The sequence below is a fragment of the Sylvia atricapilla genome, chromosome 20, assembly GCF_009819655.1.
Source record: "Sylvia atricapilla isolate bSylAtr1 chromosome 20, bSylAtr1.pri, whole genome shotgun sequence".
In the NCBI taxonomy this organism is placed as follows: Eukaryota; Metazoa; Chordata; class Aves; order Passeriformes; family Sylviidae; genus Sylvia; species Sylvia atricapilla.
The window spans coordinates 10,777,939-10,900,366 of NC_089159.1; the positions used below are offsets into that span (position 1 = coordinate 10,777,939).

The 122,428-nt window shown below is 51.1% G+C and overlaps 3 protein-coding genes and 1 long non-coding RNA gene across 5 annotated transcripts; 1 reads left to right on the forward strand and 3 right to left on the reverse strand.

The window, feature by feature from the left end:
* Nucleotides 1-25,808: 25,808 nt before the first annotated feature.
* On the reverse strand, nt 25,809-30,322 carry LOC136370312 (uncharacterized). The gene is made up of 2 exons (XR_010745147.1): nt 29,352-30,322; nt 25,809-26,233 (listed from the first exon to the last, which is right to left on the reverse strand). It is a non-coding gene; the product is annotated as an uncharacterized lncRNA (long non-coding RNA).
* Nucleotides 30,323-30,717: 395 nt separating this feature from the next.
* PAFAH1B1 (platelet activating factor acetylhydrolase 1b regulatory subunit 1) lies at nt 30,718-52,826 on the forward strand. Its single transcript, XM_066333618.1, has 11 exons — nt 30,718-30,737; nt 44,114-44,322; nt 44,740-44,824; nt 46,329-46,403; nt 47,240-47,446; nt 47,764-47,932; nt 48,806-48,908; nt 49,618-49,846; nt 51,187-51,288; nt 51,908-52,064; nt 52,612-52,826. Exons 2-11 carry the CDS (start codon nt 44,291-44,293, stop codon nt 52,683-52,685), a joined length of 1,233 nt encoding a protein of 410 aa, XP_066189715.1. The 5' UTR covers nt 30,718-30,737; nt 44,114-44,290; the 3' UTR covers nt 52,686-52,826.
* A 4,928-nt stretch (nt 52,827-57,754) lies between these two features.
* CLUH (clustered mitochondria homolog) lies at nt 57,755-89,930 on the reverse strand. 2 transcript variants are annotated; one of them, XM_066333620.1, is made up of 26 exons: nt 89,783-89,930; nt 78,047-78,243; nt 76,363-76,534; nt 76,059-76,202; nt 75,723-75,850; nt 74,931-75,085; nt 73,993-74,118; nt 72,983-73,130; nt 72,178-72,270; nt 71,253-71,947; nt 70,494-70,711; nt 69,820-69,924; nt 68,957-69,057; nt 67,409-67,561; nt 66,751-66,813; nt 65,828-66,072; nt 65,577-65,661; nt 64,936-65,089; nt 64,506-64,645; nt 64,316-64,396; nt 63,598-63,723; nt 62,998-63,119; nt 61,687-61,780; nt 60,776-60,910; nt 60,141-60,214; nt 57,755-59,642 (listed from the first exon to the last, which is right to left on the reverse strand). In XM_066333620.1, exons 1-26 carry the CDS (start codon nt 89,895-89,897, stop codon nt 59,474-59,476), a joined length of 4,038 nt encoding a protein of 1,345 aa, XP_066189717.1. In that variant the 5' UTR covers nt 89,898-89,930; the 3' UTR covers nt 57,755-59,473. The 2 variants fall into 2 exon arrangements, with proteins under 2 accessions (XP_066189717.1, XP_066189716.1); XM_066333619.1 differs by lacking the exon at nt 89,783-89,930 and adding an exon at nt 83,296-84,269.
* A 7,448-nt stretch (nt 89,931-97,378) lies between these two features.
* CCDC92B (coiled-coil domain containing 92B) lies at nt 97,379-101,768 on the reverse strand. The gene is made up of 3 exons (XM_066333688.1): nt 101,615-101,768; nt 99,509-99,556; nt 97,379-97,989 (listed from the first exon to the last, which is right to left on the reverse strand). Exons 1-3 carry the CDS (start codon nt 101,742-101,744, stop codon nt 97,379-97,381), a joined length of 789 nt encoding a protein of 262 aa, XP_066189785.1. The 5' UTR covers nt 101,745-101,768.
* Nucleotides 101,769-122,428: the final 20,660 nt, after the last annotated feature.

Here is a 122,428-nt window from a genome sequence, read left to right on the forward strand (position 1 = left end):
CTTTTTCTGTTTCTGTGTACTCATGTTTATATCAAACAACTGGTTATCATAATATATGGCCATGTTAAAATGGAATGATAGCAAAAGCACCTTATGTTTTAAGGAACAGTAGCTCTAAAAATCATGCTTTGTGCTTGCAGTGGGATAACACTCCTGGATACTTTAAAATAAAACCTCAGTAACAAAATGATGTTAGAAATGACCTGCCTTTTTTAAAGCAGATACTAAAAAGTAAGAGTTGATAGTTTGGCTGTATCCTACCACAGTCATCTGTGTCTGCTCTGGGAAAGGCCAGGGCCATCACAGCCACAGTCTGGTTTAGGAGGCAACATACACATAAATTATTCAGCACTCTCAAATCTAAAAATCAATGCTGTATGCTGCGTAATCCAGCTTAATGTAACAGCCAGAAAACCTATTTATGGGCAGTTCTAGAATAGGTTTTCCCACAAAACCTCAAGGCTGCAATAACAACAGGGAACAAGAGGTGGGAGGCGCTGCCCCTCCGTGTTACACACAGGTACCCACATGCCATCCTGCAGGTGACAGTGGAGAGCTGCCTGCATCCTGACCTCCCCTCCAGGGGAATTAACGAGGAGCTCTACATCAAACGGTGACAAAAGCCTTTGACACTGTTCTTACTCCCTGGAGTAGTAGTGCTGCTGCAGCTGGAGCCCTCACACACGTGGAGCTGTTCAGAGGCCTGGGGGCTGCACCTCCACGGCCGACGTACGTCGCAGCTGTGCACAGACAGACTGACAGAACAGTAAATTCATTTACATTCCCTCCAGCACCACGCACACTATTAGGCCTTCAATAATTAATACTCTAGCTTATGATGTACCTTTCACCCCAGGATCTCAAAGCACTCTGCAGCGTGTGGGGATGGATTTTTATTTTGCTGGAGTAAATAGGATAGAGAAAGATTAACTGATTGACCAAGGTCACGCTGCGTTAACGTTTTATTTCTGCTCTAGTATTTAACTGGATAGCCGCTGTGACCTTGGAAAGCTGGAAGAAAACTGCATTTTAAAGCTAACAATGTAAGGATAATCTTCCCTAAAGTGTACCATATGTTTGTGATTAGGCAAAAGAAAAAGCATCAGAAGAATTGCTGGTCGTGCGAGTTGTTCAGTGTTCTCTAGAGTATAATAGCTGGGAATTTCAGTGCAGCATGAGAGAAGTGGATGCAAAGCTCCCCTCCATTTCAAGGAGAAATGGTTGCTCAGCATCCTTGGGCCCTGCTGGAAAATTGAATTTGGTTATCCAGGAAAGTTTCTCAATTAGAAGAGCTGAGGTGACGAGGTGCTCAGGAACCAACATGTTCTGCTCTGACTGGCTTCATGCTCTGCACGTGTGTCCACTCCTCCCACTGAGCTGTGCCCTCACCCCTGATTCCCCCTACAAGAACTAACCTCAGCGACATCTCCTTTGGGCCTCTCTGGTAATTCCATCCCATCACAACTCACCGAGGGTGCAGCTCTGAGTTACCCCATGGCACAGGCACATACTGGGAGCCCCCACTGCCCTCCTGCACAGCTCTACGCTGCCACCAGCACCAGCCTGACTGTCCCAGGCTTGCAGCTGGGCTGTCATCCTCTTGTAAAGAAGATAAACTTAACTCATTGTCAATGTATTCTCAAGGGGGTGAGGATGTTGTCACATTCGACTGTCTTTTCTTGTCACCCTAAATTGATGCTGGGAAGTCACGCCAGTCACAAACCCTGACTCGAAGGCCTCAGACAAGAGCTCTGGGCTGCAGGAAAGGAGCCACTTGACTTGGCACAGAAAGAAAACAATCTTTTTTTCTTCACGGCTCCCCCAGAAGTGAGTCAGTAGGCCTGACGAACAGAAAATACAAGTTGCCATAGAAACTCGCATGCCTTCCACCAGGGGGAGAAACAAATGTAGGCCAATATTTCTGCTTAGCTGGCTCCTGCTCCGGCGGCTCCTGCCTGCTGCAGCACAGGGCTCGATCAGCAACTTGCAGTTATTTTGCCCCAACTGCACTAGACCCTTTCCCCAGCACCTGGGGGATGACACCACTGTCCGTGGACACACACGGGGACGGGGACACCACAGCTGCTGAGCCAGCACCAGCCGTGCTTGGGGGACCCCAAATGGGGAGTCCACGGACCACAGCAGCAATGGGAAGAGCCCTGGCAGAGCAGCCCAAGCCCACCCCAAGCAGCTCTTCCCCAGCCCTCTGCTGTGAGCCTGGCAGGGAGGGCTGGAGGAAGAGTGGCTTTAAAAGTGCATGTTCGTGCTGGATTATTCCAGCCACCTTTGATTTAAATAAACTCCTGTTTCTCGTCTGTAAAAAGGTGAGCCCCCAGCAGGATGCAAAGGCATGCAGGTCATCCACGTGTGCAGAGCCCTCTGAGATGCTTCAAGAGCAGTGACATGTGCAATCTCTACTGAACCAGCCTTTGCTTTATTGTGTTCCCGGATCACATGCTGTTCTTGGGCTTCATTTTAATTGTACCACAGGGAAAGTTGCTTTCCTTCTTCCCTTGCTTCTTTGCTTTTTGGATTACATTTTTTTGTATATTGCCCAGTGGCCTCCTGGATATTCAGCAGGCTGTTACGCTGGACTGTAAATAAAAACAATCTAACAAAAGGAACAAAGTCCACTCTCACCCTATTTTTTGTGACTCACTACTAAGGAAAAAAAAACCAAAACAACAAACCCTAAACTCAATAGACCTTTAAAGCTGTGTTTGGGCACAGGCTGGTGTAAACCCAGCACCCAGCTTTGCCCAGTGGATTGAATCCTCTGCCAGGTTCTTGGAGCCCAGGAGAGCACAGCCATGAGACAGCAGAGGCTGGGCCCATGCCAGCCCTACCTCCAGTGCCAAGCACTGCTTCCAGCAGGGCAGTTAAAGGAATGTGACCAAAATGATGGAGAAAGCCTTTTCCTCCAGAGTAGAGCCCATTACTCAGACACCAGCATGGAGAAGATATCTGTCAGTTCAGTTCAATGGTCTCCAGAAATTGTATAATCAGGTTTAATAATTTAATGATTTAAATGAGCTGCCTGTGGTTAATGAACGGGCTCAGGATCTTGACAGCTGGAGAGACAGGTGGTGGGTGGTAACACCTCTCTTCTGAAAGGGCTTTTGGTTTGAGGGCAGAAGGGAGCATCTCAGTTTGTAAGTGATCTATGTTGTTTGGGCAGTGATGTGACTGTTGGATTTAATATAATTTCAAATCTCTCCAGGTAAAGAGAGTTTAATGCAATTATCTGCTGATTGTGAATGAAGACATACCCGTAACACCCAAATTCCTACAATACATTTACTTTACGACATCCTAGCAGGAAAAGGTTTCTTTTTGCTGTAAAATATTGAGTGAAAGGAAAATAAAGAATTAATGGAAGAGTTTTACTCTTTAAAACATGGCAAAAGAGGGCTGCCCAGCCATAGTTCTCCCTGGCTGCTGGGAGGGCCAGGGAGGGCCCAGTGTCCCCTCGTACCCAGGGAGCCCCTCAGAGCTGCCAGGGCTTCTGCAGGGCTCCAGAGGGCATGAGGAACCTGCATCCAGAGTGACACCTGGCTTCATTACTGGATCTGCTGTGGCCTTGGGAAAGGGACTCCACACGCTTCTCTGTTTACCCTGGCACCACTTGTTTTGAGGCTGTTTGGTTTTTTCTGCCTTGAAAGCCTGTTTTCCATGACAAGATCTGCTTGTTTCAGTGGTGACACTTATGTCCCCCCTGGTTTTTAATAGTTGCTGCAACATAGCTAGCTAATAATCTCTGGGTTTATTTTAGTCACTGGGTTCTCTGCTTTGGGAGACCAAGAGTCAGAGAAACTTATTTTACAGCTGCAAATCACTGCATGGTTTAACAAAAGTAGAACAAAATTCAGGAGAAACTTTGCAATGTTTTCACAGGGGAAGTGAGAGTCTAATTCTGTGGCTGCCACTGCTGGATTCAGTATGTGGGGCACTTCCCGCTGGGAAGGAATGAGTAAGATAGTGGAGAGTTAAAAAAATGAAAGTCCTAAACTTACTAGAAAATGAGAACTTGAGACTGTGCTAAAAGTCAACAACAGTTTCTAGAAGGGCGAATTTCAAGAATTTGCAAACACCAAACCAAACTGCAAACAGGATCACTTGGAGAGCTGCTGCCCCCACTCACATCAAGGAGCAACTCACAACTGCCTTCAGTCCCTTATGAGTTGGCTGAAGCCTGACTCAGCCTTAGAAGTGGAGTTCACCCTTTGGAAAATATCCAAAAATCTTTAAAAATATGTAAATCATGCAGAATTACAACTGAAAAATCCCTCATTCAGAAGGAAAGCAAATCCTTCTCTTTGTGGATCTCAAATGCTGGAGGAAGGTGATCCCTGAGAGCATCCAGCTGAGCTCAGGCAGGACTGGGATCTCGAGGACAGGAGCTGTGCCCACTCCCAGAGCTGAGGCACAACTGGATTATTTCACTGCTTCCCACTATGGCCCATGAAAAAAGAAGTTTAAGGTAAGAAGTGAGCATCCTCTCTCCATCTCAATCTCTCTGCTTACAACAAGGTAATACTTCTCACTGGATTTGTGCCTACATTGAAAGAACAGTCTAAAAGAACCACAGAAGAAATTTTCTGTTCAGGAATAAGTAACAGGTAACCAACTTCCCAGTATTTTGAATATAAATGTTTCTGTCCACACTGAAGTTACTGGAGCTCCCTTGTACAGAGCTTTACATGTTGAAAGGAATGGAGTTAATTGGTGAGTGATCAAAGATTTCTGCCTGGTAATTTACAATCATTCCAGGGCAGGATTCCTGTGGAGAGGAAAAGCAGGCATCAGTAGGATGCTAAATGATGAAAAGCTCCTATGGAGGCAGTTATATATTCACCCAAATCTCCTGTAAAAATGCAGCAATTTCCTAAGAATTATAAATCTGCTTTTCTGCAGAGGAGCCCCAGGGTCAGCACAGTACATCCTCTGTACCACAAAAATAGAGAGTAACAAAGACTTCTCCCTCCTTTCTGCACTTCCAGTGCCAGCCATCGTGTCTCCTCTCCTTTCCATGCCTGGGTTTTTGAGGCCCTCTGTTTGCCATTACCATGTGAGCGACTTTAATAGCACAAGTTGTGTGAATGGACCTATCTGCATATAGCAACTGGCAAAGAATCACCCCCCAAGCCCAGCACTGCCATCAGAGGCCTCCCAGCCTAGACACACACTGCCACGCTCACCAGCCTTCACAAGGATGGAAACTGCTCCTTGGAAAGTACTTGGTGACTTTAATCCTGCAGATGCGCTTCACTCACCACAGTCACTTTTAAACAGCAACAAAACCGATGAAGATTGGTGATTAACCTGAATTCTTCGCACTGAAGGATCAGATAAGCAGCGCAGATACAGTGTCCCTGGCTGGAAGGTGATTTCCCCAGGCCGCTGCTCCCACACGGAACGGGGAGAGGAGGAGAGGCTGCGCCAGCGGCAGGTGAGCTGCGGGACCCGAGGGGCGGCTCTGGGCCAAGGCTGAGCTCTCACATCCCAGTCCGCCTGGGACAAAAGGTGATAGACGGCCTCTTCACAGCCCTGATGTGACTCCACACGTACACGGGAATGGCAGGGAGAGCAGCCGCTGTCTCCGTGGAGCGCCGTGGGCCGGGCCATGGGATCGAGCCGGCTCTGGGATGGAAACAGCCTCGCTCCGCTGCGGGGAGCTGTGCCCAGAGCCGCCTCTACTGCGGGCTCACCCCGAGCTGTGCTCAGAGCCGCCTCTACTGCGGGCTCACCTCGAGCTGTGCACAGAGCCACCTCTACTGCGGGTCACAGCCTCACCCCGAGCTGTGCCCAGAGCCATCTCACGGCCTCACCCCGAGCTGTGCCCAGAGCCATCTCTGAGCCTCACCCCGAGCTGTGCCCAGAGCCGCCTCACGGCCTCACCCCGAGCTGTGCCCAGAGCCATCTCTGAGCCTCACCCCGAGCTGTGCCCAGAGCCATCTCACGGCCTCACCCGAGCTGTGCCCAGAGCCATCTCACGGCCTCACCCCGAGCTGTGCCCAGAGCCATCTCACGGCCTCACCCCGAGCTGTGCCCAGAGCCATCTCACGGCCTCACCCCGAGCTGTGCCCAGAGCCGCCTCTGAGCCTCACCCCGAGCTGTGCCCAGAGCCATCTCACGGCCTCACCCCGAGCTGTGCCCAGAGCCATCTCACGGCCTCACCCCGAGCTGTGCCCAGAGCCGCCTCTACTGCGGGCTCACCCCGAGCTGTGCCCAGAGCCATCTCACGGCCTCACCCCGAGCTGTGCACAGAGCCGCCTCTGAGCCTCACCCCGAGCTGTGCCCAGAGCCGCCTCTGAGCCTCACCCCGAGCTGTGCCCAGAGCCGCCTCTGAGCCTCACCCCGAGCTGTGCCCAGAGCCATCTCACGGCCTCACCCCGAGCTGTGCCCAGAGCCGCCTCTGCTGCGGCCTCACCCCGAGCTGTGCCCAGAGCCACCTCACGGCTTCACCCCGAGCTGTGCCCAGAGCCACCTCACGGCCTCACCCCGAGCTGTGCCCAGAGCCATCTCTGAGCCTCACCCCGAGCTGTGCCCAGAGCCGCCTCTGGGCCTCACCCCGAGCTGTGCCCAGAGCCGCCTCTGGGCCTCACCCCGAGCTGTGCTCAGAGCCATCTCTGAGCCTCACCCCGAGCTGTGCCCAGAGCCGCCTCTGAGCCTCACCCCGAGCTGTGCCCAGAGCCATCTCACGGCCTCACCCCGAGCTGTGCCCAGAGCCATCTCTGAGCCTCACCCCGAGCTGTGCCCAGAGCCGCCTCACGGCCTCACCCCGAGCTGTGCCCAGAGCCGCCTCTGAGCCTCACCCCGAGCTGTGCCCAGAGCCATCTCTGAGCCTCACCCCGAGCTGTGCCCAGAGCCGCCTCACGGCCTCACCCCGAGCTGTGCCCAGAGCCGCCTCTACTGCGGGCTCACCCCGAGCTGTGCCCAGAGCCATCTCACGGCCTCACCCCGAGCTGTGCCCAGAGCCATCTCACGGCCTCACCCCGAGCTGTGCCCACAGCCACCTCACGGCCTCACCCCGAGCTGTGCCCAGAGCCATCTCACGGCCTCACCCCGAGCTGTGCCCAGAGCCATCTCACGGCCTCACCCCGAGCTGTGCCCAGAGCCGCCTCACGGCCTCACCCCGAGCTGTGCCCAGAGCCACCTCACGGCCTCACCCCGAGCAGCCGGGCCGGGCAGAGCCGTGCTGCGCCCCGCGGACTCTCCCCCGGCCGGCCGCAGCCCCGGGCACGGGCTGTCCCGGCTCCGGACCCCGCGCACACAGCCCCGTGCTCGGAGCATCCCAGACCCGGGGCCTCCTGCACCGCCCCCGGCACCGCCACGCTCGGCTCTCTGCGCCCAGCCCGGGCTGAAGGCAGATGTCTCGTCTGCTGCACGTCTGCTGCATTTAACTGTCCGTGTTCTGTGTGCCAAATGGTCTGAACTCTATTAAGAATTGAAAAGAAATGTTTTATACTACTGAAAGTGTGCTGTGATTGTGATTTCAACTGGTTTTAATAACCCTTGATAATTTTTTTTCTCCTGCTTACTCCCAATTTGAAAGCTCAATTAATTCTGAGCTACAACTCTGTCCATCATTTCAACCACATGTGGCACAGTGAGAACTCATGTGAGATAATGGTTAATTTTTGGTATCTTCTGCTGCCTAATGACAGGTGTGCTGTCCTAAATAATTAGCTTTCAAAAAGGGATCCCCTTAACCCTTCTCTGAAACTGGGTAGTGATCTCGGTTTTACTTCATTAAGCTCTTGACAGCTCAATGTACTCACATCTGTTACTGTTTGGTAGTTTGATTCCAAGAACACAAATCGCTTCAAGAACTGGCAACAAATTCATTCAGGCTCATGATGCAGATCAAAATCCATCTGTTTACTAATCAAAAGCCATATTTTAATCGTAGTACAGCAGTAGTGTCAGCAATATCCCAACTTAGACCTCCTCTCTGCCTAAACATTATCGGTAGAACTCTTCCTGTAAGCTGCCTTTATTTGAATTGGACGTCTAAATGCACCCAAGGATTCTGGAGTCTGATATTCCAGCCCTTGCCTACAGGATTTGATCAATTTGCTTTCCCTAAACAATATTATCAGACATTTTGTACCTACAGGCTGAACCTGAATGTCTGTTAAGTCAGTCACTTCTGATACGATTCTAAATTAGAACAAGAGAGGAAAACAATGTGATGAATCAGATTTTAACTTGAGTTTCCAATTATTTGTTTTATGGACTAAAATCCTTTCCTACTCCAGCCATGATAAAGCTGAGTAATATCAATGCAAGTCCAGCTGTGCTCAGGGGTCTAGGAGGGATTAACTGAGGAACTGCAGCTTTGTTCCAAAACTTGGAGAAGAACCCATGCTATATTTGGCCAAATTCCATTTGATGACATTATCACAGCCTTGGCTGTGCCATGGGCTAGGCCTTGGCAAAGGAGCTGTTGCCTTGGACTCCCCTGAGGTGCAGAGCAGGGAAGAGCAGTCCTGCTGAATGGACACGGGCATGGGAGCAGCCCTCCTGGGAATGGCCAGGGACCTCTGTCCTCGCATGGGGAAGAGGACTCACATCAAGCACTGAGTATTTCGGTGAGCACATCTGTCCACTGAGCTCTTGCAGGTTGTGGTGCTGGCTGCAGTTCTGCTAAAGCCACTCTAGAGCTCTCTGGGAGCAGTAAATTACAGCAGTGAAGCCATCAGTGAATTCCCAACCCAGTGAAAATCCAATAAGTTTTGATGCTAATTATAGATTTCACTCATTATTTTCTCTACTATATGGTACGTCAGTGAGATCCCAGTTTATTCCTACCTGGAAAGAAATGCCTAAGGGATTTTACAAGCTGGTTAACCCATGACCACTACATTAAGGCTCCAAAACAAATGTAGCCCATTTGCTCTGGGATGACAGATTAATAAATTGTTCCACCTCATTATCCCTGTAATTCCTGATGGCATTGCTTGGAGGAGGTCTGGCAAATGACATTAGCCAAAGGTCAGTGCTCCTTTTTCAAAAACAAGATTATAAACCTTAATACAAACATAAATGATTCAGTGGATTATGAAAAGGCAGTAGAAGCCCTAGGTGAGGTTCAAACCATACTTACCAGTGTCAGGATAGAGCCTGTGCTGTGGAGCCCTGTGCTGGGCACAGAGAGTGGCAGCTGAAGCAGGTGTGACCATGTTTCACAGGCTGGTTCCCAAGTCCTTTCTCTAGCTGGAGCATCAATTCAAAATACTAGAGAGGATGAACAGGAGCTTAGACAGAGTTCTGCAATCCCAAAGCCATGAATCAGGATGAGGGCTCTCTCGAGCCAAGCTCTAAAGTAGTGCCTCATTTTAAGCTTCTGTGCTTTGCAATGTCCCTAATAATCTTCAAGCCTGCAGGGTCAGATTTGCAAGTTTCTGTCAACAACTACGAAAATAAATAGAATATTTAAAGTAACAAAACTCATGCCTGCAGGAGTGAAGAAAAAGGTGAGTATCATGGAAGCTGCGATAAAATTATGAGACCCGGAAGCTATGGAATACAACTTTTAATATACAAAGATGATACCAGCTACAAACATACAGAGGTTTACATATTGATTAGTCTTGGCAGGGAAGCTCATAAAACCAGAAGGAAATAGGAGGAAAGTTGTGGCTCAAAATAATTCCTCTCTATGGTGACGGTCGTGCATTTTCTATGTAAACATGTGACTTAGTGGATTATGTGTAGACTAGAGCAGGCTGCAGAAAACTACATCACTAAGCAAAATTACTTCTTTTAGGAACTGCTTCTACATCTGTGGAAATAGGTGAAGATCTGCTAGACTGAACAATTTGAAAAGGACTGTGACGAGAGCTGAGTACCACAGTGTGAACACAGCAGCGCAGCCAGATCCTGAGCAGCACATGGGATTTCAGGCCAGCATTATGCATGGAACTACAAAAGCTTTTTGCTTTCAGAGGAGCAAATAAAAACCATACAAACACACAAGTCAAGACTGTCTCACGTGTTAAGCCTGACAAGGAGCACAAAATAATCTTAAACCAGCCAAAAACAGTGTGTGAGGAATTCCCCTTATCAAGGGAAACCATATTGGTGAAGTGGGGCAGAGGTCTAGGATGCTCTGACGGGTATAGAAAAGAAAGGAAATGTGAAATAGGAGAGCTTATATAGATAAAAAATCACTGAAAAATCCCTGTCAGGATATAAATGAAAGCTGTTCCTTGTCATGCACACACAGAGATCTGTGAACATGCTGAGTTCAGGACAGCTGAGGCAGGGGCTTTGCTCTTCCACAGTGTCCCAACAGAGTTTGGATACAGAGAGTTTGGTCCTGGCTGTGCGGGCAGCATTGCTTGTGGATGGTGACTGCAGCAACATATTACCCAGTTATAGTCTGGTTTGCTACTACAGAATAGATGAAGTAGATAAAAAATTAAAAGTTCCTGTGAGTAAAGATGCCAAGCAGAAACAAACATGAATTTTGTTTGGCAGCAAACAGCAAACACTCTGTCACTAAAGTACCTGGCATTTAAAATGTTGATGTTTGTATCTTTCTCTCTGAATATTTTAAGCAGGAAGAACTGCTCTTGAGAAAGGATTATAGTAGAGAAGGAACTATAACCATCAACCTCAGCCATGTTAGAGATTAATTCATAATGTCACTTCACTGAAAAATTACTCGCATTTCACCTCTCTTTTTCCAAAGGTCTTTAATTCTCCCTCTGCAAAGCAATGTTATTTTTGCTGTTCAATTACATTTCAACCATTCAATCAGACTCAGCTCTATATAAACGTATGGATCCTTGTTTCAGATTCCCTTGCTCAGCTTTTACTTCATGAAGAGAAGAGCTGTGTGCCAAGGTCACAACTGATTAATCTTGACCTGCGAACCTTGAAGAATGAAGTCTTACTATAAATGTATTGCTCTACATAGTAAAAGCAAATGTACTCTGTATCCATGACAAATAATGAACTCGTTTTTTCTGGCTTTACTTTTTAGTTGCAAATTAAGCACTTAAATACAAGATTTGTTAATTGTTTTGATAAATGATGTGCCTAAAAAAAGAGTGAAATCCTTTGAGCAGGTGTGATGAAGGTGTCTTCTCATCAGGTATTTTGGGAATAGATGCTTTGCCAATGCTTGTGGGTGCTCGGGAAGGTGCTGCCACAGCCACACTGCACCCCTGTGACATGGGCAGTACTTACAAGTGCATGTGTTTAAGGCATCCAGTGCTATTGTAACAATATTTGTGTATTACTGGTACTATGAATATTTAAACATATGTTTCTGGTGTATTTGTTAGAAACTGAGCCACAAGACAGAGGCAAGTGGAGTTATGTTAAAATTAAAATGTTTGCTAAATGAATACTGTTCTGCCAATTCAATTATACGATAAATAAAAACAAATAAATACAACAAAAACTTTGAGGGGAAAACCAACAAAAAAGACAACATCTACACTCAAGTCAGCCTTACAAAGCCCATTTCTCATTGTGTGTGCAGTTCACTGACAGGGTCTTAGAAGAGAATGAAGTATAGTGCAGAACAGGCCTCATGGCACTGGCACTTTTACGTTAATCGGGAAACAGCAAAGTCAAAACAAATTTACCAAGCACTTTTTGTTACTGCAACCAGGACATCTCCAGTTGTGACAATGAAATTAGCTGTGCTCAATGGACAATGTGGAATCATCTCCACAGTACATTAGGGCAGGGTCACATGGGTTTTTGCAGCAGGTGATTCCGTATTGCTCACAGATCTGAGGCCCCATGCAAGGAAAAACATGATAAATCTATTTTTATCTTTAATCATTCATTTGGAAGCACTGACAGGCACATTAGGGACTCCTGTCTAAAATTAGTTCTGTTCATGCTGGAAGCAGCCATTTATTCTATCAAGCTATTTGTACGCTTCATGTCAGAAGACTTCTGGGAGCTGTTCCTGGTTTTGTGCGAGTTTTCTCTGAAATATCTGAGTTTGTTCCTGGAACGTGGCATTGCTGTCGTAATTACCATCCTAAAGCTCTATGAATTGTATGTCATTAAGATCTCTGTTGACTGTCAGACCACAAACAAAACACAAATGTCTCTCTGGAAGCTGAGCAGTAGCAGAGGAAGATGTCTGCAGTTTGCCATCAGGAGGGGTGCAGCAGCCATCCCAAAGAGCAGTGGATGATCCTCCACCTGTGACATGCCCACGACCCTGGGGGCTGACTGGGCAGTGGTGGCTCCAGGGGCTGCCTTTGGCACCAACGTCAGTAGCAAATAACATCTCAGTAATAAACAAACGTTGATCTGCATTCACATACTCTGATCAGATGCCTTAGGGTCACAGAGAAACCTCAGCCTTGTTTACTTGTTTAGGACACTGCTTTACCAGTTCTAGTCATCTTTTCTGGGTGGGTTTTTTTTTTTTTTTTTTTTTTTTTTTTGGTTGGTTGGTTGGTTGTTTTTTTTTTTTTTCTTCTAAAGGCTTTGGAAGACTCAGGAGCACAAGAAACAATATTTCGTATCTTAGAGGAGTGCTGCTGCTGCAGCCGTGCTTGTTCCCCAGTGCCCAGGTAGTTCTCAGAACAGCCATCAGCTTTGCTCATGCCTGAGGTGCTTACAAACTCAGTGAGATTTGTTTACAGAGATAAAACTAGGTTTTTAAACCAGGAGTCAATCTAAACCACCACCACAGAAGAGCTCACAACAATCTCTCTTGTAGACACTGCAGCTCTTCCCAAGAGAACGAGTGGGAAGGTGGAATGGGTTTGGCTGTCACACAAGTCTTGAGAATGGCATGTTACATATTCACTCTGAAATGCATGTGATCTAAGTCACCACGACTGATCCCCTCGGCTGCTCCATTCGCAGCGATTGTTTCCGCGGTTGGGTCAGCCACTGGATGTCACTGTTAGTCTGAGCACATCAACGCAAACGGCATTTGTTTGGCATTAAAAAATGTTTAGAGATATGAAATTATGTCTTTAAACATCATCGGAATGAAACCGAGTGCACTGCAGAGGGATCATCTCTTCAGATGCTGAAAGCATGTGCTCAGGTCTCACACTTGTGACAAGTTGGTGATAGTGTAAGAAGGGTGACTTAATAAGGGTTCTTGTCTCTCTTTTGGTGACTCATTTCTGAAGTTGATAGCGACTCGTGTTCTCAGTCCCACTCGTGTCCCGGCAGTACACTCGTGTCTGAGCCGTTCCGTGGTCCCCAGCCCCAAAGCCCGTCCCGGCTCCCTGTGTCCCTCACATGGACAGCCCCCAAAGCGTGCCCGAGCCGGCTGCCTCAAGCACTGACACACACCTGGAGAGCTGCAGCTCCGAGTCTGGTTCTCTCTGTTTAAACTGTCCAGGGTCCCAGTGACAGAAAACATTCAAAACAGGAGCTATCACGAGACCCTCTTGAGTTAGGAGCGGAGAAAGGGAAACTTTTAAAATTATTTTTCTCCTAAAATCTTCAAGTATCAAATAACAAAGCACTGAAAGTTCATATAATCTCATGTTCTTGTTTGTAGGGTTAAAGCTAGAGGAGCCATTTCTCCAAAGGGTTAGAAGACTTTCTCTGGCCAAATGACTGTAAGGAGTGAGCACTGCTGGAATGAGCATAACATCAGGGAAACAGGTAATGGAGAATCCATCCTTGGAGAAGGCAAAGACTGTAAAATGAACATGGGAAATCCAGAAAATAACAGTAATAAAAGCAGTAGTGATAATAATAATCCAACTCTGTGCTCAGTGCTCCTCGTGCTGCAGGAAGCCCCAGCACCCAGGAAAGCCCTGAGAGCAGCTCTGAGCACCACCACAGCAGCTCGATGCCTCTGCTAAGCCCAACGTGCTCAGTATTGTCATGGCACTGCTGTGAGCAACGTCTGCCTGCACCTGACACTCACTGACAGAGAACTAGAACAGGCCTCCTTCAAAGAGGAGTATTTGAAGAAAAGTCATTTGAAGCAATTTTACAAAAAAGAATGACTGATTTGTTTTACAATTATTTAAAATGATTATTTAAAATAATGATATTGCCCTGAACCAATACTGTAATTTTAACACAGATATAATCACTGTAAATGACATTAAGAGATTGTCTACAGACAAATTGCATTGCTCTGGTTATAATGGGATTGTTGAAGCTCAGCAAATCCCCAAATCCAGGTATGGCTGAAGTCACAGAAGAGGATGGCAAAGAAGTATACCAAACTCCTCAACCTTTTGGGGCTTCCATTGACACGGCTTTTTCAGTCAAAAGAACTCCTAACTAAGCAAAAGGATTAAATTTGAACAGAAGCAAGTGATACACCATCCTGAAACCTAGAACTGTGATGGCAACAATGCCGAAATTTTCATACCTTTAAGCTTGAACAGATGTAGAAGTCCTGGCTACTGAAGTTAATAGGGAAATTCCCCCTTACTTAAGTGGGAACACCAGAGTTTAGAGCAGTAACCAGTTCAGAGCAGAACCTGAACCAGGATCTTTCTCCAAAGCCAAAAACAATAAGTGACCTAAATATTCAAAAATTACTTAGTGACTGTTCATGAGTCTATTTTTGAGTAGGTAACTGCAGACTCCTCCAAGAAATTTGATCACCAGAGATGAAGCTTTAACACGGCAGCACCTTTTAATGGATTTCAGTTTCAGGCATATTGAACCACTAATCACTTCAGTGAAAAATTGGGTCAGAGTTAGCCCCATCTTCCCCAAAGTGCTGCAGAAGTACATTTAAGTGTATATATATATATATATATTTATATATAATTTTGTATTCCGCTTAGAAGAGATGGCATAGTATAGTGCTGAAATCCTTTTGGATGATATTCACTAAGGGACTGCAATAAAAACACCATCCACAGGGCCTTTTTTGCTAAGTCCTCTTTCAGCCCTGCTCTCAATAGATAATAAAATCTGTATTTACTAATGAGTCCAAAACCCCTCCACAATTCCTAATGCACTAGGCAGAGACAGTGATATTCTGTAGCTGTTAATTAGCAGGCGCAACATGAAGTAAGCAAATGCATTGATATGTTACTTGTGGCTGCACAGACCTGTAAATAAGAAGAGTTGGATAAATAAAGGTATATTCTTTTCTTCTGATATTTCCACACTGCTCCATTGTGTTTTACTGTAAGTTCATATTGGGAGGCTCAAAACAAGACCAGTTGTGGACAGCCCCTTGGCAGTGCTGGCCATGGAGCCCAGGCTGGCTGGGAGCACGAGCTGTGCTCCTGTGCTGCTTAAGCAGCAGCCTGCTAGGGTTCCATTTTCAGATGTTGTTCATCACTAATGCCTAAAGGTGACATGCTCACTAAACAGGCCTGCTGCAAACAATACCAGATAAGATATAAAAGACATATTGGATTACCCAGTCCACATCTCCAAATGCAACAGAAATGAATGCCAAACGCTGTGGGGTTTGTCACTTTTAGCATGCAGCAGCCTTTCCATTATGCATTGCCTGATCCTTTGCCAGATTTCTGCAGGAAAACCAAGCGCTAGGATGAATGGGAAGAGCTTGTCTGGAGGTCACACTGTGGGAGCTGGGAAGGAGGAGGCTGCTGTCCCTTTCCTCACTTGCCCTAATGCCCTACCTGGCCCTTCCTCCCTTGTTCTACCCACATGTCAGATAGTGAAGCTTCCTGCCCATGCAACTCTTACAGATAACAACGATATCACTGTTACTATATTTATTAACTAATCTTACTGCTCAAAAAATGGACTGGTATTTCCTCGATTACAAGAACTATTAAAATTATGAGGACTGTTGCCATTCCAGGACTGCTGCAGAAATAATTTGGTGCCAAGAAGGCATTCTGCAGTGGAGGAGAGCTGCTACAAATAACTTCTGTTACAAATAATAGTGTCCTAATTCTCAGTGCAAATATGTTGGTAACAGCTCTACAGACAGTTGGGCTGGGAGAACACTGAAGCAAACCCAACTAGATGAGTTTGATTTCCTTTTGGTTTGGAATTACTCTTTACAGTGCCACTACACAAGTCCACGTGTTGGCTTTCAGCTGCCAGTTCCTCAGGGCAAGGTTTAAATTAAGTACTCTTCTGCTTTTTTCTTTCTTTTTTTAAATCAGGAAACTATTTATATTCATTTCAGGCTTTGTAATCTGCTCCAACCTACTGTTCAAAAATAATAAACAAAAGAATACCCAAAGCTAAATGTTGACTCTACATCCCCTTTCCAAGACTCCTATTTAATCAGCCTTGTGGCATATTGGAAAACAGAGCATTTAGTTCCACTTCATTATTATGGGGGTAGAAAGAATCTTACAGTCAGGCTTAAAACATTCAAATACCTGAAGCCATATCCTAATCTGCACAGCACATGGGTGTAAAACAGACAGGCAATTTTTGTTTCCTTGGGGCAACAGTGTTCATGGTGTCTGGCAGGGGCTCTCTGTGTCTCATCAGCTCTCTCTGAGCACACTGCACGTCTGTCAGGTAATGGGTATGTGGGTGTCGAGGGGGGCAACAGAGGGACTGCAGCAAGGAAAGTTGAAATTAGAAATACACAGAGCTTAACATCAAGTGTACACTGAAATTAGCATGAATCTAGCAGTGCTGTAGTGTAAGGCATCTGCAATCAAAGCAGAGTTTTATCCTTAGCATGTCTTGCAAATTCTCCCTATTGCCTGTCCAAGAGCCTGCCCACAGCACAATTTGGGATCACTGGAGAAGAGAGGGCCAGGAGAGAGAGGTTATTTTAACCTGGAGAAGACTCTCATCCTCTTGTGGTAAGAATCCCCACAAAACTCTGTGGTGTCTCAGACGTTTAGGAACAGGATTCTACGATCCCTGGGATGGCAGCTGACTTGATGACAGCTCAGTTACAGACAATCATCCCAATTGTCTGGTCCTTCAGCAGGTTCTTAACTGGCATCTGAGAATGTGAGGTCACTGATAAACAAGCCCATGTTACATTAATGACAAAGTGATCTTTGAACCCGTTTGGGTTTTGTTCTTTCACATGTTGTTCTCCAACATTCTGAAAACAAACAACCCAAATATAAATACTGGAAAGCCTGATGACGCTGGTAAGAAAAGTCAATAGAGATTGAAGAATTAATTAAAATTGAAAAACATTATCTGAGGAAAGCCCCACCTAGAACTTTTAGGTTTGAAATATTTGGAGCTGACCATTAATTTCTCTGTCTTTTCTATCAGTCTGGGTGCTGCCTTCATCGATACGACTACATTAGTTCCTGCCCTTAGAAAGTGACATGAAAACACTCTTCTGCTGGTCCAAAATGATGGAGGTATTCTAAAAGCAATCGTGTTAGAATATAAGAAAGAGGCAGAGTCAGCGTTTCTTTATATTTCACAAACATTTGAAGTCAAAACAAGACAATGAAGCATTTCTGAACCTAGCCACTAATCAAAAGCTTCTTGTTTTAAGTTGTTTTTCAAAACAAATCACTTTCAGGGACTGAAATTGCTCAGCGAGTTCACTGTGTAGTGTCCGGAGATTACATTCGCCGTGGCTGCCGGTGCAGCCGTGAGCAGGCCGCGGTAAGGGCAGGGCGGCTGCACCCCCTGGGACTCTGCGGGACGGCAGCGAGCGGGGTCACTCGGGACTGCCGCTGGGCGCCTGTCCCGCCACCGATAACCAACACTGCGGTCTGACAGAGCCTCTTCTCTCTCCAGTTCCCGGGGGAACCTCTCCTCCGTGCCGTGCGCGGCCGCAGGGCCGGTGAAGCCAGCAGCGGGCGGATGAGCAGCGGGGCTCGGGCGGTGAGGAGGCACAAGCGGCCCCGCTCCGCAGCCCGGCGTGTGCAGAGCACACAGCAGCCGTGTGTGCAGAGCACACAGCAGCCGCCTGCCCCGGCCGCGGGGCAGCCACAGCACAGAGCCTGATTGAAAACACAGACACGTAAGCACGGCACAAACCCCACCCCGTGGGATGGCCGGCGAGGGATCCAACGGGCAGAAATGCCACGGACACACTCCTCCCGGCGTCATTGTGACTGTGGCGGCCGCGGCGCAGGGAGGGGGAGGCGGGCGGATGATGCAAGGCGCTCGGCATCACGCTCGGGGCTGACGGAGCGCGGCGGTGGGCGGCGGGAGGCGGCGCTGGACCCGCCCGGCAGCCCCGCTCCGGTGGCACCGGTACCGCGGGGTTCTCGCCGGCCGTGCCGGTACCGCGGGGACGGGCAGCCCCGCTCCGGTGGCACCGGTACCGCGGGGACGGGCAGCCCCGCTCCGGCCGTGCCGGTACCGCGGGGACGGGCAGCCCCGCTCCGGTGGCACCGGTACCGCGGGGACAGGCAGCCCCGCTCCGGTGGCACCGGTACCGCGGGGACGGGCAGCCCCGCTCCGGTGGCACCGGTACCGCGGGGACGGGCAGCCCCGCTCCGGTGGCACCGGTGCCGCGGGGACGGGCAGCCCCGCTCCGGCCGTGCCGGTACCGCGGGGACGGGCAGCCCCGCTCCGGTGGCACCGGTACCGCGGGGACGGGCGGTGTCGGCATCTGCTGCTGCCCGCGCCTCCCACCCTCACACTTCATCCAGCAGCTGTGAGATTTACCCCGCCACCACCGGCTCTCGGTCGGTCGCTTCTCTTCAGAGCTCATTACAAAGAGTAATTAAATGGTCGTAACGTCCCCAGCCTTAACCCTGTTTAGTAGATAAAGTGGATAATTGAGCACTGTTAGCTCCGTTTTGCCATGGAAACTGGTGAGAGAGGCTAACACAAGGTCACAGGGCCACTGAGTCAACTGAGGATCACAGTACATCAGTTACTGTCCCCTTCATTCAAAAATGCTGGGATATTTCGTTGGCTTTAAGGAGTTATGGATCAAAGCTGCTATTCCTGTCTCTTCACTGAGAAATCCAACACTGAAATTAGTGTTTTTTGAGAAGTATTACATGATTTAAGGAATAGAGTGAGAACTCGAAACAAGCACTGGTATGTTGTACTTCATCTGCCAAAGGAGACACCACCCTCTCTTTTAGACACTCTGCTTGATGTAGCTGATTGTCTCATATGCATATCCTTGTGCTCATATATAGCAAATCGGTGAGATGTGACCAATGTGACACCTGGCCAGTGAGTTTTAAATGTCATTGTCTGTAGCTGCCCAGGTACAATCACAAGCCCCTGCCATTCCCTCAGTTTGTCACATGTGTAACTGCAGGGACAGCTCTGAGATGTTGGCCAGGCCTCTCCCCTGAGAGCACCTTCCCCGTGCTGACCCTGAGTCATGAGGCTGTCGCTGAACCACTGCATCCTGCAGGCTATAAATAGCTCCATTCCTATAAACTATTATCTCACTTTCAGCCAGTCCATTTGCCTGATTCTGAAATGTTTATCTTGGCCTAACTGCCAGCCTAAAGGTGAAATGCTATTTGCAGCCTATGAGAAGCTTAAAGCAAGATAAATTTTAAAATACTCCCCTTTATTTTTTAATACCCTAGTACTTATGCAAGATGCTACAAATGGAAGACCTCTATGTATTCACAACATATGAATAAAATGGAAAATTTTCTCTACTTACATGTCTCAAGAGCAGAGCACAGCTCTGCTCTGAGCCATGGAGAAAGCACTGGAAAAGAATATCACTGAGACATCCAAAAGATGCTTTAGACACCTTTACTGCTTAAAAGCCACCCCAAACCCAACCAAACCAAAATTACTCAAAGCAAAGTCCCCAGAAGCCCAAGCTTTCTAGAGAAATGCAAAGCAGCTGGAGCTGCCACAGGGAGCAGACTGGAGGTGTGGTGGTGCTCCCTGTCCCCACTGCAGAGCCGCCTCCTCGCTGGCTCCAAAGCAGTGTCTTTGTTAATTGGATGCCGAGTGGTGGATCTGGCCACCTGGCACCCTGTCTGGCTCTGAGCTGTGATCAACTCCCGTGGCAGACTGAGTGGGGAACTGGCCACCTGGCTAACATGGGGCTGCAGACTCTGCTGGGCGATCACTGCCCTGCTCAGACAGTCTTTGGTTCTGAATACCAACAGCAGCTTCTCCCTTTTGGGTTCACCTCTCCCATCACGACTGCTCTGCTCACAGCCAAACACCCAACTCCTCATGACACCCTCCTCTCTTCCCTTCCCTCTGTCTGCCACGATGGATGAACACAGAACCCTGCCTTAACTGAGCAAGGGGAATAAAATGAGCTACTCTTCTTCTCTCCAATTTCTTTGAATTATTCCAAGTTCCCGACTCCATCCTGTCTTGCTTCTCACCATCATTCTCAACACTCCAGATTAAAATGTGTATTAGCTGTTGAGTTGCACAAGAATTTTTTGAATGGGACAGTTTGTTGAGTATTTTTCTAATTAGTAAAAATACTGATAAATTAAGAATAACATCAAAACAATGAACTGGAGAAAAATGCTGTGAAATCAGACTCATGCCTGAAGGCAAGATTCTCCACTTGCCTTGCACCCTGTTATGTTATTAGCACTTGCAAAATCATAGTGAGAAAGGCCACAGTTGGTTTTTTTTTACATTCATTTTGCATATATGTAAATTATTCCACAAGATGCAAGAAAATTGAAGAATGAAGTGCACAAAAAAAAATCATTACAAATGTAGAGTGCTGTTTGTGTCACTCAGTGAAACAACCCAAATTCCATGAAAATTAATTTTACTACAAGATCTTAAAGGATTTACTACAAGTCCTCACATTTTCTTCTCCATTTCCAACATACCATAAGGAGGTTCCACCGTGGTTTTAAGCTGGTCTGGGGACACAGGAAGTAGCTAATGTCAAGCTCTTACATCCATCAAAAATGATCTGAAAAGAATGTACTTCACTAATCAAATCTTTGCACAGAAATGTGAGCAGTGGTTGGAGCTGGGCTGTATTCATTGGTGTTACTTCCTTCTTTAAATCAAAGGTTCATTTGTACCTTGAAGGACCTGCTCCAAATGAATTCAGGGGGGGCTTTCCATAAGGTTATAGAAGGTGGAAGAAAGCATTTTAGATATTAAGGCAAGCATGAATGTTAAACTAATCAAGTTGCTGTCTTCACATTATTTTTAACCTTTTTTCAGCTGGACAACTGATTTTCCTGCATCCATGCTGCAGAAGATTCCAGGAAACTCTTACTGCTTTTTAGGGAGCCCCTACCAGCATGAGCATCATCTCTGAGTACCACTGAGCAGCCTTTACTGTCCATTACCTGGTGAGCCCCTAGCAATCAAATGCCTGACAATCTTCACACGAATTTATGGGTGAGTCAGGAACACACCTGCCAAACCACAACCACACCAGCCACTGAAGGAACTTCCCTGCCCTCCAAATGCCTCGTCCCACAGAGCAGCATCCCTCCCCTCTGCAGTCACCACTGCAGTTGTCTCTCAGGTCACTCTGTCCCTTGGGACATGGGGACAAAAGCATTGCCATGCACCTGGCTCTCAGTGCACCTGCTGACCTCCCTGCATTTCTAGCACCTTCCATGTAGTGTGGATACTCACTCCTGGGGACAGTGGCCTGCCACTGCTGGCCTACAGAGCCCTCAGTGTCCAAGGCTGACTCCTGCTTGCTTATTTGACCCCACTTCTCCATTCTGGCTTTACAGCCACACTTAGCTCCACTTTGCTCCCCCGTAAGTCTCAGAGCTCACATAAACATTGGATGGCTAATATTAAAAAAAGAGAAAAACTTGAGTCATTTTAGTTGATTTTCAGTTTCAGGTCTCTAAATGTCGGGCTACAAGAGGCTCCCTTGTGCTCTCTGACTCTGTATCTGAGCTTGAATTACCAAGTTATTTAGGTGACAGCTCACTGCACAGGCTCCTGCCCCCACGTTTGGTGGGCTCTGCTCTCTCTGAGCTCAGTGCTTTCCATTTTCTGATTGGTGATGCATCCCCTCAGCAAGGACCCATATTATTTTTTAATCTCCAGTGGGCAATGGGCTGCTGAACATGTATGATTGCCATTTCCAAGTGTGACATTTAGCACTGCTGGTGTTTTATTTTCCCCATTTAGGTGTCAGTAGAACACTTGTTGCTGTTTGCTAACAGGCTTTGAAGACTTCCAGCTGGGGACAAGGCTGATGGAAACTGTGGAGCAAGGGATTTATTGCAAAACCTCAGCATCTGGCATTATCTTAGAAGAATATGTGCCCTCTCTCTGTTACAGCAGTCCCTGCTGACCCCCAACTGGAGCCAAGTGTTTGTAAGTTTTAGTGTCCTGTAAAACACTGTTTTTCCTTAACTGGTCTGGTGGCCCCAGAATACCTCTGGGCACTCTAATTCATACAGTTTTGTAAGTAATGAAAGGTAATACTATCAAAGTCTGTTCCTAGAACATAGGGATTAACTAATGAAAATGTACACATTATGCATAGCAGGACTACTTGAGGACAATTATTTTAGCCACTCACTATGTTCTGTGAGAACTAGGATGATCCCTAGCTGTCCTCTACTTCCCTGTATTCAGATTTTAATAATCTTCTTGTAGATGACTACATAGATATCATAGCACTGAGCACTTCTAAAAACCTAAAATAGACTACATTAGGTTAAAATTCTAGGTAGTAAAGAAACTCGAGAGGAGAGAAACATAATTAACTCGGAGCCTGGAAAGATTCCCTTGTGGGAAAACCACCCTGAATTAAAAAAGGTAGTTCGTACAAAGTACCTAATGGTGAACCCAGAACCTGGCAGGTTACACATTCTGAAGGCTGATCTCTCAGGCTGAAGATGGAAATGCTTTTGGTTTCTTTTCCCCAGAGAATTTGTTCTTAGCCATTTGAAACTTACTTGATTTCTTGGTTATTAAAATGCAATCACTAGCTTTTTCAGTGTTTGGTCTTTTTCTATAGAGAAAATGAAAATAAAAGCTGTATTGCTGAAATTGCCTACAGGTATCTCTCTGCATTCAAAGAATGCTTCTGAAAGCTCTGCTGGCAAACAGAGACCAGCTCTGTTCACCTGAAAATAAAAGGTGAAGGTCTCCTGAGCAGACGGACAAGGTAGGAGATGGAGTTTTCTCCAAAAGAGTCCATTTTTATTCTTCATAGCTTACTTATTCTTTTCAACTCGCTACAGTAATTCTTATCCTAATTTCTTCCTGCTCCTGCAAGAGGAGCTCTGTGATGGACGGAGCTGCACACAGCTGCTCCAGAACCCAGCTTCTACCCTGGCATTCACCAGCAGTGGACACACTGGCTCCTGCAGATGTGCAGGGGGCACAAAGGCAAAGATTTCAGAACTGTCAGTTAAAGTACTATGGCTGAAAATTTTACAGTGCAGACTCCCATAGTAATTATTACTGTCTTACCATAATTCAATTGCTTTCTAATAACCTTACCTAACTCCATTATTCTAGCACATTGTCAATTAGTTGCCCTCCCCAACACTGTCTGGTTTGGTTTTGCTTTTGTTGTGTTTTGGTGGTGGGGTGGTGGTTTTTGTTTTTTGGGTTTTTTTTTAATTATGGTTACATTGGCAACTTAGAAAACAAAGTGTATTTCTTTCAGCTGTGTTATGTACCATCAGGCTGATTAATTCTAAATTCTGAGAAAAAAAGAATCCTAGGATATACTGCCATAGGAAAAAACAACTTTGCAGACTCAAGCTCCTTATTTAGGCAGTTTTCAGTTTTCATGGACAGGTCAGCATCCCTGGCTGTGTTACATCCCCTCCACCAGTCCTTAAAAAATACAAATTGGTTGGTTGGGTGGTAGGTTTTTGAAAAATCACAGAGTAGCTCTGCAGATACAACGTATTGGAAGACTTTACAGATCAGATGTGTTAGAGAGAGTTCATATAAAAAAACCCTGTGTTATCAGCATGTAAAAAAGGTTACGAGATACTTTGTATTGTCTTTGTGCCAGAAGATGACAAAATTGCTCTAATCCAATCTCTCCTTCTCAGACCCTGCTTAATAATGAAGAAGATGCCATAAGAGATAAAGCAGTGAATACAGATAACGCAATGAAGCCTGAAAATGGGGACAGAGAAAATTCTCCAGGCCAAATGGAAATCTACGGGAACTCTGTAAATGAAGCAAAGAGGAGTTCATTCCTATGTTTTTAAGAATTAGTAAATCATTATCAATTAGAAATCCTTCTCAATTCCAATACAGATTGTCATTATTTATTAACACCATTTCTAACCAAGGATATCACCATGGATTAAAATGAGAACAAACTGAACTCACAACTTTAATTTTTATAATTCAAGTCTGACATTTTGTTCCTAGTTAGAGTTGTGGATCACTCCTGGCTAATTCAGAAGGAGTACTGGTATAAAATAAAGGGTAAATGCTGTAAAAATCATGTCCTGTCATCTTCAGAGCTCACTCTTTCTCCCAGTCATAGGAAATTTACTGAACTATGAAACTACTCACTAAAACATTCTATTACATAACTACAATCTCCTTACAGCACAGCTCTAACTGGCACCAGTGTAAGTCTTGCCTACAAACTCTAATGTCAGGGTTGGATGCTGATTTTTTACCTTCTGGTAAAGTTCTATTCCCTTTTTCATAGAGAGCTCTTAAAACCACAGAACTCATCTTTTATCAATTTTTTAGGTAATACACATTAGTTTAATGAAATTTGTTCAGAATTTCCTGTTTGGAATGAATACAAAAAAGCCAGTGGAGAGTCAGGGACAATTGATCTTTTCTGAAGCAATTTTAATGAGGTGCATTTTTTTACCTGTCCAAAAATATCACATCCTAAAATGTATATTTTCCTAATTATATATATAAACATCGTAAAGTCACTGAGGGCACTAAATGATGCTTAGAACAAAGAACAGAAGTACACCAAATGTCTTTTCAGCCAGCAGAGTGTAGAGACATATCCACTGTTCTCTATAAACATTGCAGACCAGTTGGATGATTAATTCCATCACAGTCAACAAGAGGCTTTACCACTGGTTTGGGAAAAGATTTTTTCCAATCCTTGATAATATTACTTTTATGGTGACATTTACTGAAGCACGAATATAAACAGACTTCATAAACATGAATGAATAATGCTGGCATTGGAAATGTTTTAACAAGTATTCAAGAGACATGAAATGATTTGCTCCAAAGAAGAGGAGTTCCTGAGAGGACAAAGCACAGGACATCACAGTGTATCAGTGTTAAGAATTTGTAACTTTTCCAAAAATGGACAGATATTCCTTCTTCCTTCCCTTTCCCTCCCTCTCGGGACTTGCAGTTGCACCCAGAAGGGACTGACTGCAGCAGTGTTCCTGCTCATGGAGCACTGAACAAACCCTTTCACTGCCTCTGTCCTTTGGGGCTCCCCGGGCAGCGGCTGCAGCCCCCAGAGCCAAGGGAGCTCTGTCCCGTGCTGAGTCTGTGTCTTTGCTATCTGACAAAAGTTTTACATCTCACGTCTTTTCTTCCATTTACAATTTTCAGTACATCTACTAGAAAATACCTATGGCAACAGGTGATGTCTCTAAGTCGTCCTCTTTCACAACCATAAGATAATATTTATTACAGCTGTTCTCCAGAGGGAAGCCAGTGGTAAAAAGGCAAGCTAAGGTTCCTGTTTCCTGGTGCCATGTGCCATGAGGAGCAACCCTGCAGTGTTTCATCATCAGCCAGCACCACTCTGAATCACAGCATCACCAACCTGTGTAATTGCTTGCAGAAAGGTTCAGTTTAAGAATGTGTCAAACATATAATTTGATCAGGGCGTGAGAGTATCCATGCATGGGCTGGTGGTGGTGCATTCTTACAGCTGTGAATCACCCAGCATTTGAGCCACCTACCTCCTCCTTGTAGGGAAGCTGCAATATTTTGTCCTGTTGGAAAGAAACCTGGACTAGCTTTTTCGAAGTTGAAGGGGCTCTCAGCCCTCTAGTTAGACCAGTAATATTCATGATATTGATGAGAAACAAGAGTTTCTTATCAAATAGACGATTTTCATTTTCTGGTAATAACAAATATTCTAATATGTAAAAAATGAAGTATTGGTATGGCATTTATATTTCTCAATAGCTCGGTTTATTGTAAAATGCTGCTGTTTTTAATGGGGGGATATACTGCCAGTTTATGAAAGCTGGTGCAGGTTTGTCAGCTAAACAGATTTAACGTTAGGAAAAGAGCATTCATTTTGCTGTAAGAAGTATTTCTTTAGGATTATATAGTTACTTAGACCACACGTAAGATTACAAGTCATGTTCCCGGTGGGTGCTGACCAGGCTCCCTGCATACCTCGGGCTGTGGTTGGAAACCCGCGGCGCAGCATCCACAGGAGCCCGGCAGCCGAGTCCGCCGCCCCGCGGGACACGCCGCTCCTCGCCGAGCCGCTCCGCCCCCGCCGCACCTGCGGAGCACGACAGAGGCTGTGACACCGCGACACGACACGGCACAGCCCGGCTACAGCCCGGCTACAGCCCGGCTACAGCCCCGGCTACAGCCCCCGGTGACTTTGCCCGTTCCCCACACCTATAAAGGAATCACATAATGAGTGACATCTTTCTCCAGTATTCACAGATTGACTCAACAGTTTGCACCATGAAGTTGTGTTTGGAACGCTGCAGCACCCGTGGAGCAGAGGCCACACTTTCCCGTTTTACAGTATCTTGAACAACAGATTTGTGCTGTAACAGCAGAATTTAAAGGGCAAGTTTGAGTGGATAAGGGATGCTGAGGTATAGCAAGGTTCGTGCTAGAGTCCATCAAACTGCTCAAGTGCAGCTGTGCAGCACATCTGGGAGAGCCAGGAGTGATGCATCCGATCCCAAATACCTGCATGGACCTTTGCAGCGGTTTTCTACACAAATCAGGTACTAATGCACAAATTATCCTGGTTAGCTACAGCAGCCCACCATGACCTAATCTGCACGTTCAGCTGCACCATTAGCATGAGAACTATATGCAGCTTTTGCAGGCAAAAGTGCATGCCCCAATTACATTAAGAGGTGGATGCTTTATTATCTCTTCACTACTTTACCGACCCTTTAACTGGACTGTGCCTTCACTGTAACCCAGAAAAACATTTTGAAGATATAAGAAATAATTCACTAAAACTATTGAATAAAAGTTTTTAAGTAAGCATATTTATCCTTGAATAATATAATTCTCATACTCAATTTTAAAATTCTGGGAACAGAAAGCATCTTGTTTGACAACAAACACCTGCAATTAATACTCCTATGTTAAAAACTTTAACAAGGTTATTACAGGCAACGCTTGCTTTCACATTCTCACAGAAAAAGGATATTTTTAACATCCCACTCACTGTATGGGCACAGAGAAGGTGACTGTGAGGCCAAGCAGACACAGATTACCACCTCACAAAAACACGGAGGAACCAGCAGATGACCTGGGACTGGCAGAGGAGCCAGGCCCACGGCTGCCAGGGAATGCTGCACCTGCAGGGTGAGCAGCCAGGGTTGGATAAGGGCCTGTCAGGGGCCACCAGTGGAAACAGAACTGATAAGTGGCTGAAATGCTACTTGTACCCGGACTTTCATCCTTTGGCTCTAGGGAAAGAACTAACACGTGAGTTCAAAGAAGGAACCATGTGAATAGTATTGGACTATCAAAGACTATTGAATCGAGATACAGAAACACACCATCATCAACAGGAGCACAAACTCTTAATAAGCTCTTTGTGATCAGCAGTCCAGGTGAGATGCAGCATGGAATCAAAACAGGCATGGCCACCTTTAGCAGTAGAACAGGAACACTTGCTGAAAATTTAATTTTCGTTTCCTTCATATTAAATTAGAAAAGTGAAAAATTTTACTGCAACAAGGGAAGACTTTGCACAGGGCCAAGGTTCCCCACACAGGAACCTCAGAGACAGGATTTGTTTATCTTCTTTTTAATTGAGAATGTCACGTAGAGCAGGACACACTTACAGATTGCTCTCTTCCTTATAACGTAGAGGAAAGGCCACATGGGTAGTGGGAGTAGGATTTCTGAAACTTTTGCACGTATAAAAACAATAAAGTGGAAAATTTGCAGTTCTAGAGTCTTGTTTGAGCCACAGAGAAGTCACTATTCACTAGTGAACAAAAAGAAGAAAAAATGCTCATTTCTTGTGATTTATCCCAGTGACAGGGTTAATGACACAGGTAGACATGCCCATTGACTCATTAAATTGAATTGCAAGACACAGCTAGAAGTTAATTTCCTTTGGTATGTGCTTGGGCACCTTGTAATGACAGTATTTGTGTCACTGGAACTCAGTCCCGACCTAAAACTGCACTGATCTTTCAGTCCAAACCTGTGGGGGCATTTTCATGCAACTGTTTCTCTTCCCAAGCTCTGTGCCTGTAACAGCTCACATCTTTTGTAGGTCAGGCACCGCCACGGACGTGAAATGTGTACTTGAGTTGGTTGCAGTGGTACAGTGACTGCAGGTGCTTTGCTACACAAATATGTACACGCGTAGAATATTAATGACAACTTTCATTCAGAGGCAACATATGAATTATCAATGAACCCAGTTTCCGTGTGTAGCAGGAAGCGTGTGGCAAGGGCTGATGGAACGTTTGGAATCATAATCTCTGTAGTAGCTGTTGCTGTGTGTGCTACCCCAGATGGCAAAAACTGCCCTGAAGAAGCCTGGCTCACACTGCAGCAGAGCTGTGCAAGCTGTAAACACTACCTTTAGGAATATTCTGAGGGAAAAACTGGAGTTGAGATCAGAAGGAGCTGTGTGATTTGGATCTGCCTGTCCTCACTGAGGCGTAGGGTCTGTGATTGCTATTACCAAGGTACATGGTGGCAGTCAAGGAAATGATCAAGAAAAATGGGCTCTGAGACTCCTCACGGTTCAGCCGTGCTGGCAGCTGGGACTTCTTCTCCATTCTAATATCAAACAGTGATATTACAAGGAAGGCCAGCTGTAAAAGGAGAATAAAATACCAGTGTCCTCAAAATCTCTGGACAATTCATTAATCAGATTTTATTCTTTGGGTTTATTTCATAAACCAGGTTTTATTCTTTGGGTAAATGCTAATTATCACTTGAATACGCACCCAAAATGCTTGAAATATAAGAATTTTGAGGCTGTCAAAGCAGCTTTGCCTGCTTTGCAAGTAGATGGAAGTAAAGCCAAGGTAATTTGGGCAACCACTTGAAAGTCTTCCCCTAAATTTCCATCCCCTGTGTTTCTTATGTTGTCTATGAAATAACTGTGATGAGTGCCTTGTGGTGTACAGGGTTTGCACAGCCTTGTCCTGTCTATTGCTGTATAAAATAAACAAGAGCAAGCGAGTGGCCAAGGCCCAGCACAGGCAAAGCTGACACCAGCACCCTCAGGTGCTCTGGGTACAGAGACCCATTACGTAACTGTTACATTAGTAATCTTCACTGCTACTCGCAGGGGTAACAGATAAAACTGTACAGCTTTTGATTATGAAATTTTCAGTGTCCCTTGAAGTTTCTTTCGGTTTTTGCTATCTAGATAATTTTCCACGTGGAATTACCTCTTCCCTTGGGTCAGCATTTCAGAGAGCTGCGTGGCCTCGCTGTCACTGCAGTGCTGCCGTGCTGCCAGCTCTGGAGGTGGCTGTGGTCACTGTCCCCGGGGCTGCAGGGCTCTGGGATCCCGGGCCAGCAGCAGGTTCCCTGCCAGCACAGCTGCAGCGCTCACCGTGCTGGGCTGTGCACAGCAATCTGCAGTCCCTGGGGATCTCAGGGCCTCAGAACAGCAAACCGATGGCAGAACTCTGCTGGACAGCGGCGCTTGGCTGTGTTGGTCACACAGGAGCTGGGACAGGCAGTGCCAAGACTCTGCTGGTCGCCTCTTGTGAGCGCACGGCTTAAAGCAGCAGTGCCTCAGTTTACCATCAGGAACTACCATTTTGAGATATTAAACAAAGGACATTTTGAGATTTAACTGCATGGCGTTTGAAGATTATGCGAACATTCAGTTCCCAGTGTAAAGTGCGGGTGTTTCTCGACTGACCCTGTGAAGGCGCTCTGGGAGATGCACAGGGGAGCCCCCAAAGCTCCCGTCACACGGAAGTGATGGACACAAAAGATCTGAACGTTTCCCTCAACTCCGGTGACTCCAGATGCGCGGGACAAGGTCACTCACTAAAACAGAGCTGTCCCGGGAAGGAACACTCCGAATGCACTACAGGGCCCGGTGCCTGCGGGAGGCCGGGGCCGATGGGGTGTAACCCCCGGCGTCTCGTCCTCGCGGTGCTCGGTGACACCCGGCGTGCCCGGAGCCACTGCTGCCGTGCCCGGTGTTCCCGGTGCGCCTGACTTTGGTGGGCTGTGCTCGGCACCGGCGGCGCGTTCCCGGTAAGCGGCCGACACCGGCGGTTCCCCCGGTGGCCCCGGGCCGCCCCCTCAGGCGAGCGGCCGCGCAGCGCACGCCGGGAGCCGCGCGCGGCACGCCGGGACACGCACCCCGCGCCTCGGCCGCCCAAGATGGCGGCGGGCGGCCGTCCCCGCCCCCGGCCGCGCATGCGCAGCGCCGCGGCGGCCGCGCCGCTCCCGCCCTCCCTCCCGGCGGCCGCGGCGCCTCTGACAGCGCGGAGCGAGCGGAGCGTCCCCGAGCGCCGGGACCGCGCACCGGGACCCCCGCACCGGGACCGCGACCCCGCACCGGGACCCTGACCCCGCGCCGGTGAGTGGGGACAGGCGGGTGGCGCCCGCCCCGCGCAGCACAGCGAGGCGGCGGCGCTGGCGGGGCTCGGTAAGGCCGGGGCCCGCCGCCCCCCCGGCCCGCGGGTCGTCCCGGCCCGGGGCCCGAGCGGCCGCCGCTTTCCTCTCCGCTCACCCCCTCCTCTCCGCTCCCCGCCCTCGCCCCGCTCCCCCCCCTTCTCTCCTCGCTCTCAAAATGGCGGCCGCGCCCGTTGGTGAGGAGGGACCGGGCGGGGCGGGGGGCGGCGGGGGGGCGGCCCGGTGTCCTCCCCCCGGCTCGGTGTGCGGGCGCTCTGGGGGCCGGGGCGCGGCCGCTGCGCTCCCCGCCGCCCCCGGCCCCGCTCCCGCCGTGACTCTGCAAGAAAACAGGGCCCGGCGGGAGCGGCGGGGCGGGCGCGGAGCCGCCGCCGGGCCCGTGTCCCCCCCCGCGGGCCGCGCCGCTCCGTCCGTGACTTAGCAAATACCGGCAGGAGGCGATGGGCCGGGGTAATTGGCGATAAAACAGCCTTCGGGGCCGATGGGCCCGGTGTGTGCGCGGAGGGGACCCCCAGCATCCCTCCCCGGCTCCTGGCCGGGCTCTCCCCTGTCAGCCTCTCCCCGGGCCGGGCGGCGGGCCATGGCCCAAATCGCCAGCGCGGCCCAGGCACCGAGAACAGGACGGGAATTAATCATCCAGGGAAAGGAATAGGTGTTGTTTGAGATTTTATTTTCGCGTCCCCAGTTTTCCTGCAGTGCTCAGCAAGGCAGCAGCGATAGGAGGTGGCTCAGACCTTCAGAACCAGCTGCAGTAAAACGGGGGAGGGAGGTCTAATCTCCTTCTGGGGGTCATATCACTGCCTGGATGGCTGCAGGTGCTCAGGCTTCCCGTGAAAACCTTACAGTATTGCTAAAAATCCTCTATTAATTGCTACTCCCGAGGTTTTGTTTCGGCAGGAGGTTATATGCAGGCAGGGCTTTTGATGGAAGCTGAGGGGTGGGAGTGGTGCCTCCCTTGAAAAGTTTGGGGTTTGTTCAGTTCTGTGGGCGTGAGATTTTTTTTTTTTTTAGGTGGTTGCAATTAAACTTGACCTTTAATGTCAATAATAATGTGACACCTTCCCTTTCTTTGCCATGGTATCATTTGAACCATTTACTCGCCTATAGTGCTGCAGCAGTGGGCTTGGTTGGTGCAGGTCAAGTCCTTTCATAATGAATTGCTTACTAGGGATGGGGGAAGGTTAATCTAAGCTATATTAAAAATCTTTAATAAACACCGTTTTAATATAATTAAATGTTTGGGCATATTGACCTGGCTCAATTATGTATTTTTGTGATGATTCTTTTAAGTGTATGTTCCTGTGACAGTATTGTTCATGGCATTAGGAGGTGGTGGTTAAAGAACCTCCGTTCAGTGATGATCATTTTGTAAATGATTGTGCAGCATTTGGCTGGTTTTCGGGAGAGGGAGGGTCTGCTGTCAGAATGTTATTTGCCCTTAGAGTAATTTTGTTAAATAGGAAAATTATGTTGGGGAACTAAACAAAGAAAATATTTTTAAACTGTAAGATGCATTGCAAATATCCGGCTTGTTCTCGGGCATCTCGTTTTTGTGTGTTTCTGTTGCTGTTCCCATGTTTGTGGATGCTGTGAGCAGCCATTGAGCCGGGAAGAGACTGGGTGGAGTAAGGAGGCAAAGCTGCGAAATGGCTCGATTACCCTTTCAGAGCTTTTTTTTCCTCCCTTTGCCGGGGTGGAGGAATACTAATTGCCGTAACAATGAAGTCTCTTCTTTAGGGAAGAATCTAATGGTGCAGGAAGCTTCGGAAATGAAACAAATCTCACATTCTGTTCTGAGGCTGATTTTTCTGCAGGGTGGATTTTGATTTGTCTGGCAGTGAGAAGTGACCAGTCACTGTTGCAAAGCCGGATTTTTTTTGTCTGATAACCGCTTCAATTTATCCACTTAGATATGCACTTGTTGAATTGATTTTATTTACACTTTAGATAAGAATTACAATTTTTCTGTGCGTGTATTGCACATAAGATTCTCTGGAATCTAGAGAAGCCTCTGTATTGTGGCTTCATGCTGTTATTTGTTCATGGAACTTCTTGGTTAGAGCGGATTATGGGTGGGCACACAGAAAAAGACAATCCCTGGTTTCTCTGGTGACCACGGTGGAGTGACTGCTGTCAGTGTACGACTGGATTGCACTGCCCTTGTCATGTGCCAAGTTCTTGTAAAATACCATCTCAGGATTTTGGAAGCCCTTTTGAGCACTGTAACAGCATTGCTGTCCCCCTTGGGTGCTACTGCCTAAAGTTGTGTAGGAAAGGCGTTTGAACAAAGGGTTTGGGGAACACAATAGGGTTTGGAGGAAGCACCTAGGAAGGGCTGCCTGTGGAAGTGCTGTTCCACATGTGTCTCATGGCATTCCCAGCTGATTGGAGCAAGTACAACACTGAACACAGATGGTTCTGAAGCAGACTGAGGTTTTGCTTTTTCTTGGGGGTCTCAGTTCTGGAGTGCAGTTTGTGACAGGAGATGGGCATACAAGAAGGAGACTGTATATGCCCAAAATTAAAACAAGGAGCAGTGGTTTCTGCTAGTGGTTTCTGTTTCTAGTTCAATCACTTGGAGTAGATATTCCAGGATTCAGTGGCTGCATGAGCTAAATACCTGAGTCTAATGCATATCCAGGCTAAGGCCAATGAAGACCCCAGTAAAACACTTGCCATCTTAATAGCTTTGGTTGATTTTTGCCCTTGAAATGACAGCAGTCACTTTTTCTACAGGAGTAACTTGTTCATTTGGGTTCTACAGAAGCAAAAGGCATCAGCAGTTCCTTTCTGGCTGCATACAGGCTCTGTCTTGCCTGTCCTGCTGACTCCTGTGCCTGTCCTGGCTCCTCTGCTCATCCAAGCCTGGGAGCTCAGATTGTGTCTTTGCTCTCAGCTTGCTGTCTGTCCAGCTTGCTATGGATGGGACAGCTCCAGAGCCAACATCTGCTGGCTGCCTTGTCCAGCACTCCCACCTTGTCTGCCATGAGGAGCTCCACAGCCAGTGTCCATCAGTAATTGTAATGTATTTATGCTTCTTGGGGAGTATTCGGGGCAAACAGTAGCTGGACCCCTCTGCCTCAGGGGAGCTCGGGTATAGACTGCATATGTCTGTAAGGTTTTTTTACAACCATCTGTAGCTGCTCTGTATTCCTGAACTAGGAGGTTTGGAATTATCATAGTGAGAAGGAGAGTGACATTGGAATAGTTCTGTTTAGGTCAGCTCTCTTCTGCTTTGGTGAACTTGAGGCCCATTTTCTAAACTAAAGGCAAAGACTGGGAGAGCCACTGAAGCATCCATGAAGTGAGCACTGAAATACTTGTCAGGCTGAAAAAAAGAGCCGTGTAGGCCTAAATTCAGGAAATCAAGAGGACAATAGAAATCCATAATTGTTATTAATAGATAATAATTTCATATTTTCTGTAGGGTGCGGGGGAGTTTCCAGCCTCTAACATGTAATTTATGATGGCAACTGAAGATCTTTCCCAAGGATCAGAGCCATGTGTGTTGGTAGAATGGTGCTGGGACTCTCCTGTGAGGTTTGTTGCAGAGAAGTCATTAAATTATGCACTGTCCATACTTGCAGATCTGTCAGTGACGTTACAACTGGCTTCTCTTTCTCCTTGTTATAAGAGCTTAAGTATCATTGGCAGGACAACCTGACTACTAAAAATGTATTACACTGGTGAGGCCTTGCCTGGGTTCGGGGGCTTTCTCAGGAGCTGCTTTATTACCTGATACAAGGGAAATGGGGCTCCTGATGTGGCTTTTGAGGGGTTTAATCATGGGTGATGATGCTTTGTCTTTTGATCTGCCTGGCAGAGTAGGCTACACTTCAAGTTTTTAAAAGTAGGGATTCACACTAAGATACAATCCTGACCTGTGGAAAATCAATTTTCAGGTACATAGAGCTGTTTCCTCAGAATTCTTGCTCTGAATGCTGTCCATGCTAGGAGACTGTGAATGGCTGTGCTCTGTGGGGCAGACTGTGCCACCGTTGAGGTGCAGAGGTGTGGTGGGACCTGTGTCTCTGTCACATCAGTTTAGTGGTGGGGTCCTGAGCCTAGGCTGGGTTGGATGTCTGCTTTTCATGTACTACAGTTATTTTAGAACAAAACTTTTCTTCATTCCTACCACGTTCTAAAACCTACTGATGAACAGTGTGTATTAAAAGCATTGGCAAGAACCAAGATTTTGTCTGAAGAACAGAATTCCAGTTTTACCCCGGAGATGCCAGCTGCTGTGGGTTAGCCCAACAGATGTGTATTGCTAACCTGTGTCTTATCTCAGTTGTATAAAGAAGGGCTTTTTCCTCTCAGTTGAGGCAGGGCCTGGATGAGGCAATGTTTGTCTCATTCATAATGTTTAAAAGCTTATTCTGTTTTCTTTTTTTCCAACCTTCTGCTCGCTCCTTAAGGGAATACATAGGTGTGACTTAGGCACTCTTGCTTTTAGGTCACTGTCTTGGAGGCCACCTATCATTTCACTTCCTGCTGGAATACACAGTCAGGAAGTGTCAAAGAAAAATGTTCCTTAGGAAGTAAGTGTATGCTGAACTCCATTTCCTTGGGACTGTAAACATACAGTCCTTTCAAAACTAGTGCTCAAAACTAGTGCACAGCATTGTCACACTGACCAATACCAAGAGCACTGATGCATGTATAACTGTAAAAAAATCAACGTCATGAATTCAAAGTACCTGCTGGTTAATACATTTGGAATTATTTTCACCATTTCCTTCTTAATGGTACTGTGTCTGAGTGAGCTCTGCAGCTTGGACTTTGGATGAGGGTTGTGACTAAATGAATGTAATAAATACAACTTGGTGGTTGTGATTCTGTTGATTCCGGAAGATTTAACTGATATTTTTTACTAGTAACTAGTTGCTGCAGCCTTGAGGAGGTGTTTCCAGAGGTGAGACCATCCGTGGTTGAGGTTTGTAGGTGGTGCAGCAGCAGTGTGTGTCCTGTAATTTCCTTGGATCCGTTGTTAAGTAGGTCCCTGCTGAGGGAGTTGGTCGGAGGCTGTTGAGAGGCAGCTCTTGTTCTGGGGCTGGTTGGTGACTCAGCTGTCACACCTCTTGTGAGGCAGGTGACAGGCTCTGTGGCGTGGTGCTGTACTGGTTTGCTTCTGGGATAGCGCAGGGTAGCTCAGGACTGAGATTGTTTATACCTTGCCTCTTGTATCCGTGTTAATTGTTCCTGTTGTGCTTCACAAACCTTAAGTTCTTTTAGTTTAATTAGACAGACAAGTGTTCCCCTCCCCACCTCCCCCCGAGATTGCCTCTGCCTTGTTTTTCTGCTTAATGCTAAAGCAAAGGTGTTAAGTTTATCCTTCTTTAAGACTGGAGGAAAATCAGCTGGAAACATCTAGGTTGTTTGCTGCAGATAAATGACTGTTTCTTCCGTAAAGAAACAATATTGGCAGCTTGTCTTGTGCTGGATTCACCTACATTTTGGGATGAAGAAAGAGATTGGATAAACAATTTGGTTTGTTTAAATGCTCATATCTTTGCAGTCTATTAAGAGGATGATGTCATTAATGAGTGTCTGTATGTATTTTAAACAGATGGTGTCTGTTAAATAAGTAATGGTAGAAGTTTCTGGTTCTGTCACCTTCAGCTCTGTTTTAGAGGCAGAATTGTAGTAGGTGAAGGTGGGTGATAAGAAAGTTGAGACACCTTCTACCAGAACCCTGATTTCATTATTTTTGGTACTAGTGTCATCAAAGGTTGAACACTGTTCCCTGTAATAGAATAAAGATGACAATTATGATGAGCTTTTTGGGTTTTTTTCTTCCCCTCTGGGCAAGCGAAGCCATTTTTGGTCAACAGGCTTTGAAAATGGCTAAAGGACAAACACTGTTCTCATGATTGAAGAGTGGAAGTTCTGTCTAAGTTCTTGTTTGGATTTCTTTGTGGTTTACACCTTCCCCTGTTTCTAAGGTATTAAAATACCTGTTCCTTTAAATTTCCTTCTGGATATTTTTCTATATAAACTTAATCAATTCACAGTTGCCTTTGTTAATATCACATTTCCAGTATAACAGGCAGTTTAGTGATTGAATTATTTAGAGTTTGGATATAATCCTATGACCTCCTTGACAGTTACAAATCTCTGACTTGATTTTTCAAGTCAGAGAAGTGGGGGGGGAAGAACTGAGAACAACAAAGTTCAAATCCAGTGTATGCCTGCTGATAGACATATCTCAGTGCAGTGCTCCTCTGCTGGTGCTGTAGAAGTGCTGTCCCCAAACCTGTGTGTGCTGTTTGACCTGGCACTGGCGATGCTGAAGAACACCCGGCTGACCCTGATGGGCTTTGCTGTGAGCCAGTGGTGAGGAGCAGTGTGTAATGTGGAGCTCTGAAACACTGCTCCTGCTTGTCCTCCCCTGCCACAGCCCCCCGGGCACAGCGTGGGCAGTGCCATGGCACAAACCTCTGCACACGTGGGAAAGATGCATTTTCTGCTGCAGCCTGCCCTCTTCCTCCTGTTGGTAGGTAAATCTACCTGCGTGTTCACACAGAATTGAGCAGGAGGGTTAGAAGAAGGATGTTTTCTCTTGTTTTCCACAAAAGCCTACACACAGAGCTCAGGCTGGAGCTCTGACCTGGAGGAAGCTCAAAGGCTCTAAAATGAGATGATGTGACAGTGCTCAAGATGTTTCTCCTGAGAATTACTTGTATCATGCTTCTATCAGAATTGCAAAACTGAAGTGATACATGGAGAAAAAATGTCAAGATTGAATTAATTTAAAGTCATCTTCAAAAAATAAATATTTTCCAAGCAAATTTAGTCCGGATTCCTCAAAGTCATTTATTGTTGGTGCCTGGGAATGTAATGAGGTCAGAAATGTTTTTTATTGTTTTACAGTGCTAAAGATGGATAGTGACTGCCAGTGATGTGTTAAAAACTTAGCTTGAAATAATATGGGGAAGCAGACGGGCACAGGAGTGGATTTCAGAATGCACAGGCATTTCTTTAGGCAGCGTGCTGTGTGGAGCAGCCAACGTGCTCCTGCTTTATAGCATCGTGATGACATTCCTGAGCTTTATTTTTCAGATGTAATTGCAACCTGCATTTCAAGTCTTTGGAACATAGGCAGTATATCTGATCTGCTGCAGATTGCTTTCTAGCTCCCCATGGATTTGGTGTTGAATTATTTTCAGAACTAAACTACTGTATCAGATTTTTAGCAAAAGCTGTAAAAGTAGGTGAAATGGGGAAGAAAGCAGGCATAAGAATTTTCACTGTTTTTCATGTTAAAAATATATTTCCTTTGATAAACCTGTAACAGAAGTGAAATGGAAAATGGTTTTGGTGAATTGTTACAAACACTGCACAGAATGCTGTACTCTATGGATACTACATTGATGTATCAGGCAAAGTGTTGACCTACGGCATTTTGAGACTTCCCTTAATTGCAGAATAACAGGCTTACTAAACATATGAATTAAAAATAAGGCTCAGAGTTGTAATTCAGATCAGATTTGCTTCTTGTTTTGTTTTTCCCAAATCAGATAGCTGTTGGAGCTCACTTCGTTGTAATCCCTCAGCCAGCTTTACTGATGTAGGCTGAAAAGTGGAAAAAAGATTAACCCAGCTCGTAAATGAGTAGCTTTCTCATATTCTCCGACTCATCCCTGCTGGCTTAGCAGGTGATGGATTCCAGCATTTTCTAGGATAAGGTCTGTTTGCCTCACTAAGAGCAGCTGCATGGCTGTGCCTGGGTGATTCTGCTGTGGCTGAGCTTCCCTGCAGTAACCGGGGCCAAGATGGAGGCAGGAGAGGAGCTGGCTTATTTTACTTGTTGCTGTTTTTCTTTCCTATCGACACATAGAGACATATCTAGGAGCCCTTTTCAGGTCCTGGTAGTTGTGCCCAGGAGCCATGGGTATTACTTCACTTCTGTGGAATCTGGTTTTGAGTACATTTGTGGAAAGAGTTGTCCTTTTCTGTGGCTTGAGTTTGATAAAGCAGCTTTTTGCTTATCAACTTTAAAACAAAATCGGACCCATTAAAATTAGAAGGAAGTTTTCTTATTTACTTGGTAGAATTTAGTGACATAATCCAGAGGTGTAAGAGAACAATTCATGAGGTGTAGTTCTTCCTTAAGAACAGTAGCTCTAATTGCCTGGGAATATTCCCCAATAACCACTTTTAAGTTCTCTTGTTAATGTTATGAAACAGGATACACTGTTGAAGAACCTTGCAGAGGACCTCCTGTGCCAGCCATGTAGCAAGAGACAATGCAACAAGAGTTTCTCCTTTATTAATGCACAAATGGACCCTTTCAGCTTTAAAGAATTGAGGAATTTGATTCTGTTTACATCAATTTGGTTAATTTTTTTTAGCGGCCTTTGGTTTTCATGAGTGATTAGCCTTTAACTGGGATTGTAAAATTAGCTGAAGAGAGGGAGCTAACTGAAGTAGGATTTTGGGTATATTAACAAATCAGAAGAAAAGAAAAAAACTTTAGGAGTTTTCTTTGAGTTAAAAAAACCCCACTTTTAAGAATGGCAGAATGTGCTAGAGAAAACACTTGAAAGTTGGTAGCACGTAGCTGGACACTCTAAAATACTTTAAGTTTTATGTGGGTTATTAACATTTTAAATGATAAATTAAAATTTTGATTTGAACCTAAATATGAGTAATGGAAAATTCTTAATGTGAACCGAGTTTTGTGTTCCTGATGCTGGTGATGGCTCATCTGCCTTTTTACCACCCAAGTGCTTTGTGTAAGGTATTCCTGAGCTGGCAATCTGAGAAAGTGATGTCTGATTATGCTCCCTTCAATAAACTTTCTTATACAGTATCGTTAAAAACGATGTCATAATATGGAAAAAATGGTCTTGTAGCTGAGGTAAGTAAAGTATTAGAATTCTGAAAAAAAGTGCAAAAATGTACAATTCTAAAGCACAGCAGTGCTGAGCTAAAGCTTTGTTGACTTTTCAGAGCTGCACTCTGCTGGTCTGTTCTCTATCTGCTGAAGCTTTAGTTCTGTAATTGATGCCATCTATCTCTTCTAATTTTTAATATAATGAGCTACAGTTACATGTTTAGTGTACAAGGCTTTTGCTTTTGTGGGAAAGATTATTTATGGAGCCTAAGCAACGGTCATAAAAGCTGCAGAAATTGAATTAATTTACTGATAGGTTCCTGGAGTAGCCATGGATGTACATTAGGCATATGGACCAGCAGATGAGCAGCAGCAGAGTGAACCTGGGGTGCTGGTGTATGGAGCAGTTCACTGCTGCTGTGCCAGTGTTGTGAACCAAGGAGTGAAACTGAAGCTGGTTTTTGCTCTTCTCACATGTCACTGTGGTAGCAGAGCAGTGACAGTGGCACTGGCACAGCTGTTTGCTGTGCCTCACTCCTGGGAGAGGAGAGCTCAGCTGGGAGTTCTGAACAGCAGAAATGGGCACTTTTAGTCAGCTGAGCCATTTTAGGGGTTTGTTTATGGGTTTGGTCCTTGGAATGTTTTTGACACAACAGGAGCAAACAAAGGCAGTGGAGAACCTTGCACCCAACTTACTGACAAAACCCTGGGGAAGATGCTGAAGTTTGTTGTGATGGTGGGGTTGAGTTACCTCAGGATACACTTCTGAAAATGTGGATCTGGAAGGGCCTAGGTATATAACCCAATCTTAAGTACTGTTTAGCATCCAGTATACTCTGCCAAACAAAATCATCATGAGTTCTGAAGAAGTTTATGGACTTGATCTGATTTATTTTTTTGTGTATACAGAATGGGCACTTCTAGGTAATTTAATTCCAGTAATGTTACTCTGACTTCATGCTGGTTAAATGAACAAGTATTTTTGTCAGGTTGAGAATAAAATGCTGATGAGTTAATTTTATTCCATTGTCTGTTTCTCAGTTTTATTTGGAGAATACTTACAGAAAATATTTAAGTGTCTCCTGAAGCAAGTATGAACAGTCATAGAAATACCTACAGGCCAAGGTGTATAATTTACTGGCAAGACATACCATGAACTGAGGGGAATCTCTTGCCTGAAAGAGATTTTCTTTTCCCTGCCTCATTGCTGTGACTGTGTGTGTAGCTATTGTGCTGGGATACCTCCTGTAGAGCTGTCTCAGTTAACAGATGGAGCAGAACTTGTTTCGTTTTGCTGTTGGTGCATTTATGACTCATTTGCAGGTCTCTCATTAAGTTATTGTGAAGTTTTGCAGTAATCTAGGAAGCACGTGAAGCACACTGCTCCCCATCAGCGGCAGAGCCCCGTGTCTGAGGCAGGAAGCAGCAGTGGTGTGCTGTGCCCTTAGTCACCCTGGAGCAGGGTGCTGCTGGCCGTGGTGGCGTGGGGCTGGCTGGGTGCCCTGCTCCCCAGGGGACACCTGCCTCTGAGCGTGTCCTCAGCCTGCTGAAGCTCAGCAATGGGCAATGGTCAGACAGGAGGAGACAAGAGCATCCTGGTTGTTTTATTTTTTTATTTTTTTTTCAATGAGGTCAGATGAACCTGCACTGTGCTGTTTTCACCTTCTCCTACTGGAGAGGACTCTTCTGCTTTTCAGGTATTTCTGCTCAGTTTGTTGCTCTTCATCAATAATTCTCTGTTTTAGAAACTTGTGCGGGGAAAAATTCTGTCCAGTAATGATTCTTGGCTGTCTCTTTTTAAATTAATTTCTTTTTAAAGATTATGCTTTAGTATGCCACACCCTAGTCCTGCAGCACCAAAGGAGTGAAGGAGGTCTGCTCTCCTTCCTGCTCTGACGTTTCTGCCAGTCCTAAGTATAAAGGCTGATCTGTAGCTGAGTGGAAAGATGGGAGCTGGGATGAGGTGCAGTTGCCTGCTGAGGATCTGCTGCTGTTCGTGGAGCTGAGGAGTGTGTTTTGTGTAGGTAGGGAGTGGTTTGTGTTGTTGTGGAAAACCCTGCAGGTCCTGTGCTGCCAGGAGTGAGAGGTGCCCATTGCATGTGTCCTGCCTGGGCCAGCGACAGGCCTTCTGCCAGCTCCCGATTTTAAAAGGCTTACAGAGACACCTGATCTTGCTGGGAACACCTGTAGCCTCTGTTCCTGTCCTTATGCAGAGGTTTGCCACTTGGTGCTTTTGTATATGCAGACTATTGATAGGGAATCAGATAGGTTTTAAGCTAGAAACTACGACTTGGAGGGATGTAAGTGGCTATTAATAAAAGGCACATCCTGGTTCACACTTAATTAGTAGCTCCACTCCATGGGTGGCTAAGTTCAGTGTGCTTTTTCCTGTATTTAATAGTGGACAAAGTAAAATTCTCATGCAAAGAGACCTTTTCTTTCAAAAGATGTAACTCTCTTGACACTGCCTTAAGATGCTGATACAAAGTGGCCAGTTTCAGGCAGATCTAATGGACAGGTGGCGGTTCTTTGTGGGTTGTTTTTGTTCCCCAGGGCTCCCCCAGAACCCCAGGTGCCTCTCATGGCTGAGCTGTGTGAGGGTAACCCGGTGGTGGCTGATAGGTGATGGAGGAGGACTGGTTAGTCTTGCTCTGCTGAATCCTGTGTGTCACGAAGTCTGCTCCGGCTGAAAAAAAGGTAGTGCACATAGTGGCGCAGGTGTGTAATTAATGGTGGTCCTTTGGGGCGTTTTCGATTTGGACACTTGTGCTTGAGTGTGTTGTTTGTGTGTGGGGCTTTTGTTTGTTTTGGGTTTTGTTCCTTTGCGGTGGGCTTTGTTTTTGTTTTGTTTGTTCTGTTTTTGTCTATGAAGGAGGCAGTCCTAAAAATACTTTGCCTTCTATTCAGGCGGCTTTGTAGTTAAAAGTCAGGAGTGCTGAGCAGGGTGCTTGGAGCTGACCCTTTCTGGAAGAGGGAGATGCTGTAGATCAGTTGGTTGGTGGCTTTGGCTCGGCAGTAATTTGCTAATAGCAGGAGTATCGGCTTTGTCCTGTAGCTGCTGGAATTTATCTAGTACTGGGATCTCTTTCTTACAGACTATTCAGAGTTAGACTGTGGAGCAGTCCAGGTGTTTGGAAGTGTATATGGGAATGGAGAAGTTTGGGGTTAAATAGGTGATATGTGAAGGGTGGCCTTATAAACACAGTTGCTGTTATTTTTAGACAAGTGCTATTGCTGCATCTCCCAGCTGCCGTACCAAAACCGATGAGTTGCTGGGATTTTTAGTGCAGTCGGTGCGCTGGCGCTGGAGTTGCCAGGCGTTCGGTGTGTAACAGAACCCCCCTGAGCTCCCGGGCAGCCTCCTGGCACTGCAGGCCTGGGCTGGTAACCGCAGCGCCGTGCCCTGTGCGCTGTGCTGAGCGCCCGACGCCTCTTCAGAGCCCACTTGGCTCTGTACCTGCCATGGATTAGGTGTGGGACTCTGTACTCTGACAGGATGCAGCCTGTGGTGTGAGTTTTCAGCTGAATTGTTTCTGAAGCAGCTGTTGGGGAAGAGGTCAGACTAATTAAATGAGGCATTGCCTGTTTAGACTGTCCCTGTCCTAACTGGCTTGCAGGGCAGTGTTACGGTGTGCAGCATTTAACATGAAAGATCCAGCAGGGTGGAAATAAGCAACTTGCAGCTTAAGCTCATTTTGAAGCAGACAGCAGGGCCTAGATAGGTTTAGAAAGAAGCCTCTGATCCCCTCTGATGAATAAGTATCCATTAATGATACAAGCTTAGTATTTTCCTTACTTTTTCATTGCAGGCTATTGTTTAAAGGAGACTCCTTTCTGAAATTGTTACTGAGCTGTGATACTGAAGTCAGTGTACCTGTGTGTCTAGAGAAGGGCAGAGGAGAGGCAATGGAACATGCAGTCCTCAAGCAGTCGGTAGAAAGTTGACAAACCCATCTGCTGTCTCTGAGCCTCAGTTTATCTGTGTGCTGAAGGCTGGGTGGTTGGTCAGACTTGCTGAGCAGCCCGAGTGAATGAAGAGTTCTGTACAGAACCTGCCAGGTGTGCAAGAAGTGCATTTCAGCACTTGGCATGGTCGTGGTGCTCGCAAGGTCCCCGCAATGCACAGAGCAAAGGCGGTGCTGCCAACGTGAGTTTGTTGGTGTCACTGTGGCAGAGGTTAAAGCTGCCCAGTTGAAGCAGGCTGTGCACTGAGAATGCTGTATCTGAATCACAGGATACTAACGAGTGAGTGTTTTGCAAAAGCACAACTCCGCTGACTTGAGCTGTGTCGAGCGTGTCGGATTTCAGCCGTAACCTGAACTCCCCTGCCTGAGCCCAGCTGCACTAATGGGCCTGTGCCTCTTCCCATGGGAATGGTGCCACTCTGCTAAGACTGGAGGACTGTTGAAAAACTTGCTGTGCCCTAAACATGGGCGAGATGAAATATTAACTCTAGGTAAACTACATTAACACGTGACCAAAATGGAAACAAGTATTGTCTCTTAGTGAAACGTTTTTCGGAACTTTCTCAGGTGGTGGTACTGGAGTGGGAAAAGTAATTTGTGTGCTGCAGTTGTGTGGTGCTGTAGCTGCAAGGGCCCCCATGCTGGGGTAGAGCCAGAGCCTTTAAAGATGCTGTTTGGATAAATCTAAGAAAGCTTCCTGAGGAATGCTTGTTTCAAGGAAACAAATGATGTCTCTTTCTCTTCCTTGTAGATGGATTGAATCTTCTGTGTTGAATGCCTCTGGATTCCCTATTGGATTTCACATCTGGAGACATACTTGTGATTTAAGCCACTGTGGCAGACTGAATTGTGGATCCTGGGTTCCCAAGACTTTAGCTCTTGAGGAGAAGCCACTGCTCGATCACGTTAACCTGACATCTCAGCCACGATGGTGCTGTCACAAAGGCAACGAGATGAACTGTAAGGGATCATTGTTTTTAAGTTTCTGTTGCATTTTCATTAAACTTCAATTATTAGCATTTGTTTCCAAATAGATTTTAGAGTGTCTCTGTCCACATGCCCTTTAAGTACTGTGTGTTGTGGTTTGGATCTCTACTCATTATTTTTGACACAACTGTTGGTATTTGAAACTAGAATTGGGAAATGATGAAAATAGAATTTCAGAGTTACTGATGGCATAAAAAATGTATTCTTTAATCTGCAATAAGCACATTATGATACAAACTGCAATCTGTGAATTCTACATTGATCTTGAGTAAATTCTGAAATGTTTTGCTATTTCACTTTGGAATATAGACAAGGATTTGGTCAGAGTGTGCTGTGTTGTGATGACAGTCCTTCTCTGACTCCTTCAATGGTATTTGAAATGTTTTGTAGAAATCGAGCGATAGCAGATTACCTCCGTTCCAATGGCTACGAGGAGGCATACTCGGTTTTTAAAAAGGAAGCTGAATTAGATGTGGTGAGTTCAAACAAGATTCTTCATCTGTATTTAAATTTTGAAGTCTGTCAGTTTTATGGCATCTGCATCTGTTCTGAACCTGTGTGTCTGTTACCTACCTGTGAGCTCAGACAGTTTCAGAACTGGAGGTGATGAACTGACACAGCTTACTGCCTTGCCAGAAAAGGGAAAAATAATCATTGGATGAGTTGACCATTTCTGAGGAAATGATTTTATAACGAGATTTAGAATGGTCTGAGACTGTGCAGCTTTGGAGACTGACTTCACTGGGAGTCTTTGAGAAACAGGAAGACAAAACTGTATTACTTCTGTCCTCTGCTCTATCATACAGAGCCAGTGTTGGAAATTATTTTGAGCTTGGAGTTGGGTCAGGAGTTAAGTCATTGCCTGAGTCAGTAGCACACCTCTTGGGCAGCCATGTAGCAGGAGGGCAGGCTGAAACAGTTTGTAGAGTTCCAGTTCCTATCATCCAATAAGGCCAGGTTGGACAGGGCTTGAAGCAGCCTGGTGTCGTGGGAGATGTTCCTCCCCTGGCACAGGGGTGGAGCAAAATGAGGTTCAAGGTCCCTTCCAACCCAAACCAGCCTGTGATTGTGTGACCAGCTCTGGTAAGCAGCTCTGTTTGCTTAGACTGTACAGACGCCAATGACTCACACCAGTCATTTCTTGCAGCTTTATTCTGTCGATTTGCCTTTGTCAGAAATGATTTGGTCTAATTTTTAACTTTGCCACCTATTAGCATAAGAGGTGTGTATTTCGTATGGCTACAGCTGGATTGAGTAGCAAACTTCTGTTTGCTGGATAAATCCTTGCCTTTTCTTTGTTACGTATCTTGCATTGTTCTTTTTCCAAAATGCTTGAAATTTGACTTAATTTCTCCAATTTGCTACTAGTATTGAATAAATAAGTAGAAATGACAAACTGAAATGCCATACTTATAATTGAAAATCCTAGTATCATTCCCTGTCTGCCTTATCTATCAACCTAATTTAGTCTCCTCTTCCCAAAGCTTAGGGAAGCAATCTAAATAGGTTAGATGGTCCTGAGGGAAAGAGAAAAGGCAGTTGCTAAAAGTTTCATGACTTTTTTTCAAGAAAATCTGAATTGGAGTGGGCTATACTAAAATGAAAAAAAAAAAAAGGAAGGCTGAAATTATTCAAGTAATTTGGAAGAATTGATGTGTAGCTCTACAAAGAGAGATTTAATTTTTGTATGGATTATTCATGGAGATAACTTCAGCTTTTACAAGTGCCTCCCTTTAGTCGTAGACCAACGTCTGTCTCTGACCAAGGTAGCCAGTCCTCAGAGCTTTTATCTTCTGTGGAATAAGCCTTGGCATGGTTATTTTCTGATGTCTGTTATCTTCATCTCATTTAGGATTATTGTAGCATGAGACTGTAATTTTGTAATGGAAAGAAAGTGCAGCATTTAGTTACTTCTGCATCTCTAATGTTTATTTTTCTCTGTTCCTTTTCTTCCTCTTTCTTTAAATGCTTCTTCTTAGAATGAAGAGTTAGATAAGAAGTATGCTGGACTTCTGGAAAAAAAATGGACATCTGTTATAAGATTACAAAAAAAGGTGAGTAGAGATCTGCTGGTTGTACATGTATACAAAGTTAGTGCAGAAAGCATTCAGCCTTAACAGACACGTGCAGTCCTGAAGCTGGAGAGGCAAGAGGTGCCTTGGGGCAGTTGGTGAGTAGGGAAGTGGAATTGCTGTGTGCAGAGGGTCAGGCTGGGCTAGAAGGAGGAAAAGTCCCTGCTGCCTGTTGTCTTTGGCCATGGCCCTGGAGGGAAGGAGCCATTAGCTCCAGTGCATTCCAGTGCCGATTGTGCTGCAAGTGGAGAGTACAAAACTCTTTTTAGTCATGCTTCAATGGCTCAAGAGTGTACTAAAAGCAAAAATACCCCTAAAATCAGTGTGTTAACAATGAAGTCCTATCCCTTGTGCAGGTTAATACAGCAAGGGTTTATTCGCCCTCCAGTGTTTCTGTTGTTGGTTAATGTGTGTGCTAGCTCCAACAGGACACAGAATTCCTGCAGCAGTAGCATTCCTTTTTGTTAGCACAACCTTCTTTGGTAGTTTGGCACAATAGAAATTCAGATGTATTTATACAGTGTGTGAGTAAAGGGGATTTTTTAGAACTTTTCTCCTGTGAAAATATTTGGGAATTTGAAAAGAATAAATTATTAGTGATTAAATTATTAAGAATTAACTAAATTATTAAAGAATAAACTTTAAATTATTAATTTAGGTTTGAATTTTAAAACCAATGCTACTGAATATTGGTAGTCAGTTTTGGTCCATGGAATCTTTGCTTTACCCTGTTGTTATTTGGATTGCTAATGCAAGAAGGTGAATTCGATCTCGTATAAAACTGGAAATTAAAGATCTCTTAAAATTCATACACTTAGGTAATGGAATTAGAATCGAAGCTGAATGAAGCTAAGGAAGAATTTACATCAGGTGGACCTCTTGGTCAGAAACGAGACCCTAAGGAGTGGATTCCTCGTCCTCCAGAGAAGTATGCGTTGAGTGGGCACAGGAGTCCTGTCACTCGAGTCATTTTCCATCCAGTTTTCAGTGTTATGGTCTCTGCTTCAGAGGATGCCACAATAAAGGTGTGTGTGAGCTCCAGACAACTGTCTGTGGAATAGGTGACATCAACACAGTGAAACTTGTTCTCCTGCTGGGTTTGTAATGCTTAAAGTTAGCAGAAAAGCAGTTTTCAAAATGCATTAATTCAGTTAATTTATAAGTAACAAAATCACATAAAAAGGAATTTATTTTTCTCTACTGTTAAGCTTTTTAGGGCTGTCTGTCTCTTGCTTGGTTAATTATTGAACAAGGTGCCAGACTGGCCTTCAGAGTGCAGATGTGAGGCTGGAGAATACAGAGCAATGGGCTGCTGCTAACAGGTTGTCTGTTCCCTTTTCAGGTGTGGGATTATGAGACAGGAGACTTTGAGCGAACCCTGAAGGGGCACACAGACTCTGTGCAAGATATTTCCTTTGACCACACTGGCAAACTCTTGGCCTCCTGTTCTGCTGATATGACCATTAAGCTATGGGATTTCCAGGGCTTTGAGTGCATCAGAACTATGCATGGTAAGGTATAAAGGGATTGATTTAGCAGTCTGTATAGTGAAGAGATTTTTTTTTTTTTTAAATCCAGGAAAACTGCTGATGTGCAAAGGGGTTATAGACCAGAGTATTTTCCAAAAGAAAAAGGGGGGATATCATTTGATGCTTTGAGTGCTCTATAAATAGGGGATACATGCAGTGTTTATGGAATGAAATAGCATCTTAAATCTACTGTGCATGATGGTGTGGGAAGCATCCTATAATGATACTGAAATAAAATGACAGTTGGAGGGATTTCAGCTTTAAATATTAAATGCTTGCTAGACAATAAAACTGCCTTCAAATCAGTGGAGGATTCCTTCCTTCAGCTCTCTGTGTTCCTGATGCAGGGCTACAGGAAGGGAGGAATCAGTGCCAGAGGAGTTGTAGCTACTCCATGTGGGGTTTGGCTCTGTGTGTTTGATCACATGGGAACACTCCCTTTGCACTGGGTTTGAAAACCATAGGAAGAATGAGAAAGTATAACCACAGGTATAGGATTCTAATACTGAAGGCAAAGGTTTTTTATAGTCTTATGTAAGATCTTTTTTCTTGCTTTTAGGATCATCTTTTAGAAACGGCCAGTAGAAACAGAGAATGCTTGAGACCTGAAAAATAAACACCCACCCTTAGATATACACAAGTAAACAGAAAGCACCTTTAAGGATGCTCAGTGTCTGGACTCTAGGGGTTCTAAAAATGTGGATGATTATTTCATAATATCTCAAGTTTACATATAAAGATTATTCCATAAAGCACACTGCTGCTGTAGCTACTTGACCAAGATAAAAAAAATGACAGGTCCTGTGTGCTCTGTGAAAACTCTGCCACTTAATAAAGGTTTTATTTTGTTTTTAGGTCATGATCATAACGTTTCTTCGGTAGCCATCATGCCCAATGGAGATCATATAGTTTCTGCCTCAAGGGATAAAACTATCAAAATGTGGGAAGTCCAGACAGGGTAAGTGCACTTGTGAGCAAACAGCACCAGAACAAAGGCAATGAGAAACCACTGTGTGTAGAAATGGGACACAGGAATCTGAATGTCAGCAGGCACTGTTTGAATTAAGAAGTGATGTTGTGTTATTTAGAGTAATTCACTGAAGGATTCTGTCTTGGTCATTAGGCAAAGGAGTTTCATGTTAACACTGACTAACTAAAGCTAGCTGGCTTTGTCTTTCTAGAAGCTATGAGAGTAGATCTCTAGCTCATGGCCAATTAAGAAAATTAATTCACTGGATTGCCGTGAGTTTAAAGAGAGTATCTGTTACCTTTCTTGACACAGATTAAGGTGTCTCCTAATTTTTTTTTGTCTTCTTGCTTGTTTCATTTATCAGTTGTCTCTCTAATACCTTAATGACATGGAAATCTGTACTTGGTTTTAAAATACCTGTTTAATTCAAGTGGTCATGTCGACTTCATGTTCTCCCAAGTTTCCTGCTTTTTGCTCTAACAAGTTTTTGCTAGCTCTTAGCTGTCACTGCTTTCTCTTGTCAGCATCCTTCCCATGAACTCTTTATGGCGTGTTCCATCATCTGCCAGGATGAACACGTGCGCGCTAAAATACTTTATCTTAACCGCTGAGAGTAGGTGAAGTGACCTCGAATTTCCAGGGCACGTGCAGAGGGTGTTGGGCCTGTGTTTGAGTGCTGCTGTGTTTCCCTGCACAGTTACTGCGTGAAGACTTTCACGGGGCACAGAGAATGGGTGCGCATGGTGCGGCCCAACCAGGACGGCACCTTGATTGCCAGCTGCTCCAACGACCAGACGGTGCGCGTGTGGGTGGTAGCCACAAAGGAGTGCAAAGCTGAGCTCCGAGAGCACGAGCATGTGGTAGAGTGCATTTCCTGGGCTCCTGAGAGCTCCTACTCCACCATATCAGAAGCTACAGGATCAGAGGTAACATTCCTGGGCTGTTACAGGCATGCACAGGGGGATCTTAGGGCTGTGCTCTGTGTAGCACTGACAGCCGCTGAGCTTTGGGTTCAGAGGGCCTGGCAGATACAGCAGATGTGTGAGTGCTTCTGTCCAGTTATCTTGGTGTGCAGCTAAGCCCTGTTGTGGCTTCCCAGGATCCAGTTTTTGTGTTTAGGACCTATCTTTTCACTAGCGAAGGTGAATGTTGTAGAGATGCTCTGTTCAGGGAGGGGTGAGAGTGGGACCACTGTCTTGTATTGCAGCAGAGAAATGTGTAAAGCAGCTTCTCTGGCATAATGTGAAGATTGTAAGGATGCTGAGCAATTGGAAGGTAGAGGGGGGAAGGAGCCAGTCAGGAATGCAGAATGAAGCTGCCTTGGGCACAGTGTGCACCAAGGAGTCGAGCTGCTGTTTTACTGTACAGCTACTGATGGGAGAAAGCATTCCTTAAATAAAATGAATCCCAGTTTGTGTGACCAGATACCTCTTCTAGTGAGCATCAAGAAAGGCTTGTTAAAGGCCAGAAGAAATTTCGTTCTAAGGATGTTAAAGTATAGGTGAAAGGAACTAGAAATTAACTCCATTTCTAGTCAAACCCCTCACCCTGCGTTGCTGTTTTGGCCTCTGCCTCCAAGGCCGTGGACACCCCAGGGGAAAAGCAGCCACACTTGATAAAGGGACTTGTCTTGTGATAGCTTTTACAGGTTATTTCAGTCAAATTTTACTTGTGTCTCTAAAAGATCCTTATAGTCTTTTAATTATAAGTAATTATAAGGAAAGTCTGTGTGTCCCTTGCTGTGGCCCTGCGAGCTGTGCCGCGGTGCCTCCGCTGCCCCCTGCCGATGGGATCGGGCACAGCCCGCACGGGAGCGGCTTCCCTGCACACCGGGCATGGACACACAGAAATCACTGCAGAGTAGGAGCTGTTCAGAAATTCCTAACCTAGCTTCATTGCACTTTATGGAGAATGTGAACACAAAGGTTTGTGAGCTGCATCCTCATTTGTCCCACAGTGTGCCACTCGAGCTGTGTCTGCTGTTAACAGAGGGGGTCGTGCAGTAGGCAAGTGTGTATTCAAAGTGTTACTTGGCTTGTGGAATCAGCAGGACAAACTACCATTTCTTTCAGCAGATTGTGTAATTCTCCTAGCATTAGTACCAGTGCCTGTGACCCAGCTTTGTCAGTCTGGGTTTACTTGCTGTAAGCTGTTGTATGATCTGATTTTGATACTAAGCAATATCACTGAGAAGGGACCTGCTTCATTCCTCCTCTTCCTGCTTCCATCCTATATATACCATAACTTATACCATAATTTTCTGTAGACTAAGAAGAGTGGCAAGCCTGGGCCTTTTCTGCTGTCTGGATCCAGAGACAAGACCATTAAGATGTGGGACATTAGCACTGGCATGTGCCTTATGACACTTGTAAGTCCATTGGTGTTTTTTCTGGCAGTCATAGCTGCATATGTACAGCCAGTTTTAATGAAATGTATTGCCTTGAATGTCACGTTTTCAAAAGAAGCCAGAGTTGCTGGAAATAGACTTTAAATGGCTTCTGTGGTTCAGATTTTGTTGTTGCTAAGAAATACCGACTGTCTCCAAAACCATAGTGTGAATGCAGTACTGTGGTGTAGGTTCTGTGATGAGTAGCTTGGTTTGTTTACAGAAATATTGGTAATGATCTGAATTTTGTCTTGTGTGAAATATTGTGTTGTTCCCACGTGTGGGACTTCACGCAGGCCACAGCCTGTTCCCAGCTCAGATTGCAGCTGGACTGGGTGGTGGTGCTGGGGTGGGGAGCAGAATTGGTGCAGATCACATGAGGACTGCCGTCTGTTTGCCTTCAAGTACAGGAGCTTGCATTGCTGGGAGAACTGATAGAGGTGTAATAATAGCAGCTGGAGATAAGCTGCGAGTTCTGCGAGGTTTCAGGAGCTCCAGTGCTGTCCCTGAGGGGCCGGGCAGGGGTCCTTCAGTGTGCCATAGTGTGAGGGGTGGGATGCTCAGCTCTCAGCCTGCTCACTGATCTCTCCTTGTGCACAAGGTGGGCCATGATAACTGGGTACGTGGCGTCCTGTTCCATTCTGGGGGAAAGTTTATTTTGAGCTGTGCTGATGACAAGACTCTCCGTGTCTGGGACTTCAAGAACAAGCGATGCATGAAAACCCTCAACGCGCACGAACACTTTGTTACCTCTTTGGGTATGTATTGTTCCCTGTGCCAGAGCTGCTACTGCCCCACTGGCTGCAGCTGAGCACCAGGCCGGCATTCACCTTGGGGCTCTAGTGGCACCTTGTTTTCTCTGTGTAGAAGAAATGAGCTCAAATTTCTAGTCAAATCCCCCACCCATGTGAGTTGTAGAGTTGGAGTGTGCTGGATTTTTCCACTTCTGCTGCCAGTGTTGCACGTGGATAAGGATGTTAACTGACAGGGAGTTCTGGAACCTGTCACCAGAGCATGCAGGCACCTGGGGAGGGCTCTAGTGTCAGTGCTTGTCCAGCAAAAGGAAAAGAAGCGTGTGCACAATGGTCTGAAAAGAGTTACTTTGAATTCTTGGACATTGCTGGTTCATGTTACTAGATCTTGGTAACAGCATGAGGGAATTCGGCTACAAAAGTACAGCCAGGAGCTTTGGAATGTAGCCTTTGAGCCGGTAGAATTGTTTTGGAAAAGCAGCGCCATTCAGTGAGAGTAGGAAATGCTGAAGCTGTGGGTTCGTTGGTAACGTGAGCTTTTGTCTCCTGGCAGATTTCCACAAGACAGCCCCGTACGTGGTGACTGGGAGTGTAGATCAAACAGTAAAAGTGTGGGAGTGCCGCTGATGGAGTTCACAGTGACCCCTTTTCCTCTGGATGCACTCAGATACCATGGTTACCCATTGAGCTCTGTTTAAATAAATATTGTCCTTTCATGTAAATTATTCTGGATGTAGATTGAGCTTATTAAATGTTACACACAAAGTATTCATGCATGGTGAATCCAAATTGTATACTGTAAATTTACATACGTTGTCTAGAAGTACCATAGGTTTAAGAACATGGGCTGGCATTGGTCACATCAGACCTGAGAAGGCAGAAGTGGGATGATTGGAATAGGGCACTTAACTGAATAGTTGACAGTGTCGTTATGTCGGATAATTATACCTGTTTTTCTTTCTGCTGTCTGTTGGTGCCTGAATTGGTGACCTCATTTGGGAAAAGTTTTGTAGGGCTTTTTCAGAAATGTGTATCTATGTAACATCACTTAAGTGTGCTTAATAAATCTTCTCTAAGAATACTAGATAATAAGGCTGCAATTCAGAATCTTCTGAACCTTATATGTAATTAATGGAAATTAATTAAACTCTGGAATATTTGTCATGAAACATTTGCCAAATCAACAGAAAACACTTGTTTTGGCCTCCTATCACGCAAGGGTTGGTATATTTATAGAACTGACTGTAAACCTGAAATAAGACAACAAATCTTAGTCGCAGCTGATGTGATAAATGTATTTATTTTTTATTTGGTCATTCAATGGTTAAGCTGTGCTGTTAAACTAAGTTTAAATGGTTTTTTGTTTGGTTTTTCTTATGCTAGACAAACTTCCAGGAGGAGTTGTCCATCCCACTAGAGTTTAGTGATCCAGTTTCCAGTAGAGCTTCCTCTCCCAAATGACTGCCATGGTCCACCTTGCTGTTAGCTTTCCATGTTTGTTAGAGATGTGCAATTCCTATTACACAGCAGGATCAAAGGACACTTCCCTCATTCACTGGCAGGAAATTGGGGTGTACAAAAGTTTCTTGGTTTCCTTAGTGCCTCCCTGGACAATGAGGTGATCCTCACCTTGGCAATGTGGCTCCAATAAAAGCGTCCTGGGGTTTGCAAGTGGAGAAAAACCTTGGACTGCAGCATTGAAATGCTTTAAAGGAAGCACTAAGTATCTTGAGAATCAGTTGACAATGGCAGGTCAGATCCATGCAGGCTTCTGAAAGAAGGATGCCGTGAACAAAGCCCACACCCGTCTGTGGGAATGATGCTAAACATTAAAACCAAACCCGAATCCTATCAGCAAAACCAGCCCAGCTCAGTTATTAGTATTTATGTTGTTTGGTGTACACAATTTTTAATTTGCATATCCCTGAAGTTACATATTTTGATCTGAAATGAATGAAAATATTATAAATTAATATTTTAATCAGCATTTTTGTGACAGATTCCATTGTAGATAACCAAGAATTACAGTACTTATCAAACTAACCAGGTCTTTTTAAAAATCAACTTTAAAATTGACAGTACAATGAAGTACCAGGCTGATGTTTTAACAGGTGAATTTGCGCTTTATTTTATTTCTTTGGTTTAATTTGTGGCTTTTAAAACGTCCCTTTTAAAGCTGAGTCCCTGACCAGCATAGGGTGGGCTGGAGGGCAAACACACTGCAGCTGGTGAGGGGAAACTTCCACAGTCAGCCCAGAAGGACCCGTTGTTCTGTGGGAGGAGCTGGGTTGGGGTGTGGGATCCTTCGGAAAGCGGGATTCTGATGTGGGGGTTTTCAGAGCCAGTTTAAGATCCAGGCTACTCTCTTAAATCCAGTGGTTTCTGTCATTCTCAGTGTGTGTTGCTGCATAAGCATGCACGAATAAAGTCTGTTTTGTTCCTTAGCTGCTTGGACTGGAAAAATTTGCTGCTTTTTGTCCTATTGGAGAATTCCCCATACACAAGTAGTGCATCTTAAAACCCTCCATGCATCTGCAACTGTAAAGTAATAACATCTGTTTAATTCCTGGTAGGACCTAGAAACTTTATTTAAGTCTAAAGTAAACCACCCTCATGTACATAACTCAAACCTGAATGAGAAATTAAAGGTACCTGTGATGTGGAAGTTGTCTACTGCATTTTTTCCCTGAAGCAAAGAAGCATTGACTAGGACACCCGGCCCCAGTGCTGGCAACAGCGTCACTGCTGTGTGAGAGTCAACACTGCTGCTGTGCAGAGTGAGCCTTCTGGGGCAGCAGGGAATGATCTCAGGGATGGTCCTGACCGGACCAAAGCTGAAGCCCTGGTTGGAAGGGAGCCACACCACAGGCGTGGGAGTGAGGGGACACTGTGGGACGTGCTGTGGAACTGTCCCCACTGTTACCGTCAGCTTGTGCTGTGCCTTTGCTGTGATCAGAACTGCAGCAGTGAGGTTCCTGGGTCAATAATGAACTGAATGCATTGGAGGGGGCCAGAGGTTCGCTGGTGCTTTGGCACTTCTGGCCAAACCTGGCAGCAGGTGCCGGCCCCAGCTCTGGCTGTAGCAGAGCCACTGCAGCTCCCTGGGCTTCGCCTCGCCTGGGCCGTGCTCGGGCCACAGAGTGCAGCGTTTCCTGTGCTTTAGGTACAAGCTGGAGGTTGATGTTTTATACCATCATGCACTTTAGAAGGTGAAACGAACCCATCCTGCTCTTGTGTGTGGTGTGACCAATGTGTGCCCGGGGCACTGAGGAAAGGAAACTAACCCCTGGTAGTGAGTGGTGACTATGGGCATGGATCCCTGCCTCTCCTCTGCCTCTTCCTGTCTGTGTGAACTGCCGGAGAAATCACTCTGACACAGCTCCGGACTCCCCTGAGAGCTGTTTAAAAGGAAAAAATACTTTGTTTTCGTAGACAGTGGTGGCTTGGTAATCCTTTAATGATTTGAATATTGCAAATGCTGAGTTGAGTGAAGGAAAAGCGCCCTTGGAGTGAGCTGTTGTGTCCAGCTGTATATAAAGTCCGTGTATTAAATCAATACCGAGAGTCCTGTAGCAAGAGCACGTGCATAGAGGGGTGGGATGGACGGGGGGGGGGGAGCGGGGGGGTCGCGTTGGATTTGCAAGTCACAACTGGCGTTAACTGGCCTTTTTATCTTTCCACTGTGTCATGTAAGTAGCTGCTTTCCTGTCCTGCCTGTCCCTCAGGCTTCCCCGAGTTCATTCTGAAGAGAAGTTAGCAAAATCCTCACGCTTTAGTCGATCCCGACATTGACGTGAAGGCAAATGTCAGATGTTTGTTTGAGCGCTGTTAGAGGTTGCAATTGGAGAGAACAGTTCCCAGGCTGTAGGAGTTAACTGAAGCTATTGACACAATTAAAACAAATCGGTAAAGGAATGTATATAATACTGCTCTGTGTTTTACAGTAAGATTTGTTGCTCTCAGACTGTGTAAAACAAAATTTATTCATGTTTTCTGCATATTAAAAAAATCTTATTGTACCAATTGGTAAACTATTAAATGCATATAAAACTAGATGTGGTTTTGTTTCCTTGGATGCAAGAATTAAAACTATTTTGAAAAAAGCTATTGGTGTTTCACCCTCAGATTTTGCTCCCACCTGCTTTGCCCTTGTTCTGATTTTAATTTAACTTGTGCTCACCTGAGGCTGCAGGAAGTGGTTTGGAGCTGGTTCGTGGCAGCTGTAGTAGCGAGAGGTTTTGTTGGTCGGTTCGGTGCAGGGAGGTGCTGCAGGAAGTGCTCTGGTGGGCTAAGCTGGGCTCAGAGGTGCACGGGAGAGCCTTGTCCCTGCCCCTGGCACGGGCCAGCCTGGTTGGGTTGGGTTTGGTTGGATTTTGCCCTTAACCCTGTGTCTGTAGTGCAGCCCTGAGAGGAGCTGCCTTGCGCTGCCCCTGGCTCAGTGCTGGAGCTGCCGGGGGCAGTGGCCACGGATCCTCAGAGGGACCACTGGGCTTTGAGGCAGGACAGAGCTGGCTGCAGGGAAAGCTGAAGGCACCGGGTGGTTCTGGCAACAGCTGTTCTGCTGTTAGGGTCTTGGGCTTGTGTGTGCTTTGGTTTCATTCTTCCCCCTGATCTGGCCCTAAATTGCCTCAAGTACTGTTTAGAGATGGGTCAGTGGCTGGAACTGGAATGGGCACATCTTCATAATGGAAGAGCACGGGTGTGCTTGTGAGCTTGATGTGGGGAGAGAATGAAAGGGCACTCCCACCAGCTGAGGTCTGGGGAAGCAGCTGGCAGGGTGGTACTTTGCAGTGGGAACAGACACGCGATGCACATTTGGAGGAAAATCGCTTTGGGGGGGAAAAAAACCTATCTGGGCTCTGCCAGAGCCAGTGTCTGCATAGGCTATTCCAGATGGGGTGACAGGGTAGCACATAGGCGGTTTTTGGAGTGAGGGTTGAAAGGAAAGCCTCACATGTCCACAAATAGTTTCTCACAGGGAGCACAAGGCAGGTTCAGGTGTGAGTTGCCAAGAACAGGATGGGCAGTTACATTTAATTTCCCCCCTGAGCTCAATGAGTTGCTGCTCGTGCAGCAAGTGCTGCGCTGTAGGTGTCAGATTGGTTTCAGGTGTCAGGACCAGCTGTTTGCAGTCCCAATTCAGCACTGATGGGCACTGAAACAGTTTTCAGTGGATGGGTTGAGTACCTGCCTGCCTCCAGCCCACCAGGTCCCACGGCCCATTTGAATCAGTTTTTACACTTGTGTTTAAGAACTTGTGAACAGAGTAATAGTAAGAAGCCCCAGAACAGGTAGTGAGGTACAGACAGATGTTGGTAAATGCAGTTATTTCCCAGCCTGCTTTGTCTGCTGTGGAGGCTCAGTAGCCAGGACTTGTATCGGTCAGCTTCAAATCACATGGGTACAAAATTCCCAAAGCCGTGTCCCTGCTCCCACATCTCCCCAGGGATGAGGGGGCAAAGTAAATCCTCTCTCCCTGAGCACAACAGGATTCTGACAGCAGAGGTTGTGAGTCCTGCCCGCTCCAGGCTGGAGTTATGACTCTGGTACTGATTCACAGGTTTTAAAGCCTCCGGGTCAGCTGGTCCTGTTCTCTCCCCCCTGCCCTGGTCCTGCTCAAAGGAACAGGAGTGATGGCTCCAGTGCTGGTACCAACACTTTGCCTCATACAGTAAAGAAACCAAAAAAATACCTGGAAGAGTTTAAAAAGCTTTTAATGGACTGTAAGACACTAGTAAAAGAAAAATCTTGTAGGAAAGATGCACTGTAGTCATTTATTGATTGCTTTCCAGGAAATTCATAATTTTTCTAATAGGAGCAAGTTCATTTGCAGTGAAGACTGCGTTGTTGCCTCCAACACCTCAGAGGCTGCTCCCTCCTTCCCCCCCTGGCCCAGCCCCGAGTTACAAATACCTGTAGGGTCAGACAGGAAACGAGGGTACAGAGCACAGGGCCAGCACTTGGCTCCAAGGGTCAGTGACAGAAGCAGCGCAGGTTAGCACGGGGCACGGGCCAGGACACACAATACGAGGGAGGGAGAGGCTGGGCGGGGCTGCGGCCAGCCCACCGCTCTTCTACAGCTTGATCTGCTTGGAAACAGGACATTCAACTCTGTCGGCATCCCAGGGCCTGCAGCAGCCACCTCTTACCTGCTTGAGGACACTGACAACCCCACAGGATGTGCGTTGTGTGGGGCAGGGGACAGGAGGATTTCTTTAGTGGCACTTGCCATTCAGTACCGTCCATTGCCAGCAATGGCAGCTCCCAGCACCAGTCTCAAAGCCAGCGTGCAAAAACACTAGAGACAAAGGTTTTTGCCAGAGGTTTCGGTGCTGGGGGAACTTCGGCTTTTATTGAAACCCCTTCCCCAAAACCTGGTACTTTCTGGTTGTGATTCCATCAGGTTCAGGGCCCTCAGCTCTATTTCAACAGCTGCAGATGCAAATGACACCAGGTCTCTTTCTGAATTTTCATCCCCTCTCCCCCACCCTTAACTAGGGCTGTGATTCCCTCCTCTCTCCCCTTAGCTCAGCCCTCATTTGCTGCATTCCCACCTCTCCGAGGCACTGGGGTTTCCACTGCAATGGAAGTTTGTGCGCTTTTTTAAAGATCAAGCCCTCACTCTTTGGATACAGTATCCCAAGTCACTCAGCTGCAAGCAGAGCAGAGGTGGAACAGTGAATATCATATATATATATATCTATATATATATCTATATATATATATCTATCTATATCTTTACTTTGAAAATTAGAATGTGAATGTTACAAAACCCCACTGAATTGCCAAACTGCCAACCAAACATAGAAAAAAATGGTTAAAGGAATCCCATGGCTATATCCTGATGTAGAAAATGCTGTACATCCCCCACTTCCACATGTCACAAGCTTCAGTCATCTCAGCGACACAAATATGGCTGTTTTAGCACAATCTTGGATAGTGACTGGGGGAAAATCAATCTTTTGGCTCGGAATCCACGTTTTACAAGAACGCGGAGCAGTGATGGGGCTGGTTCTCGACTGGTTTAGCAAAGCAGTGTCCTTAGTCAACATAAAAATGACCTGAGAAATGTTACATTCCTCCAGACAGTTCATTTGGAATTCGTATGTACAAAGTAGAAATGACTGCTGCGCACACACACGACACGGACACACACACGGCAGGAGGGCCCCGCGCCAGGACGGGTCTGTGCTGCCTCCGGCCACTTCCCTCGCGTGGCAGACACAAGCTTGGGCAGACAGATTACATTGCTCAGATTAGTTCTTTGCATTGTGTATTAATTGTACCAGTGCAATAACATTGTCAAAAAGGAGGAGCTGCTCCAAGGGCAGCTAAGGCCCTGGGCCAGATTCAGAAAAGGGGTTGTTTAAACTTTTTTTTTTTTTTTTTTTTTTTTCTTTTAAGCGAGGTACACGTTAAGCAGAGCTCTGTGTTAAGGGGATGGCAGTGGAAGGCATGCTCGGCTCAGCCTCTTTCTCCTCCACAGCTTTGTCCTCTGCTTCCAGCTGTTCCCCACTTTTCATGCTTTCCTGGAGCTGCTGGCGTCGCTGCACCTCGGCTTTAAGGTTCTCCAAGTCTTTTTGGCTGAAGGGGAAAGCAGCAAGGGGAGCAGACATTAGACTGGCTGTGGGAATGGTGAAGCACCAGGACAAGGCCATGTTCAACAGGGGAAAACACTCCTTGCACCTCCCTCCCCCACAGCTCAGCCATGCCTGAGCACAGCCAGGGCCCAGTCAGCTGGCTGAGTTTGAACAAAGAGGCACCAGGACCTGCTCCCCGGTGGGGCTGGGGCAGAGCAGGGGGTTCATCTCACTGATGGCCAGGCAGCCTCCAGCTGCTGATGCCGCATTTTTATCACCAATCATTATTTACAGCCTTAGAACAACAGTCTTGGCTCAGGTCATCTATTTCCACCATCATCCCAATCAAATTTTCAACTAGAAGTATAAAAGACAACTCATAATAATTAAAAAAAAAGTAATCTGAGCCAAAAAAATCCCGTGGAGCTGGTTTCTGCTCTCTTGTGAACTAAGACAATACAGAGTTGATTTCTAAAGGCATAAACCAGAAGAATCACTGTACCTTAGTGGAATGAAGAGAATTCCATTGATAATGTTCAGCTGCTCCAGGACACTGGCCATACTGGGAGCTGTGAACTACATCATAAGGGAAAAGAAGTTTTAGGAGTCAAAACCTAGAGAGGACTCTGAACTGCTAAGCACATCCCTTTACCAAAGGCTGGGTCCTGGCAACGTTTGTAAAATGGATATACAGAGATAGTTGGAGGCAGGCAGGAGCAGCTGGGTTTGGCCCAGGAAGGCCAGTCATTGCTGCTCCATGTAAGGTAAGACAGGCAGTCTGTGCTCCCTGCCCAGCCTCCCCAACCACAACATCCCTGGAAGGAGAACAAAGCCTCTGGTAAAAGATGAGAGCATTTTTGAGGATGAGGAAACTGAAGTACTTCTGGGTTGAGCAACCTGCTGCCTGGCAGTGAGTCAGCAGCAAGGCAGGGTTGTGTGGAGGTGTGCTCTCACCCCAGGAGCTGTCCCTGCACCCTGCAATGCTGTGTCCCATCCACACAGATGACATCACACTGTGTCCGAGCCACTGCCCCAGCAGGGGCTTCTGCCTGAGAAGGGACAAGTGCTACCCACTCCTGACAATCCACGTCCCTCAGCAGCAGCTGGACACAGCACAGTGCCAGTGCTCAGGGTTACCTTCAGTGGCATGATGTTGGCGTTGGAGCCGTTCTTGTAGATCTCGTTCATTGTGCGCTGCAGAGCGACCGCTTGCTGTGTCAGGTATTTCAAGTACTCGGAGCTCTCTTTGGTCTTTTCATGGTGTTCACCGAGCTGATGGGAAGTGGGAAATAAAAAAGGTTCAACATCGTGAGTGAGAGCAGGACCCAACCCAGGGAACACACCTGGGTGCTGCCAGCTCAGCATCCCTACAGGAATTCAGCGAAATGGATTTTACCTGCCCTGGCAATCAAAAACCAGTAAAACAGTTCCTCTGGGAGCCTTCTTAGCAACATTTCATATTTTCATCAAGTGGGAGCATATTTGCCGGGTAAGCAGCATTCCCTACACTAGGCTCCTCTTCCAGGAGCAGCATCCCAGCATGCCCCCCACCTGGACCAGTATTCCAGCATTCCCGACACTGGGCTGTGCCCTCAGCCAGCTCAGCTGAGTCACTGCATGCAGACGTGCTCAGACAGCCCCAGGCTGGGGCAGGAGTTTCACTGAGCAGCAGCTGGGCTGAGAGCTCACTACCAAACCAGTTTGGAGCTGGTATTTAAAGACTAGTGGTGCAAAACATGGGAAGAAGAGACCAGTTTTATCCAAGCCCCGCCAGAACATGGGACCATGCCAGGACAGAAGTGCTTGTCCAGCCATGGGTAGAACACAGAGACATTTGCAGGAAGCTGAGCAAAGACTCCTGGCACAGCAGTGGGCAGTCACTGCACAGGGCAGCCATCCTGCCCTGGCCCTGCAAGGACTCCCTGGCATCAGAGCTGTTTGTAGGAAAGGCCTCCCCAAGGGCCAGGCTGGGCACTGGTTTGCAGTGGAACTGCTCAGTTCTGGCCCTGCAGTGACAGCTCACAATGCACCGTGGGGCCACTCATCACCTGATTCTTGTAGATGGTGTAGCCTTCCTTCTCATGCTGCAGAGCCGACCGGAACTCTGCCTTGCTCTCGTACACTCGGGCAACCAAGTGGTGGCTGAGGGAAGGAAAAGGGTTGAGTCACTTCTCTGAAGAAACATTTCTGTGCTGCAGTGGGTGTGACTGTGCCATCACAGGGGCTGGGCTGAAAGTCTTAACATGAGTGTGAAAGAAGACTGAATGCAGCACGCTGGGAGTTACTTCTTCCAGCCCAGATGAGGATTCAAATACTACACTCACTAGGCTGGATTTTACTTGGAATGCTGAGAAGTGACCAACAGAGGTAAAGACTAAGCTGGGCATCTTTTGTCCTGCATCCAGGAAAGCTGAAGGCCACAGCAGTGAACTAAAGGGAGAGGCACATCCATGAGAATACCTTGGGGCTGGATTTATTAACTGGAGAGGAAAGCTGCAGCCCTAAACCCTCAGGCAGAGCCAGGCCTAAGTCCTCTGGGCTCTCACCAGCTGGGAGAGCTCACTTGCATTGGACTGTTGGCTTTGGTGCTTCTGGAATGAAAAAGAAATTGCTCAGTTTGGTAGTGTTTCTCTGTGGGAGGGGATTGGGTCTGTCCAAGCATCCCAGTGCCACTGAGGGACAACTGAAGAGTCTCTGGAGCCTGCACATTCATCAACCACTGGAAAACAAGGCAGGCTCTTGCAGGTGTTTAATCAGGTTGATTTGCAGCCTGATGGAGAACAGATGGCTGCGATGTGGCAGCAAGAACTGGGAGTGGGCCATGCCTGGCTGACAGAGCCAGTTCTGCACTGAGGGACACAGGGATCCAGCACTGCAGGAGTGGGCACTGGGAACAGAACCTACAGGTGTCACCAGTCCCAAGCTCCCTTGGGAACACACAGAAGCCACTCAGGGTTTTTATTCAAATACAGGACTTTATGGCAAAGGACAAAGGCACAGTAAATGATTCTCAAAGATCCCTCTCTGAGGGCTGGAACAATTAACATGAGCATTTAACACACTGTCCCTATCTCCTAGTGTAATTCCCTTACAGGATCTCCACCCTTTGCTCCCCACATGTATTTTTCTATTGAGAGTCCACAGGGATCAGGGTGATCTTGAAAGATTTTTTAGCAAGCAGCATCACAGCAGATCCCACGATTAACCTTAAGAACAAGGGATCTCCATCTTTTGAAATAAAAAACTCGGATACTGCACCAGGACATTGGCTCTGGGACAAGACTGAGAATCGAGTTCCCAAGCCCAGACCCTCCCAGTGCTCTGACAGCAGTGAGCCAGCTCAGCACCACCCTGCTCACCTCAGTGCAACCTTCAAAGACTTGGAGCCGTGGTACTTGGAGCTGATGGCCAAGGCGTTCTCCAGGAACCGGAGGGACAGGTCGTACTCCATGACCCCATGGAGCACCAGGCCAATGTTGTTCTGCACAGAGAAGCCAAGCAGGCATTGGGAAGGACACATTGGCATTACAGTTCCTGCTCTGTGGACAGCGGGAGCACACAGATGTGTCACTCCCAGAAGGGCTGCAGGCCCTGGCCACGTCCCTGCAGCAGTAACACGTGACAGGGACTGCTGTCCCCCATGGGAGCTTGGCCCAAACAATCAAGGCACAAGGGACGTAACAGGCTCTCCAATTTGTGCCAGCACAACAACAACATAATAAACAAAGGAGTTTTCCTAAGGATTATAGGTGCTCAAACCCCACCTGCAGTATCCCAGTGCAGAGCTCAGCACAGAGGCTGACCCTCCTTTTTTCCTTCATCTGATGGCACCAACCAGTAACAACCCAGGGAGAAAAAAAGCACTGCCTAAACATTTGTTCTTAACAACCATCATGTGGACATCTTAAAGGCCAAGCGGTTTCTCAGAGACAAGGAACTTGAAGACTTAAATTACTCACATCTAAGAGTGCCATTTCTGGGTGATCCTCCCCAAATACCAACAGCATGAGGTAGCGTGCACGGTACAGCAGGTTCAGTGCTGTCGAGAGTTGGCTGTTTGCAAAGCAGTAGAGAGCCAGGTGCATCTAGGACAAGAGAAGGGGCCCAGCATTAATGTAAAGGAAAACTAACCTCTCCACTCCTTTCCTCAGCTGCACATGAATAAAAAGTCTTCTCACTGGTTAAAGAAGGACTTCAGCCACTTCAAAAAGTCCAGTCTGCTGGCTGATGCACAGCCCCACTGAGGTGTCCCTCAGGACACAGCACTGAGGAAGCTGTGTGTTTTATTTCAGTTTCTCTTAACACCCCCTGCAGAATATCTCCAACCTGACTTTCATATGTAAGTCATATTTTGACTGTGTTTTGGGGGGATTTTTCCCTCCTTTTGTTTTTGGCATAAGCTCAGGGCCAAAGCCAGGAGAATTAATATATCTAAATAAAGATGCAGCACACAAACACTAGAAACCTAGGTTAAGCAGGACAAATAGTGAGTGTGCAGGACACACTCAGCTTTTCACTTTGCACGATCATAAGAGATGATGAAGTGGAGAATTCTGGGAAAAAAGGTGCAGAAGAGAGGAAAATTCAACTGTTTTCCAGCTGCAGACATGAACTAAGGCTCCCAGACTGCAGCCAGACCCCTGAGGTGCTGCTGGTCCCCCAGCTCCCTATACTCACATATTCTTGGATGGTGTTGGGATGTTCGATGCCCAGGACCCTCTCACTCATTAGCACCGCTTTCTGTTGATTGCTTAAGGCCTGAAGAGAACAGAACAGAACCCAGGGCAAGTCACACCACACTGTGAGTTGAGCAAGCATGGGGAAGGAATGAGAGCACTGAGGAGATGCCCTGGGAGCCCCTGCTTACCTCTGAGTAATCTCCCATGATATAGTTGAGCCGAGCTAGCAGCCTCAGGCAGGCACAGATTTCTACGTGCATAGCACCATACACATTGTTGAACAGGTTTAAGGCTTCATTGATGAGCTCACAGCCCTCCTTCAAGAAACCTAAAAAGAAGATAAACCCATATGTAAATATATGAAATAACCCCTAACACTGCTGGGGACAGGAAGGGAGACCAGCAGTGTGATACACTGCCCTGGGGGAAGGATATCACTGCCCTGAGCCATCCTCGCTCACTGCTGGTGGCTTTATAGCAGGAGTGCTCCAGATGGTCTTGGAGACCAGGATTCTCTCCTGGGGTTGGCAGGGGTGTCCTGGTGGCCATGCCCCACACACCCTACTCCTCCCACTACCAGTGAACATCCTGAGAGACAGAGGCACGTGGGGTCTGTACCTTGCTGAACTTTTGCTTGCCCGCTCTGGAAGAAGTGGAAAGCATCGGAGGCTTTGGGGTTCACATGCTTCACTACAGGGAAGATGTTAAGAATATCCTCTTCTGTGAAAGTGGGCTTGTGCCTGTTGTCAAAGTTGTACTCCTTCAGCAGGATCTGGAGGGGCCAAAAAGAGTGGAGGGCACAGTTACCACTTCCACAGGCACTTGGCAAGAAAAGGGGCAGAATTCTAAATGTGGATTCACAGTCAAAACATCTGTACCATGACCTGGGCCAGAACTCTCCAAAGTGGTCAGGTGTAGGTGTGCACCACCACCTGTGCATGGCAAAATGGCACCTCAGTGACAACACTGAACCCGTGACAGAAGAGCTCATCCAGTTGTTGTCCCACACCCCACAGAGGAGCAAGAAGGCAGTGCAAGTGTACTGAGGCTAGCTGTTCTTCCAAGGAACATGCCAGCAAGTTTACCCTAAGAGGGAACTGGATTAGAAATCTCTTTCTCAGAGATGGGGCCTGTATTCCAACATGAACACCACAAAGACCTTTTGGGGCTCATGCTGTGCCTGCACAACACGTTGCACTTACTCTTCATGTTCCTCAGTACAGGACATGATGGCAAGGGAGGGAGGATGTGGATCTTACCTGGACTCCAGTTTTGAGGGAGATTTCACGGAGCAGGGTGATTTTCTGCAGATTATACACTTCAGCTGCCTGGTCAGCATTCTCACTGCAAAAAGCACACACAAGCTTTCCACTAAAGATCTTTAAGTCCCTCAAGGGTACAAATTTTATTCAAACAGAAAACAAATCAAAAAGGGAGGTCCTGTTAAAGAACGAGAGCTACACAAATTTGGTGAATGCAGGGACAAGCCATGGTCACCTGCTCCACTTACCATTCAAGACTGAAATCAAAGTAGTTCTTTGCTTCTGAACAAATATTCTTCCATAGCTCCTGAGGGGTCATGCTGGCCCATGCAGTGTTATCAGCATTTCCAAGGTTCCTGTTTTTCCTTTTCTTATTCTTCTTCTTGGAGACCAGCTCATCAGCTGGGAGATGGGCAATGGGATTTGGGAAGGAGCTCAGAAAACAATTGAGGAAGTGGCTGATGGCAGCAGATAAACCTGACAGCTCCACACCCTACAGTGAGACACAGAGTCAGTCAGGGGAGACACCTGCCATCCCACAGCACTGCTCACACCCCGAGCCTCACACACATCCAGTCCTACAGAAACGGGGATTTTCCAGGAGAGGGACAGGAAGGCAGTATTTACAAGGCACTCACTAGCACAGACAGTTATGTTGATGTAGGATTAAGTATATGCCTACACACAGAAATGTGTAGTTACATTTCGGGCTGCCACCTGGGACAGAGAAAGCAGAGAGTGCAAAGAAGGCTTTGGCACTGGAACCAAGCCAAGTGTATTGCAGGCAGTGTGTGAACAGGTACAAGGATATGTGCTGAGCCAATTAAAAAGGCTTCTTAGAGGGGCAAAAGCAACACTGTTTAAGAGGAAAACATATTACAAGGAAAACAAGCTGTGATTTCACTTTTAAAGCCTCCCACATAATGAGTGAGGATATGGGGAGGAAAAGCATGAATGATTGCTCTCTGAGAAAGCTTTCTTCAAGTGGGAACTTGTTTTCCTTTACATATAGGCCTGTACCTATTTCAGTGCTAATGAGCTTGTACTTCTCCTTGCCACACAACCCCCAGGAACTGCCTAATGAGAGGAGAACCCCAAAGTGCTCTGTTTGTGGAAAAAAAGTCATTAGAGGGAGGACACACGAGGCAAGAGGTCAGACTGCAGGTCATACCTGGAGGTACGTCTTGAAGATGTGTTTGGCTGATCGAGTGATCAATTCGCTGATTCCAATTTTCTGCCCAAAGGAATAAAGAACTAACTGAGTCCATTGGCAAGAAAATGGAAAAATACACTGGGCTTTTGAAATTATCTTTTAGCAACATCTGCAGAAGATACACTATTCTCCCTGCAGCACAGAACTGCAAAAGCATTTGACAGCCCTCCAGGAGCCAGTGAGGAGCTGCTGGCACCTCTGTGCCTGGTGCCCACAAGCCACGGGCGTGGCTCAGTGCAGCTCCAGCAGTGCTTCAGGGGCTGCCACAGCCCAGCCCCTGCCTGCTCCTGGGCAGCCACACTCACAACACTTCAGAGTGTGATACAAAGGCCAGATGTGTCTTAGAGGCTTAAAAAATGCATGGCTGAAGATCCAACTGTGTTACTCACTATTACATTTGGGAATCCCTGAAGCAATTCTCTACCCCAAAAGACACTCACAGTTCCTAACATTATGAAAGCCATGAAGGATTTGGGGAAAAAACCTCCCCAGCCACCACTTAGAGGTCCTCCTCCCCTACTTTTACACAGAGAGAACAAGTGGCCAAGTGGGAGTCTCCTCGGGACAGACATTGCCAGAGTGGTTTGAACTGTCTGACGTTAAGCCTGATGCTTACAAAGATGTGATCCAGCTGTGCACGGCCAGGGGTTTTGGTGATGAAGTTGATCACTTTGCCCAGGTAACGCATGTTGATGCCCCTCTGGTGCATGGCCTCAGCCAAGGTCGCCCCATCCATGGGCAGCACCGTGTGATCCAGGCAGTCCTTGACCTGCAGGGTATGTACAGACTTTGGCTACTGAGGACAAGCATGAAGGAAAGAATTTCCATTAAAAAAACAAAACAAAACCCCACACTGGGAGGCAGGACAGGCATTCCCTGATGCCACTGCAGACATCTCATTACCTGGGGCTGAGGGTCACCCTGAAAGCAGGCACTGACCCCAAACAAGACTCTTGGTGACTAACACCTGCTAACCCCAGAGACCACCATGGTCACACAGGCAGGAGAACACCTGCAGTAGCCAGCCCAGTCTGAGCCAGCTCCTTGCCACTGGGGCCAGTTTCACTCCTCTGTCTCAGCAGGGAAGGAGCAGTACTACACTCTGTCAGAGGCAAAACAACTCTTATTTGTGCAAATAGCAGGCTGACCCTTTTTTAAGGGCCTCACAGTCACTAATTGCCATTTCCAATTAAAAAGAGTACGTGCAGCTGTGCACACATAGGTGATAAGGACAAATGGCACTTGCATGTCAAAGTTGTGTTGCAGTACTGATAAACAGTTGTTTAATTCATGTCACGGAGTAACACCAGCTCCTCTCTGACATGCACAAGACTACCTGCTACAGCAGCTGGTCTGCAACCTGCTCTCACACAGGCCTGTGCAGTGTTTTGGGTTTATATTCTGGAGTATGAACTACCTTGTAATTGACAATCACCAAGCCCTTTTCTGACTCACTCACCTCCTTTTTTATTTGAAGACTGAATAGCTGCTTCTGAAGGTTGTGCTGCCTACAGAATTAGTGGATTTAGAGTTCAGAAGAAACTTTCCAACAAGAAAAACCCTCCCCTGTATATGATCAGCAACTTTTAGACCTCTTGGAGTAGAGCTCATGAGTTTTCCCCTGCCAGTTCCAGTGCCTGCTCTGACAGCTGCATTTGCCATCAATTCAGCAAGTGTCCCAGGAAGGGAGAAACTGGGATTTCTAATCTGACCAGGTGCATGGGTAACATCCAAAATGCTTAAGACTTACATAAGGAGTTTTTAACGACTGCTATTAGTAAAAACAATTTCCCAGTTTACTTCAAATTATTAGTCACCAACTGAGTCACAGCCAGGGTCAGCTAAAACAATAAGCTGTGAAGGACGCCCAGGGCTAGGGAGGATGACTTATGTGGTCTCTATTGTCCCAAACTCTTAGCAATAGCTTTAATTACCAGTGCCAAAAAATTTTGTTGGATTGAGGTGAGAAAATTGTGCCATGATGTAAGATGGGAAATGGAAAACCCCTTGTGCCTTGCACACAGTGCTTGTGCTGTTTCCTGTGGTCCCCCACCAGTGCCAGAGCCTGCAGCTGCTCAGGGGTCCCAGAGGTCACCAGTGCCACTGCCTGCTCAGTGCAGCCAAGCTGTGAGGGCAGCATCACTGCTGGCCCTGGGTTCCTTACCAAGCCTGGGATCTGGCACGACAGCAGGAATGCAGCAGCATCCTTCAGCAGCTGCTTCTGGTCCTGCACCTCCTCTTTGCTTGACTCAGGGAAGCGAACGCCTGGGAGAGGGAAAAAACATCAACTCACAGAAACAAGTCCCCTACACAAAGTACCTAATAACAACAGGTTAGAAGTTAAGACTGATTGTCTTCCTGGAATTAAAGATGCTTGAAAAACTTATCTCAAACTGCACGTGTTTTGATGGGAAGAGCATTGGCTGCTGTGTTCAGGCAGGGGCTGGGCTGTTCAATCTCAATGGTTTGGCCATTCCCCTGCAATATGCCTGCACACACTCCCAGTATTCACCCCCAGAAACACTCTGGTAGATTCTTCTCAATTTCCCAATAAAAATACTGCTCTAAGTCGTGGAAATTCACGTGTGATGCCTGTGCCTGACGTGTACATGTGAAAGGGCACTGACTGCTCACTGAAGTGTTACTAAAACAAACCCAGCCCTTCACCGAGGTCCCAAAATCAGTCGTTCAACTACAAGTGTTATTTTTTGTGTAAACTACTACATGAGGATCAAATTTGATTTTTTTCCTCCCTCTGCTTCTTTTCATGTGGTCTCACGGCCGGGATGCTGGAGGATCACAGGAGGATTCTTGGCACAACCCCGAGTGCGTGGCAGGAGACGCTCCCTGCTGCACTTGGCAGCTGCAGCACTGCAATGCATTGCTGCTTCCTCCCTTCTGCATCTCTGTGCTTCACAGAGAGCCCTGCACCATGCCCAGCCAAACAAAAGCCAGCAACAGTCTCGGCTACAGAGCAGTTTTTGTCTGCAGCTGTGAAGAGCTGGTCCCCACGCTGGGTACACATACCTGGTGAGAAAATATCTGGGTTAAACCGAATATCAAATGAGGTGTCACTAATGGAGCCTACAGCCTTGCAAGCATTCCGAATCACTTCTCTGCTTTTGGGATCCACTGGAGCAGGAAGAAAAACAGAAAAACGAATGTGGAGTTCAACAAATTGCGGACCTAGCTATTAAATGAAGTTTTGTTACTAAAAACAGCAATGATGGCACATTCTGAAGAAACCCATTATAAAAACAGTCAATTGTAAAGGAGAATGGCTTTGAAGTCCGAATAAGAGCACATGAGATGACCCAAAAAGCCCATGGAAATCCCCACTTCCAGGCACAGGCGCTCAGAAATCCAAGCCTGGTGTTGCCAAAGGTGCCCGTGCTGGCCTCCTGCCTGGCCCCAGCGCTCCCCTGCACTCCACAGCCCAGCCAGGCTGGGCTCTTTCTCCCAGGGAAGAGCTGAGGGGCTGGTGACCTTGCTGGGTTCAGACACCTCACCCACCCTGCCCCCAGGGGCGTCATTCATCAGGGTGTGAGCAGCTCGAACAAAGAGCCCAGGCAGCACAGACAGGCAGCCAGTGCTTGTCCTGCTGAACCACCATCAATCACCCCAGCCACCCCCAGCCTGGCGCTGCTCCCGCCGCTGACAGCCCACCCGGCCTGCAGGAGCTGGTGCTGAGGGTGAAATACCTGTTCCGTCGTCAGAGGCGATGGTCTCAGCGAGCTCCTTCACCTGATCAAGCCCGGTCACGCCGTCGTCGATTTTGCCATCCTCTGACTCAGGCCTCTCGCTCTCCGCGGTGCCATTCTCCGCAGAGGCACCATTTTCCAGTGCAGCTGGGTTCTCCTGCTTGTTGGCTTTCTGCTGCATCAGCTGCAGCGCAGCCAGCTTCATGAATAAGAGATACCTGCAGCAAAGGGAAAGGGCAATTCAGCACAGCAGAATCCCAGAGCACCACACGTCTGGAATGTGTCCCAGTCCCTGAGCTCTCCTGCCTCACCAGTGCCAAGTGACCCAAACATCCCACCACAAACACGCCTACAGCAGTATCCACAGGACTTTTTCCAGCCTCTGGAAACAAAAGTAACATTCAGGACATTGGGAAAGCCTTAAAAAGAAGCATAAATCCTTCCCACTCACTCCCTAGCCATCAGGTGGAAAGGATACCTGCAGGGAAAGAACTTCTAAATGTTTGGACAGGAATCAACAATAACAGACCTGGACACTAGAACACAAACCATCTCTTTCCCTGGCTCCCTGTCCAAATCCCTACTGTTCTCACCTCTTGTTAATTAAGTTCCTAGAACTGCATTTATGCAGCCAGGCAATTGAGGCAATTAGCTGCTCACTTCTGGGAGCTCTGCTGGGATGTTCCCAGGACAGTGCAGCAAGGTCCTGACTTGAACCACGACCAGCTGCAGGTAGAGGAAGGGGGGAGCTCTGCTCACCTGTGTTCTACAAAGGCATCAACAAGCTCTTGCCGGAGACAGCAAAGCTTGTGTCTGTGCTGCTTGGGGAACCCCATTTTCTTACACTCCTCTGGCATCTCCTCTCCTTCAACAGGCAGAAAGTTTAGATCTGGAGGGAAAGTGCGTAGCAGGTCCAGGATGTAGTGACGCCCGTCGTTGCCAATAATGCCTTTGCACTCTACTGAGGAGCACAGCTCCACCTCCTCATTCTTGTCGTTGAGAACTTTGTGCTTCTGGATCTTCAGCGGCCTGCTGGTCTTCTCCAGCAGCTCCAGGTACTTGGGATGTGACACGACTGTCTTGCCAAAGTCTATTGACCCATAGATGACACTCTGTTCCTGCTCCCGCTCCAAGATGCCAGGAATAATAGACTGAGCTGTCACCCTGTAACCTCTGTAATCCACCACGACAGTCCCCAGCGTGTACAGCCCTTCCACATCCACGGCATTGTAGGTCCGCACACCATTGAGATCGTTGGTGGGAGCTACATAAGCAGCAACGTCTCCCCCAAAGTCCTTGTAGTGGTCACGGACATCAAAGCCCAGGCTGAAGAAAATGTTGTTCCAGATGAACATCTGCATCTTGGTCTCCTCGCTGGGGTTGATGGCCATGACATTACCATCGATGACAGCCATAGCACCTCGTGTTGCTGCTGCAGTGAAGTCACTGTGAACCTGGAGGCACATGGAGAGGAAGTGTCAAGGTGGGCCCCCACACTCTCAGCACCCTGCTCTCAAAGCTCCCTGCACATTTTTCCTTTGCTCCTCCCCTCCCAAGAGCCTTCCAGCAGGCAGGCAGCTCCACTGGCTTTTACTGCTGTGAGGCTTCAGTACAAGCCCCAGGAGCCAGAACACAGGCAGCAGAGAAGGGGCTGTGAGGAGCTGCCTGCATATCCCAAAGTTACCTTGAAAATGGCTCGTTCTCTCAGCAGCCTCTCAGGCAGGTTCTTGCGTGGCAGCTCCCGTGTGGTCTGCAGCTCCTCGTTCCAGTCTCTGGTCTGAAAGAAGGAAGGAAAGGCTTGTGGGATGCAATGCCTCGTGTGGGAAGGGGCTGGCGAGGCAGCATTCCTGCTTCACAAGGCATTTGGGGAGAGAAGGGAGAGGAAGAGGCAAGAATTCAGGCTGTTGTGGAGCTCAGATGAAGTGACTTAGCAGCAGGAACAACACACCTCGAGAGTGGACTTTATTCAGCAGCAATTTGGGAGAGATCTTGCATCAGGCCAGCCAGTGCAGGGCAGTGTCACCAAAGGGGCAGCACGGTGCAGGTGTCATTAGGCAGTGCTGTGGTCACACTGCAGGCACTTGCTGCACACAGCTGGCCATTGCTGCCCTGCACCACCTTGTGCTAGAAAGCTGCAGCTGAAGCATTTGGAGCAGTCTGCTCAGAGACACAAGAGCCACTCCAGGCCTGACTGGCATGAGGGAGTGGTCTGCCTCCTGTGCAGTGGCACTCTTCAGAGAAGGGACATGAAATTTATAAACATCTGAGCAGAAGCTGCTCCTCTCAATCGCTGCTGTGCTCGTGGAGCTGCAGCCTGAGCAGCACAGCCCCTGTAGTCAAGGGCCCTCTGAACAAGGACTGCAAGTTTTCCCTTGATGACCAAAACCCTCCCACCAATAACAGAGGTTACTTTTTGGAAGTTAACTTGTTCTTGGCACAGCTGGGAGCAAAAATCTTGCCAGCATCATCAGGCAAAGCAAGACCAGTACCTGTCCAGGTATGTGCTCCTCGTAGCCCAGTCGAGAAGTGTAGGCGTCCTCTGCCCGGACACAGTCCATGGCATGCTCTGCTTGTGGAGCTGTCCAGCTGTACACTTGGAAAGGAGTGGCTATCCTCTCAAAGGGGTGTCTCTGAACCCTAGTTTGGGAGAAACAACAATTATATATTCATAAAGGAAGAATCTTTTCTATTCCAGGAGAATTTTCCCTGTCCTTTCACACTGCTCCTTACAGGCCATAATGTAACAGCAGCCCACAGTGCAAACCCAAGCACTGAAGGTCTCTCATGTAATCTGTCTGCTCTCAGCAGGGGCTGGGAGCTCATCTGTAGCTACTTCTAGCCCAAGAAGCAATAAAGCACAGTGATTTTTAAATGGCCAAATAGTCACAGTGGTGGCTAGAGGCTACTGCTAATTTTGGCCCTTTTCTAGTGTCACTTTCATCTCTTTAATGAGGCAAGAGCAGAGCTGGCAAAAGCCACACAATGTGCCTGTCAATCCACACCCTGCTGAGCCCAGGCAGTTCATTAAGTGACTCTGAAGAATGACGAGCTTTTGCACAGGACCCACTGTCCTGGAGCAGAACAAATGGTCCCTGCAGCAAGGACAGGAGAATCAAACAATGCCTTATTGTTGTGTTATTATTACAGGATCTAGAGAAAGTTACAGAATATTAACATGCACAGACATGTTTAAAATAACCAACCTCTCTCCACTGTAAGCCTACACAAAGCCCTCTTATGTTACTTCCACTGATATTTATGCTTCAGACTCTTTTGTCGATCGGGGAGACCCTCAGGGTGCTGCCCCTGTTCACTCAGGTGCTCTGTGGTCCTTGCAGCTTCCACTCACGTGTCCCAACCACCCACAAGTACACCAGCTCCGAGAAGCAGGCACTGCAATCCCTGCTGCACAGTGGCATCCAGCTCCCCAGAGCCAGCTGAGCCTCCCCAACTTCACACTGGACTGCTCAAGGAACTAGAGAGGAAGAAGCACTGCTACCGTTTCTTCTGCAGAGCAGAGAAGTTTTTTTTGAAGGTAGGGCTGATCTGGTTAAGTAGTTCCACCAAGGAATGACTGAGAAAACTGGGGTTTGCAGGTTTGGGATTGAAGTTGTATGCAGTAGACCTGCAAGAGAAAAAAAAAGAAACAGTCACAAACCATTGTCAAACCTGAGACGTTTCACAGCCTAGGAACGTGGAACACGACTGAGAGCTCTTCATGCATGCACAGTATCAGAGGCTGCACCATGGTCCTTGCCTCCAAAATGGGAGACCACAGGGCAAAGAGGCAGACTTTGAAACATGAAACAGCCAGTAACCCTCTACCTGGCCTGATGGTTTTTTAATTTAGACCTTCTTCAGCCATCTCCAGGATCAGGAGAGGCTTCTGTTTTTATAGCTGGGAAGGACTGATTTCACAGAACTTCCCAAACACACCAAAGGTGCCTTTGCTTAACAGAAAACCCCCTCAGCACAGCTGCTTCAATAGATGCAGCCACAACAGCCTCTCACAGCTATCATTAAAAAAAAAAAAAAAACAACAAAAAAAGAAATTATTTGTAGTCAAATCTGCACCCAGCTCAGGGAGTTCTGACAGGCTGTGCTTTTGCTTTAGGGCAAAATGAGATAGTTGCAATAGTCAGGGAGGAATTTTCTCCCAACTCAAAATGCACTAAATAGCTGATGACATTATGGGATGTTTAAACTTTCCCTAAAGCACCAGGCATTTAGCCACTGTGGAGAAGTGGTACCAGGCATAACTGAACTGCCCAATCCCGTATAGCAACTCCCACAAACTCATGTGAGCAGCAAATTAAAATAGGCTGCTTCTGCCAAAGGGGAAAAAAAAAAAAAAACACCAAAACTGCAACTGTTTGTTTGTGATTTGTTTTCCAGTTGGCTGCTGCAGGGCAGGCCAGAAGAATCTCAGTCACTCACTGATTCAAGTAAAAGCCCCGCGTGGAGGCAGTGATGCTGACGTGCCGGTCCTCCACCGTGATGACGTACAAGTACATGAGGTCCCCGTGCATCTTGCGGTTACCGGGAGGGGGGTTCCAGCCACTCATCGTCAACACCTTTAGGCACTGCAAAGGCTACAGCAGAACACAACAGAAGCAACTCCTGTCAGCAGGAATTAATGTCTTTGAGTTAGAGTCACTCAAACTCTACATGCCAGATCCCTTTGACCTGCTGCCCTTGCTCAGTTCCAGAAACAGAGCTTACAAACGCGCCTGGCCTCCAGAGCACAGCTCCCTGAGCCCTCTCCAGTCCACCAGCTTGCCTCTCACACCCTGAGACATGGGTGAAAACAGACACCCTGGGCCTCTGGGCTGCACAGCCTATGGATTTCTTGCTGTACTTGTTTTCAAATAGCAGCTTCTAAACCAGAATCCAAGTGGGAGGGCATGGGAAAGCTAAGGGCAATCTGTAGTGACCTGCAGATCCTGTCTCCAGGACTTTGCAGAGGAATGCTGCTTTCCCTTCTCTGCCACCCATCCCAGCAAGCCTGGCCCTTCCACACTCTGCAGATGTCCAGACTCCATGTCCAGTGTTTTGCACACCAGCTCCTGGACTTTATTCTTTTGGCTAAGCAGTGGTATCTCAGCACTCATTTAAGCACCAAGCAGAGCAAATCCCAAAGTCCACTTCAGCTCAGCCTTCAATCCCAGACCACCAGTTTGCTGTGAGGAATGTGCCAACAGCTGTTTCAATGACACAGGAGAACTCTACCTTCCAGTCTCTGTTCTGGGGCTGAAGGGCACACAAGGGCCTCTCTTTGCTACCTGGCAGGATATGTTCAGGAGGGGTGCAGTCAATTTGTTCCATTTCAGTACCTTTCTTCTTCCGTTTTCCACTGTCTAGAACAGACAGAGACATGAAGTCAGTTATGAGAAGTGCAGCATTCCCTCCTCCAGTCATCATTCAAGGAGGGATGCAGAAGTGCTGCAAGCATTCTCCGCACTCCTAAATGACACAGGGCAGCTGATGGTCACTGTGTGTTTAACTAGGCAAGGAGTCAGGGAATGAAACCACTGACCACACCAGAGAAGTCTTTTTGACCCGTACCTCCCAGGTCTCCTTCAGTGAAGACACTCAGGAAGGACAGTGAGTTACAGTCCACACCGTTGAAAGCATCTGATGGGTCAAGACTCTTCAGAAGGTCCCGAATGTGGCGTACATGGATCCTGGCTTCTCGCACTGTGTATGGCTCTGGTGAGCAAAAAGTGAGGAAAGAAACTGGAATTAGACAGTTGCTTACTCCTTTAGCACACAAGTCTCAAAATGAACCATAGGAAAGAGCTGACAGGTGGCCAAAATCACTCCCTAAGAAAACCCCCACCCCTTCCCTCCCAAGCCTGAAGGAACTTGCCTTCCACCACTTTCAGCAGTGAGCCCTCCTGCAGTCCTTCAATTGTCTTCAGCTCAGCAAAGTTATCCAGGACGTTGCCATCCAGCTGCAGGGAGAAGCAGGTCCGATGGCAGGTATCCTCACGGTCCATCAAAACTTGATGGATTTCTTGCACCATCTCTTGAGGAGAAACCTTTAGAAGGTAAGAATCCAAACAATTATTGTTTATCCTCCCATATGCTCTTGCCAAACTTTGCCCCTCAGCTGCAACATCAAAAACTGTCAGACCTCTTTCTCCAGGCCTGGAAAGGCAGACTGTACCTCCCCTCCCAGGAAGATCCCTTCTGCTCCTGCTGGGAGGGCACTGTCACCTCTGGCAGGGTCAGCCACCTGAGTTCCACCCCACGGGGGCTGGCACCCAGAGATGTAACAGGCACTGCACCAAGCACTTGGCATGGGACAGAGGTGACAGAGGGCAGTGAAGGAATAGGTGATGGGGGAAACAGGGGGCTCTTCCTTATCCATTCACACATTAGTGCTGAGACCTTGAATGCTGCACATGGAAAACAGCCCAGTTCCCCCTCCTGATGTGTGGTGTGTCTGTGCCAGTGCCACACCTCCCGAGGGCTCAGGCCAGGTCAGCCTCACCCTGAGCACCGGGGCTGCTCCCCACCTCCCTGCTCTGCTCCAGCATCACTGACACTGCTGGAAAACCCGGAGGACTCGGGGTAGTTTACATAAGCTGCTGTAAACAACACGACCTGCTATTATTAGCCTATTAAAACTAACAGCCAGGAGGATTTAAAGGAGACAAAAAGCCAGTCTGAGACACAGCTATTTCCACAGGGGATGGGATTTTGCTGCGCTCTCTGCCAGTCTTTAGGAGATAAGAACTTCCCACTGTGTTTAGATTTCAGATGCTTCCCCCCAGAATTAGAGATAGTTCATTCAAATAGTTTCTGGTGAAGTATCAAGCTAAATGGGACTATGAACCAGGCCTGTCAGAGCCCATCCTGAGCTGGCAGCATGTCACTGGCCACATGACATGAGGCAGATACCTCTATGAGGAGGGAAGTGGAGACTGCATTGTTCCCTTGGTCTTCAGGCCAGTGCCTGAGCTCCCTGAGCTGTGTTAGCACCTGTCACTGTACCAAACCCAGACTGGCCTGAAGCAGTGTCATGTTGTAACTGCTGAGCAAGCAGGGGATTTTCCCTTCCTCACTCAGACCCAGAAATCGTGTTTTCACAACACTTCTTTAAAACAGCCACGTGGGAAAGGCCATCTTCCCTGCACTCAGCTCCATACCCAAGCCCCTCTGTGATGGACAAAGGGCTACACATCAGTGAGTTCTCCTTCTGCTTGCTCCACACCTGGGATCCAGAAGGAAACACCTTCCCTGTCCTTGCAATGCCAGGGTGGGCCTGGGACAGGCAGCCTCTTGCTCACATCTCTTCTTCCTTCGTTTCTCTCAAGGCACTGACAGTCTCCTGCACCCTCCATCCTTTGCTGCCTCCTTCCCCACTCAGTCCCGGTCAGAAGACAGGTCAGGGAGCTGTGAGCAGCCTGAAGGTACTGCCCAGACTGTGGGGGTTAACAGGGGCCTTCCCAGGCCCTGCCTCCTTCCCTGCCTGCCTGGCTGAAAGGCACTGGCTCAAATACTCCCCCACCACCTCTGCCCCTTGCCCAGCTGGAAAGGGCAGGTACCTGCAGGGAAAAGGGCTCTATCCCTGGTGCACAGATCTTGACAGTAAATCCCGTATCCTGTATGACGATGACTTCCTGGTCGTTCCCATCTTCTCCCGTGTCAGCCTCCTCATGGCCATTCTGCTTGGCGTCCTTCTCGCCCTTGAGGCTGTCATGGGGGCCGCTGCCATTCATCAGTGCCACGCCAGACTGGTGCTCTGGGCAGGAAGAGAGGGGTTTAGACAAGGTCCTCTCCAGTGGGCTGCACAGACTGGCTTGGACAGTGGAAAGCCCGAGCCAATCAGGGGCTAAACGGCAGGAAGGGTTTTATTCTGCACTTGCTGTTTACTAGACAGAGGTGTGCCAGGCCCTTCCCTCCCTTTCCTCAGAGCATAATTAAGGTGCTCTGGCTCGCCTGCGGTGTTTCCATCTTCCACAAACCATGTGCAGAGAGGGGAGGGAAGGAGAGCAGGAAGGATGGGTCAGTGTACACCACACTGAGCTGTCTTAAGAAGCCTCTTAATTAAAAAAAAAAGGGTGTGTGGTGGTTTGCGGCCTGGAGGCAGCTGTAACCTCTGCAGCAACACGTTAAGGAGCAGAGAGGGAGAGGGAGCGAGCGGCACCGCTGCACGTCACGTGGGAACCTGGTTACTCCACACCAACAGCTCCCACGGCCCTGCCCACACCTGGCCACCCTCTGCATTTCCAAAATACTCTGCAGAGATCCCACAGTGCCAGGGCGAGGCTTTGCCTAAGCAATTGTATTGAAGAAAACGGTGACGACATTTTAAGTGCTCGTTTAGACAGATGCGTCACAGGGCCGGGGAGCTCCCTGCACCCACCTCGCTGCTCTGCAATGGTTTGTTTTCTTTTCCAGTGAGCTGGATGCTGTCAGAGAGATGGTAAGATCTAGGAAACTGCCCGTCTCCTAGAGGAGCCCACATGCTCTGAACCAGGCTGGGGACCACACTAGAGAGGACTAAGGGGCTGCCAGGAGAAGCTGTGAGAGCAGAAAGAGCTGCTGATGGCAACTCTGAGAGACAGCAGCCCTTGCCCACAGCCTGCCAGGCCAATGCCCCAAGGACACCACCCACCCCACACAGCCGGGGCAGTGGGTGCTGGAGAACAGCAGCCATCGTGTCCCTCAGGCTGTGCTCCCAGCAGGGGCTGGCACACTCAGCTGGACCCCCAAGGTCACACGCAGCAGTTCCAGATTGGTGCTCTCAGGCAGCCTCTTGCAGGCAGCACAGATGGAGCAGGTGGGGCGCCTTCCCAAGCAGCAGAAACAGCCCTTCTGAAAGGCTGCACAGGGTCAGGACAGCTCCAAGGCAGGATAATGCCTCGAGGCTGCAGCTCCATCTGGCAGGTGTCTCTCCTCGCCCTCACCTCACAGCAAGGCACCAGTCTCCACTCCAGGGGAAATGGCAGCTCAGCCTCCCCACTTCACAGACTGCTGCTGTGGCTTGAGGACCTACAGCTGTCACAGCCAGTTCTCCCCCATCAGCCCCAGCTGCTCCTGCAGCCCAGAAGTCATCCAGCCTTCACCATAACCCAGAAAAGGGGTGGCAACATCACATTCCCCTGCACACCTCTGGAGCACAACATGAGGCTGCAGCAACAAGCCCTGCAAAAGCATCCCTGGAGGGTCATGTCCCTGCCCCAGATGACTGCCAACAGCAAACCCTCAGAGATGACTGTCAGGGATGACTTAGGACATGGTGAAAAGGCAAAAAATGCAATGAGAGCACACCCATTCCGAAAGGCAGCAGGTAGCAGAGCTACCTCACACAGCTTCGGCTGCCTTCAGCAGTTCAGCAGCTGCTGCTCATCTTCCCTGTCACTGTGCATATGTCCCCAGCACTTGCTGCTCATTTCTTTGACAGATGAAGCCATGGGCAAGTCAGATGAGAGGCCTGGCTCTGGCTCCAGCAGGCTGCTGTCTCGCTAGAAAGGAGGAGGAAAAGCTCCATGCAAGAGTGCCTCAAGAGCTGTGGTTTCAGAAAAACCACACCGTGCCCAAAGGGCTGGGGAGAGCCCCTCGTCACACCCTACAGCCAGCACAGCCATACTCCTGGGCTGCCTGAACACGTGGGGATCTGGAGGGAGTGCAGACAAGCCACCACGGAAATGCTGCACCTGGGGCTACCGGTCCTGCAGACAGGATGACCTGCCAGGTGCCCGAGCCAGGCTTGGCCCAGCCCCTGCCCACCCAAGCAGGGCAGGATCACTGAACTTCTCTTCCTGCTGTGGCAGCCAGAAAGGAGGCAGAATCTGGCTGAAAGGAAGGCTGGCACTGCAATCCATGTACACACCAGTCTGGAGCACAGCAAACGCCCTCAGCAGCAAAGTGAGACAGGAAAACCTGAACTCAGCAAGGGAAAGTCACCAGTGAGGACCACACTTCTGCTTTTCACTACGCAGTGGTGTAAGATCCCCAAACTACCTGATGTTTCAGAAGTCAGAATACTGTTTCTTGTCTGTAGAAATACATGTTCATGCCTTCCATCCCTCTTTTCCTTACTTGAGTGAAGGCAAGACCAGGACACTGTCCACTTTCTGACAAGAGACGTGTAGTGGCAACACCTTAATGTCTCCTTATGCTAGAGGATCCCGCTCCAGCCAGCATGGTCTCAATTTTAGAAACAAAAGTTAAGTCTGGGCTGAGAAAGATCTGCTGTGCAGCAGGACAACCCTCGGATGTGAGCCAGGCAAGGCTTTCCAGAAGGGTTCTGCACAGAATGGGTACGTTTCAAGGAAGCATGGAGGCCGTGCTGCCTGCTGGGTGCTGACTCACCTCATGTGCTCCCCGAGGGAAGCAGAGCTGCACCCACCTGCCTTAAAGTGGGTCACCGGTTCCTCCCACCCGCTGCAGCCCGACTGCCGTGGCCTCAGCAGTGCCAGCACAGAGGGAGGCACATCGTGGGGCACTCCTGGACTTCACAGCATTTCAGCCTACTTGTGACAGTGGGAGAGGCCCAGGAACACCTCAAAGACACCTGCAGAGACCTCTCTCCTGCTCCTCGCTGTCACATCAAGGCACAGCCGGGCTGGCAGCTGTGTCTGGCAGCTGTGTCTGGCAGCCGTGCCTGCGCCCCAGATGGCTGACGGAAGGTGTCTGAGTCACAGGGAAGCGGCTCCACCCGCTCCAGGGGCAAGCCCGGCCGCCCCTCCCGCCCACCGCCCTGCTGGCTGCTGCAGAGGACATCCCCTGCCTCACATCAGCCTCCAGACACACGCCTGTGGTCCCGAACGAAGGCTGCGGCCTCGGGTCTCCCCTCATCCCGAGGGATGTGCCTGTGTCCCAGCAAGGACCCTCCTCCCGCACCCCACCTGCGGCAGGTGTGGTGGAGACTGCCGAGCTCCGGCCCGTGCTGGCTGCTGGCCCAGCTCTAACACAATGTTCTCATTGCTGCCCTGATGTTCTCATTGCTGCCCTGAGCGCAGCCGAGCAATCTCTGCACACACAGGGCACAGGAGAGCGATCCCTGCACACACACACACAGGGCATGGCAGAGCCATCCCTGCACACACACACACAGAGGGTAGAGGAGAGCAATCCCTGCACACACACAGGGCACAGGAGAGCCATCCCTGCACACACACAGGGCACAGGAGAGCAATCCCTGCACACACACAGGGCACAGGAGAGCAATCCCTGCACACACACACACACACAGGGCACGGCAGAGCAATCCCTGCACACACACACGGCACAGGGGAGCAATCCCTGCACACACACACACACACAGGGCACAGGGGAGCAATCCCTGCACACACAGGGCACAGGAGAGCCATCCCTGCACACACACAGGGCACAGGAGAGCAATCCCTGCACACACACAGGGCACAGGAGAGCAATCCCTGCACACACACAGAGGGTAGAGGAGAGCAATCCCTGCACACACACACACACACAGGGCACGGCAGAGCAATCCCTGCACACACACACGGCACAGGGGAGCAATCCCTGCACACACACACACACACAGGGCACAGGGGAGCAATCCCTGCACACACAGGGCACAGGAGAGCCATCCCTGCACACACACAGGGCACAGGAGAGCAATCCCTGCACACACACACACAGGGTAAAGGAGAGCAATCCCTGCACACACACACACACACACACACACAGGGCACGGCAGAGCAATCCCCACACACAGGGCACGGCAGAGCGAGGAGCACCGGGGCAGTGACCCGCACTCCCCGTCTGCGGTCACGCCTGGCACTAAGGATCAGACGGAGGATTAGGTGTCATCTCTGTACCTGGACAAGGAGTTCACACGCCAAGGTGACAGGGCCTGCTTTAATCACGCCTCCTATTTACAGCCAGGCTGCAGCCGAGGCAGGCACCTGGTGAACCCCAGCACAAAGGAGGGCACACACCTGAACCCAGAACCTGCTGGCTGCATGCAGCAACAGCCGGCACACATCCTGGAGAGAGTTAGTTAATAACTGATTTATGTTCAAACAAATCTTCTAAACCAAAGTCAGCCACAAATCCTTTTCAAAGATTATCAGATCCAAAAGTCAGTGACATTATGTTGCTGGGAGTTAGCCTGGTCTGCAGGGACTGCCCTGTCAGTGAGGAGTTTCCTTCCCTATATTTAGTAACTAGTGAAACTGTTAGAGGGACAAAACTAAAACTTAAGCCCCCAACCTTTTCCAGCATCAACTTTTGGTTTATTATCAGTTATTATCAGCTCCAGTGCCATTTCGAGGGGCCAGCCATCCCCACTGCACTGCAATAATGCACTGGGTGAAAGAAGACAAGAAACATCCCATCCTCAGCACAGCTGATGGAGCTGCTCCACCCCTGCAGCTCAGGCCTGTCCTCAACCTGCAGACAGCTGAAGGAAGCCAAGGGCTCCCTGTGCTGGTCTCTCACAGCTGCTCACTCCCACCCAAGCTGCTGCAGGCTGGGCTGGGCAGATCTGCTCCCATCCTTTACATGAACCATGTTTGCAGCCACAAACAAAAGAGTGATTTGTCTTATGAACTGAGAGAAAGACAAGCAAAACACCCTTAAGTTTGCTTTGCTGACATGGACAAGGCACAGACAGGTCCCTCTGTAGTACACACCCAGGTGGGATACCTTGCCACCTTTCTCCTTCACCTGTGAAGTTAAAATATCACCTCTGCTCTCCTCCCCTCTCCTCTGGGTGTGGGATGTGCTGCCCCATCCCACAGGCACACAGCCACCCACCCCCATGAGGGGCACACGTGTGGTGGCTCCATGCAGCAGGACAGAGCCCTTGGGACTTGAGCACCTGGCAGAGGGAGTTTCTTTTTCTTCTTCTTCTTCTTCTGCTGCTGCTGCTTTGAGGGCAGAACCTGTGCCTGGGAATCAGGATCGCAGGTTGATCTTCTGCTGGAGCAGGCAGTAGGGTCTGTCACAAAACCAGCACTTGTGTCCTGAGCCTTAGGTGACACCACACCAGGGGAAATAGGCAGCACAAGTGCACTTTGAGCTGGCAGGGTTCTCCCCACACTCGATGGCAGAGCAGAGGACCGTGTCCCAGGACTCCCTGGGGAGGGAGCAGGAGCTCTGCACTTGAGCACAGTGTCCAGAGCCCCAACGGCTGTGTCCAAGGGCCCGGCCACTCGCCCCTGGCCATGGCCCTGGCCGGCAGAACGTGCTCCAGGGCCGTCAGCTGCTGCCACGTGCTCCTCCCGGCGGCAGGATCTGTGGGCTAAGCCGCTGTCCTCAAGTTTCACACAGCTCTGGCAGGCCTCAAGTGACTGAGCATGATCAACCAGCCCTGCCGGCCTGTCCCCAAGGTCGGCTGGAAGGACAGTCACTGCACAGGATGCCTCTGTCTGCTGGAGCAGGCCAACCCTGCCAACACCAGGTATCAAACCGCTCTTATCACACACTGCCACCATTCCTTCTTTGTCCTTGGTCTCAGATAGGTCTTGGATGTATTCAGTGCCCTTCTGAAGGCTTCCAGTCACCGCCTCACTGGGGATGATGTCTGGATACAGCCTACCACACTGGGCAGCTTCTGGCATCTCTGGGAAGACAGCACAGCTTGTGGGAGACTTTGGCAAGAGGGGTGACCTCTCGTCAGGTGAGCCAGAGCCGCGTGGCTGGAAGAGGAGATCGGTGACTTGCCTGCAGCAGTTTGCAAAAAGGCTGTTTCCCATGCCTGGCTCACGCAGCACCGGATCGGAGCAGTCAGCTGTGTTTCACACATACACTCAAGTCCCCACAAGGAACACTCCCACGCGCAGCCCGAGCCCTCCGCCGCCTTCTGGCAGTCAGATGTGAGATTTCTCCCAAGAGAATGCCCACTGGGCCCCGGCGGGCAGGACCAGCAGCTGACTCCGCGCAGGATCCCACGTCCCGTGTGCTCACCAGAACGGGATGCTGGGCTCGCAGCAGTTTCCCCAAAGTGCTGCCTGGAGACCTTCATCCACCTTCCTCCACTGCCCCGGCCCCGTCCCCAGCAGCCACGGCCCCGCCGGGCGTGGGGCAGCTCCCGCAGCTCTGCCCTGCCCTGCTGCAGCTCTCACAGCTCCCCAGGCACCGGGGGGATGCCGGCCCCAGGGAGGTTATAAATAGCCCCATCTCGAGTGCCACACCAGTGCAGCCTGGGACGGGTGCGCTGCCAAACCTGAGCAAGGGAGATGCATTGAATTACAAGGGAGGGCAGTTACTATGGCACGCCCGGGCCCAGCACAGCCATCCATACTAAACAGGCGAGCACAAAGCGGTCAGGCACTGAACCGGTAAGTAGATTCTAGACGAATTTACTCTCCTCTCACGCTGCTCTGCCACATAAAACACAAACAAACCACAAAACCACACACACAATCCCCTAACACCTCTCCTCTCTCCATGCTACTTACAGAAAATCACAGCAACTGGAGCGGGGATTATGGAGCTGGAGCTTTCTCCAAGCACCAGGTGGGCTGAGGTCTGGGGTCTGTCACAGGCTGTGGCCAAGCAGGCCACTGCTTGCCTCCAGCGAGGCTGTGCCACAGGTCCTCACCCTCCATCATCCAGGCATCACTCCTCTGGCACAGGACAGGCCTTGGAGCTCTGGAGCCTCAGGACTGGGTCCCCCTCAGTCCCACGAGCCAGCACCAACTTTCAGATCACACGAGCATCGTGTTTTTCTTGTGATTTGCAATTCTTGAAGAACTTCAGATGTCCTGATAGCTTCAACTCTTCCTCCTCACCAGGAGGCCTCTGGGAAGAGGAGGAATGTCCTAGAAGTCCCCAGTCAGGTCTTCTAGGTCAGTCCCTGGTCAGGTCTCACAAAGCTGAGCTGCATTTCTTCGACTGCAGCCAAAGCAAGCTCACAGTAGTGTGCATGTGTTAGCTCTAACCTCTGAATGCTGGTGTCAGTACAGCAAATGCAAATTAAATTTTGGCTGAATAATAAATGAAACTAAATAAATAGTTTAATGAATCCAAATAAATTGACTAAATGAACAGGCATTAGCTCCAGAGATGGCCCTAATGAAAACATTTCTGCAGGACATCCCATCAGGGGAGGTGAGAGACACGTGGAGGTGCCTCCCTCTGCCTCTCCTGCGGAAACCACAGCTTCCCAGGAACTTCCCACTTTAGGTACAACAAGGACTTCTTTAATAAGTGCCCACAGTAAAACATTAGAGCTGCTCTACTGCCATCATTAAATTTAAATTGGTTTTAAGACATCTGTGGGCAGAGCTACAAGCTCTGCATTTATTTCTCAGCAGCTTCACACCACTGGGACTGGCTCAGAGAGAGAGCAGAGAATGGTGAGGGCTACAACCTGCAGTTCTCTCGGCAGGGCTGAGCCCTAGGATATCCACAGGACCCCACAGCTGCTGGCTCAGGCACTCAGAGGTGCTGAAATGTCTTGTGCTTTGTGTCTGGTACCCTGAGTTACCCACCCTGCACTCTCCACATCTGGGAACTATATTTAAACCCATTTGTAAACTTTCTATCTGGCCAAAACTTGTCAGGAACCTAGCCTTGAGACTGGCTGTGTGGGTGACCCTGCTACAATAACACGCAAACATCACAGAAATCAGGCACAAAGAGTAGGACTAATGCAAAGTGCAAAGATCAGCACCAACAAAAACATTAACGGTGTCAGGAAGAGCATGCTTCTCAAATTTCAAGAGAGCCAAAGGAAGGAATTGTATTTCCTACAGAAACCAAGAACCAGCCAGTAATTCTCCAAGTCTCTGTGCCTTACTCTTGCACATACCTTAGTTTCAGAAAGCTGCTGGGACAGCAAGAGCAGGGAACTGATGTGCTGTTCTCTGGGTATGGTTTGCAGGGGAGATCTGAAGCTATGGTGTCCTCAGCAGCTCCAGCTGCCTTCCCATGCCCTGCACAGCTGTGTCCATCCACCCACTGCCCCGAGCTGCTCGGGCCACACACAGCCCTGGGGACAGCACAGGGCAGCTCTGCAACAGTGTGCTGCCAGCAGCAGCCCAGGAAACCTGCCTGTGCCATGGGAACCCCTCTGCCAGGGACACAGAGTGATGCCACCCTGCCTCACACAGTGCCCTGAGCTGAGCTGGCACCACAGCCCAGCCCAGCCTGCAGCTGAGCCTCCAGGACACCCACAGCAAAGACAGAGCACACAGGGTCCTCGGCATTGCTAACAGCCAGCATTCCCACCCTCACCCATTCCCAAGGGCAGGACGCTGGCCAGTGGGCAGCAGGGCTGGTCTCAGCCTAACCAGACCCACTGGAACTGTGGGGCGAGATTAATGATCCTGCAGTTTTATGTCACTGGACAAAACTACATACAACTTCTCTGAGCCTGCAGCCTCTTGAACAGCTTGTACTAGAGTCTTTCTCTTCAAAGTGAAAGACAAACTAAGGAAATGCTTTTTTTGGAAAAACATGCCAATCAAAAGCTAATCCCGAGACAGCCTTGCTACTATGGCAAAAACCTGACCTCCTGCCAAAAGTGTCAGCCACTGCCACCACAGGAGGAACCACATGCTGGTTTTCATCTTTGGCACACTGTCCAAGCACTGCCCCAAGGACTGGCATTGCTTCTCAAATGCAAATTAAAAAAATGCACGAACTTCAGACCTGTAAAGCTTCTAGAAATAACAACTTTCCAGCACAACCAGTGGAGCACAGTGCAGGAAAGTAAAGCAAGTGCTGGGAAGCTGCACCAGGAGAGGGGTGTGCTGCCAAGTTTAGTCATGTACAGACAATGAAGGTAAACACAGGACTCTGCAACATGGTGCTGGTTTTACTGTGCACAAGGCAGCTCTGAGTCTGCAGGTGGATTTATCTCAGTGCGTGTTCCTGACCTACTTACTTCCACTTTTCAGCTGGGAAACCCAGGAGCGAGGCTGCTCAGGCAGAGCAGAGAGCTTCCAGTGGGAGCTCAGCTCTTATCCCCCTGACAGAACTGCCCTGAACATGATCCCCTCGAGTTCCCATCCCTCATCCTGCCATACAGATGCTGTGTTATCACGCCTCTTTTCTCTTCTTAACCTTGTAGCAGTGATCAGATTTCTCTTGCACAACTTTCCTCTGACTGTCCCCTCCAAGCCTGTTAGAGCTGCATATTAAAAACCCTGACTGCCAGCAATTCAGTCCTTTCCAAAACACCAGTGAACCTCCAAGGTTGGGCAACAGACAGCGATAGCAGATCCCCAGATTAAGAATCGGCCTTCTGACCTTGTTGCTAACGCACAGCTACACTTGCCTCCACAGCAGTTTTCCATTAACACCTGCATTCTCTGCTGCTCCAGCAGAAGATGTGTCTGAAAGCAGGGGTGGCTGGGGATGGAGGGACTGAACTAGGAGAAAACAGATCTGGGCAAGGCAAGGTTGAAAGGCATTTTATGGTAGCTAGAAACATTGCTAAACTTGTATGTGAGAAGCTGGTTTTAAGGCAGTAAAGACTGCAGGAATAAAAACGCTGCACACAATGGCTGTCTCTGACCTCACACCAGCTGACAGGAAAGGTAACCTAATCCAAAACTGCACCCACCAGAAACCATTACAGGAACACTAACTGTCCATTCTTTTGTGTTTCTGTGCTCAGGACAGAGTAAGTCTCAACAGTTTCTAGGCTGGGGGAAGAGCAGCAGCCATCAGCCGTCTCGGCTGGCACAGAGCCTGGCACCTGAGCTTGGCACAGCTCTGGGGTGGGTTTCTGCAGCAAGCAGCCCACCCACGGCTCCAGAGACTGAGAGCTGCCCTCAGACACAGCCAGGGCCTGCCTGCACAGGTGCTCTGCAGGCCACACACAGCAGTGGGGACACAGAGCCCGGGACCCAGAGCTCGTGATGCCGAGGTGGCCAGGCTGACCCTGCTCCCCTGGAACAGCACCCGGCCCCCTGAGGAGCCCTTCCTCTGCTCCTCCCCACTCCCACGTGTGCGGTGCTGAAACACACAAAGGATTTTTCCACCCTCCATCCTCCCTCAGCAATCAGTTGTGGCTGGAGAGGCAGAGATTACACTGCATAACTTTTTAACCCAGTGGCTGGCACTGCAGGTGGGATGCTTGCTTCAAAATCCAGCACGTGGGTGAGACGGGGAGGCCACCAGCACTGAGCTTCCCACTCTTGAACTGCATCCAACCTGCTTCACTACCAAATGCCAGTGAACTTTGCTTTAGGTGACAAACTTCAAAAATCCGCCTCGATCCCCTAAAGTCAGCGGGGGATGGAAGCGACACGTCGGTCACTCAGGGGACTCACGTGCCTCAGGACGAAGGCCAGCCACAGGCCACGCTGCTTCTGTGCCTTCGACTTGTACTTTAGAGATCAGAGAAGAGAGCTGAGGCTGAGATGGGTGCTCAGGCTTCTAAGATCTTGAAGATACAAACACCAAAACGAGCAAACCCAGAGCAGGGGGAAGTATCTCAGGAGCCAGTAGGAGAGCTGGCATTGAGAACAGTGAGGACATGGAGCTGCACACCGTCCCTGGCCTGAGCCACTCAGGCTCCAATAAGAACGACCAGCAAATAACTAGTTAAACCCGCAGTTGCGAGCTGAGATGTCGAACAAGCCCCTGCCCTTTCCAGGAAAACTCTCGCTTCTGAGCATTTTCTAAGGTGTCAGCGGCGCCCGCAGCTCCCGGAGGACCCAGCCCTGTGCCGGCCCTGTCGGTCCGTGGGCAGCACCACGGTGCCGGGCACCGAGCCGGTCCCGCACGGCGCTCCGTTCCCGCGGCCGCCCACGGGCTCCCGGGCACGGCCCCGGGGACGGGCCGCTCGCTGCCGGCCGGGCCCCCCCGCGGCCGCGTGGTGGAGCGGCCCATGAAGGTGACCTTCACCGGGCCCGGGGCTCCCGCTCCGCCGGGACGGGCCCGCCCAGGCCCGGGGCGCCGCCTGACCCCGCGGCTCCCCCGGCCCCGGCCCCGCCACCGGACGGCACCCGCGATCGCGCGGCCCGGGCCCGCCGCGGCCTCCGGCCTCAGCCGCCAGCGCAGCCTCGGGCTTGCGAGGAGCCTTCCCGAGGCGGGGCGGGGGCGCGGGGCCCCGGCGCGACTCCCCCGCGGGAACGGAGCGCCCCGGGCCCAGGAGCACGGCCCCGCGGCGGGGCGCGCCCGGGCCGCTCCGCCGGGCCGTCCCCGGCCGGGACGAGCCGCCCCAGCGGCCAGAACCGCCCCGGGATCCCGCCGCGGCCCCGCACCGGCTCCCGCAGAACCCCCGCGACCTTTCCGGCGGGCGCCGAGAGCCCCGGCGCCGGACGGGGAGCGCTGGGGTCTGCACCGGCGGGACGGGCGCCCTCGGGACGGGCATCCCCGGCGCCGCGGGCCCCGGCCCGGATCCTTACCGGGGCGCTGCTGGGTGTCCGCGGGCCGGCTGGCGCGGGGTGCCGGCTGCTGCTGCTCGGCGCCCTGCGCGGCCGGCACGGCGGCCGGCGGCATCTCGCCCGCTCGGATGACCATGGGCCCGCCGAAGGACAGCGCCGTCCGCCCGCCCGCCCCACGTGGTGCGGCCCCGCCGCCGCTACGGCGCCCGCCGCGGCCCAACCCCCGCCGCCCGCAGCGCCTTAAAGGGGCCGCGCACCGCCCGCCGGGCCCGGCCCGCACCGCTCTGCACGGCTCCGCACCGCCCCGCACCGCCCAGGGAGACCCCCGGGAGACCCCCGGGCAAGGTCACCGGCCGCCCGCGCCTTTCCCGGAGGCCGCACGGTCACGGTGTGGCGCCGGGGGCCAGAGCCCGGAGCGGCGTGTGCCCGCAGCTCGGCCCCGCACCCTGGGCGCACACGGACGGCTCCTGGAGCACGGCAGAGCGGGGCAGGGTTATAAACGCCTGGGGTTTGGGTGCGAAGGGACCCCCCAGCCCCTGCCGGGGCGCGGGCACCTTCTCTCAGTGCGGGCTGCTCCAAGCCCCTCGGTACCCAGCAGGTCAAACCTCTTCAGACCCGAGTCTCTGCAGCCGTAGGGGAATGGGAAAGTCTTTAATTGTAACAAATAATGGTTGGTGATAAGTTAAAAAAACAGAACGACACCTCAACAACAACAGAAAACCCCAACCAAAACAGAACGAAAATTCAATCCGAATTTTCTTGAGAAAGGATGTTCTTTAATGTTTGGTCTTTGTAACTTTCAAGCCTAGTCAACAAGAAGGGATATTTAATTCACAAAACAGCAGCTAACAAGCAAGCTGTAAGTGACGTCCGTGTGTTAGAAAAACAAAGTTTAGGGTTTGACATGATTCAGTGATGTGAGACCTGGGGGAGAAGGTTACCATAGCTTGGGAGGAAGGGTGTTGTCACTAATAATGGACACAAAGAGTGCAGAATTTATGGGCCACAAGGACATTTAGCAGGACTCCCAAGATAAGGAATAACTAATAAAATTACTCAGTGTTTTATTGTGCTGAAATCAGCTCCAAATAGGTAAAAGATAATTCTGGCCGGGGGAGATCTGTGGTTATCAACCCGCAGACTACTGATGCTAAAAATCAACCAACCCAAAAGAAGAGAGACTAATCTGCATGGGAAGTGGAGAATCATTAACCAATAGAGAATACTAATTAATAAGAGAACTATGTAACTTGTAGCCAATGAACACTGATTCCTTTGTTTGCTAAAATGTATGAATTGTTAAAAGTTTTGATAATTGCCATACATGTTAGGTGGAACAGTGTACCCCCATGTACCCAGTGCTGAATAATGTCAGCTTTCTAACTAAACAAACTGGAGATGTTATTTCTCGTTTCCCTGTGTCACTGTCCAATCTGGCCTTGAACACTCCTAAGCATGGGGCAGCCACATCTGCCCTGGGCAGCCTGTGCCAGGCCCTCCCCACCCTCTCAGGGAAGGGTCCTCCTGCCCTCTGGTAGCAGGGAGCCATTCCCCCTTGTCCTGGCATTCCAGATCCCGATAATGATCCCCCATCTACCTGCAGCCCCCTGTAAGAACTGGGCTGTCGCTCTGAGGACTCCCCAGAGCTGTGGAAGAGCCCTGGGGAGTGAGGAAGGAGCCAGTCCTGCGATGGAGACAGAGATGCTTCTGGTTTATGGCTGGAGGTCTTGCATTCTGGGGTAGGACAGTACCACCCTCTGCAGATTTCAGTCTCTTTATTAAGAAAAAGGCATATTACAACAACTTCTAAAGTACAGCTCCATACTCTAGTCTCTGGGTGTTAACACATTTTGAAAAGCACTTGGTTAAAAAGCAAAGTCAACATGAATATCATCCTGGCAAATAATGGTGACATGTAGCAAAATGAACATTCAAATAAAGCAGAGCAGTGTCAAACCTTTGGCATCTGTCCCTCGGCAGCGGCGCTCCCCAGCACGAGGCACAGGCGTTTATTGTTCTCACTGAGCTTCGCAAACTCAGCCAAGGACAATATTTTTGCTCCAACGAAACCACAGCTGGCTCTTGGGACCAGGGGAGCTGAGACCAGAAGTGCTGCCCTCCTCTTCCCTCTGCCAGACCCCTCTCAGGGGTCCCAGCACCCCTCTGGCCAGGCAGAGGTGATGCCCCCACCTCACCGGGGTGACAGTGACCTTGAAACACACAGACAGTGTTTGTCCCTGCAGGGCCGAGGGGGCTGCAGCTCACTGCTGTACCCACAGCCCCTGGGCAGGAAGGGTCTGCTGCTTCAGACACGCGAAGATTTGGGGCATTCCCAGGGCCTGATAGTCTAATTTCTGCAATAATTGCAACAGCAGGAAAGGGGAGCTTTCTCGGAAGCTGCGAGATGACTGCAATCTATCGGGAAGAGCCAGGAGGCACAGCCACACCCCGGCCAGGGAGGACCAGGCACCGCTTGGGTGCGGGTTGGGTGCTCCTCTCACACACGGCAGCTCTGCTCCCCTGCTCTGCCCAAAGGTGTGGGGAGAGGGAGGGTGGGATGAAGGGATGGGATGTGGTGGCAGTACCGGTGTCACCCTCCGTGTCCTGCCCAGAGGCACCATCCCTGCATGGGCTGGGACAGCAGCGTCCCTGCAGGGCCGGAGCCAGCCAGGAGGACACAGCGGCAGGAACGGGGCAGGAACGGGGCCCTGCCCACGAGGGGACACGCTGCTCCGATCCTTGTGCTTTCACAGGCTCCTCCTCAGCCGCTGAGCCCATCGATCCTGGGCTCCTCCTGCTCTCCCCGCCCGGCACTCCGGCACTGCTGATCTTATCCGCACATCTCAGAGCCTGCATGGGGCAACCCAGAGGCGTAAGGGATAAGGGAGTTCTCTCCCGTCCTGTTGCATTCCCTGTAGGACTTGGCAGCCCGGCGCCGACAGTGCAAGAGGGTGACAAGAACAGGCGTGCACCGAGGCGTCCCTGCAGCTGGGCTGCCTCATCAGGGCGCTGGGACGGAGGGCTGTGTTCGAGGAAAAAGGCAGGGTGGAGTGGCTCCACTGGGGCACTGGGGCCAGTTCACAAGGCTGCACACGAGGACTCTGAAAGGTTCACCTAACCCCTCAAAATTAAAGTCCCTTTCGCTGCTGATTTACCTTCCTAGTGAGGAGAGCACTTGGGAAAAGCTGGCTCCAGCCACTTCAGGCGGGATGTTTCTTGTTGTGTCACTGCCACCCTCGGTCCCTCCAGAGCACCCATCAGCTGGGCCATAATCTGGCTTTGCTTGTGGCTCACAGAAAGCTGTCCCCTGGGAAGGCAGCAGGGCCTGGCCCCAGTTCAGACCGTCTCTGCACAGAGCCATGCAGCAGAGGGGAGGCTGGGAGCCCAGTGGGGACGGGAAGGGTACAGCTGGGAGCACTTACATCAGCCCCAGCAAACACATTCAGAAAATATGGCTTTTTAGTTAACAGAGTCAAGAAGGAGAACTCCCTGACTAATCTGCCCAGGGTTAAAGTAAGTCCAGGGGAGTGTGCACCCCACTGCCAGGACGGGCTCTGCCGTGGCAGGGGCAGCGGGTGCATCTTCCCCCAGCCACTGCTCACTTCACACCTGCTGCAAGGTGCGTTTGAGACATCACCTTCTCAGATAGCATTAGGAAAAATAATAACAATAACAACATAATAATAAGGAAAGGAGATATTGGCGAACCAAACACATCAAATCCATAAGCCTCTGCAGAGCTACAGAGCGAAAGGGGGTGCAGAGCAGAGGAGCCCGGCTGTTAGTCTGTAGACACCTCTCAGCACGTGCTGGTTTACACACACAAGACGTTGTTTAACAACCGAGTGTTATTGCTATGCTTCCATTGCCAGTCTAATCATTAAACTTTACAAGTCAACATCAAACCCTGCCCGTTCCATCCTGAGCACGTCGGTGTTGGTGGTTGCACTCCTCAGTCTGTGCTTGCAGGCACAGGTCGGAGCTGCGTGTGCCCTTTGGACTCCGAGGAGTGCAGAGCACGGGCTGAATGCACCTACAGATCCCTGTTACATCTTACAGGCTAAGGGCTGCCTTACAGTGCAATGGGGGAGTCTGTGAGAGCCCCCCACTCCAGGAGGGGAGGACAGGCCCTGCCTGGGCCCCAGTGTCTCCTCAGGCTCCTGGTGGCTCCAGCAGCCTTCTTAGTAAAAAATAGGAATACTGTCTTTTTGATTTTTTTTTTGTAATTTGATCTTTTTGATCATTTTATATAAATACAAAGATTAAAATAATTTATCTCAACATTATTTCTATTACAATCATACAGTGTTTCCCCTTCAAAACAAGTGCATGTATGTGTTGTATATATATATAAGTGTATATATAGTATCTCTAGAGCTTCCCTCCCCCCCAAGAAAAGCAGCAGTGACTGAAGCAGGTACAGCACGCAGGAGCTGATCCTTCCTGCTCCAAGGCAAATGTGCCTAAGGAAAAGTGCAGGGCTCAGCCTGACAACTCATTTCCAAGCACATGACATTGGCATGAAGGAGGGAACTGGGGCGCTCGCTCTCCGTGCCTTTGGGAACCCCTTTGCTGCAGGCAGCTCTGCCTGCCCAGCCAGGGGCCCCAGCCCTGCCCAGCTGCCTGCCCGCACCAGGGGCACCGGGGAGGGACAGGCACGGGGCACTGGGAATGACATCAACTCCTCGAGCAAGCTGCTAATTACTGGGGGAGAGGAAAGGGCCCTGCAGCTCAGACAGGGTTGCTTCATTTACATACTAGGCACTACGGATGATGATTGCTAGGAAGGTATTTACACAGGAGAAGGATCACACTTCTCCGTCCATTTTTCTATGCTTGGGTCTGTCATAAACACCACGATCTCACGAAGGAGTTGTCATAAAAATGCAACATACTGTGTCTGTCAGGATTGTCTAGGAAGGACAGGAAAGAGCTGTGCCCACCACAGCTGCAGCAGCAGCCAAGCACACAGGGACAGGCATCGCCTCTTTCACGCTAACAGGGGAGAGACAAACCCAGAGCAGAACCTCTCAGAACCTGAGAGAAACAGCGATTTCCAGAGGCCAATAGCACCTCACGGGCACGACATTCCCAAACTGTGACTCTGGAGCCCTGGGGCTGCTGCTGCACCACCGGACAAACCTCCCCTCACTGTCCCCTGCGTGGGTGACAGCAGGGCCCCGCACACACAGCTCACCCCACAGCTGGGGCACACAGCTCACCCCACAGCTGGCACACAGCTCACCCCACAGCTGGGGCACAGCTCACCCCACAGCTGGCACACAGCACACCCCACAGCTGGGGCACACAGCTCACCCCACAGCTGGCACACAGCTCACCCCACAGCTGGGGCACACAGCTCACCCCACAGCTGGCACACAGCTGGCACACAGCACACCCCACGGCTGGCACACAGCTCACCCCACAGCTGGGGCACACAGCTCACCCCACAGCTGGGGCACACAGCTCACCCCACAGCTGGCACACAGCTGGCACACAGCTCACCCCACAGCTGGCACACAGCTCACCCCGCAGCTGGGGCTGGCAGAGCTTGCCTGGATCACTGCACAGAGGGAAAGGGGCAGGAAGCATTCTGCAGCCTTGCCGGGGAGCTCAGGGCTTTTCTCCCTCATGCAGCTGCTCCTGAGGCTCACTCAGAGCCCAGCGGGGCGTTACCAGAGCCCCCCGTGCTGCCCTGCCCCTGCCGAGCCTGCACAGCCAGCCCGGGCATGTGGAGCTCTGCACTCACAGCCTCTGAGCACCCTGCCAGGGCTCCCGGCAGCCTCCCACGGCTCTGACAGGCTGGGGGCAGCTGGGGGCTCCTGGGGGCTCTGCACTACCGGGGCAGCAGCTCCAGACACCTCAGGGGCTGCAAAAATTTCCCACTGGAGTTTTCTCATCCCAGGAGCTGCGCACTCAGCCCAGCTTCAAGCCAGGCACTGCCTGAGCAGTGAGGGGAGCCGTGCCCAGTGAGCTTTGCTGGGTTCTCTCCCAAACCCAGAGGTGTGTAAGGGACCATGCGAGGGAGCCCCAGCCCTCAGGGGTGTCCTGGCAGAGCAAGAGGGCTCCTGCCCTCCAAAGCCTGACCAGTCACACAACAGCCAAAGGAAAGGTACAGGAGCGGCTAATTTCTGCCCTGCTAGTGCAGCTCATATGCTTTGGGGTTTGCTTTTACCAAAGAGCTGGCTTGGTGACTGCTGCTGGGAATCTCATAAAGCATTTTAATAGAGTATATAAATATTGAACTACAAAAATAGACAGCTCTGACTGCACGGGCACACTGACGGTGAGTGCGGGCAGGCCGAGCCTCGCTAGTCTATGAGGGTGATGCCTTTCAAGAGGTTTCAAACTGAACTGGAAGGAAATCGGGTCTGATGTCACCCTGCAGCTCCCTCCTGCCCACACCAGCCGTGGAGGCAGCGGGGGCCCTGCGGGAGGGCAGGGGCCGGATCCCGGCCGGGCGGCCAGGCTGGCAGCCCAACCCGGGCTGGGACCTGCCCCGTGCCTTGCCCTGAGCAGCACAGGTCCGGCAGCACCGCAGCAGAGAGACCTTTGCCCTGCCCGGCCGGCAGAGCCCTCCCCTCCTCACGGTGTTTCACAACACCCCGGGACGGGTTGTAAAGCTGACAGCTCGGCTGGAAATGGGGCAGGGCGGCCCCAGGGGGCGAAGGCAGCTGTGGATGGCCGCTGTGCTGGGAAGGACCGCAGGCCGTGGCGGGGACCGGGGGCTGCTCAGCCCTCAGCAGCAAACCCAGATCTGGCCGCGGATGTGACTGAGAACCAAAACGCTGGTGCTGAGGGGAGCCCTGTGCAGGGGCCACAGGGTGCAGCCCTGCTCCAGCAGCACACGGAGCCTGGCTGCAGCGGCCGAGGAGCCACAGGGTGTCCAGCAGGACTGCCCATCTCGGCTCTCGTCAGCTGCCTTTAAGTCTTGCGTGTGAACGCGATGAAGGGGAAATCCGTGTTGGAGACGGCCAAACTGCTGCACAGGGGAGCGTGCAGGGCCTGGCCAGCACAGCAGCACTGTCCTTGTGGAAGGGGATCCCTCCGTCACCCACAGGATCAACCTCGTTCAGCTGCCTGCGCTCTGGAGAACCTTCCTGGTGATGCCCTGGGCCCTGTCCCGTGCCTGGAGCGGAGACGGCGGGGGCTGGAGGCTGGGCTGAGCTCCTCCCGCGGTGCCCGGCCATGTGCTGCACAGCCTGCTGCTGCTCGCCCACCTCCCAGCACCCGGGCCAGGGAGAGCGGCCCGGAGCCCCCTCTGAGGGCAGCAGCAGCAGCAGGAAGATCTCATTTCAAAAATGCTTCCTCTTCTTTCTTTCTTTCCCTCTTTTTCCCTGCAAGCTCCGGAGAGGCGCTGGGACGTGTCCCCTTCACAGCCCAGGCGCTGGATGCTCCCCTGTCCCGCAGCATCGCCGGTAACATCCCTGGCTCGGGGCTTTCGGGCAGAGGGGTCCCCCCCGGCTGCCGGTGGCTGGGAGGTGCGCGCAGGGCTCCGCTCTCGGCTGCCCCTTGCCCTCCACCCCGGGGACGGGGGAAAGAAGCTCGGCCGGCGCCTCCCCGGTGCCGCCGGGCTCAGGCCGCCCGGGCTCTCGGGCCACGCCGCGCCCTCGCCGCCTACTCCCGGGCGCGGGGGGCACCGTGGGCGCCCTGCCTCCCGCCGGGCTCGCCCTTGGCCGGCCCGGCCCCGGCCGCCGGTTCCTGCGGGGGCCGCCGCGGGGGCCGCGGGCTCCGGGAGGCGCGGGGCGGCCCGGGGGGCTCCGGCGGCGGCCGCTGCGGGCCGTGCGGCCGCGGCGCGTACAGGAACAGCGCTGGGTCGGGCATGGCGTCGTGCTCGTCCTGCGCGGGGTCCCCGGGCGGGCGCCGGGCGGGCGCTCTGTGGCCGCGGCGCCGGGGCCGAGCCTCGGCCGGGGGCTGCTCGGGGGCCGGCCGTCCCCCCTCCCGCGGGCCCGGCAGCCGCTGAGCCGTGGCGTGCAGCTGCAGAGACAGGTAGGCGGCCGCCTCCGTCTGCTTCTGCAGCTCGGTGTCGAGGATGGTGACGCGGTGGCTCCGCCGCTTCAGCTCCTCCAGGAAGCGGCGCTCCTTGCTGCGGAGGCTGGAGCGCAGCGCGGCCACCAGCGTCTCCTTGTGCCGCAGCTCCTTGCGCAGCTCGAGGTTGTCCTTCTCCTTCTCCTGCAGCTGGGCCTCCATGGCCCGGCACTTCTCCTCCAGCTCGCGGTCCAGGACATCTGCGGGCCGAGGCACAGAGGGGTCAGGAGGGGCTCTGCCCCGGCGGGTCCCCACGCGCTCCACAGGGACGTGGCTGCTGACCCCACGGTGCCGCCGTGCCCCAGCGCTGCCCTGGCGGCTGCTCGGCTACTTCTTGCGCTTGGGATCCAAAACTCCCTGTGAGCTGCCCGAGCACAGGGACCGCGGCACAGCCGCTGGCACGGGGCCGTGTGTGACACCCAGATGCGGGGTGAAACCAAAGGCAGTTTCAGTGGAGCGCGTTGTTGCCATGGAACCTGCTGCCTCTACCTTACTGCAGTATTAAAATTTCCTTAGGTAAGTAGTTTCTCGCCCTAAAAGTGACTTTGAATGTGTGCAGAAGGTGTGGGGGAACACGTGGGCCAGGAGGGGAAAAGGAAATGGTGCCGGGAAACCATCGGCCCGACTTTGGAGGGACTTTTGGCCTCAAGCCCCGGGACTCCAAAGCCTGGTTAGTCAGGATGGAGATGCTAATCCAAGATTACAGAGGCTGCGCTCAGCAGGGGAGGAGCCTCCACGCTGGGAAGGGGGAGCCGGTTCTGGGGAATGCTGTCTGGGGCAGGGTGGCCAGGCAGCTTGGGGAATTCTCAGTTTGGGGTTCTGGGGCCAAGCCCAGTGGGACTCCTGACCCCAGCCCTGGCCGCCTGCTCCAGCACCCAGCCCTTGGCAGGGTACAGGCTGGCACCTGCCTGTGCTCCCTGGCCTGCCCAGACCTGCTCCCATCCTCTGCAATAATCTGCTTTTTATTGTGTGATTGGCAGCCACTTACAGCCTCGGCTCCTCAGTGTTTCTGCAGGTTTATAATGAGGTCTTAGGGAGGCAGTTGCAGGCAGTAATTATTGCATGAATGACATTAGAAAAGCAATCATTTGATGGCATCGTAAATGAGGTGCTGCCCCGTAAACGTGGCAAAGTGATCGTGCAGCTCTGAAAGGCTGAAGGATGGCCAGGAACCGTGGATGAGGCTCGCTGCATTGTGGCTGGTGACACCCCGATGGCACCTGGTGGCTTGGGCAGCAGGCCCTCTGCCAGCAGAGCCCACGGGCACAGAGAAGGGACCACTGGCTCCATGGCAAGGGCTGGCAGTTTGGAATTCCCGTGGAGCCAGCCATGGCACTGCGCGAGGGTGCCAAGGGCAAGGACCCCGCTGGCCCAGTGACAGCAGCCTGCACCCACGCTGGGACTGGCTGTGCTGGCACTGAGGACAGAGCACAGGCTGCGGCTCGGTGCCAGGGACCGTGCCCGGGCAGCGCCAGGGCGGAGTTTCAGTTTCGTCTCTGGGACAGAGGAGGGAGAGGAGCCGGGCTGCTCTCAGAGCAGCCTCTGCCGGGGCTCCGGGGCATCACCGGCATTTATTCAGCTGCGCACGCTGCCCTCCCAGCCCTCCCCTCAGCCCCTCGGGCCAGGTCCGTGTCCCTCCCTGCAGCGCTGACCGGGCCCCGCAGGCTCTTCTGCCCCACACCTCCTCCCCCGAGCCCGTGCCCAAAGCTCTGCTCTCACCTTGCTGGCGCGCCTCCAGCTCTTTCATTTCCAGGTCATGGGTAAGCTCTGGAAGAGAAATGCAACAGGACTGAGGAGGAATATCCTACCCATTCTGTGCTCCCCATGTCTTCCTCTGCATCCTCGGAGGACAGGACATCACTGTGGCTGCAGTGTTATCTCTGCCCACGTGGGAGTGTGGCCGTCTTGGAGCACCAGCCACAGGCTGAGCTAAAAATAGACAATTCTGGCAATTTGTATGTTACTAAACAGCCTCATGGCCAAGACATTGTCCACAGGAGGCTCTGCTCCTCTGACAATGCCTTTCCTTTTTCTAAGAGAGTTGCTGAACCATTTTCAGTGAATTAAACCAGGACAAAGAGCAGAACAATGGATTGAAAATAGACCAAAGTGTAAGCTGCCGCCCAGAGCATTTCATAATTTACTGCTCCAGGCTGATCACTGCCTCTGCACATGACGCAAGCAAGGACAGCCTCGTCCCAGCACCATGTGCCTGCAGAAGGATGCTGCCCTGCTCCAGGCAACATGGAGCTTCCAAATCCCTTCCAAATCTCAGGAGCTACAGCACCTATCTGTCTGCTCAGCCCCAACGTGCTGCCTCCTCTCTGCTGCTCTTTGCCCGCTCGCTGTCTAGCCCCAGGCTACAGCAGCAGGTCACAAAGGGCAGCTCAGGGACCTTCTGCAGTTCACTTTACCCTGCACTCTAAAAGGCAGTGCCTTTTGAATTAGTTATCACAGCCCACCCAACCAATAACAGCCCTGAGCAGAGGAAAAGAGTGGCAGCAACAGAAGCATTCAGCTATTTGGGGGGTATTTTTTTTCCCTGAAAATGAGTCCAAATGGTTAATCTTTGCCCTACATTTTTCTTTTAATCTGCTTTTGTGTTGACTCTAATCCTCATCACTGCCATCCTTCTGAAACTGAACACTTGGCTCAGGCTGCTCTGCCTGTCTGCCCTGGAAAACAAATCTGTGTTGAGAAGGCAGAAGTACCTGAGAATGTAATGCAGTTTCTGGAAAGCGTTCAGCACTCTCGTCTGCCCTGGTGGGAATCAATGGCCATTGTGCTATTTTTCTGAGGTTAAAATAACAGGTTTGGAGTCTCAGATATATTTCAAATGAAAACCAAAGCAGCTGCCTATTTCCAAAGACATTATCCTGCTGAGCAAGTGCAGGGATGGTGCACAGCCTGGGGTCCCAGTTTCTGTGCTGGAGCCAGGGGGCTGGTGCTGGTCTGCTTCAGTACCATCCTCATGACCTCTGAGGGGCAGCTGAGAACACCTCTGTGGGAGGGAGAGCCTTTCCCACAGGGATACCTCAGAGACACCAAGGGGATAGTGAAAAAGTCAAAACCAACAGTGCCAGGACAGCAGGCAAGGCTCCACAGGGCCACAGTGGGGAAAAACTGACTTAGAGACTCTGCTCTCCTCCTGCAAACAGACAAATGTCAGCAAAGTCTCCGTAAAACTACCCAGGGGTTGTCCCCACCACTCCTGGCAGAACCACACACCCCACCCAGGAGGACAGACACCTCTGGTCAGATACGGCTGTCCTTGGGTCACACTGAGAAGGGGAGACCACCCTTGCAGTGTGGGGACAGACCCCCCAAGTCTGATTTAGGCAGGAGAACCCCATTGTCTTGCCTGCCTGAAGAGGCCGTAGGTGAAAACATTAAAACAATGAAACAGAACAGCAAGAGCTCAGAAAGGATGGGGGAAAATTGCCAATTTTAGCAGTGCAGACATTTCTTTGTTTCCCAGGAACCTGGGAAAATGAGAGGCTGGAAGACAAGGAGTAATTAGCTATGGCTGAATTATTGATGAGAGCAGCAGCACAAGTTGGAATGAGTTTCAGTGGTGGCAGAAGGCTGAGCAGCCCTCACTCCTGCAGGGGTGGCTGGAGGGGAGTGTGATGCTGCTGCAGCGGGGCTGGGGTGGGGGCAGCTGTGCACCCCACGGCCAGGCAGGGCCCCGAGCTGTGCTGCAGCCTGGCACTCACCCCTCTGCGTCTGCTGAGCACCTGTGTGAGCACCCCGGGGTGCTGGCAGCAGCCTTCCTGCCCAAGGTGCTCCGTGAGCACTCGGCTCCTGTATACACCCAGAGCTCACCTGAGCAGTGCTTCTGCAAGCGGAGGATCTCCAGGTGCAGGTCATGGAGCAGCTCCATCTGCTCCTTCTTCAGGAAGGCGATGTGCCGCTGCACGCTCTGGATCTGGTGCTCCAGGGACACGGTCTCCATCGCAACCAAATTCACAGTCCAGGCCTGCAGGGAGTGGAGATGGCTGGTCATCAAACGTGCAGCAGTGCTTGCAAGCCCCAGCCCCGGAGCCCTTGGGAGGGGCAGAGCCTGAGGTGCAGGGTGCTGCCTTCTCTCCTCGACCCTCTGCTCGGGAACTGTGGCTGTGGGCAAAGCAGCCCTGCTCAGCTGATCCCCAGGGAACGGCCTCAGCCCTCTCACCTTCCAGAGCCCCTGAGGCCGGCTCCTGTCCTGCCTGCTCGGAGACTGCACAGGCAGAAAATCCTGCTGCATGAACCCTGGCATCATAGCCTGCTTGTCTGTTCTGAACTTGGCCCTAGGAAATACTTTATCACTGAGTAGGATGCATCTGGGACAGGATCGCTCCCCGTCGTCCCCAGGTGGGAGTTGCACCAGAGATGATTTTGGCTCTCACTTGACAAGCCCCACATTTCACAGCAGCAACTGCAGCGAGTGATCCAGCACATGAAAAATACAATATGCTCTGTCTAACCCGATCAGCACTGCACGGCTGGGAGAGGCATGCTGTCTTCCAGGAGAAGGAACATCTTCCCTGATAATCTGCCTGGCAGACAAGAGCTGCTGGCAGGCTGTGCCAGGCAGTGGAGCTGGGCTGGGGGTCCAGCCCCACACCATCAGTGGCCTTGGCAAAGCAGCTGCAAAAGCCTCCCACCTGTGCTGCTGCACAGAGAGATAAAAATAACCCCTGAAAGAACCCTTCATCCCGGGAAATGCCATTTTGTGGAATCTGTCCTTGCTCCTTACACACAGCCCAGAAGGAGGGACGCTGCAGCAAATCAAGATAACCTGGCAGTGCTGGGTGAGTGGCTGGACTCAATGACCCGAGGGGTTTTTCCAACCTAAATGATTCTATGGGGAGATGCTGTGCCACAAGCCTGAGGAATGGGGTGCATCATCCTGTCCCTGGGCAGCTGCTTTGCACATCTGACTCCAGTTTTCTCTCTACAGAAACTGCAGAACCAAACAAGCATTGTGGCCCACTGTCCCAGCACCCCTGGCACGGTCACATAGGGCATGTTGCAGTTCCTGCAACCAGAATGCATTTAAGATCAATCCCACAGTAAGTGGTCTTGGCAGTGCTCCAAGGTCAAAGCTTTGCTCCTGCCAGAGGCTCTGAAGGTTTGTGACAGCTCTACAGCCAGGTCTCCACGTTCCTGTATTAGATGAGGTGGGGAGTGCAGGGTGCTGGGCACCCAATCTGCTGGTGGAGAAATGAGCCAAAGTGCATTGTCCTTACAGAAGGTGACAAATCCAGCAGTGCCAGGGGGCTGGCCAGGCCTCCTCCTTGGAGGGCCATATGTCCTGGTGCCAGTGCAAGAGTTACGGGAGTTATCTGGCATCTGCCAGAGACCAGGAATGCAAACCACACCATGGGTACATCATCCTGCCAGCCCTGGCCCTGCTGGGCTGAGCTTCTTGATGGGAGTTGTGGTACCTCATCTCAGGAAACATCAGAAAGTAGGTTGGCCGAAGCCCAGGGGACATGTACTGCTATTTTCAAGCACTTTGTTCTGTCTAGCTGAAATGTCTTTAGTAGAAATGGCTGCAAATTTTCCATTGAAATTTCCCTTCTCCCCTTAAGTAGGAAATTGCTCTTTTTTTTTTTTTAACCAATGAAAACATTTTCCTTTAAAAATAGTTGATGATTTCAAGCTGCAAAGAAAGTCAAAGAAAAAAATCTGGAATTGAGATGTTTGTTGTTGTCTCTGATTTGGAAGTGAAGAGGCTTCATAATTTACCTGTGTACCTGGAAAAGAAGCCTGTCTCCAGAGATGCAATGGAAAATCCTTAGTGGGTTTGAATCAGCTTTGCCTGTCCAACGTGACTTCCACATTTTCCCTTGAGAACCATCTCTCAGCTTGTGGCAGGAACATCTGAAGTCCCACATGAGGGAGTGAGCCCCTTGTTCTGTTTGGCCCTGAACCTCCCAGCAGTACTAAGGGCACGGAGGGAGGCAGGGGTGAGACACAGGGGCAAGCAGAGCAGGAGCTGCCTTCACTGGAAATGGGGACAGTGCTGGAAACAGTCGTGCTGTTGCCCAAAGCAGTGATGGGAAGAGCTCTCCGGGGATTCTGGGGACCCGAGGCTGCAGCTGTTCACCATTTGCAGCCCCGTGGGAGGGCCACGTTGTCCTTTCTGCAGGTCACAGAGGAAATACACACAGCGCTGCCTCCCAGGTGATGATGCAAGAGACAGAGCTGTTAAGGAAGATGCAATCTCATCCTGAGGCTTAAGCAGCTGGAGTGCTGGAGTGTCCCTAACTTTACCAGAGGGCAGTAGATGAGCACTTGCATCACCGAGGCCGTGTCCACCTGCTACCGCAAAGGGGTTCAGAACCAAACTCTCAGCAGCTGATATCATCCCTCCACTGCTCCTGGAGCCAAGTGGGATTGCAGCAGCATCCTGAGCCTTTGGTTTGATGCGTGCCTTCTGTCATTTCCCAGAGTTTGATCCTTGGGCAGTGTTGGGAGTTAATAAGGATTAGCTGCTGCTGCTGCTGGCTGATTTAACACGTACAGACAGGGTCATGGCAGCTCCCAGCTGGTAACACCAAAACTCCCTGTGGCACCCACAGTGGTGATGACCAAAAGTCTGTGCAGTGAGCCATGGCAGGAACCTTCCCCCTGTGCCACAGACATGAGAGCCAAAGCGTGGTGATGGGGGCTGTCCTTCCCACCCACTCCTCCTGCTCCAGCTGGGTGAGTGTGGCTCCCAGAAAGGTGGTTGTACTGCAGCAAATAGGGACACAGTTGGGTGCCCCCACTCTGATCCCTCCCTTGCTGCTGTAGCTGTTACTTCTCCTTTCCAGACTAGATCTAAGATGCCAAGGTAACTGGTGGTGGAAGCTCTCACAGTGACAGTGTACTCCGGGATTTTGATGAGTTATGTATGAGGTTACAACCCTAGAAAACAAATGTCATTCATAACAAAAGCCAAGAGTAAGTGATGGTAGTCCTCTTTAGCTTGAGGGATGCTCTGTGCCCTGGTGCCTCTGAGAGTTGTACATGTGCACAGACAGCAGCAAAGGAGGCAGCAGTCAGCTGAGCAGTGTGGTTTGCCCCTATTCAAAGGTGACACCTACAGCCTGAGCTGGCCCCTGCTCCCTGCAGAGCTCTGCCTGAACAGTTCTCTCCAGTTTTGGAGACTGGACATCCACAAGGCTTTGCTCCACCTCGAGAGCTTTCCAGGAACAGTGTTCCCTTGCTGATCCTCCAAGGTTTTGAGCACAGAACTGATGAGGCAGTGCTGGGCTCAGCCCCCTCCAGCTCCCCACATGGAATGACCATGGGCATGGTCTCGACTGCTGAGCCTTCCTGTGCACCTGCCTCTAAACTACATTTTTCCTGCAGTCCTTGTCCTTTCACTGTGCAACCATGACCTTTGGCACAGGCATATTGAGAGTCCTGATCTCAGCTGCTTCTGTCAAAGGGCTGGTGGAAAACCCCAGTGAGATTTACAGTTTCATCCCAATTTATCAAATTCTTATTTCACAAACCGAGATGACTGAAGCAGCCTCTTGGAGCAGCTACAATGACCAATTCAGTTGCAAGTCTACCAAGAGCTGATTTCCTTTGCACAGACAGGTTGATTGAGGATTTGCTCCCAGGGCAAAACTCTGCTTAACACTGCTGTTCAATGGGAATCAGAATCCCAAAACTTTGACCCAAGAAACCCCCTCCATCCCAATGATGCATCTGAAAGGGAAATGGACTATTGCATACCCACGTACCCCTGTATGCACCCCTTCACACAACTGTGTGGCCCTTCTCTGTGTGATTATTATTCGTGGTAAAAGGCAAATTATCTGGAAGTCAGAGGGCACGAGGTTTGCAGGAACAGGTCGATAATTTGTCCTGCTGTGGCTGCCAGCAACCCCTTTTCCATCACATCAAAACATACGCAGGAATAAACACTCATACGCACTAGAAATCCATAGTGCTTGGTATTTACAACTCAAAGAATATAAACCGCAGCAATGCCACTAAGCTAGTGTATCTTTAAATGCAGGGAAATCAGGAAGCTCAGAAACTTGCAGAAGGTCACAGAGGCAGTGGCGATGCCAGGAATAGAAACCAGAGGTGAAATCCCGGCCTTGAAAAAGTCAGTGGGAAACCTTCCCTGATCTCAGCAGAGGCAGAATTACACTCGGAGTGCTGCTTGCTATTCATTATCTGTCAGTATCTATTTAGAGATAAAATCAATACGGACGGTGATTATAAATTATTGTGTTTCTTGCAATTCTCTGAGCACAACTGCCTGAGGAACAGCCCCGGTGAGGCTCGTCCGGGAGCTGCGGATGCTGAAGGCAAGGCCGTGCTTTCCCCTCCCGGCTCCGAGGGAATTCGCTACGGATCCAGCTCTGCTCCGGGAGCGGCACCGGGCCGTCACCGCGGCTCCGGGCCGATGCTCCTCCCCGGCGGGGGACCCCGCGGTACCGCCCGCACGCCGGGGCTCGGCAGCGACACTGCCCGGCGCCGGCGGTGATGGGGGCCGCGGGGACAGCAGCGCGGCGCCGGCGGGGCCACGGACCGGGAGCAGCAACTTCTAGAACCGGCGCGGCCGGGGCCGCGGGCAACTTCAGCGGGGCCGTCCCCGCAGCCCCGGAGCCCGCCCGCCCCCAGCGCGGCCCGCGCCCCCCGCCCCGCGCCGCCGCCCCGCGGCCCCCGGCCGGTCCCTTACCTGTGGGGAGCGGCGGGGCCCCAAGGGGCGCCCGCTGGGCGTCATGGGCCGCCGGGGCCGGGGCCGGGGCCGCGCCGGCTCCCGCGCTGCCCGCGCTGCCTGCGGCGGCCCCGCCTCGCCCGGCCCGGCCCCGCCGCCCGTAAACAGGCGGCAACGTGACCGGAACTGGGGAGCTCCGCCGGGGCGGGCGGCGGCGGCCGCGGGGACGGAGCCCGGCCGGGGGCTCTGCGCCGGGGGAGCCGCGTGGGCCCCGAGACCTTCGGCGGGGCGGGGCTCTGCTCCCCGGGACCCCCGGGGCTCTGCTCCCCGGGACCCTCGCTGCGGCCGGGTTCCGCTCCTCGCGGGTCTCGGGGTCCCGCTCCCCGGGACCTTCGGTGCGGCCGGGGTTCCGCCCGCGGGGACCGCCGTGTCCCCGTGCTCCCCCCAGGGCAGTCACGGGCCGCCGCTCCCCGCCGTTCGCCTCCGCTCCCCGCCGCTCCCCGCCGCTCCCCGCCGCTCCCCATCTCTCCCCATCTCTCCCCGTCTCTCCCCGCCGCTCCCCGCCGTTCCCCTCCGTTCCCCGCCGCTCCCCGTCTCTCCCCATCTCTCCCCGTCTCTCCCCGCCGTTCCCCGCCGTTCCCCTCCGTTCCCCCCGCCTCTCTCCGCCGCTCCCGCCGCTGTCCGCGGTGCTGAAGCCCGAGGCCGAAGAGGCCCCGGAGGGTCCCGCGGGCGCCGCCCGCTCCGCCCCGGGCGCGGGTCCCTCCGGGAGCCCCGGGAGGTCAGAGCGGGGGCTCTGTGTCAGTGGGAAGGGCAGCGGCAGTGTGTCCCTGCCGGGGCTGCGGTGTCACCGCCACTCGGGGGGATGCGAGTCAAACGCGGTACCGGCTGCAGCCGGGAAACTGGTGGGTCAAACCAGCAAAGCTGCGGTCAGAGAGATGATGAGAAAAACTTGTTTACTCAAGTGGCTACTGATTTTTCATGCCTTTTGTTTGTGGTGCCCAGACCAGCTGGGGCTTCACATTCAAGGATGACTCAATCCTCTGCGCCTCTGTTCCGGCGGGGAGGCTGCGATGCGCTGGCCTGTTCCACGCTGCACGGCGGTGACGGCACAGGAAAATGGTAGCGTCCTCCCCATCAGCTGACAGTCTGCTGATTCCCCTTCCCTCAAACCCAAATGTGCCTAGAGAGCGCAGTGCTCCTGCTCTGTTGCTGAGCTGTGCTGCCGTCTCCCCGGTAAAACTGCTGCAATCCTGCCCCGGTGTACAGCTCACGGAGTATGGTCTGTGGTATCATTCTGCCATCCCACATCCTTCCCTCCCCGGGAATGCCTCCAGGCTCTGAGTGGGTGCTGGTGCTCCACAGATCCAGCGAGGTGTGCTGTGTCAATAGACTGCCCTGTGCCTGCAGCAAAGCACATGCTCCAGGTGTGATACAGAAGGTTTGTGACATCTTTGCACAGTTACAGCCGAGGACCGGACCCTCCCCTGATGCCCAGAGGTGGGGTCCAGCCTGGCCTGTTGTTTCTGGCAGCAGAGAAAGGCTGGGCTCATCTATGGAGACTAAGTTTAGTTCACACAGAGAAGAAATCATTAAATCAGGAGAAAAGATGAGCAGTGTGGTCTGAAGGTCTGTACATGCACACACAAGAAGCTCATTTGCGCTAAGTTATTCAGACAGATCTGCTTGCAGCCCCAGATAGCACAATGGAGAGCTTCAGGGGCTCCCAATGCTCACCCAGTCATGCCAACTCCTATGTGGGCCTCCTCTCAACTTGGTTCTCTGAAAAATGAGTTCTTCTTGAAACCAGAAGTTGTTAAGAGGTCACAGATGCCTGCACGAGGGGGGAAAGTGCAGCCTTTCTTGTTCAGAACATCACTGTCTCACGTGGAGCCCCTCTCACCCATTTGTGGCCCTCAGGTCAATGCGTGCCCAGGTGTCACTTGTCCCTCTCAGGGCAGTGTGCCATGTTTGGGGTCTGTGGATGTTTTTAATGTCTCCTTTTGTCTTCCCCTAACTTGTTTCCTAACTTGAGTAGCAGTGAGCTACAGACGGGAGTGGGGGCAGGAGAGAGGGGGAATGTCTGAGTGCATCATGTTTCACAAGGTTTGTACAGTTTTCATTGATTTTCCACTGGATAAAAGACAAGCCTGCAGTCAAGGTCAGGCGCTCAGGGACAGCGAGCTGCTCTGTAAATGAGGTCATCGCTCTGGGATGCAGCCTGCCGGGCGGGACAGCAGCAGAGAGCAGCGCATCCTCTGCACCCAGCATGGCACAGGAAATGTCAGCTGCCTCCACAGCGGGCACCTGGCAGTGGGGGTCACTCTGTACACACAGGCTGTTCGTGTTTCCCGTCACCAGTTCCACAATTAACTGGTTTCACTGGCAGCTTTCTGAGCAGGACATGATGTGGCAGTCCCTTTGCCTATGCTGCCAGCCACTGTGATGTCCTGCACTGCAATTATGCTGCAACTCTTCCACACTCCCTGCTTGCTCCAAGAGACACGAGCTCCTTCTCAAACAAGTCGGAGGTTACAATATAGTGAGGCAGAAACGACAGGAATACCAGCTGGGGAGGAATTGGAGGGTGCCACCTCAGGTGTGTGACTGAGCTCCAGAGGCTGTTGGGTAGAGGCAGTCAGCTCCATGCCTATAATACCCCGGCTGGGAGACATCTCAGAGCTCCCGCTCACGGTGCCCCAGGGGACAGCAGACGCGGGGAGACCCACCAGGCGCTGCAGCTCCGGGCTCTGCCGCAGCAACGTGCCTTTTCCCCTGGTTCGAGGCCGGTGGAGACCGTGGGGACGCAGGATGGGGAATGTGGGGATGTGAGGGATGAAGCGGGCGGGATGGGATGAGCGGTGCGGGATGCGGGCACTGCGGATGGGGCTGCGGGCGGCAGCTCCTCGGAGCGGGGCTGGGCTACGGCGCTGCCGCCGCCGCCGCTGCTCCGTGCCGGCACTGACCTCTAGTGGCACCGGCACCGTCAGCGGCAGCGGCACCGACAGCGGCACCGGCACCGGCAGCGGCAGCGGCACCGGCAGCGGCACTGACACCGGCACCGGCACCGGCACTGACAGCGGCACCGGCACCGGCACCGGCACTGACAGCGGCACCGACAGCGGCAGCGGCAGCGGCACTGACAGCGGCACTGACACCGGCACTGACACCGGCACTGACACCGGCACTGACAGCGGCACCGGCAGCGGCTGCAGCGAGGATAAGCGGTACCAGCGGCGGTACGGGCAGCACCCGCGCGGCTGACTGTGCTTGTGCCAGTGTCTGTGTGTGTGTGAGAGTGTGTGTGAGAGTGTGTGTGCCAGGCTCCGTTCCCGCTGTGCCCGGGCACCCCGCAGCCGGCGCTGGGCAGGGCACGGCCGGGCTGTCCTGCCAGGGAAGGTGTCTGGGCACCGCGGCTCCTCCCGTCCTCGCAGCTCTCCGAGGCTCGCCCTGGCGCCGAGGTCTCCTTGGTGCCGTCTTAGCCGAGCTGCTCGTCCCGAGGGGGCGGGTGAGGACAGCAGCCATCCCACGGCGTGCCACAGCCAGCGGGCAGGGCAGGCCCTCATCCCTCCTTCCCGAGCTGCCGGAGGAGCTGAGGATGGAGCCTCCGCCTGCAGGGCTGGGTGTGGCCAAGGCCCTGCGCTGGGTAAGCCCAGGTCCCTTCAGTGGTGAGCGATTCCTGGACCAAACAGCTGATTCCCAATGGCGACTGCATCCCATGTGCACTGGAGTTAATGTGAACCCTGGGCCCTTCCAGGGTGGCTAACAGGAGTGCTTTGAGACCAGAGCTTTCCCCCCTCCACCCCCGAGTTAATTATTAGGGGGATTTTTGCATTTAATTTATAAATGAGTTTAACTTTGCCTCAGACATTATTTTTTAACCTAATTGAAATGTTGTGTGTGTGTGCTTTCTAATTGCTTTGAAGAACCTAATAAGAAGCTCCTTAAAGTCTAAAGGCTAAAAGCTGCAGGGTTTTAATAAATTTAACATTAGCTTAACATTTCCACAGGGATTGGAAAATCTACTTGTAAGGGTATTTGCTTGAGCTAAGCAATGCAATTTGTTCCTCTGCATTAGTGTGTATGTGAACAATCCAATTTTTAATTTTTCTCATGGTTTAAAAACTTTTTTTCAATGAAAATTGCCTTTGTTTTTTAATCTCTCAGGTCTGTAAAAATTGTCGTGCTAAAGCAGGAGTGGATCAGCTCTGGGGCTGCAGGGGCAGCAGGGCGAGTTTCAGCCTCTCCCCTGCTTCCTCTTTGGCCTCTCTCCCATCCCTCGAGTCCATCCCATCACAGTTTCCCTGCCCACGGCCTCCTCCAGCTGGTGCAGGGGCTGGAGAGAAGCTGAGGCTGGGTCAGAGCCAGTGGAGGGTCAGGCAGGGCTCTGCTCAGGGCAGTGTGAGGGCTGGGAGCAGTGGGGCCAGCTCAGCTGTCCCTGTCAGCTCTCTCTCCATGTATAAGTGTGGGGTTCACCACGGCCCCGGGGCTCTGTGGAGCTCACTGAGCCCGGCGCTGCCTGACCACCAAAGAGGATGTACAGTGATTTCCTGGCCACCATTTCAGCTGACACAGACACGAGGGACAACTGCTGGCTCCCCTGGGGGGATCCCATCCACAGCTGCCCACGTGGCACCTGGGGATGTTCTCTCTGGGCAGGGTGTTCTCTCCAGCCTCCAGCCCATAAATTGTAGGAGATGACAGCCCCTCTGGAAGGCAGGTCACTGCCCAGATTTGGGAGACCCTTCTCTGAATTTCCCTTCTGTGGCCAAGGCAAGGCCCAGCCTCTCCAGCTACCATGGCTAAGCAGCCTCTGCTCCCCAGCTGCAAGGAAGCACCAATGCCCTTCAGATGTGTTTGCATCCCACAACAGCAGGACTTCAGAATTACCAGTAATAGCAACTCACTTGAGTAATTAGCTCTATTTGCTTTAAATGAAGCTGTTGGGTTGTGGGTGCAGCACCTGGGGTTGCTGAGCTGTGAAGTTAAGTTCTCAAAGATCAGAAAAGTGAGGATTTAGGGCCTGAACACCATTTTTGGGAAACAGCTTTCAGTGTGGTGGAAAGCTCCCTACAGTAATACCTGACAGCATTTGTGGTTTGCTTCCTGAGCCCCCCGCAGCGCCCAGGGGCTCTGGGAGGGAAATCCGGCTCAGGCAGGTTCTACTTTGAATTTCTGGGAGAACAGTTCTGCCAGTTCTGCCAGGTGGGTTGGGTGGATGCTCTTAAAGCGAGCAAGGACCGTGACAGAACCGGGCTGGGTCCAGCCCCCAGACCGCGGGTGTGGCTCCGCCGGCCCCTGAGCCGAGCGCTTGGGTGAGCGGGGGGCTCGGGGGGGCCGGCACGTCAGGGGTCCCTTTAGGGGTTTCTTTCCTCGGTGGCTGGTCCCGCGGCACTTCGGGATGCTCAGCGCGGACTGGCTCCAAGTGTTGAAAAGGCTGGGAAACGTTCATTTCCTTGGAGCCCCGGATGGGATCCGGCTGCTCGGTGCCAGACTCCGGGGTCCGCAGAGGGGCACCGGGGCCGTTGTGTGCCCCTCGGGGCTGTCCCGGTGGGGTCATTGCGTAACGCCTTACATAACCGGGCCGAGCGGCGCGGCCCCCCCGCACCTGCCGGGGCCGGGCCCCCCCGGGTCCCGCCGGGCGCCGGAGGGGGCGGGAGCGCAGGAACCGGCGCAGCCGCCCGAGCCCGGGGCCGGTGCTGAGGAGCCGCCGCCGGCTCCGAGCGGGGTCTGCGGCCCCCGGCCGGCCGGAGCCCCGGGATGGCCTCGGGCAAGGCGGCGGGGGAGCGGCGGTGGGAGCTGGTGCGCTGGTGAGTGCGGCGGGCCGGGGGGTCTCGCCTTTCCCGGCAGGGCTCAGCCTGAGAGGGGTCTGCGCTTCAGCGTGCGGGGTGCTCTCAGCCCGGGAGAGGAGGCGACAGGGCAGCCCCGGGTAGGGCTGAGGGGACTCGGGACCTCGCCTCCATTTGGGACTCTGCAGGGCGCTCCGGGGGGCGCCGCGTGGTCCCGGCTGGAGCGGGGAACCGGCTGGATTTGGGGCTCCCGGCTGGATTTGGGGCTCCCGGCTGGATTTGGGGCTCCCGGCTGGATTGGGGCTCCCGGAGGGCCGGCTGCTCCAGCTTGGGGGACACATGGCGGTGCGGGGGTGGGCCCGTGCTGGGAGGGGGATCGCTGGCAGGGAGAGAGGAGTCGGATCCCGAAGACTTTCTGCGCTTGGGAAAGGGTGCTGCCCGCTGAGGAGGAAGCGTGGGAGCGGCAGCGTGCCGGGGATGCCGGCTCCTCGTTCCGGGAGAGTCCCCGGGACCCGCGTGGAGCGCTGAGGTTCCTCCTCTGGCGTGCGGGGACGGGGCTTGGAACAGGGCACTGTCTGTGCCCGGAGCAGCCGGGACGGGCTGACATTGAGAACAAGCTTTGTCTGTGCTCTTTTATGTTGAATTGTGCAGTTTGTGACGTCCGAAGCTTGTGACTTTTGAGCAGGGCGCTGCGGCGATGCCAGGCTGTGGCTGGGAGGCTCCGTGGGGATGCTGATGGCAGCGCTGGGACGGGGCCCGGGCTGGTCCCTGGGCGGGGGCAGAGCCCGAGTCAGGCGGGCGCTGGGTGCCAGCGCCCCAGCTGTGGGAAGAGCCCCACAAACGCGGGCAAGTAGGTAGAGTGGGAGTCACTGAAGCTTTTTCTTTTTCTCTTTCACTCCCTTTCCTCACCTCCTTGCAGCCAAGGACTATTTTTCCCTCACACACTTGGACAAACTGTTATAGCAGCTGCGTGACCCGGCTCTTCTGCATCCCCCCTTCCCAAGGGACACCCTGGCTTCCCTGCCTCTGCTCTGTGCAGAGTTCCCAGATACCAGAGCTGCAGGGAGCACTGGCATTGCACCATGCTTAGTTGCTTTTAACTAGAAAATTGGCAGGTCGCTCTGTGCTGGCGATGCTCAGGGAGCCTTTTGGGTTTCCTTCAGCTGCAGTGGGAAGTCTCTGTTCCTGCAGTGTCACTGTCCCAGCTCCACAGGACCCCACAGGGCTGGGCAGAGTGGGCCCAGGCAGGTTCCAGAGCCCAGCAGCAGCCCAGGGGAGCTCATGGCACTGTGGAACATCCCCTTGGCCCCATCCAGACAGTGTGGGCACATCCCTGCAGTAAACATTGGGAATGAACCTCTTGGAGCATCCATATGCAGAGGAAGGGACAGGAGCTCTCTCCAGCTCTGGCTGAGGTTCATGGATGCTGCAGCTCTGTGTCTCCAATCAGTACTACAGGGGCTTTATTAAATTAACTTATTAATTACTTGCAGATGAAACTTCATGTTCAGAGGAGTGTGTGTGAAGTGCAGCTGGCTGCTGGGATGGAAGCAGGCAGCAGGATTTTGTTCCAAAAGATGGGAACAACAGTAGTTACCAAGATTTTGCTCACTTAACAGGGAACCCATACTCTTCTAATCAAATTCATAGCCACCAATTGACTCAATTATTACTTGATAAGCCTCAGCATCTGGCCTGGCATTTGAAGTGATGCTAGAAAGGCCTTAACTTGGCCTTGGAGACAGTGGCAGCATGGGGATGGGGCTGGTCTGGGGGTGGGTGGGTGCTGGGGGCAGGCTGTACCCCAAGGCGATGGTGCTGTACCTCTGTCCCCTGGGGCTTTACAGGGGAATGTCCTGTGCTGCTTTGGAAATGTTTGTTCTTTGCTTTCCTGCACGTGGTGATTATGAGGGCTGTCAGTCTGGTCTCAGTGGGCTGGGGGCTGCACAGGACTACAGCAGCCCCACAGACAGCCCTGGAGGGTGCAGGGACCCCTCCCTGGGGTCGGTCTCAAGGGATGTCCCATCCCAGACATGCCCGTGGGGCGTGGGCTGGTGGGCAGTGAGGGATGGGGGCGGCACAGGGGTGCAGACAGACGGGCTGTGAAGCGATTTTCTGCTCCCACTGAGGATCGTGGTGGTGTAGGATGTGCAGCTGTGCAGCACTGCCGAGCCAGCTGCCCCTGCACCCTGCCGCCCCTGCACCCTGCCGCCCCTGCACCCTGTCGCCCCTGCACCCTGTCGCCCCTGCACCCTGTCGCCCCTGCACCCTGCCGCCCCTGCACCCAGCTGCCCCTGCACCCTGCCGCCCCTGCACCCTGCCGCCCCTGCACCCAGCTGCCCCTGCACCCAGCTGCCCCTGCACCCAGCCGCCCCTGCACCCAGCCGCCCCTGCACCCTGCCGCCCCTGCACTCAGCCGCCCCTGCACCCAGCCGCCCCTGCACCCTGCCGCCCCTGCACCCTGCCGCCCCTGCACCCAGCTGCCCCTGCACCCTGCCGCCCCTGCACCCTGCCGCCCCTGCACTCAGCCACCCCTGCACCCAGCTGCCCCTGCACCCAGCTGCCCCTGCATCCTGCCGCCCCTGCATCCTGCCGCTCCCTCCCCGCTCCAGCCCCAGCAATCCCGGGCTGATGAATATTTCAGTCTCCCTGGATGTTATTTTTAGGTACGTGCGAGAAGGCCGCTTTCGCATCGAGGAGAGGACGCTGACGGCTTTCCAGTGGCTCTACTCGCCGCACCAGCACCGCATCGTCAGCCGGGCAGACCTGGGCTCCCCCAGCAGGTAAGGGGCTGTGGGGACCACTGCCACACACCCTGCTGCTTGCTCTTTCACGAGCCCCTCCTGAGCCCCAGCCTGGGAGCCCTGTGGTACCTGAACATCTTGGGCTTTGCTTTTAAAATAAAGTTCAGGCGCAGCGGTTGCAGCAGGAGCTGCCAACACCACGTAAGTGCTGATTAGTTCAAAGCAGTGGGAAGGACAAACTACCACCTGCCTGCCCGAACTTTTCTTGTAATCTCCTCAAGCTTTTGGCCGAGGATCTGCTTTATGCGTGCAGCACTTGAGATTTACTTAAAAAACATATGGGAGCCAGGGGCTGTGTTTCCCCCAGCCATCCGTGATCGCTGGAAAATATCTGTTCTGATCCCCCGATTTTGTTCGGTGCTTAAACTCGCCCCTTGGGAGCCACGTCCCAGGCATGTGCTGTGGCTCTCCCTGCAGATGCATATGCATCGCTGTCGGTTCCCATCCCCTGTCTGATGAAGAAACACCATTAACATAAAAGCCTCATGAACCTCCAGACACACAGAGAGCAGCATCTGCTCTCCGGCCTGTGAAGAGCTCTGGAACACGCCGAGTCCCTGAGTGGCTGTTCCCTCTCCTTTTCAGAGCAGTTTTGCTCCAAGAGCCTTTAAAGCCCTGAAGTATTTATCTGCCTGGAATTGCATGGATGAGAACAACAATGGGAGGGTGGCTGCAGAAGAAAGAGGTGTCCAAAAGACTTGGATTTCCCAGGACAGGAAGGGCTGTGGGTACTCTCCGTGTAGGGCAAGCAGGGTGGGGATGGAGGGAGGTGACATTCATACCTGGGAGGGACTTCTAGCGGCGTGAGGGAGGTGCTGGCTGTTCTCGGCAGGAGCCATGGCATACCGCTTACTGCTGCCATCTGCTTCTCGCGATGGGAATTCCTCTGCCTGCCGCTGGAGAGGCTTTCCAGACACTGGAATGACTGTGCTGTTCATTGATTTTAACTAATTCTTGCAAATTGCTTGCAGAGGTTGTGTTAGCCTCACCCCTGATGTGCACGTTTCATTTGGCACGTGCAACTGAAATGCCTGTTACATCATTTATAATTAATGTTAAGTGCTGTTTGGGTTAATGTCACTGGATTCATTTGAGTTCCCGAGGGGGTTAATTTCACCGGATTCCTTTGATTTCCCAGAGGAAAAGCTTCCCCTGGGAAGTTGCCCGGAGCCGTCTAGGGAGTCTGCGGGACACCAGCGGCCGGTTATGAGTGGTGTCTGTGTCTCTCTCATTGGGATAAAACGTTTGTCTGCCAAGGCAGCCCTAGTGTAAGCTCTGGCTCGGCTGCTGCGGGGCCAGGAGCGGCTGGGGCACAGGGACGCTGCGGGCTCGGTGGGGTGGCAATGAGGGGACAGCGAGGGTATGTTCCTGCCCTCAGGCCCCTTTGCACGGGGCAGGGCGCGGGCAGGAGTCGGCTGTGCCCCCGCAGCCCGCGGGATCCCGGCGCCGCGGCGGCGGGCGGGGGGCGAGCACGGCCCCGCACTGCACGGATCTACACGGCCCCGCTCGGCTCGGCCCGGCCCCGCACCGCCCTGCACGGCTCCGCACAGCCCGGCCCCGCCCCGCACTGCACCGCCCCGCACTGCACGGCTCTACACGGCCCCGCACCGCCCCGCACGGCTCCGCACAGCCCGGCCCCGCCCCGCACGGCTCCGCACCGCCCCGCACTGCACGGCTCTACACGGCCCCGCTCGGCTCGGCCCGGCCCCGCACGGCACGGCTCTGCACGGCCCCGCCCCGCACGGCCCCCACGGCACGGCCCCGCACTGCACGGCCCCGCACAGCCCGGCCCCGCCCCGCTCGGCTCCGCTCCGCCCCGCGCTGGGCCGGCTCCGTACCGCGGCGGGATCCGCAGGCGGAGCGGCGGGCAGGGCGCGGGGCTGCGGCTCCATCCTCGGCGGTACGTACGTGCTCCCGGCTGCGGAGCCTTCGCCGCTCTTGGCTGCTCTGTCCGGGCTCGGGCCGGGAACCGGGGGCTGTACGGGGGCTTAGGGCTGGGGACGGTGCAGCGGGACCCGCGTGCGGGAGGGCGCTGAAGCGGCCGTCAGCACCGATCTTGAATATTGATCATTCCAGGGGGCGATTTCCAGCAGTCCGCGCGGAGATCTACCTGCTGCCCCCGGGGCTCGGGGTGGTGGGGTCCAGGGGCATGTGGGGGCCTTGTCCTGCCTCCCCCGGGCACCTCCTCGGCTGGGGAGGTGTTTGCGCAGCAAAGGGGCGTCTGAGGCTCCCCGTGTGCCCTGCTCCAGTCTGCTGGGCGATGCTCCCCACCACTGTCCCCGTGTGAGGCTGCAGCTCAGCCCTGACAGGGAAGCGGCGCAATGTCTGCTCACCAGGCTGAGCAGTTCCCTTCATCCTGCTCGTTCCCACAGGCAGAGCACCGGTGTGCCTGGCGTGGAGCTGCACAGAGCCTGGGAGGGCTGAGCTGTTGCGTTGCATCCCTGGCAAAGGCAGGGGGTGAGACGGATTCTGCCAGGTTCTGCTGTTTTCTACATGCTCTGGGGGCTGCTGTTTTGTTCAAGACTGCTAGTTGTTTTAGTAGCAGAAGGGACATAATATCTGTCCACAAGGCACGATTTATTGAGGGTTGGAATCACGCCCGAGAGCTTAAATTCAGATCCAACACACGGTGCGATTGCAGGCAGCACTTGGACACATCACGTTTCACAGATACTGTGTTCTCCCTCTGCTACCGGTTCCTCCCACTAGGGACGATAACCATAGCAGCAAAAATGCCTTTTTCTTTGCTTGTTTGTTTTATCATCCTCCCTTCCCTTCACCCCAAGCATATCTGTATGGTAGCAGGGTCCTGAGGGCTGCTCAAAGAGGCCCTCTGCTGCTGCTGCCTGTGGTGTACCTGATGCTCTGGTGCTTGGTAGCTGCTGCTTCTGTGGAAACAAGAACAGGACTTCAGCAGCAACAGGAGGAGAGACATTTTTTCTATGAGCTAAAAACAGCTCATTCTCCACAGACAGTTTTGCAGTTTTGTGGGGGTAGATGAATTCCTGCTTGGAGTTAACATCTGCCTCCGAGCTGGATACCAGAAAGACTGTTTCTTGACTGTGATTTGATTTCAGCCTGGCTCTCGCAAAACCCATACAAAATGGTTGAAAAATACAGGTGATGTTGGCAAGAGGTAGCAGGATTTGGAAAAGCTCAAGTCCAAGCCCCATGTGCCTTGTTTGACACGTTCAGATTGTCCATGGATGGGTTTGGCCCCAAACCTGAGCCCTGGCTGCTGAGGTGTGACCTTGTGCCAGCACAGCTCAGCCTTGGGCAGAGGAGTCCTGTCTGCTGCCGAGGCTGGGCTGCAGGGCAGGGGAGCCTGAGAGGAACAGCCCTTGTCAGGGGAAGGTGCCAGGACACAGGGCAGTGAGCCCTGCTGCTGCAGGCAGCACAGAACCATCGAATCACAGAATGGGTTGGGTTGGAGGGGCTGTAAAGGTCATCCAGTTCCAAGCCCCCTCCCACGGCCCGGGACACCTTCCACTAGACTTCACCATCCTGTGTAACATCTTCACAGACCTTCTGAGTCTCAGTAAAGGGGTTGGGGTTTTTTTTTGGTTCCTTTATTTCCGTTATTAGGAAACTGTTCCAGAGATTGATTGTATTGAAGATAAGAAACCTCCTAATTTCCAGCCAAAGCATGTTCAGGTCTCTCTCATTCCCATGCTTTCATCCCGCCCCCACGTTTTTCCAGCCCTGGTTTTCAGTTTAAGCTGTTCTTTTTCTGTCTCTCCACAATTTCTTCATTGGCTGCAGCCACCCCCCTGCTCCGTGTTTGTTGTGTGAATTGGGCCAAAAGCTCTCCGGTTCCTGGAGCAGCTGCCAGTGCCAGCCTGCCACTGGGAGCAGGTTTCTGTGGGAGGTTTGTCCCAATACATCCTCCCTCCACCAGCCCCTGCTCTGCCTGGGCAAGCAGGCGGCGAGCTGCTGCTCCTCCGAGCAGTGTGGGATGTACAGTGGATGTGCAGGTAGCCATGGTGACAGTGCCCAGGGACCTGGTGCTGGCATGGCAGCTGCGTGTCTGGCTGCAGCAGGGATGCTCCAGGCACGGAGGGGAGCACGGTGGGGCCAGTGGTGCCTGCCCCGTCTGTGGGGAATCCTGTGCAAGGCACCCACCTGAGCATTGTCTGGATGCTCAGAGCAACCTTCCTGCTGGATCCTGAGCAGGGAGAGTGCACGAGGATGTGAGCCTCTGCTGCTTCACTGAAATGTCCTCCTTCAGGCTCCTCTGGCATGGGAAGGGGGTGGTTGGAAGAGGTGGAGGAAACATGCACAGAAAATCTGTGTGCTTGAACAGGCTTTTCATGGAGAGAGCCTTTTCATGCCTTTACATGAGAGAGGAATTTCATGCCCTCGCTAGCAAGGCAGGACTCTAAAATGGGTGGACTTGAGAAAACAAGGAACTCTGTACATCTAATTCACCGTGGGCTGAGAAGAATTCAGGGAGCCTGGGAGGCTGCGTGACGAGTTTCTGCATACAGGGCTGTGATGAGGCATGATCTGTGTCCCTCTGCAGCAAAGAGCTGGTTCATGTGATGGTGGGAGAGACCAGCAGGACTTTGGGGGGCACAGGCCAGCGTGGGGACCTGGTTCTCAGCCAGCACCTGTTGGTTTCCTGGGCTCCTCTCCTCTGTGCCAGGAGGTCCCTGGGCTGCTGGGAAAGCTGCTGCCGCCACACCTGGGTGTAAGCATCCCTCTGTGCCAGCTGCCTGAGAAGTGACACTTCGCAGGTCGCATGGTGGCTTCCTCCAGGATCTGCTTTTCAGCCACTTCCACAAAAATGAGCAGGAGTGATCAGATCACTTTGGGCACAGGGGTGACTCCATGAGCCACCAAAGGTTTCTCGAGAATGTAGAAGAGGAGCTGGAGCAGGGTTTGCAGCTTGTGCACGGCCTTGGGCTCAGGAAGGTCTCTGGCTTTCCTGTCCTTTGTCTGAAGCTCTCCTTCCTCCTGGGTGACACACAGCCTCCCCTCCCCAGCGTGGTGGCCCAGGGAGCCCTCTCAGTCCTTCTGCTCTGAGGCTCTTGAGCAGTGAAGAGCCACCCCTGAGAGCAAGCTGGGGTTTGTGGGAAGCTCCATTTAAGACATTAAGTTTCTCTTTTCACTTCAGCAGTACCATAAAGGGGAGAAAATAGTGTTTAAAATATTCCATGAACTGAGTCAGAGGTAATTTGGACATTGTTTTACTTTGCTCTGTAGGTCAAGCTGATGATGTGCACAGCATGTTCTTCCTGTCAGGACAAAATCTAATATTTCTGGGTGCCCACAACCTTCTTTAGAATCATAATAGGCAGCTGAATGCCCTCAGAGCGCCGCAAGCAATATTAAAGCACTAATGATGCAATCAGTCTCTTACCCCAGTAAGAAAGGGAAGAATTATGCTGCCCTTGCTGGGTACATTCCTGCTCTGAGGTGCCACCAGCAGTGTGGCACTGTCCCCAGTAGGCAGGGGCTGCTCACCAGGTTGGGTTGGAGCAATGGGATCTTGGTTCTGGCAGAGGCCCCTGGGAGATGTTAATTTAGACTGGTGCAGATGGTGCTGAGGAGTAGTCCTCCCCCAGGGTTTTGTTCCCTAATTTTGGCTGCTCGGTTATGATTTGCCTGTGCCTGCTCTGAAAGGAGGAAGGTTTTTTCCTTTTTGTTTTTGAGCCTGTGTGAAATACCTCAGGGGGAAGAGGGGAAGTGAGAAAATGTCATTGCAGACTATTTCTGGAGGCACGCCCCCACGGGTGAGATGGTGCTGGGCAGGCAGTGGTGTGGTACCCGGGAGCCAGGGAGGCTGGTGGCCTTGGAGGGGCTGCATTTGGGTCCTTGGTACATTTTTAATCTTTGCCTGTTTCCAATGCAGTTTGTCACCTGGATCTGCGGTGGCCGATGTGGCCCTGAGGGGCTGCCAGCAGGAAGAGCTCCCCTTCCAGCACTGCCGGCCAGGGCATTCCCAGGTGCTGGAGCAGGGGGAGGTGGGCTCGTGCAGGGGCTGCCCCACACCCTCCTGGACAGCAGAAAGTGGAGATGTTTCCCTGTGGCCATCCCAGGGTCCTGCCCTCTTGTGCTCTGACATCCTGGGGCAGGTGTGGGGTTACTCTGTGCCTTCGCTTGGCACGAGGAGGAGCTGTGGGAGTGAATATGACCTACTGACTGAGGGCACCTCCTGGCAAAGGGGAGTCAGGTCCTGCCTTGCTGTGTGTGTCCCTGTCACACTTCCTGCTCCCATGTCACCCTTCCTGCTCCCATGTCACCCCTGGCAGCTGTGAGTTCACGCAGGGCTGAAGCAGCAGAACAAGATGCAGTAGATGGTGCTGCAAGGGGAAAGGTCTGAGGCTGGCCATGTCCCTGGGGCTCTCCTGGTGTTCCTGGTGTGGCACCAGCTAAGGTCAGTGCTTCCCACAGCCACTATCACTCCCTGTCCCACACTCTGCACGCAGGGCTGTGCTGGGTCTCCTTTTAGTGCCTGGCTATACCCGGAGCTTTTATTTTCAGACATGTTAATTGTGAGCAGTTTGGTGGAGCTGGGCAGAAATCAGCTGGGAGGAGTGCAAAGAAGACATGACCTGGGGGAAGATGAAGCGAGAGGATAACGTCACACTGCTGTTGATGCAGAGCTTTGACACAGATCGTGCAGGCCAGGCACAAATGTGCTCCAAGCAAATGACTGCTCCAGATATTTTGTAGTACCTGAATTATGGCTTCAAAGCCTGCAGCACGGGTTTGGTTTTTTTTTTTTTTAAATAATGTCCTTAAGAGCTCTAAAATTCAAAGAATTTCCATAGTTTCATCCCTTTAAGGCTGTGGGCAGAAAAGTAGGAGTTGAAATAGCTGGATTTCAGTCCAAGTTCTTTCCCTGGAGCTGAGTGATTTCTCTCTCCAGCTCCATATACCCTCTCTCCCTCCACCCCTTTCTTTCACACATGAGACAGAATTCAAATGTCTCTCAATTTAAAGCTTTTGGGTGCTTGGATGAGAACGCTGGGCTGGAGCTGCCTCTGACCAGGAGCCAGCACTGTGAGGAGTGCCAGGGCAAGGGAATGCTGTGAGCCTGCACCAGAATTGGCTTGGATCACTGGGTAGGAGGTGAGTGATCTGGCTGGACCTTGGCAGTCAGAGGCTCTTTCTGGCCTCTGGGCTGCAGTGGCCCTGGGACACGGGCTCCTGGATCCCGCGGGCATGGCAGAGGGTGCTGGCTGAGCAGCTCGTCCTGGCACGGCTCTGTCCTGGTGTGTGCCGAGCCCCGGCACAGCCCAGCCCCTCCTGCCTCCCCCTGCCCAGGGGCTCGGCGTTCTCACCCTTCCTCCTCACCTGGCCGCCAGAGGGGGAGCCCCTGGTGTAACCCAGCTCCGAGCGGCTGCAGGTGGGCGCTGGTGGTTGGTTTGGGGAGGTGAAAGGTGTGAGG

What these genes read in the sequence shown, in the direction of transcription:
- CCDC92B (XM_066333688.1), bottom strand. Translation starts at nt 101,744, where the DNA reads ATGGAGACCGTGTCCCTGGAGCACCAGATCCAGAGCGTGCAGCGGCAC. An exon ending in CTTGCAGAAGCACTGCTCAG is followed by an intron (nt 99,557 to 101,614) that starts GTGAGCTCTGGG and finishes TTTCTCTTCCAG; the next exon opens with AGCTTACCCATGACCTGGAA. An exon ending in GCTGGAGGCGCGCCAGCAAG is followed by an intron (nt 97,990 to 99,508) that starts GTGAGAGCAGAG and finishes CTCGGCCCGCAG; the next exon opens with ATGTCCTGGACCGCGAGCTG.
- CLUH (XM_066333619.1), bottom strand. Translation starts at nt 84,172, where the DNA reads ATGGGAAACAGCCTTTTTGCAAACTGCTGCAGGCAAGTCACCGATCTC. An exon ending in AAAGAAACTCCCTCTGCCAG is followed by an intron (nt 78,244 to 83,295) that starts GTGCTCAAGTCC and finishes CTTCCTGCCCAG; the next exon opens with AGCACCAGTCTGGCGTGGCA. An exon ending in CGTGCCAGATCCCAGGCTTG is followed by an intron (nt 67,562 to 68,956) that starts GTAAGGAACCCA and finishes CATACCCTGCAG; the next exon opens with GTCAAGGACTGCCTGGATCA.
- PAFAH1B1 (XM_066333618.1), top strand. Translation starts at nt 44,291, where the DNA reads ATGGTGCTGTCACAAAGGCAACGAGATGAACT. An exon ending in CAGAGGATGCCACAATAAAG is followed by an intron (nt 47,447 to 47,763) that starts GTGTGTGTGAGC and finishes TTCCCTTTTCAG; the next exon opens with GTGTGGGATTATGAGACAGG. An exon ending in ATGTGGGAAGTCCAGACAGG is followed by an intron (nt 48,909 to 49,617) that starts GTAAGTGCACTT and finishes TTCCCTGCACAG; the next exon opens with TTACTGCGTGAAGACTTTCA.